The 131,073-nt window shown below is 45.3% G+C and overlaps 1 protein-coding gene across 1 annotated transcript; it reads right to left on the bottom strand.

Annotated features, from left to right (window-relative positions):
• Positions 1–10,805: 10,805 nt before the first annotated feature.
• LOC147642067 (LisH/CRA/RING-U-box domains-containing protein) lies at positions 10,806–106,947 on the bottom strand. Its single transcript, XM_086802539.1, has 7 exons — positions 106,495–106,947; positions 52,219–52,422; positions 51,960–52,082; positions 40,408–40,593; positions 40,156–40,289; positions 39,884–40,070; positions 10,806–11,377 (listed from the first exon to the last, which is right to left on the bottom strand). The coding sequence occupies exons 1-7, from the start codon at positions 106,795–106,797 to the stop codon at positions 11,276–11,278; spliced, it is 1,239 nt and encodes a 412-aa protein (XP_086658665.1). The 5' UTR covers positions 106,798–106,947; the 3' UTR covers positions 10,806–11,275.
• Between the last annotated feature and the right edge of the window lie 24,126 nt (positions 106,948–131,073).

The raw sequence follows: 131,073 nt of genomic DNA, 5'->3' as shown, positions 1-131,073 counted from the left end.
TGACTATCCTCCTTGAGGAGACAGACTCAAGAGCGAGAAAAATAAATCATGCTGAGAAACAATGTGCTAGCACCACTATCAAAGTATAATACATGTTGATCTATCATTGACATCATGTATTCATCATGGATAGAAGGATCTCCATTGGTAGTGCTTTGATGTAGGAAGCCCAAGCGGGCTAGTTCTGACGAGTTTACTATGCAAGAAGAAGGCTGTCCAAGCCAGAAAGGAACTACTCCACCACAGAAAAGGAGTCATTGGGGATAATCTACTCAATCAAAAAATTCAAGCACTATCTGTTAGAAAATGTGTTTGAATTTTATGTAGACCACAAAGCACTCTTGTACACGGTGAACAAACCATACTTGGTAGGAAAATTCACTAGATGGACGTTGTTGTTACAAGAGTTTGATTTCACGCATGCCCAATAATCCTGTGTATAGTCCCTTGACTCCTTAGTACTAATACATTGACCCTACAACCATTCCTAACTCTTTCTTCTTGTCCTTCTTCAACCATTCATTGATGTAATGGCATGGTTTCCAATAGTAGTTACATTTTTATTTCTTCTTAGGCTTATCACCCTCCTTGTTGGCATCCTTTCCAGAGGACTAGCTTGATTCTACCTTGGGAAATAGTTGCCCTAAGAAAAGGCTTTGTCTTTACCTTTTTGACTAGTAGAGCAAAATGCATGAGTTCCCACACATATACTAGTTTGGTTTTGCCGAGATTGCTCTTCTTGTAAGAGCATTGCAACCAACAACCAACTCATCAAAGTAAAGGAATTGAGGTTACCCTTCATCACATGAGCCAAAGTATAGATGCAAAACCCTGCTATGAATCCGGTAGAGCTACGAGAATAGTAAACACCAAAGATTTGTTTGAATAGGCCTCATCAACACATGCCAAAAGTTGTCTCTAGAAATTTTCTCTTGTTTCGATGTGGTGTATCTTTTTATAGAGAGGACTTACACTTTTGTTTATAATGTGGTGCATTTTTTAATATAGGGAGGACTTTTAAGGAGAAAACATTCTTGGCAAGGTTTGAGACATTCTTTTATCATGCATATCCAAATGATTGCTTTCTCTATTGTGGTAAACACTGAAAAGTTATCTCCAGAAGTTGTCTCTTGTTTAAAATGTGGTGCATCTTATGCTCTCTCTCTCTCTCTCTCTCTCTCTCTCTCTCTCTCTCTCTCTCCCCCCCCTTATCTGCTCTCTCTTTTACAATGTGGTGCACCTTTTTATAGAAATTACTTGCAAGGAGAAAACATTCTTGCCAAGGTTTGAGACATAATTTATCATACCTTGCATCCATATATGTTCAAGAGAGAGTTAACTATGGAGCTCATGATATGGCATTCTGCCTATTGCTTCACGATCGAACCTTTTAAGGATCTAGAAAATTGTGAAGCATGGAAACATATTCAAAGGAGATAGCCATTTTTTAAAGAGGAACCTTGTTACTTTGAAACTAGGTCTAGCTACAGATGGAGTGAGTACATTTCAATTACTCTCCACATCATAATCCACATGGTGCATTATATACTAGTAACTACAATGTTGCACCTTAGCTAACAATAAAGAAAGGGAACATTTTCCTTTTACTTCTCATGCTAAGCAAGCATAAGGTATTGAACATGGATGTGTACATATGGCTTCTTTGGTAGAATCTTGAATCATTTTGGCATGGCATTGAAGTTAATAATTCTAGCAAGCTAATCACACAAAGAGCTTTGATTATGAAAGGAACCTTATGCATGATTATGCTTTGGATACTTAAATTACTTAGCTATATTTCTTTGCTTCAATTTATATTTGGAACATCTCATAATTTCTACAACTTATTATGTGTAGGACTTACTATAGGTGGATTTCATGCTCACTCCATTTATGGACCTTGACTTGAGGCATGACACCTCAAAAATGTTGTGAATAAGAAGCCTAGAAGAGACTTATAATGAACCTCTCTTAGTGATATCCTTTATTTGAAGGTCTTGTTGGCTTCACCATCAATAAAAGTGTTGTATGGAGAGAGATACATGGATGAAGGGTGATGAGAGGCCCCCTTTGGAAATGAAAATGGATATCTATCTTACATCACCTTTCTTATAAGAGAGAGGTATCTGTCAATTAGTCATCTACTAGATTGTAGTCACATACTCAAGAATGTTGAGAGTTTCATTTAATAGCCCTTGGTTGGCAATATAAACACAATGTTGGCTAGAGAAGACATACGAGAGAGGTGGGAAAGATGCAATGTAACTTCAACAATGGTAATGAAGTAAATTAGGGGTTTCTGAAAAATTAGGGAAATTGACCAAAATTAAAGCTCGTGCATCAATTAAAATTGAGGTGTTTTTGATTTTTTTGGTAAAATTGTCAAAATCAAAGCCTCATATGCATAAAATTTGGGGGGTTTTTAAAAAAGTTGTTTGTATAGCATTAAAGAGCACCCATAGTATTAGAAATTTGGGCCTTTTTTCGATCATGGAGAAAATCCTTAAATTGGAGCAACTACCCAATTTGGGGCTTTCTTAAAATTGGCCCTCCTACATCAAATTAAAGCCGATGTATCGATGAAAATTTGGGAATTTATCTCTTCTACTTCAGACTTGTGCCATTCCGGGTCCTCTGCCTTGGCTCGTGAGCCTAAAATGGCAGCCCAAGCTTCTATTGCTTTGGAAAAGATGTTGGAAAAGGTGACACCATTGGCATCAAGGGGGGAATTCACTTTAATTTGTAATTTTCAAAAAATCTGTGTGAGTCAAGTTTCTTTGCCTGGGATATCCCCCAAAATCTAAAAAATGATCTTGTGTGTATGCTATGTTTTGGCTCCTAAATGTTTGTATCACCTTGTGTTATAAAAGGCTATGTAATTTCCTTGCCAACCCTATTTTGAGTTGGGGGAAGGATCTTATGTGTCGTCAAACTCCATTTGTAGGCTTGGTTGTGATCTGTTGTATCACGCCAAGTATGGCCATTGTGATCTTTTGCATCACGTGGTGCCAGTGAGCCCAAATCACCGTAAGTATAAAGGCTATTCCTTATAACTCCACCCTCATTCTAAAGGGGAGTTTGTTGGGTATTTCGAAGTCTCTTGTGTCTTGTATGTCCCCACCACGTTTACCTATGGGTATATGTGTAACCATCTATGTGTTTGTACAGGTGTGAACACCCCATGTATATGTAAGTGTGCCTATATGTGTGTGAATACCCTCTTATTTGGATAAGATAAGTGTGTGCCATGTGTCATGTCCCCATATGTGAGCATGATTTATGTGAGTCAAACAATAAGGTTTGCGACCAATAAAAGCATATACTTGGTGTAGTTCATATCACATCTAATCAAATCCAATATTTATTGAGTCGTGTAAATATTATTTTTCTCTCTCTAGGCTTTTTCTCTTCTTGTTATCACTCCACACACTCCATGATGTTCTACCCTCCATAGCCTAGCATCAACTACCATAGCCATGATGTTATCACTCCACACACTCCATGATGTTCTACCCTCCATAGCTTAGCATCAACTACCATAGCCATGCTGTAGTAAACCCGTACCTACCATAGCTATGCTATGACAAACCATAGCGTGCGAGCCTTTTGCTCTACCACCTACCCCATCCACCATGCTTCAAAGCTAGACTCACCATTTGACCTCTGATGCCATGGTAGTCTCTCATATTTGGGTGAGTTCGAGGTAGCTAGGCTAGCACTAAGTCATCCCTTGGCTCCTCACTAGGCTAAACTAGAAAAATACGGAGCCTTTTATAACACAAGGGGATACAAACATTTAGGCGGGACAACATAACACACATGATTATTTTTCAGTTTTTGAGAGAGAACCTGGGCAAAGAACCCCTCACTTTACATACATAAAATAGAAATTACAAATTCTGAGGAAATGAGGGTGAAATCTCCCCCTGATCATGGTGGCGTCCGACGCGGCTTTTTCAACGTCTTTTCCATGCTACCAACCCATATGAAGACTCCAATGTGCTACAAGAGGCTCCAATTGGCCAATTAAACCCCCAAATTTATTTTCACAGGAGCTTTATGTTTGTGCTAATGGCTCAATTTTGTAGAAAGTCCCAAATAACTTGAAAGCATGAGAGCTTAATTAGAGAATTATTACCTTGAATTGAAAAAGCTCCAAATTCTGAAAACCCTATTTTTTTTGAGAGAAGAGCTTTACTGATGATGACGATGTTGGTACATGGGAGTGAAGAGACAGTAGAAGATGAACAACTGAAGGAAAAATGCAGCAATGATGAAGAGTGTTGCTGCATGGTTTGCAGAGATGATGACAAAAAGATGGTTGGCGGAGTCAAAGCTGCGAACCAAGAGGAGACGTGAAGAAGCGAACAAGAGCACGGAGGTCGGAGACCAGAAGTAGATGTTCGCGGCCGTGCTGCATAGCATGGAGCTGCTGTAGATGATGCTCCTCAAGACCACCAGCTGGAGATTGATAGCAACCACGAGTACATGGAAGGTCGATGATGACGACGACGGCGGCAGATTAAGGTGTTGCACATAAGAGTACAAAAAAACTCTAAAAAAATAGAGACCCCCCCTAAAACCCGCGCTCTAATACCAATTGTAGGTCCTAATAGAGTTAGGGGTCTACAATGCTAAGGAGGATGGAACCTCCTACTGCACCGAGTGTTCAAGCAATAAGAGAGAGAGAGAGAGAGAGGTACTAACGTCGGTAGAATGCAACACTAGGAAAGAGAGAGACCTAATGCTTTAGAGAGAGTTAGAGACAGAAATTCAATGCTCTAAAGAGAGACGATTGCACTACTCAATGTAGATTGATTCGATCAATGTGACCTACACCAAGTGCATGCTTTTTTACAAGTTACAAACCTTATCTTTTCACTCATATAAATCACATACACATATGGGGACATGACACATGGCACACACTTATCTTATCCAAATAATATGGTGTTCACACATATGGGAACATGACACATGGCACACACTTTATCTTATCTAGATAAGAAGGTGTTCTCACATATGTAGGTACACTTACACATATATGAGATGTTCACACCTATACAGACATATATAGATGGTTACACGTACATCGGGCGGACATATAGACACAAGAGACTCCAAAATACCGAACAACTACTAAGTCCTCCTTCACCACTACTAGCAATGCAGGATCTAAGTGAATTGGTTCCAGAGGCAAAGGCTTCTTCACATTGCAAGGAATACAACTTTTGGAGCTCTTGTCCAAACCACTTTCAATAATCATGACGTCATAATCCTTGATTGTGCGTTACATTTTCACGTGCTCTTTGATATTTTCCTATTTTAGACCTTTGGTTTTGATTCGGTAGCCTTTGGGACTTTCACCTCAAGCTCTTTCTTGCTTTGAGGTTGAAGCTTGAGCTTTCTACTTATTAGTAGCCTTTGATAAAAAAACATATAAAAAAAGATTAATAAAGAATTATATAAAAAGATTAATAAAGATTAATAAAGATTAATAAAGAATTATATAAAAATCACTAAAGTGTTATTTCTAGAATCATTGATAAAGAAACATACAAAATAAAGATTGATAATAATAATAAAAGTGGAAAATCAACAATACGAGGATAAAAGATGTTTAGGAATGTATTCAATGAAGTTCCAAGCATCGTGAGGGCATACCCCCAGAACCAAGGCTACATGGACGCCTCTCAAGCCTGTATAATCGAATGACTTCTTCTATATTTTGATAATGAGGAGCAAGAACTAGGCAATCCAAGCCCCCTCAATACCTAGCACGAAATGAGTGACCAAAAGAGGGCTCAATTTATTACTAAGAGCAAACACCCTCGACCAGATTTTCCATAACCTTCTCAGATAACATAAGGAGATTTGACCCTTGTTTATTAACATTGTTGTGGCTCTACGAGAGATTCTAGAGGAGGATGGTATCACTATGTGGCCACAGATCGACATCATGTAGGCGCTACACTAGAAATTTATGCAGCTACACTAGAGGCTCACTTGAAAGATTGGGTTAAAAGCAAAAAGGAGTGAGCCATTAAACAAGAAAGATTTAAATGGGAACATTCTAGATTGGACCATATTTTTTATATAGACAGCCATGAATGAGGAAGCTAAGCGCCAAGGAAAAAATATTTTGTTCTTTTGTGGATTTATGGATAGATTCCTATGAGCTAAATTGAGATTGCTAGAGGTAGAAGTGTTGGTGATATGGGTCACATTGGTAGTATATGATGAGGGTGAAACTACACATTAATGAGAGAATGCTTAGAGTAATCGATAGAGTAATTGAGATGAAAAGGGATACCCTTTCTCACATACACTCTTTGGACTTTATGAACTGGCTAATTTCATCTATTCTTTTGGAGGGGTTGGATCTTTATGGATCTACACTAGCAAAGATGGTGGCCTTTGTCATTTTTAGGAAGATTATGTGGAACTCTTATCGCTCTTTAAAAAGGGATTACAACATCACTTCGATGCATTATAGAAGGTTTTCATGATAGAGACCTCATAGTAAACCTTGGTAATAACAAGGTAATGATCTTCCACATAGACTTGGCTACTTACACATTTGATGGAGAGCACGTAGAGATTGTAAGATCATATACATTCATGTTTTAGCCTGTCATTTTATGACAACACTAGCCCCCATAGTGAGAGGTTTTGCATTGTCGGCACACCTTGAGAGAGATAATTTCAAGCCCATTTTCAGTAGGTTCAAACCAAGGCACTTCTTTTTGATTCCCTTGTTAGACTAGTAGTGATACATGGCACAACATTTTGGCATATAGAGAATACTTAACTAGAGTGGAGATAGAGAGAGCCTAATGGCAAGTCCCACAGTACCTGGGCTCCTTCGAGAGTTCTTGGTCGCTATCATGCCCAGTTAATGGGTCTTCCGAGGTCACGCCTTAAGGAAGTAGCGAAACCGTTCTCACAAGACCGAGACGACGAAGCTAATGACAAAAGTGTTTCTCTGCTCGAGTCTCAGAGACGAGCGTTCTTGTCGCTGACCTCGGCTCAAAAAACAAAAACAAAAAGTGGAGATAGAGAGACTAATGCTTATATCATGTAAATTCTTAATCCCACATACAAATGTACATAGATTGTTTTAGAGCGGTACCGCTACTCTTATTTTTTTGTACATGTGAATCATGCATCGGTCTATTAATGTGACGTCTCTCTGTTAAACAGTGTAATTGTGGCCCGTATCCCTAGCTGCGTCTAGCTCTTCCACCTTTAGCTGATTCAAGCCACCTGTGGGTTTGTATACGAAAATCCACAAAGTAACAATATAATATTTACCCTTTGTGCTTGGCTTTGCTCTTAATCCACTTATTCAGGTATGCCTCTAATAGATTTATGTGTGTGTGTGTGTGTGTGTGTGTGTGAGAGAGAGAGAGAGAGAGAGAGAGAGAGAGAGAGAGAGAGAGAGAGAGAACAATGTCATAATCTACAATGTAACCTATCCTAATCAATTTTTGGTGCCTTTACTTAGGTATCGAGGACTTTATTCTTCACCACTTGGTATTATGTTTAGTCTAATATTATTTCAATTGGGTGATGTGATTGGTTGGGTCTAGTTGTCGCTGGAATCACGGTTAATAGAGACAGCAAGGTGGAAAGGATTGTTGATTAAGCCTGGTGATCTTTGCTAATGAATATGATTAAGAATAATGACACTAGCAAAAGTGACACACACAAATGGCAAAAGTGAAATGAGCCAAGAGCCACAAGAGTGATTTCTCTATTAGTGGGCTAAGCCTTTTATAGGCACCAAAAGTACATCAAAGTGAGCACCCAAGAATATTCGTCAAGATGTTCCAAAATCTTAGAACCTTACAAGCTTTGAACCTTTTGCACACTCTATTTTTTGGTGGATAATTATTTGCTTATTTCTAACACTCCCCCCAAATGCCATCACTCTAGATGTGTGGATTAACAAAGCAATCTTTGGCTTTAGTTTCGTCACCTTAGCCATTTGACACATTTGGATTTACCTAGCAATTTGTGGCTTGGTTAGTCAAGGTGAGGCTTTACAAAAGAGTAGGGATATTATGTGAGTTGCTTTGGTTCAAGGAAGCCTTTTAGAAGATTCATTCATAATCTTGAGAAAGGTTGGCCTCTTCTTTGAAGGCCGATTCTTCTTCAGTGCTTGCATTGCTTGATGCTGATGACCTCCTTTTGATGGAGAAATCCTTTTCATCGTTGGGCTTTACTCTTGGTCGATGCTTTTGTTGGAGTAAAAGAATGATCTTCATTTGGTAAGTGTAAACAACATTACCATCAAAAATCATGGAATGAAATGCCATTTTTTCATATGGGAAGGTCTTACCAAGATTATCTTCAATGGCACTACCGTATACAGAGCTTTAAAACTTAACAACATACTTAATGATGATCAGAAAAAATCTCCCCCCTATAAAGATAAATATAAAAACTAGTATGTATTGGAGGATGAGAATCATGCACCAAATGAGAGGCAATGATGTAATCACAATTAGAGCAACACAAACTTGTGATTTGAAGCTTGAAACTCTCAAAATGATTAGTATTAATCATTTTTCTTAATGATGGTGGTGTAAAATTGATGAAACACTTAGTGCGCTTATCATTTCCTTAATGATGGTGGACCGAAACCCATGAAACACTTTGTTCTCCTTAACCGGTGTGGATACTTTGCTTCAAGATTTGGTGTGCCAACTCCTTGTACACCCAATTGTTGATGACAAAGGAACTTGATCAATACAAAAAGTAGGCACAAATATTGTGCTTTTACTGTTACATTTTTCCCCTAAAAAAATAACTTTTTTTTGTTGTTGTTTGAATTAGACTGAGCCCTTTGATGTAGTGGAAGTCCTATGAGTTAGCTTATAGGTCCTATGCTTGGTTTTTAAAGAGAAGCTATAAGGAGTGAGAAACAAGCAAATTAGCGAAAGCTACATTTTTTGCATAGAGAGGAGAGAGATTGTTATGGCTAATGAAAATATAATTATGGCTTACCAATGATAGCTAGAGATAATGGCTTATCATACCAAGCTAGAATTAGGGTTTGAAAAGAACCGAAGATGAAAAGAAGTGGTGATTATACTAATGATACTAACACAAGACATGGACACACATAAATGACAAAAGTAAGAACAAGCCAGATTGATTTCTCTATTGTGGAATATTTTTGGGTGCTCACTTTTATGTATTTTTGGATGAACTAAAAAATACATAAAAGTGAGCAGTGAGCACCCAAAGATATTCCAAAAATGCATAAAATACATAAAAGTGAGCAGTGAGCACCCAAAGATATTCCAAAAATGAATAAAATACATAAAAGTGAGCACCCAAAATGCCCAAAACCTTAGAACCTTTTGCACACTATTTTTTGATGGATGATTATTTGCTTATTTCTAACACTTGTATCTAACGTAGGGTGATGGTGGCTAGTTTGGCTTGACTTGTATGCAAAGTAAAAATCAAGCAATACTGTATGATAGTTGAACACAATGCCATTGTAGCCCTTACCACAAGCTCTTCCACATGTCATGTCACAATCGTCTAAATAATAGAGCTTGTGGAACAAAGCAACATCAGATTTTTTGCTGTTCGTGCTTGGCTTCCTCGATGTTGACTCAATGTGAAAATATGACCTAGTTTAGAGAGATCAATCATGTCTAAAACCCAATAGCTTGCATTCTTTTGCTTTCAGCTCAACCATTCAAGTTACCTCTAGTGCAACTCTAGAGATTTTGGAGAGAAAGGGACAAGCTGAGTAAGAGGAGCACACAATATCAAACTCCCCAAGTTATTACTTGCCTATTCTTTAATGTGGCTTTCTTTTTGGGTCACGTATAATAGAAGTGTCGCGGTTCGAATTCACACCCCTTGCTGGTCAGAGTGGTACAATACCCATTCACACTAGAGCCTGCCAACTAACATAATTCTATCTTAACCACACAATGCCACCTTAACCTAGATTCAATCACTCATTAGAGTGATATCCTGGTTTAGTTGCACTCCATTGTTTTTGAAACGTCTCCTTCCTGCTTTTACATATGAGAATTATAGAGAATATTAAGAAGCCTAGTATATATAACCTTAATTTATTATACATATGCCCGGTCCCTCATAAAAGATCTTAACCCTTAAATCACTAAGATCTAAACACAATCCTTTTAGTAGCTGCTGAAATCACTAAGATCTAAAAACAATCCTTTTAGTAGCTGCTGCCGTCCCCCAATATCATTTTTAAAAAAAATTGAAGGAAGAAGATCAAACGCAAAACACACACACACACACACACACACACACACACACACACACACACCATGACACATACTCATGGAACATGACACATATTCACGCATGGGTGTTGATCAAAGATCTAGAAAAGACAGACCTTTCAACTTACGATGGTGCAAACCTCCATATTCTCATCTTTCAAGTCTCTTCCTCTCAAAATAAAAGGTGCATTGACATCTTTCCCGAGTCAAAGAAATTGATTACAATATATAGTGCCAACCAATATCAAAAATAGAAAAGACCAATATATGGTGCCAACCAATATGTATTCCCTACCCATCTCATCATCTCTCTAACATGCTTTTAAGTTACTGTCTTATAGCTGGTTGGGCACAACACTGCTGACAATGCCCCGTGCAAGAAATCTACATTCCCACTATAAATGCATGAGTTAGTACTAAAATGAAAGTTAGGTTACCTCCCAACCTTCACAAGGAGAGAATATAACAGAGTGGTTTCATGAATGTACAATTTCCTGCAAAACAGGCGTACAATTGATTCCATGATGGAGGGATCCATGAATTGGTCATTGCACATACAGTTTGGGTACTATAAATTACACAAGGGCATCCATATAGGTTATCTCAAATGAATAGTGTTTGCCCCATGGCAGAAGGTTGAATATCCCTGGAAGAGCCAAACTAACAGAGGACCTTTCTGAATGCACTGCATCAATTGGTCCTATGGCACAGGAATACTAGACATTCACAGGAAGAAGCCTTATGTGGCCTTGTTGAAAAACTACTATTAATTTGCATGTTCCTATGTAGTGCCTGTTTCAGTAGAAACTACTTGGGTCTAAAGGTCTACGAAAAACCAAGACACAACTTTATTTGCATACTTACAACCTTCCATAATACTTACACAAGAAAGGGATTCAAAGTACTTCAACGGGTATAGAGGGATTCAAAGAAGCACTTCAACGGGTATAGCAGTAGTTCTGTCTAATGAACAAACGCTGATTGTCTAGAGACTATGAAATGTATGCCTTTGAAAGTTCACTGATGTTGCACACATGTCCAGTCCTTGGACAAATTATTTTCCCATTGTTCAACTTTGCCATCTCCTCAAGAGCCTGCATGGCCAGTATGTCAATCATTAAAAATAACAAACTTTCTTGAAAAAGCACTGCTGCAAATCTTAGCCACATATAGATATACAGTGCTTCAAATTGACAAGTTCATTTTTATTTGGCTGTTGAAATTAGATCGTGTGTATATAGCATGCAATATGTAATATCCACATAAGAAATTGAAACCCTACCCATGGAAAAAAGTTTCTGAAAGAAAGGTTTTAAGGCGTTTATGATGACAATGATGACTAGCCAGAGCTGTCCATGTGTGAATACCTTATGACACGGTACATCTAAAGAGCTGCTTGGCGACAAAAAGTGTAGCACCAAGTGCCACTGCTGTGTTTGTTCAAACGTTCAAAAAACAGAATAAATTAAGTGAACTATGAGATTGGAAAGGTTGATGGGTTATAAAATGGGGTTGAGGATGATTTGACTGTAACTGAAGGTGGATAGGACATCCAATATGCTTACTTTGAATAGCTTATTATTGAGCAAGGAAAAGAATTTGTGACTACACATGAAAAGGAGAGGGTGATCCTTCACTTCTTCTACTGGCCTTCTTTTTTGCTTCTAGAGCCATGATCTAACATGGCTTCAGAAGTATTGGCCTTTTCTCATAGCCTATAGGTTCTATACTCTTCCTCCACTAGCATGTCATGCTCAGCTTGAGAGCAGACCAGGCTAGGTCTCAGACAAAGCAGTGGGAAGGCACTGCAGTGAAGCAAAGCAGTGGGGACTCGGGAGGCCTGCAAACTGCAGTGAAGCATTCAAGGAGGGTGGAACCAGATTGTGAAGGTCAGGCAATTGTGAAAGCCAAAAATTGCCAAAAGCAAGCAACACACCGTAACCTGACCCACATAGTACACACAGATGCCCAATATGACACACCTACGAGTTTGCAGGGTATCAGATAGCAGCCGACAAGCAAACTTGGACAGTGTAGGTGATGTTGGAGAACAAGCCTTATCCAAGTACAAAAGGATTAAGGTGTGTGAACAGCCTCTAAAGGGCTTTATGTGTATGCGTATGAACCCTGAACCCTGAACCCACCCTTGGAGTGGTTCACTAAAATATCTAGATATTATACCTGGAATGACCTAAGCAATGATCTCATACAGGAGAGGCTCTAAGCCTATAAAAGCATAGTACTTGATTGAAGTAATACGAGTCGCATCATTGAGTCATGCAATCTCTCTCTCTTTGAGCATTGTCTTTCTCTAACACTCTCTCCCCCTTACTTCTCTCTGTTCATCAAATGCCATAGCCATGTTTGCCTTCATGCCTCCATAGCTCTCCAAAGTTTCCATTATTTGGTATCACAGCTATAGGTTGATTCTGCCTTGAGTGTGAGCGCCTCAAATTTTTGTACTTGTCTGTACACCTACGCTGCCATCCGTACAGCAACCTATACAGGCGCACACAATCCATACAGCCTCTGTACTCTGTCAGCAACGTACCGCCCAATCCTATGCACGTATCCCGAGCAATAACCAAGAGCATGCACAAATCAGCACACACATCATTCGATGAAGCAATGTGCATGCATCCCGAGCAACAATCAAGAGCATGCATAAATCATCACACACATAATTCGATGAAGCAACCTCAAGAAAGTAAAGTCAATTTGGGCCTTTTCTACAAACCTTGCGTAATTAAACCTAATTACTTGATCATTTTTCAAAATTGAGGGTGCAAATCTAGCATTGAAGTGTTGCTATAGCATGCTAAAGCATCATTCATCAAAACCCCCTAGTTTGAAAACCCTAATTTTTCTTGGGTATTAACTGTTAAGGGACAAGACACTGGCATTGTAAACTCTCCTTTGTTAAGACCTTCCTCGATTTATAGCACATAATGGCTACCCACATGTTCATTGAAAAGTTCAATGGGGAAAGTTTCCACACTTGCTTGACTAAGCTGAAATTTAGTCTCATGAGGGAGGGCCTTTGGCCTTTCATTGAAGGGGATGTTGGACAAGCTTTTTGGGGCTTGGGCAAAGAACTCCAAAGTTTCTTGCAGATAGAGTTCTATGATCTTATGATACAACCACATGAGAGCGTTGATGCTCATGTGAATTGGATGAAGTCCTTAATGGCGGGTCTAAAGGTAAACGTTGAAGATGATGTGGCCCTTGCAGTATTGATAAACTCCATGCTGGAAGAGTTTTATGGGAACCTCATCACCACACTGAAGAACCTACCAAATCTTACCTTGGAAGGGGTCATACCTCCTTGAAGGAAGATCAAGAAAAAAGCGGAGGAGAACAATTGCTTCTTCACAAAGAAGAATTTCAAAGGTATAAAGTATTCCCTTTGTGGTAGGAACAATCATGCAAAGGATTGCTATTTAAAGAAGCCTTGTAAACATTGTGGGAAGATCAACCACAATGAGAAGAAAGAAAGAAGAAGAAACCTGTAAGAAGAGGATGCAAACTTTACAAAATATGAAGACTCATGGGCCTTTTAAAGGTCTACTACACAGAAGGTGGCTTGACTACCATTGTACTCTACTCCAAGGATAGAACTAGACACTACTTCTACTGAAACTATGTCATAAGCATAGATTTATCCAAATGAAGTGTGTGCTAGAATAACGCTTGAGGGGGAGTGTTGGAGAACAAGCCTTATCCAAGTACAAAAGGATAAAGGTGTCTGAACAACAACCTCTAAAAGAGCTTTATGTGTATGTTTGTGAACCTACTCTTTAGAGTGGTTCACTAAAATATCTAGATATTATACTTGTAATGACCTAAGCAAAGATGTCATATAGGAGAGGCTCTAAGCCTATAAAAGCATTGTACAAGATTGAAGTAATACAAGTCACATCATTGAGTCGTGCAATTTCTCTCTCTTTGAGTATTATCTTTCTCTAACTCTCTCTCTCCTCCCCTTACTTCTCTCTATTCATTAAATGCCATAGCCATATTTGCCTTCAAGTCTCCATAGCTCTCCATAGTTTTCATAGGATGACAGATGGCACTACCATATCGCACTCATGATGTGGCACCTTTGGATCAACCTCAAGCGAGGAGCTTTGGGACACAATGAGCAACTAAATGCAATTGTGTCATTGATGGCATGGCATTGATGATGTGGCCATCGGGTACAGGTGGTCGACAACAAGAGCATTGATGCATATATATACGTGGGTAGTCAAATCATTATATTCATTTGCTTTCCTCAGTGTTGGACTTCACAAAGTGTTTCTTTGTAGACGAAGTCCTAGCCAAGAGTGTACAGTAGATCACAGGCCTATTATTTGACTTCTTCATTCTTAGCCACATCTTGTACTTATTTTTTGGCACCCATGTGCATTGAGTGCTTGAATAGAGTAGAGCACTTAGATTCCAAGAGTGCATAAGTTCGGATTTGGGGAAAGGAATGCAACAAAGGCCGTAAAAGGGATTACTCCGGTAAGAAACCTTCAGCTGCACACTTGAAAGTTTTTGGGTGTGAATGTTATGTACATGTTCCAGATGCTCAAAGGACCAAATTGGATGCCAAAAGCCAAAAATGCATCTTCTTGGGTTACAGCATGGAGTCGAAGGACTATTGGCTCTATGACCCTCCGGCAAAGAAGATCACAGTGAGCTGTGATGTGGTATTCCAAGAACCACTATGTCGGATGGAGGAGGAGCTTCCTTCTTCTTGGAGTCATATTCTGCTTAAATGGCTATCAACCAATTCGGATCCCCTTGTGCTTCAACCAATGTAGTAGGCTCTTGAATCTTAAGTACCTCTGTCATAAGAGCATTAGAAAAGTACAAGGCACAGCTGGTCGCCAAAGGTTTTGCACATGTTGCACGTTTGGACTTTTTGCTCCTTTAGCCAAGTTAACCACAATTTGCACCGTTCTTGCATTGGCAACCCAAGGGAGATGGCATGTTCTCCAACTAGATGTAAAATCAGCTTCCTCAACAAGAACTTCGAGGAGGAGAAACATCCACATGGATTCGCAGTTCCCGATTCCGAAAGCAAATTTTGCAAGTTACAAAAGGCACTCTACGGGCTGAAACAAGCCCCACGAGCATGATACCAAAGGATTGATGCTTACTTTGTGAGTATTGGTCTCTCTTTTCTCCGTCTTCTCTCAGCTCCCTCCTATCGTCTAGCACTTCAAGCCTCAAGGTATGATATAATATTATGTACCTGATGATTCATCCGGCGCTGGCACAGTAGTACGACCAGCCACGTTAGCAGGTCGTACGTTGTATGGGCCTGGATGGGCAGCTTACAATGGTCGTTTCTCTACTGGTCGGCTTGTTTTATTGCTCGCTGCCTATCAGTTCGGTGCTCGTCTTGGCTTGGAGACTTGTAATGGCATTAAGGAGGACTATGTGAATAAATCCTCCTTGTACGGTTAACAAGTTAAGGCTCATCGAAGTGTTAGTAGATGCTTCTGCCATGGGGACGATTGTCACTCTATTAGGACAATCCTTGTATGCATGATTGAATTCAAACTTATAGCATGTGCCTCCTTAAGGAGTTACATTGGGGTTGGGCTGTGCTTGGAGCAATTGGGGGATTTGGTGCAAGGTCTTTGTGAGGGCACTCCGCAATCTGGTGTGGGCCTTTGCATCAATGGTCTACATACCATATTGTTGAGGTCTCTCGCTCTTTGTTGTACCATAGCTTTGAACATAGAGGTGTAGTCTATGGGTGAAGCCTGATTGGGATACCCATACAGGTCTTGTTGGTCGTAAGACTCATAGCTCTCTTGTTCTTGGTTTTTTGTTTCTGAGGGTAGGATTACGGAATACTGTTGCACTGGTGCGGTTATTGGAGGACCTGGCTGGGGTAGTAGCACTGGAGGTGGATATGGCAACTTAGGCGGTCTATACATACCTTGAGGTAAGGGGTTTTGATATGTAGGCACTCGAGCTTATGCCTATTGAGGAGTGATTGGTGGGGTTGGCAAGACCACTCGTTGCCTTGACACAAGGAGAATCTATTGTGGTGTGGAAGTCCACCGTGTTGGGTTTCCTTGGTACCAACAATGAGTTGTGTCATGGTTCCCGTGGCGCTGGCAGTGAGCACAAAATTATTGCTGCCTAGGTCTTATCATTGGACACTCTCATCATCAACAACGTCACCGTTGCTTGAAATTGTGTCCAAGAGTATCCACATGTGCGAATTCTCCGCTTTCAACATTCCTGCGTTGTGAGAGAGCAAGCCAGGTGCTAGTATGGGCACACTAGTGTCGTGTGTGGACCCAGAACACTAGGGACGCGTTTGCTTCTCTAGTGAGAGATGGGAAAATTGTTGAAAGTTTTCTTCGACATAATTCTTCTCCAACAAACACTCTTTGGTATTTGTATTCATTTCTTTGTTTATGGCAAATCTGTCTTTTAGCCCGTGGAATATTGTACAAATAAAATATTCCAAAGAACAAATTATGACAAAAATCAACTCACAAAGCGCTGTGAAGTAGGTGCATTTTCAGCTTGGAAGTAGAGAGAAGACGTCTCCAGTCAATCCAAATTCAATAGAAATAACGTGGGTGTGGTCACACAAGGAAAGGGAATGGTGAGAGGTAAGGTGAGATGCATCCAGTCCTTTTTGGAAGGAGGTATGGTAGACACATGGTTGGGGGATGGACAAGCAAGCTCCTGGAGTAGGTATGGTAGACACATGGTTGGGGGATAGACAAGCAAGCTCCTGGAGTAGGTATGGTAAGACACACGATGGGGGTATGGTAGACACATGGTTGGGGGATGGACAAGCAAGCTCCTGGAGTAGGTTCCCTAAGCAAGCCCCTTATTACTAAGGTCCAATTAACTAAAGTTACAATCTCCACACACCTAGGTGTCTGAATGGTCACTTATATGGGACCAAAATTTTATCTTTCACGAAAATCACTAAAAATAATTTGTATGTAATTTTCTAAAATAATTTGATATTTTCTTTTGGTTTCTTGCTAATGTACCATATCTAGCTTGAAATCAAGCATAACTTCCAATAATGGACAACTTAAGAAATTTTCCAGCTTTTTATCTAATAAAACTTCTCTTGTCTAATATTTACCACAATGTTGCCTTGTAAAATTTATATAATATCTATTATTATCTATCTCTAAGTCTCGGAATTCAAAAGCAAATTTATATCTCATTATAATAGGCAACTTAAGAATTTTGTAGCCAACTTCCGAGCTAAAATTCACAACTTCAATTTCCACAACATAGGAGCATAGTTAAAGAAAATGATTGGATAGAATCACATTGGCCGACTGTCGATTTGCTCCTGCGAGCTCCTCCTCATCCCCCTCCCGTCTACCTTCCCCCTGTTGCTTCTCTCCGTCGCGCGACCCCCTCTCCCCCCCCGCCTGTCCCCCGCCATCTCCTCCGCCTCTCTCCGCCTCCCTCCTCGCTTCCTCCCCCGCCATCTCCCCCCCCCCCCCCCCCCCCCCCCCCGCCTTCTCCTCCGCTTCGCGGCTCTTCTCCCCCGCCTTCTCCCTCACCTCCCCCTCCGTCTCGCCCCTCCTCCCACCGCTAGCTCCCCCGCCTCAGCTTCCCCCTCCCCCCCCCCTCCCCCCCGCTCCGCCCCCCGTTATCCTCTCTCCTTCCGCCTCGCCGTTTCCTCGTAGGGCTGTGTCCCTCCCGTTGGTGACCCCGGTCTCTGGCCTTTTCCCTCTGGAGGACTCCATGGAAGCCGCTCCGACTACCCCTGCCCCGATTCCGGTCTCCGTCTGGAGTTCACAGATGCAGATCATCAGTTGTTTGTTTCCACAGTATCCGCTCTTGAGGCCTCCTCCTTGGTCTGCAAGATAGTGGGTAGCCGTTCGATGCGGAGAGAGCTTCGCGACCTTCTGCAAGGCAGCCTCGTTGGCGTGCTTGCCAAGATCGTCAGCGTCGATTTTTTGGGACGTGGCTACTACCAGGTGGATTTCGAGTCCCCCCAGGCAGCTCAGACGGTGCTGGCTCGGAGCCCCATTGCCCTCCGCTCATCCCGGGCGTTCCTGGCGCGATGGACTCACGGTTTCGACCCCGCTTCTGACCCGCTAGCAGGCGCGACAAGTTTCCCCATCACTATCTGCTTTCTTGGACTCCGCAGGGAGTACTTGCCCCTCTTGTCATCCATAGGCAAGGCGTTCGGGCAGGTGGTGGAGACGCCTCAGACAGCGGCTTCAGTGATAGCTCAGGCAGCAGGACTCCCGGCCATTCGTGTTGTGGTTCCGTCACCGGAGTCCCTCCCGAAGACGATCCTCCTCCCTTGTCTTTCTGGAGGACATCTGATACAGCGCGTGGAGTATTCGGGCCTCCCCAGCCAGTGCTACATCTGTCGGGAGATGGGCCACCTCGCACGCGCCTGTCCCCGCAAGGGGGTTCATCCTTCACACTCTGCCGCCTCTGGACCCCCTTCAGGAGGCCCGAGGGGTGGCCATCCACCTCAGAGACCGGACATTCCTGGCTCGTCTCAGCAGGCGCCATTATCTGACGAGCAGGCCCCGGCGGAGGATGCCGCGCAGACCCAGGAGGCTGGCGGATGGCAGGAGGTTCGCCGGCGGAAACGCCTGGCCCGCAGGGACCGTCGCAGACGCCAGCAGCAGCACAGGCAGCGGACAGGCGACTCCGGCTGGCGTCCAGGCACCTACCCGCACTTATGCTCTAGTCAGGGATAGGCGGCCAGCAGGTCCCACCCCGATGGACGAGGATTTAGTCTCAGTGCCCGTTGAGGCCGCCGGTGGAGCCCCCCACGTGGAGACCCCTCTCCCGCCTCCCTCCGCGGGGGGCCCCGCCCCCTCCATGGAGCAGATTCTTGAGGATCTCGGGCCGCACTCTGCGACCCCCGGCCCCTCTTCCCCTCACTCAGAGAGCACTCCCTCCACCCCCCCTCCCCCCCAGCCCCCCCCCCTGACACCTATCCTCTGGCAGATGCCTCTCCATCCTCTCCTCGCTCTCCCCCCTCCTCTCCGCGAGCCACCATCTCTCCCTCGGCCTCTCCAGGATACTCCTCCAGACCACCCACTGCCCCGGGGCAGCGCAGCTGGGTAGGCAAGAGTTCAGTTCAGCGGCTGTTCCACCGCCACTCCGGGCCGGTGGAGATGACGATCCTAGCTTCGCCCGCCCCACAGAGTTCTCTCCAGCCTCCCCTGGGGGGCCCCCGCGAGTGATGGGGCTCCCAGTGGATTACGGTTTTTTCAGGTGTCTCCAGCTGGATGCTGGCCCGTTCGAGACACTGGTCGCGCCCTTGCGAGTTTGCGTGGTGTGCCATCCCTCTCGTTCTCCTTCAGTGGTGAGCAGCACGGTGGCCTTCTCCTTTCCTCTCAGTGTTGCCCCAGACACAGCATGGGATTGCAACTCTGTAGAGGAAGTTTTGCGTGATCAGATACTGGAGTTTTCTCACCACTTCAGTGACTAGGGGCTCACGGACCTATTGCAGACCCGATTACACTCAGCCCGCATGAGCTTGTTTGGTATAGGAGATTTGCGGACGGATCCGGTCCACACCTCAGTTGAGGCGGTGCTACTGATTCTCCTCCACGCCGCCCCGAGGATGCAGCCTACCTTTAGATACATATATGCAGAGGATTGGTCTCACGACTATGCCCTGGACAGGGCGAAGGTGGAGTGGGGATGGACACAGAGACAAGTCACCCTCTTTTTGGAGAGACTCCGCACCCGGACAGACAGTGACTATTCTCCCTCCAAGCCAGCGCCCAAGACTCATAGACTGGAGGGCAGCTCATCCGGGCCGGCTGAGAGGGGTGAGCCAGTGGCGGCTGCTTCACTTGCCATAGCTCATCCATGAGGATCCTCTCATGGAACATCCAAGGTCTTGGTGGACCTCACTGCTACATTGGTCGGGGCAGACTTCGCCAGGAGATCTAGAGGGCTCTCGTTGGAGGACTCATAGATATCCTTTTCATCCAGGAGCACCACCTTTCTGCCGGGCGTACCCGCACCTGCGGGAAGATCTTGCCAGGCAGGAGTCACACTTTTTGGTCACCGGCATATGGCTCCCAGGGGAACCAGGGTGGAGTATGCATCTCAGTCAGCGAGCAGCTTCTATCCGAGGTTGTGGATTCTGGCACTCTGGTCCAGGGTCGAGCGTAGAGTGGATCATCCTTCGGGTTGGGGAAGACTACATTGGCTTCCTCAACTTCTACGCCCCTAATGGGGCGACCGGGAGAGCTGAGTTCTGGAGCACCATTAGGCAGTCCCTCCCCATGGCAGACCATTGGTGCCTAGGGGGGGATTGCAACATGCTGGAGGATGCAGAGGACAGGATGGGGGGCAGCCAGGAGACCATTCATGGGCCGGAGCTCGTTGCCTGAAAGGAACTAGTGCTGCAGGTGAGGAGCAGGATCCGTGGACTCTCTCGGAGTTTGGCAGGTTGCAGGGGAGTTTATCTTTCTCGCGCTCGGATAGACGGGCCACAGGAGTTAACCTTTCCCGCATCGACAGGTTTTACATTGATGAGTGGGCTTGCGATAGAGGTGGCACTGTGGGTATACTTGCAGGCTCCTCTTTTCAGACCACTTTCCAGTGCTTCTCCAGATCAAGGACCCTACGAGAGGAGAGCGAGGCCAGAGCGTCCGGATTCCAGATTGTCTCATAGAGGAGCCCGAGATTGCGACCAGGGTTGAGCAGGTCTGGTAGGAGCTTCAGTTCAGGAGAGGATCGGCAGCCAGCGATCTTGACAGGGGTTTACAGGAGATCAGTAGGATGCTTAGACAGGCTGCCCTGGACCGTCTGGAGGCTTTCAGAGAACAGGAGAGGAGCCTGCGGAGGAGTCTAGCTTCCCTTCAGAGACTTCAGGAGAGGGATCCTACGAGCCCTTGGATTTCAGAGCAGATGGAGTCAGCTCGCACAAAGATCAGATCCATCGAGGAGAGGAGGGTGGAGTTCCGATTCCATGCTCGGGCTTCTTTTTGAACACAAGCTGGAGACAGAGTGACTCGAGATTTCTTTGAGGCGACAGGGCCTCGCTTCAGACGAGAGGGTCTCAGGCGTCTTCGGCAGGCTGATGGCTAGGTAGTGGTGGATCCCCCCAGGGTTCGGGTGATCGCCACAGATTTTTACAGGGATCTGCTCTCTGCTAAGCCAGCAGATGACAGGGTGAGAGAGGCTCGGGAGGCAGTCTGGAGCTTCACGAGACCGGTTGTGCCGGCCCATTTGCAGCACTCCCTTCTCTCCCCCTTCTCGGATACGGAACTGGAGGCGGCTCTTCAGGCACTTCCTCGGGGCAAATGCCCAGGAGAGGACGGTCTCTCAGTGGCTTTCTTCCAGAGGTACTGGGGTCTCTTGCATAGGGGTTTCAGATTGGCATTCCAGGAGATCACGGAGTCGGGAGACATGCCGAACAGTATGGCAGAGGGGTTGATTCACTTGATCCCCAAAGAGGGAGGAGACAGACTGGAGATTAGACCGTGGAGACCGATCACCTTGCTAGGCACGGCCTACTAGGTCCTAGCTAAGGTGATCAGCAGGCGGCTTCAGCCTCACCTTCCGGACATCATCCACTCCACACAGACATGCTTCATCTAGGATAGGAGCATCCTGGATAACATCTTCTCTTTCTGGGAGGCTACGGCTTTGGCTAGATTTCGGCAGGAGGATCTGGCAGTGCTCCTTCTCGACTTCGAGAAGGCATATGATCGGGTGGACTGGGCCTTCCATGAAGGCACTATGGAGAGGATGGGCTTCCCCCCGCAGTGGATCCGTGGGGTCTCATAGCCAGGTGTTGATACAGGGCGTGCGCGGAGAGAGGTTCCAGCTCTCGCGCTCGGTGCGACAAGGGTGCCCCTTGGCGCCCTTTCTTTTTCTTTTTGTGGCGGAGGCCATGAACACTTTCTTGACGGCACAGGATACAGGTTTGCGGGGCCTCCAGCTCCCCATCCGCACCTCGGAGGAGCTCCTAGACTCGGAGTTTGCGGATGACACTGCTGTCTATCTTCAGGGAGGGGAGGAGAACCTCCGCCGCTTCGCCTCAGCCATGGACAGGTTTTGCAGTGCTTCGGGCGCTTTGATCAACTGGCACAAGTCGTGTGGGTTGTGGGTCAGTTCTATGCCCCCCCCGACTTGGAGGCCAGTTGATGGGTTTCAGTGGCTGCCCCCCGGCACTACAGTGCGCTATTTGGGATGTTATGTGGGCATTGACATATTTCCAGAGCAGCAGATAGCCCCCCTTCTTCTGAGCATTCGGAAGAAGCTTCTGTATTGGAGTACCGCTCGTTTATCTCTGGCTGGCCGAGTGGTCGTGGCCAACCAGGTTCTACTTGCTACCATGTGGTACATCACTTCTTGCTGGGCCTTCTCTCGGGCGTGCATTGGCCAGGTGCAGAGGCTCATCAGAAACTTTCTTTGGTTCGGTGGCGACATGGCCAAGGTGGCATGGGCTGTGATCACTCAGCCGAGGGAGAGAGGCGGCCTGGGCATAGTTGATCCTATTTGTCAGAGCCGAGCTTTGCTTGGCAAGTTGGTGGTTCGTGGCCTCCTACCAGGCGCTGAGCCGTGGAAGGAGTTTCTTGTTTCCAGGATTCTCAGCCGCACTCCTTCTCTTAGCGGCCCCTGGAACCCCAGCATCAGGTGGATCTTTACAGAGCAGCGATCCAGAGGAGTGGGCCTTGGCTTCGAGGAGCGTTTTGCAGCTAGCCTTCTGAGGGCCTGGGAGCATCTGAGGCCGTCACTCTTCCAGACTCCCCCGGGCACCGATGAGGAGCGCCTGAGGCAGCCATTGATCTGGAACCCCTTGATCCGACTTCCCAGTGGTCATATGGTTGGATCGCGATCTCACGTGTCGTGGGGCCCGTTGAGCTCCAGCCTAGCCTAGTCCCTAGACGATTGGATATGTTTTCAGCAACTGCCTCTAGAGGTTCAGAAGAGGAGACTCAGCAGGATGAGGGGCAGAGAGTTGATGAGGCAGGACATTGAGGCGGCCATCCCCCGGGAGTGGCGGACTCCAGTACAGGACCCTCCACCTCCACAGTGGATGGGCGTCTTTACTTGACATGAGATCCTTCTAGCGGTCTGCGGCTCAGCAGAGAGAGTCGCCCCACTCACCTTCGAGGTGGGAGAGGGAGGCCAGCTTCAGAGGACCCGACTAGATTTGGATGAGTTCCAGGGTTGTATCTTTTTCAGAGGGTGCGGGTGGTCGGCTTTGATCAGAGACAGTGGCATGTAGACCCCTCACCGGCCTCGATAGGGGAGGACTATTCTTGGAGATTATGGGCTTGGGACAGCAGGCCTCTTATTCGCCTTCAGTGGGATCCAGGCGAGTGGCTTTGGCAAGATCCCTATTCGGCCCCTACCAGCCCAAGCACCCCCTTTTTTCAGTACACAACGAGGCTGGGGCGGCGGATCCAGAGGCACAGGATAGCGGGCACCCCGGCGGCAGCCGAGCATTGGCGGGGACAGGGGCTCTCCCCTGCCTTCCTTAGGGACTTCTGGCAGCGCCTTTGGGCCAGCTTCCGGCCCCGGAAGGTGACGCTTTTTCTCTGGCTTACAGCGCATAGAGGACTGGCTGTGGGGGCTTGGCTAGCTTTTGGCAGACACCCAGCGTCCTGCCCTCGGTGCGGCCATGCACAGGAGTCGCAGCGGCACTGCTTATGGGATTGCCCACAGGCACAGCAGGTCTGGCAGCGCGCTCTCAGGATGGTTTTTGCAGGCTCGCCAGGTGAGATGATGGTGACGTGGGGTGCGGTGGCTTGGGCCACAGACAGCGGCCTGGCCCTTGGATACGAGGACGTCCCTAGCAGTGTGACCATCCAGGTCTCTGACAGGACGATGGCGGTGGTTCCGACGCCAGACTTCTCTTTGGTAGTCTCCCAGGAGGGGGACGGGCACAGATGGGAGATGATCAACAGCATGACGGCTTGGCACATATGGAGAGCCCGATGCAGGGAGGCCATAGACCACCAGGCGACTCCACCGGCGGAGGTCATACAGGCCCTCTGGGTGGACATCATTCACACCTTGAGAGGACACTGGGGGAAACTTCAGGGCGACTCGGATCGCATGAGAGATCGCCGCAAGGCGTTCCTCCGCACTTGGCAGCCTGGCCCTTTCCTCATCGCGAGGGGCAAGGATGTCACTTGGCACTACAGGCCTCCAGTTTGGCTCTTCTCACCTCCCGCATGTACTACTAGGTAGCCCCCCCCAGAGAGCGGCCAGCCACGGGGGTGGAGCTCCGGTGTTCACTGTGTTTATTATCCCTCCTTGTGAGGTGAGCTTTGTAGCCTTATGGCGTTTTCTCATTAACTAATAGAAGGATCGTTTTTCCAAAAAAAAAAAAAGTTAAAGAAAATGATTGAGATCACTAGATATGGAGAGGAAGGGATTTTACACCCTTCTCCTCTAAAAAGAACGAGCTGTCCTTAGCTCGAGGAATGAGGATACACGTGACAAATATCTTCAGTCTTTTCCCAAGTAGCATCTTCTAATGGCAAGTGTTTCCACTTGACCAGAATCTCTCGGAGAAGTCTATTTCGAAGAGGCTTCTCTCGGAAGTCTAATATCTGTTTTGGCTCTACTTCAAATTCTCCTTGCTTAGGGATGATCATCTAGGCATCTTCTAATATGTGGGAGGGGTCAACCACATACCTCTTAAGGAAACTTAGTTATGAATCCGATGATGAGGAGGCAACAATAACTCATAGGCATGGTCACCAATTGGCCTTGTGATCATATATGGACCACAATACCTAGGAGAGAGTTTCTGGAATTTTTCCAAAAATAGAGAACTCTTCTTTGGTTTGACTCGGAGAAACACCATGTCTTCTTCTTCGAGTAGTCTCTCGGATCTCTTTATGTCTGCATAACTCTTTTGTCAATCCTGAGCAGCTTTAAGGTCTTGTCGAATTAGCTTGACTTGATGATCCATTTCCTCCAGTATCTGCTTCGTGGCCTTAACTCTAATCAAAGGATCCGACCAAATCAAAGGTGTAATACATTCTTGCCCATATAAGGCCTTAAAGGGAGACATTCCCAAGCTTCTATGACAAAGGCATTATAAGCAAATTCTACCACATGCAAAAAGTTTAAACCATTTCTTAGGTTTTTGACAGCACTAAGCCCTAAGCATATCTTCAATAACCTGATTATCCCTCTTGGTTTGTCCATTTGTCTCGGGGTGATAGGCCGTACTCGTATCTAAGTGAGTACCCACAACCTCAAAAAAAGTAGTTCAAAACCGAAAAGTAAACTTACTTGTCTCTGTCAAACTGATAATGCGGTGAGGCAAGCCATGAAGCTTTACTATTTCTTTTACAAAAATATTGGCAATGCTAGTCGCTGAATAGGTCTTCTTGACTGGTAGCAAATGGACTACCTTAGTTAATCTATCTACCACAACCATAATGGAATCATATCCACTCTGCACAGTTGGAAGCCCAGTGATGAAATCCATACTGATACATTCTCACTTCATCTGCAGAATTTTTAAGGGATGAAGTTTCTACTCTTTCCACTTTAATCTTTTGACAAGAAAGGCATTGCTTTACATAACCCAATACATCCCTCTTTAAAGCTGGCCAAAACAAACTCCTTTTAACTCAAGCGTTAAGTCCTCACATAACCTAGGTGACTTGCTAAAGGGATATCATGAGCTTCAGAGAGGATCTTCTTTCCAAACTCTTTCATTGAGAGAAATATACCATCACAAGGCCAAATGAATCTGAACTTACGAATAATTTTAAAAAGAAAGAAGATAATCACTAAAAACAAACAAAATACAAAAATAGGAAAGCTTAATAGAGACACTCGAGAAACTAATGAAAGGATTTTAGTCTGCCCAAGCTCCCCCCCCCCCCCCCCCCCCCCCCCCCCCCCGCACGTTTCACCCCACACCTTCTCTGTGCATTTCCCCTTCTTCCTCCCCCCCCTCCCCCTCGTTGTCCACCCCCGCTTCCCCCTCTTCTTTTTTGAGACCAACCTCCTTGGCAAACCTACAAAGATCACTGATATTCACCCTCTGGGGCGCGGATACTACCGGGTGCGGTTTGACTCGCCATCGGCGTCAAACCAAGTCATGCAGTTGAGTCCCCTTGCACTGCGTACGACGCAAACCTTCTTTGCACGGTGGCAGCATGGCTTTGATCCAGCGTCTGACCCATTGGCTGGTGTTTCGGGCTTCCCAATGACAATTTGCTTCCAAGGCCATAGGAAGGAGTACCTTCCTCTTCTCTCGGTGATTCGTGGTGCCATCGGGAGAGTGATGGAATCCCCCCCCCACCGCTGCCGCGGCCCTTGCATTCCTAGCCTTCGAGGCGACCCCATACAACAGCGCGTGGAGTATTCTGGCCTTCCACGCCAATGCTTCATTTGCACACAAATGGGTCATTTAGCTAGAGCTTGCCCTCAATGACACTCCAGGAGACCACCTCCGGTGGTTCCTCCCCCTGGTTCTTGTGCTGACCCTCACTAGGGGGTAGAGCGAGAGACAAGAGAACACCAGGCCCCGACTTTGAGTGACCCAGCGGGCGGACGGCGAGTGGTGGACGGTTGGACTGCGCCTAGGCCGCTAGACGACCACAAGAGCCGAGCGCCGCTGCTGTGTGCGCAAGGCTGGCAGATCTCAAGAGGATTCGGTTCAGAGAACCGTTATGAGCACTTATCTTAGCATTCTCCCGTTGGTGACATGTCCTCTCCAATCCTAGAGCGGGCCCCTCCAGCCCCACCAGTTTGGTGGCCGATTCCTCGTTGAGATTCCCACCTCGACCCCAAGTGTTCAGAGAGGCCGACTGACCTCTCTGAGCTCCCGACGGGTCCCTCCCCTTAGCTTTCCTCTCCGATGGATCCCTCACAAGAGCACCCCTCCTCGGCCTCTACGCTCCTCCGCCCTCTCTCACCATCTCCCCCACCCCCCCTCCCCCAGTCTTGACATCTTGACACCGATTATACCCGCCGCAACACACTCCGCCCTGCCTTTATCATCCCCCCCCCCCCCTTTCTGCCTCTCCAAAGCACTCTCGTTGCCCCCCAACAGCCCCTGACCCGGAGCGGAGGTAGCTAGCGGGATCAGTCCGTTGCTTGATTCACCGCTTTTCCGAGCCGGTACAGACGACCATTGCCGCCTCCTCAGTGAGGGCTCTCTCGCCAGAGTCCCCATGTGGGGCCCCAAGGATCCTGGGACAGTTTGTGGATTACAATTTCTTCCGGTGTTTGTCGACAAAAGGGACTCACATTTTTGAGGAGACAGTACCCCTTGTTCGGGTTTGTGGGGTTTTTCACCACTCCAGGCCCTCTACGCTAGATAATGGCGTAGATGATTTTCTCTTTCCCCTCCAGGTCCTCTACGCTAGATAATGGCGCGATGATCTTCTCTTTCCCCTTCAGTGCAGCCATGGGGATAGAGTGGGATCTTGAGTTGGTGGCAGCTTCCATCCAGGGTCAGGCAGTTGCTCTCCCACCATCTCCACGATCTCTGCATTACCGACATCCTCACCCATTTTTGGCCTCTGGCTAGGATGGAGCTTGGAGGTTCAGCTCATCGAGGCCAAGACGGGGAGATGGTAGTCTCCAGTCTAGAGGTGCTGCTTTTTGTGTTCATGCATACTTCTGCTATGGTACCTCTTCCCCCCTCTAACAGATACCTCTACTGTGATCGATGGAGTCCGGAACATGCATATGCGCGCGCTCGTATAGAGTGGCGTCACATGGAGGACAGGATTAGTGCCACCTGGCGCGCCTTCGCCCCCACACGGATTGTGATTATTCCCCGTCTAAATCCTCGCCCAAGACTCTTCGAGTGAAGGGTAGTTCCGCTTGTGCCGCATCACACCGAGATTGATATGCGGATCATTTCATGGAACATTCAGGGTTTAGGGGGGCCTCAATGCTTTCATAGATGAGGTGTCCTACATGGTGAGCTTCAGAGGGCCATAGTGTGGGGACCCATAGACATTCTGTTCCTCCAGGAGCAACATTCTCAGAGGGGCACACCTGCAGATGTGGGAAGATTCTTCTAGGCAGGAGTCACACTTTCAAGCTCTGTTGCGCGCACATTGGATGAGGGATTAGGAGAGATCAACTGTTTCTTGCAGGAGGCAGCCTAGAGCCGACTAGAGGGTTTCCGGGAGTCGGAGAGGAGTTTGAGGAGTCGTCTTGCCTGTTTACAACGGCTTCAGGAAAGGTCCCCGGATAGCTACTGGATCGAGAGTCAGCTTGCCGCCACTCCCACGGAGATTAGATCCATAGAGGAGAGGAGGGTGGAGTTCAGGTATCATGCTAGGGCCTCTTTTTGGACTCAGGCAGGCAATAGAGTCACAGGGGATTTCTTTGAGATAGCTGGCCCCCACAGGAGGAGAGATGGTATTCGTAGGTTGTGTCGCCAGGATGGAGCTATTGTTTCAGATCCCCCCCCAGATAAGAGCAATCACCTTTTCCAATCACTCCTCATTAGTGCCCCAGCATCTCCACAGGTGGTGGAAGCACGCGATAGGGTCTAGCGGCATACAAGAGAGGTGGTTCCCCTTTCTCTTCAGTCATTCTTATTGACACCATTCACTGCTGAGGAGTTGGCAGAGGCATTGACGGCACTGCCCAGGGGCGGACTGGCTTCTAGTCTCCTCCTTTCTTCGCCATTGGGACCTCGTGGCCTTCCAACTACCTTCAATGAGATTATGATCACATGTGCCATGCTAGAGAGGCTCTCAAAGGGCTTGATTCACTTGATTCCCAAGGAGGGTGGCGACAAATTGGAGATCCGGCAGTGGAGACCCATCACTCTTCTAGGGACAGCCTATAAGATCTTTGCCAAGGCCATCAAGAAGAAGAGTTCAGCCATTTCTCCCAGACATGATCCACGACAATCAGACCAGCTTTGTTCAGGATCGGAGCATTCTGGACACCATCTTTACCTTTAGGGAGGCGACAACTTCGGCCAGGATGTAGCAACAAGACCTCATTGTGCTACTCCTAGACTTTGAGAAAGCTTATGATAGGGTGGATTGGAGCTTTCTGGAGGGTACTATGTGCCGGATGGGATTCCCCATGAAGTGGATTCGTATAGTCTCAGGACTTTACTCAGCCTCACACAGCCAGGTTCTCATTCACAGAGCCTATGGCAACAGATCCCCCCTCTCCCACTCGATTAGATAGGGCTGTCCTCTCACACCTTACCTCTTCCTATTCGTCACCGAGGCCATGAGTAGTTTTCTCTCCGCCCAGGAGACCGGGCTTCAGGGATTGCGTCTTCCCCTCCGCACGTAGGAGGAGCTGCTGGACTTAGAGTTTGCATACGACACAACAGCTTTCCTGGCGGGAGATGTGGGGAATCTATAGAGATTTACGAAGGCGATCGAGGTTTTCCGCCGTGCATCAGGAGCGCAGATCAACTGGCACAAGTCGTGTGGTTTTTGGGTAGGCTCGGCGCCTGCCTTGACTTGGCAACCAATTGAGGATTTCCAGTGGATCTTGACGGGCACTCCAATTCAATATCTCAACTACCAGGTTGGCATTGATATCTCTCCCCAACAACATCTCGCCCTGCTTTTTTTGAGTATTCGGAGGAAGCTTCTTTATTGGAGCTCAGCGAGGTTATCCCTAGCAAGCAGGGTGGTGGTGGCGAACCAAGAACTTCTGGCTACCATGTGGTACATCACTTCGTGTTGGGCCCTTTCTCGGGCTTGTATTGGCCAGGTACAACGATTGATCTAGAATTTCTTATGGGCTAGAAGTGATGGGAGGCCAGCAAGGGCCAAGGTGGCATGGGGAGTGATTATTCAGCCTCATCACAGAGGTGGGCTAGGCCTCATCGACCCGGCTATTCAGAGCCTCGCCCTACTGCCAAGTTGATTGTAAGAGGCCTCCTTCCCGGTGGTGAGCCCTGGAAGGATTTTTGATTTTAGCCCGCACTCCACGTCTTGGGGGCCCTTGGCCGCAGAGTACCCGATGGATCTTCACAGAGATGAGAGCCAATGGTTTTAGCTTGGCTTTTGAGGACAAATTTGCAACCAGCTTACTTCGTGCTTGGGAGCACCTTAGGCCCGCCCTCAAACAGATAGCTCCAGTTGCATCAGAGGAGCAGCTTCGGTAGCCTTTGGTCTGGAACCCCTTGATCCGTTTACCCAGTGGCCACATGCTAGGGGCCCAACCACACGTTTCTTGGGGCGCCTTGAGCATGGGACCAGCCAGGTCTCTTGGAGATTGGATTGCCCACATGCAGTTACCCTCGGAGGTGCAAGAGAGAGGCTTGACAGGGATCCGGGGCAGAGATAGGCTAAGCATCGACTCAGCTATCCCCCAGTCCCAACTCCCATAGTGTGGCTAGGTGTGTTTACCCGGCACGATATCCTACTGGCGGTCCACGGAGCAGATGAGGACAATGGTCTGCTCACTTTCTCTATTGGATCCCATGGCAGACGAGAGAGATCTGAGCTTCCTTTGGAGGATTTTAGTGGCTGCACCTTGCAGAGGGTGAGGTTGATTCGCTTTTGGGCACGAGAATGGCTTATTGATCCAGCACCGGCCAAGGTGGCCAGGCAGAGATTAGATATGGGAGTGCCACCCTCTCACGCACATGCAGTGGGATCCTGGAGAGTGGACTTGGTATGATCCAGCGGATCGGGAGGAGACTTTGGATGCCCCCTTCTTTGCATATACTGTGCGGCTAGGCCTTAGGATCCAGATGTCGGAGATAGATGGCACACCGGCCGCAGCAGCACATTGGCAGTCTCACAACGTTTCCTTTCAGATTTCTGAAAGAGACTGTGGGGCAACTTTCGGCCAAGCAAGATCACCCTCTTTCTTTGGTTGATGGCACATAGGAGTTTAGCGATCGGTACTTGGTTGGCAAACTGGTGGTCGACCAGTGGCTTGCCCCCGTGATGCGGCCACCCCCAGGAGACTCAGAGACATTGCCTTTGGGATTGCTTGAAGGCTCAGCAGATTTGGCAAAGGATTCTACGCATCTTTGCTATGGATAGGGCATCGACCCGGATCATCACATGGGGCCCTGTCACTTGGGCCATAGAGGCTGGAGTGGTCAAGGCTTATGAGGAGGATGGGGGAGGGCTACGCATCTTTGCTATGGATAGGGCATCGACCCGGATCATCACATGGGGCACTGTCGCTTGGGCCACGGAGGCTGGAGTGGTCAGGGCTTATGAGGAGGATGGGGGAGGGCTAGGCCTTCAGATCTCTCACCATCGTATTGCAACAATACTAGGTATAGCCCCACCTATAGGTGACTGGTGGCCAAGCTCATGCCAGAGATGGGAGATTTGCAGTAGCATAGCAACCTGGCACATTTGGCGTGCCAGATGCAGCAAGGCCATCGAGGGTACCCACACTCCACTGGCGGAGACTACCAAGAGCATATGGGTTGATATCATTCACACCCTCTGCGGTCAATGGGGGAAGTTATAGGGAGGTTCAGACCGCATGCGGAAGCGGTGGGAAGCTTTCTTGTGACTTTGGAGGCCTGGCCCTTTCCTCACAGATAGAGGAGGAGACCCCATTTGGCACTACAGACCACTTGTGTGGTTGTTTCCCCCCCCCCCCCCCCTCCCCCCCGCCCCCCCCCCCCCCCCCCCCCCCCCCTTATGAGATAGCCTTCTCCTCACAAAGCGGCCAGCCGGAGGAGAAGCGTCTCTTCCCCTCATGATCATTTGACTCCCGCCCTTAAATGAGGTGAGTTTGTAAGTAGCCCATGGTGGTTGTATCTAGCCCTTTGTGGTTGTTTTTCTAAAACTTTGTCGACTCAAAGCATCAGCTAGTACATTTTCCTTTCCAGGACAGAGTTTAATCTCAAAATCAAACTCTTGAAGTAGCTCAATTCATCTCCTCTGCCTCATATTAAGAAAATGCTAAGAGAAGATCCACTTTAAGCTCTTGTGATGAGTGGTTAATTGAAATCTAATCCTAGCAAGTAATGCCTCCAAATCTTAAGTACATAAACCACAGCCAAGAGTTCTAAATCATGGGTAGGATAATTCATTTCATGTGGCTGAAGCTTTCAAGATTCATAAGATATGGGAGAATCTTGCTGCACCAAGACAACACCGATGGCAATACCACTAGCATCGGTCACCTCCTCAAACAGTTCGATGAAATCGGGAAGCTATAGCACAGGTTGACAAGCTAGTGCCACTTTAAGCTTCTCAAAACTACTTTGACATTGTGGTGACCACTGGAATGGTAGCTCCTCCTTGAGCTGAAAAATAAGCTGTGCATCTATCTTGGCATAGTCTTCTACAAAGATTCGACACCATCTTGTTAGACCCTAGAGGCTTCAAATATCCCTAATTGACTTGAGAGTAGGTCAATTAACCACAACCTGGACCTTAGCAAGATCCGGTGTTAACCCTTCCTTTGAAACTACATATATATACCTAGATGAATCCAAGAACATGCCCAAATTCACCTTTTAGGAACGTGCATGTTATATACTCATGGTAGTCAACCCACAAGACTATATAACTATCAACTCCATTATGCATAGTATGGACTAGATACTACGACCGAGACGACAAAGCTAATGACAAAAGTGTTTCTCTGCTCAAGTCTCAAAGACGAGCGTGCTCGTCTCTGACCCCGGCTCGAAAAACAAAACAAAAAAGTATGGACTAGATACTACGGCATCCCCACTAACGTCATCAGTGCCCAATAGTGGGTGTAGGACTCTGTATCAAGATATGCTCTCTCTCTCTCTCTCTCTCACACACACACACACACGCATAAGAGTATATATTCACACAAAGCCCTTTGTACTGAGTTTCTGTCAAACCTCCGGAGATGTAGGGTAGACTTAGCCATAATGAAGCCTCGCACTAAGGGAAGTAGCAAATAGAAAGAATTAGTACAACAAATAAGTAGTTGATAGGGAAAATGCACCGCTAAAGATAGAAAGAATTAACACAATATCAACTGGCCGCAACTCGGACGGAAACTTCACAATGTGAAATCTGCATGTCCGCTAATACGACTGAATTATATACCTAGATGAATCCAAGAACATGCCCAAATTCACCTTTTAGGAAAGTGCATGTTACATACTCATGGTAGTCAACCCACAAACTATCAACTCCATTATACATAGTATGGACTAGATACTATGACATCCCCACTAACATCATCAGTGCCCAATAGTGGGTGTAGAACTCTGTATCAAGATCTCTCACACGCACTCCAAGATATTGAACTTTACCTGTGTAGAAGGTACATTTGCTCTTTCTGACATACAACTAGTGCTGCCTTAGAGTGTCCGGAACCTTCCTCACATGCATTTCATGCTCTTGTTCATCCTTCGAATACACCAAGATATCATCAAAGAACACAAGCACAGAGTCATCCAACAGCTCTCAAAGTCAAACATCAATCTGTTAAAAGATGAAAGATTCCCAAACGAATAACCTTGAAAGCTTAAGAGGTAGGGTGGCCATCAAGGAGAAATGGAATCTCATCTCTCTCTGACTTAGAGAACTCTAGGCGTCCACTAGTCATTTCTACATTTAACGGTTTCTTAGTTTCCTTAGCCTTAATACCAAGCATCTTCAGTTATTAGGGAGAGAGAAATGAATGTGAAGTGTGTTGGGAATCAAGGTCTTACCTATGTGTAAACCCACTCCTAGAGTGAGGAAGTATGTGTAAATGTGAATGGCTGGTAAGCCTTGGTTGTGTATGTGTGTGTGTGTTCATGTGTGAACCACTCTTAGAGGGGGAAGAATAATATCTAGATATTATTGTGTGTTTGACATAAGCAGTCACCAGTGATGTCATTTGGGGTACCTTTATACCTATAACGGTGTTGTACCTATAAAGGTGTTGTACTTCATTGAAGAAATCAATCAACATCATTCAATCATGTTTATCACTCTCTCTCTTGAGCATAGTGTTTCTCTCTCTTGATGACTGGAGGAACATCATTGTACTACATGTTTGTCTCATAGGCCAATTTTGGCCTTTTGCAGACGTAATATATCTTTCTTTCTTTCTTTCTTTCTCTCTCTCTCTTTCTCTCTCCTCCAATGCCATAGCAATGTTTCAGTTCAGTCCACCATAGCGTGTGCAGGCAGCAACCCTAGGACTACATTGTCCTTCAATAGGTATCAGAGCCCTGATTGCATCCCTTCTATTGTGCATCAGTTCGTAGCTCTCAATCAGCTGACATCAACTGTTCTTGTCATTATCAAATCTCATGCCCCTTGCTAGTGCTACCTTTTGTTGTGAGCCTTCGCCTAGCTACTCTACACGCAGAGCCATGCCACTAGCTAGCTGCACATCCTCGCTCTGCTGGCCACCCATCCATCTACTTATTGCTCTGTGTTGCTGCGCCTAATTCGCCTACCCAACTTGCACATTCGTCGTTGTGTGGCCTACGTGCCCCATTAAGGCCTAAAAGTCTTTCAAAGCCTTGTCTAAGGCTTAATATGTAAGTCCAGCGGGGCGTGCCGAGACAGATACAACCACGTCTCCAAGAGATAAAGATATAGAGAGAGAGGGGAGAGAGAGAAGGGAATAAGAACTTGCACACCGCACTGAGCGGGGAACAGGCCCTGCCCCCTTTCAGGAATTTATTCAGGAACAATCCACGGGCTTTTTAAAGCCAAGACCAATACAATCAATGAATACAATATCAAACAAATATGTCGATGTAGAAATCTTGGTCGAAGTCAATGTCGAGACACAAGATCTCTGCTGCCGAGCACACCACAAGGATGACCCAAAAGAATATCTCACCGGGCTAGTACCAGCATCCAATGTCTAAATCAAATCCCAAGTCAAGATCCAAGAAATCCCTACATTGAATTCCAGGTGCTGTAGAAGCTGATATCCGGAAGTAAATCCAATGCCAAAACTGAGATAAAAACAAGAATCCTTGAAAATAATCCCCAGGGAAGAGTGTAAACCACGATGGGCTCACGGATGGTGGCGGGACCTTCATGTCAAGTGGCAGATATCAGTAACCAGGCGAAGATGGTCAAAAGCAGTGTTGGCGGCGCTGTGGGCTACAGTCGGTATCGGCGACACTTGCTGCTGTAAGCAGAACTGGCGTTTGCTACTGCTAGCAGCGCTTTCTGCGCTATTGCCGCTGTTGGCAGTACTGTAGGTGGAGCAAGCAGAGTAAGCGAAGCAGGTAGAACTGGCAGAGCATGCAGCAACGATCGACGACGCAACCAGTGCAGGGCGGCTATGCGACAGCGGAGCAAGGTGGTGCACGGACTATGCAGGCGAAGCAACGGTGGCGCACGACTGAAACACATGCAGACTTGGTGGAAGATGGAGGCGCAGCCCTAGACCCGGCGAATGGAGAGGGTGGTGAGGTTAAAATGATGATGATGATGTTGATGATGATCTCCTTGCTCTCTACACACTTGATGCCAAAGAAGAGGGACTCAAGGTTCTTTTTATACGCGGGGAGAGCCCTACTTTTTGCTAGAAAAGCTTTAGCCAAGCTTTTTGCTTTGCTTTTGTCTTTTTGGTTTGATATTTTATTAATAATAAAATATTAATCATCTTTTGCCAAAGTTCTTGAATTATTGCTTTTCTACCTTCAAGGCCTTGCTTTTTTGGCTCGAGCTGCTTTTTGGAAAAGCGGCTTTTAGCTTTTTGATCCAGCTCAGTCTCCTCTTTCCAATGGTGCCCTTGGCTTGTGGTCAACTTAGTTCGACTTTTTGCTTTTTCTTGATTTTTGACCTAAACTCATGCTTTTTCTTGTGCCAACTTCATGATCCCTGATCCCATGCTTTCATCAACATGTCCATGTGTCCGGGCATGAGTTCCATCTTGTGAAAAGAGCTAGGAGGGCCAAATAGTTACATTTCATCAATCCTAGGAATAGGAAACCTGTTCTTCACAATGATCCTATTAAGAGCCCTGTAATCAATACACATATGCAAAGAACCATCCTTTTTCTGAACCAATAAAACTGGAGAGCAAAAGGGTGATGAACTGGGTCTAGTCAAACCCTTCTCCAGTAACTCATTCACTTGCTTCATAATCTCCTCCTGTTGTACTTGACTCACATGATACATTTCCATTAGTGAAAGAATGGGAGTATAAGAAGTAAAGTTTAATGAGACAGCTCAAAAGTTAATTAAGGTAAGTTGCCACATTCTCACCGACTTTTTGCTTTACCTCATCCCATTTTTTCTGAACATCCGCTTCAAAATTTGCGGGTAGAAACTTCTTGTTGAACATGGTCTTGAAATCTGTCCATGACTTTCTCTCCGTCCCGTCTTGTACCACCTTTAGCCACCAATTCAAGCAGCATCCTTCAAATGCATACGAACCATACAAAGCTTAGACTTTTCGGAGAAGCCCTCGCCTCCAAAATTGAGTGTCACACTTTCCGTAAAAAGCATCAAACTTGACGCTCTTCTCTCCCGGCTTGAAGTCCACTTTGCCGGTTGTTGAAGGCGCCTTTGCCTTCTTTTCCCTTACTTGGCCCGATGATGTTGCGTCCGAGAGAGCGGGCCTAGGGATGTCCTCCTTGTTTCCTCCACAAGAAGCGGAATGGGTAGCTCTAGACCCTTCTCCAATGGTGACTCCTTTGGCCCAAAGATAAGCTTTGGCAGCTTCTACTCCTTCGGCTTCGGTGGGTTGATCCTTGATGAAATCTTCAAACATCCGAGCCCTTCTATGGTCTTGTTCCTTCTTGGCTCTCCAAGCAAGGAATTCTTTATCTTGAAGAAATTGTCTAAACTGCTGAAAATCCTGGTACTCTGTTGAAGTCATGGTTGCGGTTTCATGAGCAATAGATTGTCGGCCTTGGCTCCCACCTTGAAGTCATGTATTGGCCTCATAGTTGTTCCCTTCATTAGGCCCTTGGTCTCCCTCTACTCTTGAAATGCCTCTTTCACTCCAAGAAAGATTTCCTCAAGAGCAATCCTTGCATTGAAGTCTGATACCATTGTAAGCCCAACAAAGCGTGCCGTGACACAACCACGTGTCCAAGAGATAAAGATATAGAGAGAGAGGGGAGAGAAAGAAGGGAATAAGAAACTTACACACCACACTGAGCGGAGAACAAGCCCCGCTTCCTTTCACGAATTTTCTCAGGAACAATCCATGGGCTTTTTTAAGCCAAGTCCAATACAATCAATGAATACAATATCAAACAAATATGTCAATGTAGAATCCTTGGTCGAAGTCAATGTTGAGGCACAAGATCTCTGATGTTGAGCACACCACAAGGATGACCCACAAGAATTTCTCACCGGGCTAGTACCAGTATCCAATGTCTGAATCAAATCCCAACCTTAGCGGAAGACCCAGCGAATAAAGAGGGTGGTGAGGTTGAAGATGATGACAATGATGTTGATGATGATCTCCTTGCTCTCCACACACTTGATGCCAAAGAAGAGGGGCTCAAGGTTCTTTTTATCCTTGGGAAGAGCCCCGCTTTTTACCAGAAAAGCTTTAGCTAAGCTTTTTGCTTTTATATTTTAATAATAATAAAATACTACTCATCTTTTGCCAAAGTTCTTGAATTATTGCTTTTCTAGCTTCAAGGCCTTGCTTTTTGGCCTTAGAGCTGCTTTTTGGAAAAGCAGCTTTTAGTTTTTGATCCGGTCCAATCTCCTCTTTTCAATGGTGCCCTTGGCTCGCGGTCAACTTAGTTTGACTTTTTGCTTTTTCTTGATTTTTGACAAAAATTGGTGCTATTTCTTGTGCCAACTTCATGATTCCTGATCCAATGCTTTCATCAACCTGTCCATAACTCCATGTGCCCAGGCATGAGTTCCATCATGTGAAAAGAGCTAGGAGGGCCAAATAACTACATAATAAGCCTTATATTATAATGCTTAGTAAGCTTTATTAAAAGTTCCAACACTACAACCCAAGGCAGCGTAGATGAATTGAAGAAAGCGGAAGCTTCCACAACCAAAACAGAGCAAAGTAGGAGCATTGCAAAGAAAATCAAAAACATTAGGAAGGTACAAATTTGGGGCTTATATCATTTTTTGAAAGTCTATCTTAATCAAAGCATTTATCTCGAATTCTCCTTTATTTTTTAAAATTGAGAGTACATATGTGACATTAAGATGTTGCTATAGCGTCATTTTCAAATAACCCCAAATTTAGAAACCCTGATTTCCAAAAGTCCTAATTTTTGAAAACCCTAAATTTTTTTGGCCATTTTGCTTTGTAAGAGACTAGACATTGGCATTGGATTTATTCCTTCGCTAAGATCTTTCCATATTCAATGCCTATCATGGCCACTCATCTATTCATTGAAAATTTAAACGGAGATAATTTCCATACCTGGCAGACTAAACTAAAATTTAGCCTGATGAGAGAAAGCCTCTGGACTTTCATTGAAGGAGACGAGAAAATGCCTGGAGCAGAATATCATGCCCAAAGAGCTTGGAAGCTCCGAGATCAGAAAGCCTTTGACTTTATAGCACTAGGCTTGTCCGACAATTTCATACACCACGTTGTTGATCTCCCGACTTCAAAAGAAGCTTATGAGATGCTAGATAAGCTCTTTGGAGCACACAGAAAGAGCTGTAAGGTATCTTTGTAGATAGAGTTCTACAGCCTGATGATGCAATCACATGAGAACTTCGGCACTCATGTGAACAAGATGAAGTCCCTGATGTGAACAAGAAGTCCCTGATGAACCAGCTTGCTGCACTCAAAGCTAAAGTTGAGGAAGATGTGGCCGTAGCCGTACTGATCAAGTCTATGTTCAATTGTGTTTTGTGGGTGACTTGATCTCGTGTGTACTCTACCCTTGGCACTCCATAATTGGCATGAGAAACTAGGCCATGAGCCTAAGATTTATTCTTGACACAGTATGAGGTAATCCATTGAGAGGAGGATTGTTGGGAATCAAGGTCTTACCTGTGTGTGAACCCACTCCTAGAGTGAGGAAGTATGTGTATCATGGCTGATGAGGTGGGGCCTAATTGGAGGGCAGTAATATATACAAGAATGGTCCCAGCAATAGAAGTAAGTCTCCAAGGAAGCCGGAGAAAAAAGTGGGCTAGTCTCCCATTGTAGTCTTGATGGAGGGGATGTCCCACTTGTGATCCAACGCCACACTTGACTGGAGAAGAAGATCGCAGCACCTATGTCGGAGTTAGAACTTAGGGGGACGGGAGTGCTTGAGGACCACATGGATAGGGGGGAGTCAACGTGTAGACGTGGGAGTAAAGAAAGAAGGGACAGTGAAAAAAGAGGCAAGCAGAAGAGGGGAGCATGACAGGTTCAATAGGGGGGAAATGGGGTGAAGGAGCAAAGGGGGGAGTGCAGGTCAAAAAGGGGATGGCAAGCATGCTACGCGGAGGAAGAGGGGGTTTGCACAGGAGGGGGAAACAGTGCAACAAAGAGGGGAAGTGAGAGCAGAGCAAAAGGAGGGGGGAGAAAGAGAGAGAGGGTGCAGGCAGGGGGATGGAGAGGCGGAAGGCTGGGGCAAGGGGGCCTGGATGTGCAGACTCTCCAGCTGTGACTCTTCCTTCAATCACCCCCACATACTATCCTTAGCATCCAACATTCTAACTATCACTAGCAAAAAGGAGGAAGAAGTCTTGGGAAAACATTTTACGACATAAGCTATAAGCATACACTGTCTACCACCATGCTAAACATGCTTTACTTCAGATACAGAAGTACATTCTTACCTTTGTACTGTATACATATCCATTTGGTAGAACTTGGGGAGGATTATCTTCATCCATTAACTCTTTTGTTATGTAGCATACAAGCTTAGAATGAATGTGCTTTGAGAAAGGTAAAGGAGCCGCCAGTTGCCTAAACGTTTCTTGGGACAATGGATCCTCTTTTGTGCAGCCCTCCTCATAGCAAAACCTTCGATCATAAATTTTTAGTCAAGGAATCCGCATTTTAATACAATCAGTTCACATTTTTTTTCAGAAAAAGTGTAGAAGGATACGGAGTTTTGAGCGCCGACAGCCCTGCTTGCAGATGAATGTTTAACAATGATTCTGTTGTCATTCCATACAGCTTGGAGAACTCCTGCTTAAATTGTTCGATTAACTCATCCCACTGCTTTACATCAAACAGCAACTATTCCCCGCCCCCCCCCCCAAAAAAAAAAAAGAAAAAAGAAAAAAAAGAAACAGTAAGTACCAGCTTCTGTCGCTTGTTGAAAGAAAACCCAGCCTGTATACCTTAGCCTGCTCACCTTATAGCCAGCACAATCAGTGTTGCTTTTGAAAGCAAGAGTTGCCATCGCCTGCTGTAGTTCTTTCATATGAGTGCTCCCCCATGATGCTAGATATTTCCGTGCATATATTATTGCCTCCATCATGCGCTCTCCACGTACTAATTCAATGAATTCTTGAAGCCTTAACTTGAATTCAAACTTACTCTGCAAACCATTCCACTAAAGGTCTAGTTGTCTGCCCTCATCTCTCTCTCTCTCTCTCTCTCTCTCTCTCAGCCATACTCAGTCTTGATATTTTTGAGAGTGGTATACCATCTACTGGGGGCTGATGCTCCTCTCATGTTTCTATGTTCCTAGTATTCCATGATGAGTTTCCATGGACAGTTTTGTACCACATCAGTGAGATAGCTATGATTATGTTTTGTTTCTGTTTATTTTCCTTTCCATGATGAGATATGCCATGGACATTATTGTATCATTTTGGTCTCATAGGCCCATTGAGTCTTCAGTAGACGCTTAATCCCTCTCTCTCCTCAATCTCGAGGAATGGCCCCGAGTCTCCAAGAGAAACTCGAGGCCCTCAAGACGGCAATGAAGGCACTAATCAAGGAGAATAAGAAGACATCCAATTCCAACCTCAATGAGGTGGAGAACAAACTACACCGGCACATCATGGCCCTCGAAGCACGGGTCACGGACCTTGAACAAGAGAACACAGCACTCAAGAAGGAGGTGAGTGCATTGAAAGTGGAACTCGTAGCCGTCAAGAACACAGAAGGAAGAGGGGGAGATCAATGAGAACACTCTCACGGCCATCAAAGAAGAGATCTCCAAGGAGATCACAAAGGACATGGAGGGAAAACTCGAAGCCAAGCAGACGGGATGGGTTGAGGTGGTGAAGAAGAACATCCGCAAAGAAGTGAGGGAGGAGACTCAGAGGGAAGAACATCAAATCATTCACACCACCATTGAGGAGGAGAAGATGAGGCATGCCCGCCGCCTCAACATTCGAGACACAGGTATAGCTGAGACACACAACTCCACTCCCGAGAAAGATGGACAGCTTCTATGCATGAAGCTAGGCTACAGGGAAGAGGACCCTCTCCCCTTCACCAAAGCATGGAGAGCCGGGAAAGACTCAACACGCAAGCGAGCCCTCATCCTACAGTTTGCAGGAGAGACGGAGAGGGTCACCTTCATGAGGAAGAGGGTCATACTACGAAGCTTAGAGGGAGCTCCTATTTTCTTGGATGATGATCTCACGAGGATGCAGCTAGAGCATAGGAGAGCTTGCATGCCACGAGTCTTACACGAGAAGAGAGAAGGCAAGAAGGCCTTCTATCGAGATGGTCAGGTCATCATTGATGGCCGGCCCATGGATTAGCGGTTTGGGGCCTATGGGACACAAACCAGACCACTGACAGAGATACACATGGCAGTATGGTGCAGCCTGGACGACTGGAGCATGTTATGGTGGGGAGAGACATCATACTTCTGATAGCGACACATCAGAGCACACAGAGAGGGCTACCTCGAGTAGAGGGATTCTTGTGGGAGTCAGCATACAGGAGGACCACATGCCAGGGTATCTCGAGAGGGTCGAGGGGAGTAGCAGTTCTATTCAGACTGGAGCTACAGGGGAGACTGAGAGTGGTAGCACAGGATCCAGAGGCCAGATACATGTGGATCAGCTTACAGCTCTCACAGGACAGGGTTATATACATAGCCCTATGTTACTTTCCTCCATCAGGATCCTCCTATGTCATTACAGAGGACATGCCACAGGAGGAGGAGACAGGAGCCTCGCCATACACTTGTCTGTCAGAGGAGATTATGCATTATTCTACACTAGGGGAAGTATTTCTTACGGGTAACTTCAATGCCCACACACAGTGCAGACAGTGTGAGGTGTATGACTATGATGACATGGAGATCCTCCACCCTGTGGATCCAGAGGAGATAGGGGCTAGTCGGGCATCAGAGGACACTGGACCAGACAGAGGACATTATGGGGACCACTTACTAGAGTTGGGAGCCAGGCATCGTCTCGTTATTTATAACGGGATGCTACAGTGGCCGGGATCAGGAGGGCTGACATGCTTCCCACATGGGGGTCATACACGGACTGGAGGCACGGTGGTGGACTACATTATGGGGTCTTTGGAGGCATCACAGCTTGTCACCTCATTCTCCATCCCACCTCGTCCTATTGGGGCAGATCACACATACTTGGCATTTTCACTAGCCGGATCACCAGTATCACCAGCCCCCCACATACCGACGCCACACAACCATCTACTTCACACATGACATGGCAGACATATACACTGGCAGAGTAGAGGATGGGCTCCTACACATGGATCCCCTGGCACCTATGGATACCATTACAACCCAGCTGGCATCACTCCTACACACGGCTACATTACAGAGCTTCCCACATCGTATCCACTCAGGAGAGCCTGCGAGATCTGGGACTATGCCCTAGAACAGATAGTATGATGACGAGTGCAGAGCCCTATACTCACGGCTCCGCATACAGAGAGCCTTGGGAGCCATCACAGAGCACGAGTCGAGGAGAGAGATGAGGAGACTTACTCGCCGCAAAAGGCGGGCCTTCGCAGAGATACAGGAGCTAGAGATCTTCCATTTCTTCATGAGTAGAGATAGCCCTATCTCATGGCGGCACTTCAGAGAGCCCCGGACACTGACACCCATTGCAGACCCACCGACATGGCGCACATATGCAGAGGGCCTATACCATGCCCCACAACAGCCACCTATACCTCAGCCACAGGAGCCTCGACCTACCATAGCTAGCTTCTTTACCCACTCAATGATAAAGGAAGCTATCCGCCGCCTACAGCATGGACGGGCCGCCGACCATATGGGCCTACAGGGTCAGCATCTCATATATGCAGTAGATTCTTTGGCTCCTTTTCTTGCACACCTGTTTAACAGGGCACTAGCAGAGTGTTTGCTTGCGGAGTGGACGATGCACACCATTGTGCCGATCCACAAAACAGGGGATATGCTCGATCCGAGCAACTACAGGACGGTTATGGTTGGCCACGTGTTGGCCAAACTCTATGGTGCAGTATTGGAGCAAGAGCTTAGCTTATATGCTGAGCGAGCAGGTTTACGCTCATCAGGGCAGGCAGGCTTCAGGAGAGCTTTCTCTACCACTGACCATGTATTCACTTTGAGATGCATGATTGATCAGGCCAGAGTGAGGAAGAGAAAGCTCTATTGCTGCTATGTGGTTTTTCGCAAGGCATTTGACACAATACCACGAGAGAGGCTCTTTCAGCGCCTGCAGTCTCTTGGCATACCAGCAGATATGACATGGGGCATCTATGCATTATATGAGCAGGTTTTTGGGCGAGTCAGATGCCCAGGAGGTATGTTCGAGACTATCACTAGCACCATTGGTGTGAAGCAAGGATGCCCACTTTCCCCCACGCTATTTGGGTTATACATTGATGAGGTGGTTGACTTCATTACACGGGGAGGCGGAGATGGAGTTGATCTAGCAGGTACCTCAGTACATATTATGCTTTATGCTGATGATATTGTATTAGTGTCTAAGTCTCCAGGAGGTCTACAACAGCATCTACATGCACTCGATGATTTCTGCACACAGAGGGGTCTTACTGTGAACCTTGGGAAAACCAAGGTTATGGTCTTTCATACATCGAGACAGGGCAGGAGTCAGCTAACATTCACTCTCGCAGGACGCCAAGTGGAGGTGGTGACATCATACGTGTACCTAGGGGTTACCTTCTCTGCAGCAGCCACGTGCTTCACCATGGGTTCAGCAGCCAGAGCCAGATTGACATGGGGATATGCAGCATTGGCTATGCTAGAGAGACAATGCCACCAGGCGCATTTGCAGGAGCCCCGGACGAAGGGGTGGCTATTTGACACATTAGTCACACCGGCACTGATGTATGGAGCAACGGTATGGACGCCAGGACTTGCTACCCATTGGTGGACACAGATACAGAGACCACAGGTCCTCATGATGGCACGCATGATACGCAGCAAACCGTCAGTACCTCATGACATTATCCGAGCAGAGTTTGTTGCGCCTCCTATGATGGTAGAGGCCATATTCCAGACTATATGCCTGCTAGACAGATTCAGAGAGATGCCACAGGAGAGATTGTCATACAGAGCTTTTGAGGCATCTAGACAGCTGGGTGAGGCAGGAGACACAGGATCATGGTACGCATAGGTCACACATTGGTTCTCACAGCACGGCCTAGACATGGATCATCTACCACCATTCCAGTATGACAGGGATGCACCACATATCCGTCTCTCTCATTGTGAGAGGAACAGAGTATTGAGACAGGACCTATGGCAGCTCTATACACGAGAGACATGGATATCGCCTACACAGCCTCTTCCACCAAAGATGCTATACTACAGAGATCACTTCATGAGTGAAACTCGGGGCGGTGAGTGCCCGGGGAACTAGAGCCTTTGACACACTTGTTGATACCATCAATGCATATTAAACCACTTAAACAAACATAAAAGCTGGACAAAACATCCACAAATGCTGAAAATGGAGCTTGCACACGTGACACCACATAGAGGCCGGAATGGGCCGACCCCCCCCTTGGAGTATTTTATTACCCAAGGAGAATAATATCATGCACAAGCTTTGAGGGCCTTACTCTCCCCACGGGAGATGCCGGATTATCCATATACAAATGCCATAACACAGCCCAACACGAGGCAACCAAGCCGGAACATAGGCTGTAGAAATGCCGAGCCAACAATATAATCCATATACCTCCGTGTGGGTACTGATTCTTCCCCAAAAACCACGGGTCTTCATGCAATAGAAAGGGTACAGCAAGTACAACTCTCCATTCAGCCGGTACAGCAAGTACAATGGCTGGTACAGCCGGTACAATGGCTGGTATAGCCGGTATGGTGGCTGGTATAGCCGGTACGGTGGCTGGTATAGTAGGTACAACAAGTACAAAAGCTGGTACAACCGGTACAATGGGTGGTACAACAAGTATAGAAGTTGGTACAACCAATACAAGGGCTGGTACAGCAAGTACAAATGTTGGTACAACAAGTACAATGGCTAGAAATCATAATAAATGATTAAATACCCTTGCCTTCAGTGTTTCTTCGCGATGGAAGCCTCCAAAACAGTCCCCAACAGCCAGTATTCTTCATGGGCAGCCTTCAAGAGAGAGAGAAAGAGAGTAGCCATCATTAGGGCAGACTGTAACGGTGGTAGAGGCTAGTGTGCAGCAAGAGAGCCTCTATTAATGAAGAGAGAGGGCTCCAATTTATAGATTTGGGCCTCCCATGAGCTAAATTGGCAAGAGAAGGCTACGATGACAAGTAGAGAGCCACACAATAGCTGAAGTGACAAGTGTGAGGCCACTTGTCTCACTTTGATCCACTTTCTGACAAGTGTGAGGCCACTTGTCTCACTTTGATCCACTTTCTTGCCACATGTCCCAATCTAAGAGATGGGTCCTTCCATAATCTTTACCTCTAAAAATATCCCAACTAGTAGACATTCTGTCATAGGCACTTTGCCAACTCTTGGTATCTGCTCAATTCCAGATGTAATGACGCGAACAGAATTTCGATCGGAGTCGGGCCAAAAATAGTAACTCTCCTAAATTTTAGGAGTGTGGTCCTTTGTATTCTAGGATAATCCCCCATTCCCAAAGCTTGTACTTTCCAAATATTTTAACATCCTGGAGTCCACCAGACCCCTTTCAGACTGGGAAATGTCCAGGCTGGTGACATCCTCCCCAACTTCTTAAAAGTTGTCCGCAACTTTAAGCTTCAAGCCATATATTCAAGATATAATCATGTCCCATCGATTGGGTGAGACGAGACAGTCTCAAAAATCCAATATAACTGAAGAGTGTCCCAAAGAAATGGGCGAGACTAAATAAGTCTCCATAATACCAATATCAAAATCATGTCCCAAGATAAATGGGTGAGACAAAAAACAGTCCCATAAGTCCAGATATCATAATCCATGTCCCAAAAGTTAATGTGCGAGACAAAACAGTCCCATAAGTCCAGATATCATAATCCATGTCCCAAGTAAATGGGCGAGACAAAATAAGTCTCCTGCCAACAAGACATCTGTCCACATGACCCTTGGCATAGACATAAGTCCCGTCATGTCCACTTTACCACTTGCACTCCGTGTTGGTACTCTGACCACACACCTTGGATGAGAGGTGGGCTCAAGTAACAAGATAAAACAATCACTCGCAGGCATAGATAACCTGGTGTTCCATAAGCTTTTCTGCTACACATAGTTTATAGGCATTTCGGCCACCAATAGTTTGTAGGCATTTCGGCCACCAACTCACACTAGCCTCTCAAGTGCCCATGTTCCCTTCCATCTGCTCTCTATTGTTCCACCCACACATGGTAGAAACAATCTTCAAGAGAGCACTTAGGACAAGAGAACACTACACAGGGTATGTTGTGCTTGTCACTACCCTTTGAAGTGCCCATGTTCCCTTCCATCTGCTCTCTATTGTTCCACCCTCACATGGTAGAAACAATCTTCAAGAGAGCACGTAGGACAAGAGAACACTACACAGGGTATGTTGTGCTTGTCACTACCCTTTGAAGTGCCCATGTTCCCTTCCATATGCTCTCTATTGTTCCACCCTCACATGGTAGAAACAACCTTCAAGAGAGCACGTAGGACAAGAGAACACTACACAGGGTATGTTGTGCTTGTCACTACCCTTTGAAGTGCCCATGTTCCCTTCCATATGCTCTCTATTGTTCCACCCTCACATGGCAGAAGCAACCTTCAAGAGAGCACGTAGGACAAGAAATCTCCATCGATATAATCCATCCCAATGAAAAGAATTCATCCCATTAAAGGGAGCCATAAACAATGTTTCCCTGAAACCATCTCAAGGCAAACAACAACACCTTTCTCCTTGCATAGCTATATAAGAGTTAGTGAACATCAAAAACACTTCATAGTAAATAGCCAAAGCACCAACTTTGCAAACTCAAAGTATACTTAGCTTTTCTTTGCCAGGTTGGTCATGAAGCCAAAAGAAATATCTCATCACCATATCCTTAAGATATCCTGAGATATATCTCCATATAGCTTGCCTGTAAGCTTGATAATATAATCCACAATATCCATATGGAAAGAGTGCTAAACGTGTGCACATAAAGTCAGCTTCACACTTCCACGATAAAATTCTGTGAATTCATAAATCCTTAGATCAACAAGCTGTCTATTGCTCATGCTCTTGCTTCATAAGCTATGAAGCAGCTGGCCATGCTTAACAGCAATGATGGTAAGTGTGGTCCCCACTTGAGATCTTTTCTCTTCCTTATTGATAGAAGGAAGCCTCCGCTTCCAAGAAAGCCTATGCTCTGATACCAATGAAACTCGCGACGGTGAGTGCCCGGGGAACTAGGGCCTTTGACACACTTGTTCATACCATCAATGCATATTAAACCACTTAAACAAACATAAAAGCTGGACAAAACATCCACAAATGCTGAAAATGGAGCTTGCACACGTGACACCGCACAGAGGCCGGAATGGGCCGACCCCCCCCCCCCCCTTGGAGTATTTTATTACCCACGGGATATGCCGGATTATCCATATACAAATGCCATAACACAGCCCAACACGAGGCAACCAAGCCGGAACATAGGCTGTAGAAATGCCGAGCCAACAATATAATCCATATACCTCCGTGTGGGTACTGATTCTTCCCCAAAAACCACGGGTCTTCATGCAATAGAAAGGGTACAGCAAGTACAATGGTTGGTACAATAGGTACAGTGGCTGGTACAGCCGGTTTGGTGGTTGGTACAGCCGGTACGGTGGCTGGTACAGCAAGTACAACAAGTACAGAAGTTGGTACAGCCAGTACAGTGGGTGGTACAGCAAGTATAGAAGTTGGTACAGCCAATACAAGGGCTGGTACAACAAGTACAAATGCTGGTACAACAAGTACAATGGCTAGAAATCATAATAAATGATTAAATACCCTTGCCTTCAGTATTTCTTCGCGATGGAAGCCTCCAAAACAGTCCCCAACAGCCGGTATTCTTCATGGGCAGCCTTCAAGAGAGAGAGAAAGAGAGTAGCCATCATTAGGGCAGACTGTAACGGTGGTAGAGGCTAGTGTGCAGCAAGAGAGCCTCTATTAATGAAGAGAGAGGGCTCCAATTTATAGATTTGGGCCTCCCATGAGCTAAAATGGCAAGAGAAGGCTACGATGACAAGTGGAGAGCCACACAATAGCTGAAGTGACAAGTGTGAGGCCACTTGTCTCACTTTGATCCACTTTCTTGCCACATGTCCCAATCTAAGAGATGGGTCCTTCCATAATCTTTACCTCTAAAAATATCCCAACTGGTAGATATTCTGTCATAGGCACTTTGCCAACTCTTGGTATCTGCTCAATTCCAGATGTAATGACGCGAACAGAATTTCCATCGGAGTCGGGTCAAAAATAGCAACTCTCCTAAATTTTAGGAGTGTGGTCCTTTGTATTCTAGGATAATCCCCCATTCCCAAAGCTTGTACTTTCCAAATATTTTAACATCCTGGAGTCCACCAGACCCCTTTCAGACTGGGAAATGTCCACGCTGGTGACAATGAGTATCACTGATGATGGATTTATAGAGAGGCCTAGATACATGGAGGGCTTTTTACCACACGGCTCCCAAGTAGCTATTGGTCAGCTTAGAGTCTCATCACATCGATTGGAGATCGAGACTGGCAGAGCAGCACGGATCCCCCGAGAGGAGAGGGTATGCAGATTGTGCAGAGAGGAGGTGGAGAGTGAGGAGCATTATGTATGCAGATGCAGAGCATATACAGCCATCAGAGAGAGATATCCCATTTTATTCAGAGAGCCACATTCCCTACGCCAGATCTTTGAGGCAACAGACCAGCGCATACTGGGGAGATTCATTCTAGACATACAGTGTCACAGAGAGACATCATTAGAGGCTCAGACAGCTCCAGAGGGGGGACAACAGACACAGATTACTACATTTTTTCAGAGATCCACCCCACTCCCAGTCCCTACACAGCAGGGAATTACTCTCCAGAGAGCAGAGACACTCAGAGCCCGCAGGAGACAGAGGACACCTGGCTTTTGGACACCACGCCTATACGAGAGAGAGATGACAGAGATCAAAGCTCAGTTTCACAGAGAGGGTGCGGAGCGACTCGCTGTGGACACCCCCTTCATTGATGTATACCATTCTATACTCCCAGTATGGTACAGGATGGAGCTAGCTAGGTTGCATATCATGATTGTATACTCCATGCATATAGTTTTGCATTCTCCTAGTAGTAGAGCTCCATCACCTCCCCCACTCATTGTACTTATTGCACACCTAGATTCAGCTTTTTAATTCAGTACTTTTTCATTTTGCTGCTACCCTTTTCTTTTTCTCTTTTGTGGTGAATGGGATAAGCTGCTTTCTCTAGGCACAGGAACAGGGCATCAGTCTACCCATCCGCACCCTAGAGGAGCTTCTAGATGCAGAGTTTGTTGATGACAGGGCAGCCTCTCTCTCTGGCACGGAAGGAAACCTGCAGCGCTTTGTTGGTGCCGTCAAGGAGTTTTGCCTAGCCTCAGCAGCCGCCTGCACTAACTCGCACACGTTGTGTGATTTTTGGGTCGGTGCATCCCCACCCCGACTTGGCATCTAGTTGGGGCCTTTCGGTGGATTCCTAGGGGCACTGCAGTTTACTACCTCAGCTGCCATGTGGGCATAGACATTTCTTCCGAGCAGCAGATCGCCCCCCTCCTCGAGCATTCAGAGGAAGCTGCTTTACTGGGGTTCAACTCGACTCTCCTTGGTTGGACGGGTAGTGGTGGCCAACCACGTACTCCTAACCACCATGCGGTACATTGCTTCTTGTTGGGCTTTTTCTCGGTCTTGCATCAGACAAATACAGTAGCTCATTGGAAACTTCTTGTGGCCCGGCAGTGATGAGTGGGCGGCTCGCACCAAGGTGGCATGGAGAGTCATCGTATAGTCTCCTCAGAGGGGAGGCCCTGGCATCATTAATCCTGCCACCAAGAGCGGAGCTTTACTAGGGAAGCTCGTTGTCCGTAGACTCCAGCTGAAGGAGAACCATGGAAGCACTTCCTCTTTGCATGAATCTTAGCCTGCACCCCATCATGTCAAGAACAGTGGCTGCCATTAAGTGAATCTTCTCAACGCCCCCTCTCCACAAGCTCGGTCCCTCTTTCAGGGACAAGTTTGCCGCCAGCTTTATTCATGCCTGAGAGGTCCTTCGTCCCTCCCTCTTTCAGAAACCTCGCTCCTGCGTTGAGGAGCTCTTTTGGCAGCCGCTGCTATGGAATGCTCGCTCTCATCTCCCCTCTGGTCACTACCTCAGCACTCGCGCTCACACAGCATGGGGCTGCCTATGCTCAAGGCTGGCCCAGACAGTGGGCACTTGGCTCCCCCCCCCCCCCTCCCCCCCCGCCCGCCCCAAAGCCCCAACACGAGCGCTTATCAAGGATCCACAAGGGGACACACTTAAGCCTCACCATCATTTCTGCCATCCCACCCGATTGGCGTACCTCGTTAGCCCCTCCACCTGAACCTGAGTGGGTAGCTTTCTTCTCACGTTATGGTGTCCCCTTGGCGGTCTTTGTGCCATGCAGGCCCCATGGGCGTGTTTGCCCCAGATGGCCTATTCAGTTGGGGACTTTGGCCACCTACTACCTAGACGCGCTAACTTTGGCAAGAACTACCCCTCCACAGCGGGTGAGTGGTAGGATTCCACGACTATCAATGGCATATCGATCCCTATTCTCTCAAAGTGACGACACTTCATGATGTCTGTGGCTTTGGGAGAATCGCCTCTTAGTTCCACACCTTCCAAGAATGCTAGGAGTGCTTGCAAGGCAGCTCAGATTATGGTCTGGGTCCCTTTCTCACTAGGAACGGTGTCTGTCTTTTCTTGCATTACAAGCGCCCAGTGTGGCTTCTCCCCTCCCCCAAGGATGTAATCCCCAAGAGTGACCAGCCATGGATGGAGCCGTGCCCCCAGAATCTCTCTTTTTTTCTAGCATTTATACCTCCTCGGAGTGTTGTAATCTGCTTCCAGATAACAGTTTTACTAATTGGATCTTTCCTTTCAACCTGCTACATGGCTAGCAATATGGGGAGTTTTCCCCCTCTGAGAGGCTGCTGACAAGCCCAAACCGTGACCCAGCTGGCCTGGGCTGTTTTTGGCTGTAGCCCAAGAGATCGCCTTGCTGTCCTACCACTCTTGAAGGCCAATTCCCCTCCCCACCCCCCCTCCCCCGAAGCACGCACATAGAGACAGCTGATTTTAGAAACATCATGCCCACCAATGTATGACCGGTGCAGCAATCTATTTTAAGAATCCTTAAATTGGTCAAATGAAAAATAGCTCATTACAAAGATAAGAGTGCAATAGTGGCTTCAGGCATAAATTAATAGCATAATTAGCATATGTTGTATGTAAATATAATGGAAAGAGTAATTAGCTAAATTTTTGGAATGAGTAGCTGGAAAACTTAGACCTTGGCTTTTTTCAGCTTGGATTTGTTCTCAGCACACCATGCAAGAGCCTCAGAACAATCCTTGTTCCGCAAGCATTCGATCACCTTCTTGGCATCCAAAAAAATATCGGTATCCACAAGATCCTGCAGTCATCAAGACCATTTGTTGATAGGGTTTTGCAAATATGCTTGTCTTCATCTGATCCATCAATACAACCCTCATCTGCACAAGTCAGGAAGAACATAGATGTCATTGAAAATTGGGCCAGGGTAGCAGTACCTCGATGCCACTGGATTCAGCTAGCTTCAACGCTGTGTCATAATAGGATGAGCGAAGCGTATAATCTACTAAAATGCGATCCACACGCACGTTGTTCCATTTTGATTGCATTTCCTTGCCTCCAATTTGTAGAATTTCTAAGTGGTCTAGCCGTGCTTTGCTCCTTTGCACTTCTGTTTGCTCAGACTTGTTGCTCTCATCAAGCTGCAAGGGTTTCAATGAGATTAAGAGTTGGACAAGAGAGAAATGCATCTTCAAAAATCTGCAGCACAAACTTAACTTCATCGGCATGCACCATGCAAGAAAAGGTGTTGGCACAAAATTTGCCATGTTGGACACCAACAGGAAGTACATAAACCATAAAAAGGTTCGAACCTAAAACCTCATCTCAATCCCCCATTTCAAGTAATTTGGCATTGTCATCTAAAACATATGTATATATTAGACATGGCCATATAAGAGGACAACTATCGTCATCATATAAATACACATATATGTATATATGTGTACACACCATAGTCACAAGGGAACGGGAACGTTTTGGGGAACGGATGACTGTTTGGAACGGGAACGAAAAGCTTGAATAAAAGGGAACGGAATCGGGAACGCCACATCATTGCATAAATGTGTTTATAAATTTACTTTATATATCTGTAAATGCTTTGGAAAGAGGCATAGTAAAGAAAGAACCTCAAACCATCTCAGTAGTGGCCATGATAATGCATAGATGTGTTCTACATGATACATAGTTCACTTATATTTCTTACATGGTCTGCGGTGCCATTTTGGAACGGGAACGGGAACGGGAACGGGAACGGCTATCTCTATGGAACGCGTTCCCCCGTTCCAAGAGCTTGGAACGACGTTCCCTTGTGACTATGGTACACACGTACACACACACGTGTGTGTTTTTGTGTGTGTGTGTGTGTGTGTTAGACATGGCCATATAAGAGGACAACTATCGTCATCATATAAATACATATATATGTATATTTGTGTACACACACACACACACACACACACGTGTGTTTGTTTGTGTGTGTGTGTGTGTGTGTGCGTGCGTGTGTACACACATATATATATATATGTATTTACATGATGACGATAGTACACACACACACGTGTGTGTGTGTGTGTGTGTGTGTGTGTGTGTGTGTGTACACATATATACATATATATGTATTTATATGATGACGATAGTTGTCCTCTTGTATGGCCAGGTCTAATATATACGTATGTTTTAGATGACAATACCAAATTACTTGAAATGGGGGATTGAGATGAGGTTTTAGGTTGCGCACACACACACACACGTGTGTGTGTGTGTGTGTGTGTGTGTGTACATATGTATACGTCTATACATGTGTGTGTGTGTCGGGGTCACAGTGTACCGGCGTTTTTTGCAGTAGTGTGCGCCACACACAAAAAAAAGTGTGTATATTTATATAGATATATAGGTATATAGACATGTATATATGTATGTACATATATACATGTAAATACACGTATATATGTATGTACATATATACATGTAAATACATGTGCGTGCGTGTATATAATGTGTGTGTGTGTGTGCAAGCGCGAGTGCATATGTAATATATATCAGGGCATATGCTTATACGTGTGTGTGTGTGTGTGTGTGTGTGTGTGTGTGTGTGTGTGTGTGTAATTATTTGGCCCTCCGAGCTCTTTTTCACAGGATGGAACTCTTTCCCGGACACATGGACAGGTTGGTGGACACATGGGAACGGGGTTCTTAAAACTGGCACAGGAAAAAGCACAAGCCTTGGTCAAAAAGCAAGAAAAAGTAAAAAGTCAACTGCTTTGACCAAGAGTTGAGGGCATCATTGGAAAGAGGACATCGAACTAAATCAAAAAGCTAAAAGCTACTTTTTCAAAAAGCACCTCCAAGGCCAAAAAGCAAGGCCTTGAAGCTAGAAAAGCAATGACTAAAGTTGAGTAATATTTTACTATTAAAAAGACCAAAAGCAAAGTAAAAGGCAAAAGCAAAGCAAAAGCATCACTTTTTGGCAAAAAGCAAGGCTTCCCCAAGTATAAAAGAAGCATGATCCTCTCTTGAGCATCAAGTTGAAGAAGAACCTCTTCATCGCGTTGCCATCTTCGTTGAAGCGTGGAGATCATCTTCTTCATCATCATCTATGAACCACATCAAGGAGTTTTTCATCGTTGCCGGTTGATTCAAGAGCGCCTCCATCAACTGCAGTGCCATGTCATCATCTTTCCATATGACTGTACGGATCCGTACAGCCGTACGGAATTGTACTGGCTATGCGAACATAAAATTTTAGAAACCCTAAAATTGCTCCAAAAATCCTAAAAACTGCTTTTTGGAAGTTTTTATCGCCCAAAAACCATCAAAACAGATTTTATATGAGCTTTCTTGTGAGAAAGAGCTTTTCCATGGTTTTCTTCATGGACAAGGCCTTAGGAGTTATGGAAATTACTAATGGGATGAGCGAGTATTTCTTGGACATAGAGCTTGGACATGGAGAACTTGGGCATGAAGCTTGGACATAAACATGGAACTTGGACATATAGCTTCGGCATGAAGCTTGGACATAAACATAGAACTTGGACATATAGCTTGGGCATGAAGCTTGGACATAAACATGGAGAACTTGGACATATAGCTTCAGCATGAAGTTTGGACATGAATTGGAACTTAGACTTGGATTGGATCCAAACTTGGATTTGGATCCAGACTTGGATTTAGACTTGGATTTGGATCCAGACTTGGATCTGGACTTGGATTTGGATCTGAACTTGGATTTGGACTTGGATCTCGACTTGGACTTAGATTTGGATCTGAACTTGTATTTTGGACTTAGACTTGTATTTTGGACTTAGACTTGATCTGGACTTGGTTTTGGTTTTGATTTGGACTTCGAACTTGGATTTGGATTTGGATTTGGATATTGGATCTGGTACGAGCCCGGTGAGAGAGACACTTTAGGTCATCCCCGTGGTGTGCTCGGCATAAAAGATCTTGTGCCTCGACATCGAATTGGATATCCTACATCGGCATATCTATTTGTTTTGTATTCATTGATTGTATTGATCCTGGCCAGCGGATCCGTGGATTGTTCATGAATAAATTCCTGAAAGGGAGCAAGCCTGTTCTCCGCTCTCTCTCTCCTCTCTCTCTATATCTTTCTCTCTTGGACACGTGGTTGAGTGTCACTGCACGTCCCGCTAGGCTTATAGTGTGTGTATAATATAATATAATATATGTATGTGTGTATAATATAATATAATGTGTGTGTGTGTGTGTGTGTGTGTGTGTGTGTGCGCGCGCGCGCGTGTGTGCATGCGAATCTATCCAACGACGACTGCGTGAAAGATTTTGTGCGCCAACGATAGTGTCAGTCTTCTTTGTGCAACTGAGTGCTTTCACTCGCCCGTGTGTGTGTGTGTTACATGCTCGTGTGTATGTGTGTTGCATGCATGTGTGGTATCTGATGCAGCCCTTGCTTATGAGGACATATGCTTATATGTAGTGCTGGATGTGAACAAGCACTTACTCCAAGGGTACTTTTGTCCTTGGACCGTTGGTGTGAAAGGACACCTAGACTAGGTTTATTATTAACAATTGTGTCACCAGCTTGGACATTTCCTAGTATGAAAGGGGTCTGGTGGACTCTAGGACGTCTAAATATTTGAAAAGTACAACTTTTGGGATGGGGGATTATCCAAAGGATCTCAATCCTAAAATTTAGGAGGATTACTATTCTCCGATGAAAATTCCGTTCGCGTCATTACGTCTGGGGGGGGGGGGGGGGGGGACATGCCAAAGCACATTCGGCAAAAGGTCTACCAATTGGGATATTTTTAAAGGTAAAGATTATGGAAGAACCCAGCTCTTAGATTGGGACATGTGGCAAGGAAGTGGATTAAAGTGAGACAAGTGACCTCACACTTGTCACTTCAACTATTGTGTGGCTCTACAATTGTCATTATAACCTTCCCTTGCCATTTTAGCTTACAGGAGGTATAGTCACCAAAAACGTTTCGAGGTTTTTGATATTTTAGGGATTTTTGACGTTTCACGACAAAACATTTCGTCTTTCGGCTAAGAAACGCAGAGGTTTCGTAGTTTTTTCTATATAAATACAATAAAATGGTTTAGAACTTGTAGTTTGTAGAATTATTTGTAGGACTAGCTAGTGCTAGCTAGGCACTTAAAATATGGTAAAAGCTTAGGCAATTGTGGTCACAATTGGACAATTGGGGAGTTGTGGAATTGTGACTCCTAAGAAATTGGGCAATTGTGAGAAATTTGAGATTTATGAGAAATTGGGCAGTTGAGCATTTAGGGAATTGGAAATATTGAGGAATTTGTGAGAAATTGAGAGAAAAGAAAGAAAGCTGTATTAATGTCTACTAGAGGCCGAACTCGACCTATGAGACAAATCAATGTACAACTGTCAATGTCTTCTGGATGTTCAGAAAAAAAAAGAACAAAATGAACATGAAATAAACTATGAAAGTACTGAGCTAGTGGGGGGGGGTGATGGATGGAGCACTACTGCTAGAGGCTCAGTATGCAACCTATATGCGCACGGTATACAAGAATGCAATGCAGATCTGTCTAGCTCCAACCAGTACCATAATGGGAGTGTAATATGTGATACATAGACGACCGCGAGGCAAAAATACCTTGGAGCATGATCTCCGGGTGTGAGTGTAAGTGAGCTAGCCGCTCCTGGATATGGTGCTGATGTCGAGCACGTGACTCTGTGATCTCCCTCTGATGTAGTCTGGGAGTCTGGTAGCCTGGTGCTCTCGATCTCCGTCTGGCTCGGAGGTCCGCAACACGCTGAAGTGTAACCCCCTCCTGTGTCAGGATAGACACTAGGATAGATCTCTGGAAGAAATCAGTGAGCTGGAGCTGTCGCCCACCTCTCCCTGTGGTATGAGTCCGTAGCAATGTCTCTCTGTGGCGTTGTGTCTCTAGCAAGAACTGGCCAAATCTGCGCTGGTCTACGGACTCCATGATATGGAGAAGTGAGGAATGTCAGCTGAAGATGGTGGTGTATCTCTCTCTAATGACACTGTATGCTCTGCATCTGCATACATAATGTCCCTCACTCTCAACCTCCTCCTGGCATAGTCTGCATATCCTCTCTGCTCTGGGGATCCGTGCTGCCCTACCTGCCTCAATCTCAAGCTAGTGTGATGACACTCTGAGCTGACCAATCACCACTCGGGCACTGTGAGGCATGTACACATCCATGTATCCACGTCTCTGTATGAATCCATCCGCTGAGATACGCATAAACTGATCTCTGTAGTATAGCATCTTCAACGGCAGAGGCTCACTGGGTGTAATCCAAGTCTCTTGAGTGTATCGCTGCCATAAATCTTGCCGAAGGACTCTGTTCCTCTCACTGTGAGAAGTTGGATGTGTGGTGCATGTATATCATACTAGGAATGTGGCAGGTGATCTATGTCAAGACCATGCTGAGTGAGCCACTGTATCATCTGTGAATACCATGATCTCCTATCTCCACTCTCTGCGAGCTGCCTGGACACCTCAAAAGCTCTATGTGAGAGTCGATCTGATGGCATATCTCTTATCCTCTGTATGAAGCACATCGTCTGGAAGAGGGCCTCTACTAGCATAGGAGGTACATCAAACTCCGTCCGGACAATGTCATGTGGGACGGAGGGTTTGCTCTGGATCACCCGTGAGAGCATGAGAATCTGAGGCCTCTCTATCTGAGACCATGTGGAGGTGGCGAGCCCAGGTGCCCATACTGCTGCAGCATACATCAAAGCAGGGGTGACTAGTGTGTCAAACAACCACCCCCTCGTGCGGGTGGTGACACTCTCTCTAGCATGGCCAGAGTTGCATACCCTCATGTGAGTCTCTCCCTAGCTGCCTGTGCCATAGTAAATCTTCCTGGCAGAGTCGTAAATGTAATCCCCAGGTACGCATATGAGTCTACCACCTCTACTTGTCCTCCTGCTAGTGTAAAGATGGCCTGTCGTCGAACCGGCTCTGAGGTGTGGAAAATCATGGCCTTGGTTTTCCCAAGGTTCACTGTAAGTCCCCTCTGTGTGCAGAAGTCATCGAGTGCATGGAGATGGTGCTGTAGTCCCATCTGTGACTCAGAGACCAGAATAATATCAGCTGCATATAGCATAATGTGGACTATGGTACCAGAGATGTCTACCCCGTCGCCACCACCGTGACCAATGAAGTCAGCCACCTCATCGATGTATAGCCCAAATAGTGTAGGAGAGAGTGGGCATCCTTGCTTCACACCTATGGTGCTAGCAATAACATCATATAGCCCCCCGGGGCATCGTATGCGCCTGAAGACCTGCTCATATAAAGCATAGATGCCCCAAACCATCTCTGATGGGATCCCCAATGACTGTAGGCACTAGAAGAGTCTCTCTCGTGGCACCGTGTCAAATGCTTTGCGGAAATCCACAAAGCAACAGTATAATCTCTTCTCCCGTGCCCTAGCCTAGTCAATCAGACATCTCAGAGTGAATATATGGTCAATAGTGGAGATAGCTCGTCGGAATCCAGCCTGCCTTGCTGCTCGCAGTCCATTCTTCTCTGCGTATGAGCTCAACTCTGCCTCGAGCACTGCGCCATAAAGTTTGGCCAATGTATGACCAATCGTGATAGTCCTGTAGTTGTTGGGGTCTAGCATGTCTCCCGCTTTGTGGAGAGGCACGATGGTGTGCATAGTCCACTCAGCTAGTAGACCCTCCACTAGTGCCCTATTAAAGAGGTGAGCAACAAAGGGTCCTAGTGTGTCAGCTGCATAAATAAGATGCTCACTCTGTATACCTGTGTGGTCAGCCAATCTCCCATGCTATAACCGGCAGATAGCTCTCAGAGGTGGTAGGGCGGGATTCATGTGGTTGTGGTATGGGCGGCTGCTAAGGGATATGGTAGAGGCGGAGGAAGAGAGGTGACTGAAGATGGCGTGCACGAGAGAGAGAGAGAGAGAGAGAGAGAGAGAGAGAGAGAGAGAGAGAGGATGTTTGGGCTAGAGAGAGAGAGAGAGAGAGAGAGAGAGAGAGAGAGAGAGACCAACATTGAAAAAAAACACTCAGCCAATTTTTTTTTTAAAGACAATTTATTTTTTTAGAAACGAAAAAAAAATCCCCGTTTTTGAAACGCGTTTTGGCCATTTCGGGGTTTCTCAGCCTAGAAACGCGTTTCTATGTGACTATGACAAGAGGCCCAAATCTATAAATTGGAGCCCTCTCTCTTCATTTGTGTTGGGGTAAAGGCATTATGCCCACCCTTATAGTGTGTACAAGCCCAGAAGTTATAGTACATAGTACACTTAGTACTTTTAATGTACTAAGTGCACTATGTGTACTAGTGCAATATACATGTGTGATAGGGGAGTCACACACTCACAATTGATGAGTTGACTTATCCCCACAACTCTCTCTCTCCCTTGCTTCTCTGTGTATGTCTCCCACATGTACTCTAACCCTAAAAACTCTCCCATTCAACTGGTATCAGAGCTAGAAGGGAGTTTCTCCACCTGGGTTCGGACCACCTATGTTTCAGCAATTTCCATCTGCCTATGATTTGCCTGTAAGTACTTCAGGGACTGGATTAAGCACTGTTGCGAAAATAGGTATTGGGGTGGCAATACCAGTGCTGTTTCTGGCAGTCCTTGCGGTGGGTGGCTTCGCTTGTTTACAGAATCGGCGCAGGCAGCGCAACAGGTAGCCTACGCTGCCCAGCAGGCAGCACCCACGCTACCCAGCAGGCGCACTTCAGCGCACCAACATCAGAGCGATTGGAAGCGTTGGTCGACCGCTGGCCACCAGGCGAATACACGAGCGTGGAGTTCCAACGCCCAGCAGGCGAACACGTAAAAGCAGCGCCATTCAACTATTCGACTGGGTGTGTAGAAGCGCTAGCCGCTATCGCTGGACGTAGGCAACTGAGCGTGGTGGAGGCGGCGAGCTTTGTCAGGGCGGGTGGGGCGAGTGATGCGAACAATACCAGGTAGCTGCCTGTACTCCCAACAGCGCACGCGCAGAGCAGGAAGCGCATCACATTCGACTGCTTCTTCCGCCATAGCTCCTGCAAGTACTTGTAAGCCCCCATGGACTCGCTGCTGCTCAGCTAGACCGCAGCCCTGCTACTCGCTCGCAAAAGAGTACTCCATCATGGAGTAAGAGCTAGACGGCTGCAGGGTGGCCAGCCATCCGTACACGAACTGCAACTACAGCAGCATCATCACGACCCCACTACAATCAGAAATCGCCTGTCATTTTGTCTCCATGATTTCTGTAGCAGCACCAAATTCAGCAAACCCCTCTTTCCTGCAACAAAAAATTCAAAAATTTACGAGGTACATGCTTCAAATTTTTTTTTTGGGATTTGCAATTGAGCAGATACAATCATCAATTCAACAGGTACAGGTGCCGAATTGCTCAATTTTTGAGCAAAATTGGCAAAATTGGGTGACATTGGTCACAATCAGGATCAATTTGCAGGAAATTGGATGTCGAAATTTGGGGCTTTTGATGTAATTGTGCAATTAAGCACTCATACATGCTGTATGATGTGAGAAATCGCACATTTGGGCAAAATTGCAACAAATTGCAGTGCAAATCAAGGGGCTTTTGTGCCGATTGTATTGATTTGCAAAAATTGCAGCAAATTGCAGTGCAAATCAAGGGGCTTTTGTGCCGATTTGATTGATTTGCATGCAGGCAATCGCATTTGATGCTGTGGATAATGTGTTGATGCCTTACAAGCACTTAATGTGCCTGTAAATCAAGGGGCTTTCATGTATTGGATGTATATGTGACCAGGGGGAAGCACTGTGAAGACTCTGGATGCCTTCATGTGCGTCAATGTACCATGTATGATCAGCAATTGATCTTAAATCAAGGGGCTTTTCAAGATCGTATGCTTGTTGAGCTTGGCAAAGCAACAGGCAAGACTCTTATGCCTTGAATCCTCAGAAATCAGCTTGCAGTCAAAGGGGCTTTTGCCCAATTTCTGTTCGGGACTGTTGTATGCAGTGTTCGGGACTGTAAAAGTCTGATTTTCACTCATTTGGACAGCCGGGAGAGCATTTATTGCTATTATACCTACTGGTACAGATTTGGCACAGCTTTGTGCAAGTTTTGGCATGGCTGTACACTGATTTGAGTGAGGAAAAGGTTCAATTTCAGCTTTTGTACTTGCCGGTACAGGTTTGGTACATCATTGGTGAGCACTTGGTACTGTTGTACAGTACTTTGGAAGGGCAACAGAGCACATTTAAGGTGCTGTCCTAAATCTGCAGCAACCAGATTTTGGTGATTTCATCACATACAGTGGGAGAAAAGTTGCATTTGTGCTTCCGCAGTGGGAGATATACTTTGGGAGAACAACAGTGAGCACTTTGTGTGCTTTTGGTGCAGTGTTTGCACACTTGCAGGGAGTCAGGCATTGACAGGTTGCATATTGCTATGGCAACCATAGGTGAGAGCTCTTCATTGCTTCACATCAAGAAGCTTGAAGGCTCGCATAACTATGATATTTGGCAAACCCAGTGCTATAATGTGTTGCTCCAGAAGAAGCAGCACAAGCCTATCAAAGAAAGGCGTGTAAAGCCCGCTTCTCTTACTGCTGAAGAGTGGGAAGATATGGATGAGCTGGCAAGATCTACTATCATGTTGTCTGTGTCAGACTCTTTACTTTTCAGCATTCGTGACGAGAAGACAGCTTGGGGAATGTGGCAGAGATTGCAGGACTTGTATGCCCAGCAAAGTGCCTCAAGCAAAGAAGAAACTCATAGGTCTTCAAATGAAGGAAGGGGCGTCTATGGCAGCCCATTTAAATGAGTTTAATGGTATTGTCAGCCAAGTTATAAATCAAAAGTTGGCAATGGACGATGAGTTCAAAGCCACTTTTCTCTTATGCACTTTGCCAGAGAGTTGGGACACATTCAGGACAGCCACTAGCAATTCGAATGCTATGCTGTCATATGCAGATGTTGAGGGTGCTCTTCTTCAAGAAGAGATGAACAGGAAAAACAACTCTGTTGGAAAGTCCAATGCAATGAATGCACGTGGGAGATCCCAACAAAGGGGTAAAAGCCAAGAACGGGGAAGGAGCAAGTTCCGCTCCAAAAAGGACTTGGAATGCCATTATTGTGGCAAGAAGGGACACATCAAAAAGCAATGCTACAAATGGAAAAATGATCAAAAGGAAAAGGGAAAAGGCAAAGACAAAGACAAAGATATAAAGCCAAAGGGCAAAAGTGGAGTCAAGATTGAAGAAATCAATGTGTCACATGCAGGTGACAGTGAGGATGAGGTCCTATTTACGTCTTCATTTGATGCCCATTCACTTCTTACAGGTGTTCATGGTATGCACTCATGGATCATTGATTCAGGTGCCTCCTTTCATGTCACAGGTTGCAGAGACTTGTTTGTCAGGTATACTGCTTCTGCTGGCAATGAAGGAGTGGTTTATTTGGGTGATAACCATGCATGCAAGATTCTTGGCAAAGGTGATGTGAGGCTTGTGTTTTCAGATGGCTCACAGCTTATGCTCCATGATGTCAGGTATGTGCCTGAGATCAAGAAGAACTTGCTTTCTACTGGACAGCTTGATGATGCTGATTATGTTACCACATTTGGTCGTGGAAAGTGGAAGATTTGTAAGGGCTCACTGGTTGTTGCCAGAGGCTCTAAGGTGGACACTCTTTACTTCATGCATGCAGGTGTTTGTCACCATGCTAATGTAAATGCAACCGAGCTGCCGGAAATCTCTATGTGGCATAGCCGGTTGGGACACATGAGTATCAAAGGAATGGAGCAATTGTCTCGTTTTGGTTACTTGCCTTCTCTAAAGTTTTCAAGTTTTCAGTTTTGTGAGCATTGTATATATGGCAGGCAACTACAGTGCCCCCACAAGAAAGCTCTTGGACAGAAAGATGCTCAGTTAGAGCTTGTGCATACAGATGTATGTGAGATGCCTCAGCTTTCTTTGGGAGGGGCAAAATATTTTGTGTCTTTTATTGATGATGCCACACGTAAGGTGTGGGTCTATCCTCTTCGTTTGAAGAGTGATACATTCTCAGTGTTTGAGAAGTTTGTTGCTCTTGTTGAGAATCAAACTGGCAAAACACTGAAGGCTTTGCGTTCCGACAATGGTGGAGAGTATATGTCCAAACAGTTTCAGGACTTTTGTGATGCTAAATGCATCAAGAGGGAGCTCTCTACTCCTTATGATCCTCCACAAAACGGGACAGCAGAGAGGATGAACAGGACCATTCAGGAGAAGGTCCGTTCTATGTTGTCACATGCTGCGTTACCTCATGGTTTTTGGGCTGAAGCTGTTATGACAGTCGTTCACCTTATAAACAGGTCACCTAACACGAGGCTTGGTGGGAAAGTGCCAGAGAAAGTATGGACAGGGAAGCCTTCGTCATACAAGCACTTGAGAGTGTTTGGTTGCGTTGCGTACATGCACATACGCAGGGAAATGCGCACCAAACTTGATCCTAAGTCTCACAAATGCATATTCCTAGGATATGGTGACAGAGGTGAAATGGGGTATAGACTTTGGGATCCAGTGAAGAGAAAGATTATACGCAGCAATGATGTCATTTTTTATGAAACATGCATGTATAAGGAGCCTGCAAGGCAATAGGAGCCTGGCAGAGTCATCTTTGATGATGATGGACATCATGGACAACAACCAAGGGCTGTAAATCAGCCATTACAGCAGGAAAACCAGCCCTTAAATGGTGCTGAAAATGGTCCAAATGGACAGCCAGAGATGGCAGAAGATATCCCTATGGATATACCACAGTTAGAGGAGATACCGGGCATGATTTTTCAGCCTTATGGCATGGAACAGGAGCCACCAATAGGTGATATGCAGGCTGGACAGCAACTTGCAAATGATGGTCATTGGGAACGGAGGTCCACTAGAACCTCCAGAGTACCTGACAGGTTTGTTCCAGGGGTTGACTACTTGATGCTCACTGACTGTGGGGAGCCCTCATGTTATAAGGAGGCTTTACAGAGGGCAGACAAGGCTCTATGGGAGCGTGCCATGAAGTCAAAGATGGATTCTCTGCACAAAAATGGAACATGGAAGTTGGTGCATTTGCCTGCAGGCAAGAAGGTTTTGCCATGCAAATGGGTTTATAGGCTCAAAGTTGCACCTAATGCAAAGCCAAGATACAAAGCCAGGTTAGTGGCTAAGGGCTTCAAGCAGGAATATGGTGTGGACTTTGATGAGATCTTCTCTCCAGTGGTCAAAATGACCACACTTAGAGCTGTGTTAGCTTTGGTTGCACATGATTCAGATGGATGTGAAGACTGCTTTTCTTCACGGTGATCTCCATGAGGAGATATATATGCAACAGCCAGAGGGTTATGCAGTGAGTGGAAAGGAGAAACTTGTATGCAAGCTGAAAAAGAGTCTTTATGGGCTCAAACAGGCACCAAGGGAATGGTATCATAAATTTGATACATTCATGAAATCCCAGAAATTCAGGAGAAGTGACATAGATCACTGCTTATACACCAAGAAAGCTTTGGATGGTCTATTGATCCTCATCTTGTATGTTGATGATATGTTGATTGCCGGGAAATCTCGTAAAGAGATGGATACCTTGAAGCAGAGGCTGCATCAAACCTTTGATATGAAGGATTTGGGTGATGCAAATCACATTTTGGGTATGCGGATACTTCGGGACAGAAATCAGCATGTGTTGTATTTGTCTCAGAAGGAATACATTGGCAAAGTTTTACAGAGGTTCAATATGGACGGGGGAAAGAAGACTAGTACTCCTTTGCGTCCATATGTGAAACTCAGTGCTATGGACAGCCCACAGTCAGATAGTGGCAGGGCTGATATGGCCAAGATTCCGTATGCTCCAGCTTGTGGCAGTCTCATGTATGCCATGGTTGCTACTAGGCCGGACATTGCATTTGCAGTGGGAGTGGTTTCTAGATACATGGCCAACCCTGGCAAGAAGCATTGGGAAGCAATGAAAGGTGTCATGAGATACCTGAAGGGCACACAGGATATGTGCATTTGCTTTGGCAAACAGGATGCATTAGTACATGGTTACACGGATTCGAATTATGCTGGTCATCCAGATAACCGGAAGTCTACTACCGGTTATGTGTTTACATTCACAGGAGGTGCTGTGTCATGGATATCCAGGATGCAGAAGTGCACTGCCTTATCTACTACAGAGGCCGAGTATATTGCAGCCACAGAGGCTTGCAAAGAGGCATTATGGCTATCTCGGTTAGTGGTTGATTTGGGTTATACAGGGGATATTCCATTGTTGCATTGTGACAGTCAGAGTGCCATCCAGTTGGCAAAGAACCCTGTCTTTCATGCAAAGACGAAGCATGTGGATATGAAGTATCACTTCATCAGAGAGGTGATAGAGAACAAGCAAATTCAGCTTGTTAAGATTCATACGGATGACAACCCGGCTGATCTGTTGACAAAGAGTTTGCCTCCGGAGCGGTTTGCTCATTCCAGACACTTGATGGGCATTGGATGAGGCCAGTTTCAGCCTTGATATGGCCTTGTATATTATCATGTACATGCTGATTTTTTCTTTTCCTTTACTTAAGGGCACTTTGCCTTTAAGTGGGAGGTTGTTGGGGTAAAGGCATTATGCCCACCCTTATAGTGTGTACAAGCCCATAAGTTATAGTACATAGTACACTTAGTACTTTTAATGTACTAAGTGCACACTATGTACTAGTGCAATATACATGTGTGATAGGGAAGTCACACACTCACAATTGATGAGTTGACTTATCCCCACAACTCTCTCTGTCCCTTGCTTCTCTGTGTATGTCTCCCACATGTACTCTAACCCTAAAAACTCTCCCATTCAATTTGGAGGGGCTCTCTTGCTGCACACTAGCCTCTACCACTGTTACAGGCTGCCCTAACGATGGCTACTCTCTTTTTCTCTCTCTTGAAGGCTGCCCATGAAATATACCGGCTCTTGGGGACTGTTTTGGAGGCTTCCATCGCAAAGAAATACTGAAGGCAAGGGTATTTAATCATTTTATTATGATTTCCAGCCACTGTACTTGTTGTACCAACCCTTGTACTTGCTATACCGGATGAATGGAGAGTTGAATATGTTGTACCACCTCTATTGAAGACCCGTGGTTTTTGGGGAAGAGTTAGTACCCACACGGAGGTATATGGATTATATTGTTGACTCGGCATTTCTATAGCTTGTGTACCAGCTGAATTTTATGGCTACCTCATGTTGGGTTGTGTTATGGCATTTGTATATGGATAATTCCGCATCTCCCGTGGGGAGAGTAAGGCCCTCAAAGCTTGTACATGATATTTTCTCCTTGGGTAATAAAATGGAAAGAGGAGAGGGGGGGGTCGACCCATTCCGGTCTCTTTGCGGATTAAGTGGTGCATGTTTAAGGCTGTGGCTAATTTCAGTGTTTAATTGCATTAATGGTCAAGTGTTTTGCGAAACCCCCGGACCCTCTGCAATTACAACTTGTACTCGTCACTTATTGTATTATTGTGTGAATATGCATGTAAGGACTTCTCCCTCTTTCTCTATCGATTTGCTTCCTCTATGTGTGCACTCGCGCGCGCACGTGTGAAAGAGATTTTAATCATGATTGTTTTGGTAATTATAGAATGCGCAGATTTTTGGTTTTGTAGAATAGATATCCCCTTCTGAAATTGAATGATACGGAGTTGGATGGGTACTAGGCTTTAGTACCAGAGATGTTACCCGAGAGGGACATGATATGCAAATGTGTGATATACACAGCATTGATGGTATGACCTATACTAGATTTTCAAGATGTCTTTGGCTCACATATGTACTCTAGCGCAAGATCATAGCAAATGTTGCATGGCAATTGTGGAGTTTCTGAATGCTGTAATGATAGAGAGTTAATGGTAGAGGATTTCGTTAGGGCACATTTTGGATGCACCTTTGTTATCCAGATTTTCAGATGAGAGGCCATCACTTGCTGCATGCAGGATGAAGTTGTTGGGGATGGAGGAAGCTAGCCTGTACACAGACACACACACAAGCTCAACAACACAAAGAAAACGTGAGAGAGCTGGAAAGATGTACTCGTTGAATGAATGAAATGAAAGTATAAATGAGTACTAAAAAGCCTAGGGCTAAGTGCCAAACACACAAGAGTGTGTTCACACGGGGAAAAAACCTGTGTCCAGCCATGGGGAAAAAACCTATGTCCAGCTAGAGGGAAAAAGTGCCCGTGAGTAAGTTGGGTTCACACCTAAACTAGTCGGGAGTGGCCGGGTGGACATGACCAACAAACGCCCCTCAAGTGAACGATGTGAACGGGTAGCATGGTGATAAAGCTGTGAATGATGCCCTGCACTATGCTCCACAATAAGAGTGATCAAGAGCGACGGCAAAGATGAACTCCAATGCCGATGGGAAAAGCAAGCACTATATGACGGGGAAAATGAGAAACCCCGATGTCATAGTGCTAATGGTAGAGCACAGTAGTACATAAACGCATCACCTGAAATGCATGTCAAAGATCATGTGGACAACTGCATCAAATCAAGAGGCATCGCATAATACCTCCTTGAAGGCAAGCATCCAGATGCCAAACTAAACTGCATGTAATCCACATCAATGACAACAAGAGAGCAAAGCATAGCTCTGTAACTATACCAGTGATAAACATAAGAAGATGTAGCAAATATACACATGTGTAAGGCAACAGGATCCAGAAGTCATGCCTGTGAGACATGCAATGTAAGCTGCAAGAGAGAAACTCATCCATGGAGGGTCCAATGAGGAAAAATCAGCAATGGTAGGGCTGATAAAAGTAAAAATTCAGCAATGGGGAAAGGTGAAAATCAGGAGAAAAAGTGGAGGCTCGGGGCGGACATCAACCAATGCTATGAGAGGATGGGTACACTCTCAGCGATGCCATGATCAGTGGCATGTATGGCAAGTGTAAGGATGCATAATCCCACAATGAATAATATACATATGACATGTCACAAACATGAGGGCAAGCCAACACTGGCCAAGTGTGTACAAGGCACTCCCAATTAACATCACATGTGAGAAAGTGACAATGTCAACACTGTAGAAACAATTCCGCTGCAAGGGAAAGCAGCATAAAAGGCATCTCCAGTAGACATCACATAAGAGAAAGCGTCTAGCATAGACAAGCATAAGGGTCAACAAGCATAAGTGACCATGAGGCATCACCAATTGCATGTGGGCAAGTAAAACCCTCCTGAAATGCATCTGCGAGACAATGCATACCAAGAAGTACTAACTATAGAGCATACTCATCAAAAGCAATGGCATCAAAAGACATCTCTGTAGGTGATGAAGATGTAATGGTCAAGGCTGATACATGTGTAGCCAAATTGGCCTAATCTGCACTTGTGAAAGAAGATGCCAACTTCTTCTTTTTTTCACTCTCAATACGCTTCCTACATTCCTCTATGGTGTGTGCCCTGTTTTCCTGCAATAATTACAACGCTTTTTCTTTTCAGACTTTTCCTCTGTCTTGGGAGGATCCGATGGACTAGGTTTAGGCCCAGATCGATTCCCACGAAAGGGAGCATCCATTGCTAACTCAGCAGACAACATGTTCCTGTTGGAACGAGATTGCTCTTCACTAAGCAAGAGAGTCACAAGGTTGTCAAAAGTGACCGCGTTAGGTACATTGCCAGCCAGCAACCACAAAGTGGTGCCAAATGTCTAATAAGAGTCGGGCAAATTACGCAAAACTGTCTGAACAAGATAGCCATCTGTCAAGACCTCATCAATGTTAATGAGCTGCTCTCGAAGGTCTTTCACACGCGTAAGGTGCTGATCGATAGAGTCACCTTCAAGCATGCAGTCAGTCTCAAGCTTGCCCCGAAGGTAAGCTACACGAGCCTCATTGCGACCTGAATACAACGCCGCCAAGGTATCCCAAGCACCCTTTGCGATGGTGCACGAACGAATGTGCAGAATGATATGCCTGCGGCACAAGAGAGCAATCAACGCATGGGCCTGAGCATCCCTAGCATCCCAAGTACGTTGCTGCTAGGTACGATGAGGACGAGAAGGTGAATCTGCAAGAGGGTGAGTGGAAATCACTTCACCTTCCGCTGGAGCAGGTGCGAGAGGACGCTCCTCAGTGCCATCCACATATAGCCATACATTCTTGGCAGCCAATACATGACGCATCATATAAGCCCACATAGGGTAGTTATCCCCATTGAGCTTGTCCTCTTGAGACAGCATGCCAAAGAGGTCATTGTTACTGTTGGCCATGACAACATAGCAAATCTATTCATAGGTCACCACAAGAGTAGGCAATGCCCAACAAAACTGTAAGAATGCAGGAGATAAATAGCAGGATAATCAGGACTCGATGGGCGGCGGTGGCGGCTTCAAAGTCAACGATTTTTTAAAGGTTTTTAAAACCTTATGAAAGCCTTATTAAAAGGCTTTTTAGTAAGCCTTTACACTAGACTCTTGCGAACGGAAACAGGCGACGCAAGACCGGTCGAGCAACAGGTATTGTAGGCGCAGCAGTGAGAGAAGAGCTCACTAGAGAGAGCGTGCATATTCAGTCCTCAGTACAGTAGGCAGTAGGGTATAACCCTAACCCTAACCCTAACCAGGCTCTGATACCAATGTTGGGGATGGAGGAAGCTAGCCTATACACAGACACACATACAAGCTCAAGCACACAAAGAAAACATGAGAGAGTTGGAAAGATGTACTCGTTGAATGAATGAAATGAAAGTACAAATGAGTACTAAACAACTAGGGCTAAGTGCCCAACACACAAGAGTGTGTTCACACGGGGAAAAAACCTGTGTCCAACCACAAGGAAAAAGTGCCTGTGAGTAAGCTGGGTCACACCTGAACTAGCCGGGAGTGGCCGGGTGGACATGACCGACAGGGGTTCTCAAATAGAACTTGATTATCCAAGGAATTTATTTGTTGAATGGGACTTGAGTTTCTTATTAGTACATAGTTACAAAGGTGGAAGTGGGTATTATCGTTGGTTCCTTTGGGAAAGTTTAGAAACCTCGTATGGAAATTATGTTGACAATATGGGCACTAAGCTAAATTCTTCATTAACTTATCATCTTGAAACGGATGGGCAAAGTGAAGCTGCAAATTTTTCTTTCAAAAACAGTACTATTTTGCGTAAAGGGACCATTCGTTGAGACTATCTTCCTGAATTTTGAACTGAAGTTCGTAGGGTTTACATGTTGTAGCCATACTCCAAATCTAGCCAACCTCCTGTAGGTGTGATTGCCTTATGCACCAATGAGTTGCAACAATGAGTTGCACCAGACACACTATTACTTGAGGTAGGATTTTCATGAATGAGTGTTCTACACTTACGTTAGCCTCAAGAACACAATTGCCATAGACAAGTGTTCTACACTTAAGGTAGCCCCAGAATTATGGGAGGAAGTAAGAGGGAATATTATATAGGGCAGATTGATGTGGTGGGCTAACTTGAAAGTTAAGTGTCCAAGTGGGAGTCTAGTTATGTCAGGGCAAGATTGGGAAGGAATTGATCACTATTACTATCTGTAAAGGTTTTCGTGAGCCCATCATGATTTGTGGGGATAGAAGCATTCTTGGCATTCCATTGATTTCTCATCTCCAGGCCCGACGAGCTATCCGCAAGCAAGGGAGCGGAAGGGACACTACTTTATGTTCGTGCTCAGACAACCTCTATCTCATCGCTAGCAACTATCTCATCTTCAATCCCATAGTTAGCAGACCTCCTGTCTAGACATCAGGATATTATGCTTAGGGACGATCTCTAGCCTAGTCTCCCCCCATCACGTCCTGAGTGAAAGAGTGCACAGAGCGGAAGCAGAGTGGCACTAGAATGTGCTAAACATAGAGTGCAAGAGAGAGAGAGAGAGAAAGAGAGATGGAGAAAACTATGCCTAATATACTGAAGCAAAACAATCCCAAGCAAGTGAGGGAGCAAAATATGTACAAGACTGAATGAACAATGAGAGGCCATAACCCACTATTTATAGTAGAGGTACGCTGGTCGACTGGAGCTGTAAAACAGGCCGACTGGAGCTACAAAACAGGCCTACTGGAAAATGCCAAAAAAGCTGGGAAAAATCCCAGAAAAATACTAGAAAAAGAGATGGCCAGCCCACAAGCAAGGGCCATGCAAAAGGGACCAAATGGACACCATAAATGAGTAGAAACTAGGAATGAATGTGCTAACACCCCCTCTCAGCACCAGATGCTGAACATACTCCGAGAATTCGAAGAAGTCGTCCTCTGTCAAAGACAAAAGAAAGTAGCAACAACAGGTACCACGAAAGCTCCACAAGCAATCTCCACAGCAACTCAGCTACAATAGCAACAGAACAAGCTGCAAGGTACACTGCTCTTCTAGAAGAGAACAACCATGTAGGTTGCGTCGTGCTGCTCCAAATATCCGTGCTAGACCCAAATGTAAACACAGTGTCACAAGAATCCCTAGAAGCCTGTAGCTCCACGAAGATAATACCCTCAAAAGAAATAGAGTCCATCTGCTCCAACTCTGTACCAAGAGTAGCCAAATGCTCTATAATAGCACCCTCCTCGAAGGTCGGCATCACCACATGTAAGAACTCAATTGCCCTCTCTGAAAACTGATGTCGGGACTCCACAAGCCCAACCAAATCCAAATCCCAATCCTTCAATCCCTGGCAGTACCATTGTGCCCCAGGCACGGTCACGGACACACCTGACCACAATCCAAAATCCTCACACAGAGTAAGGGAAGCAGGAACATTCACAGTAGTGGTAACTGAAGTAGTAGTAGCCTCCTCAATAGCATCACATAGCGTAGAAGCAGGCTCCTCCATAGAAGGCAAAGGGACCAGCAACACATCTTGGTCAATGGTTGACAAGGAAAGAATCGGAGGCGAAGCAATAGGAGAAAAATCCCCCTGAGAAGCTGTGAGCAAAGACAGCCCACTATCTTCCTCAAAAACATTACCAGATATATCATCCTCGCAAGGAGAAGTATGCACAGAAACTGAAGGCAAGGCAACAGGAGAAACAAACTCCTCAGATGCAGTGAGCAAAACTGGCCCACTATCCTTCGCTGCAGGAACATCTCCGAAAGAAGTATCGATAAGATCACTGGCTGCATAGCACCCAGAAGCAAAAAGCATCATACAGGTCACAAAGCAACTGCCACAGAGAAAGTAGAAGCATCATCAGGAGCATAGATGAAGTATCGAAGAACCGAATCCTGACATTTTAGGAGGAGAAAGCCATAGATTTGTCCGTCTGTCTTCCTCCACCAACACATCCTCCGCAGAGGCAACGTCCGGCAAGCACCGATTCTTGTACGAGAGAAACTCCATCAAACCATACTCCCTAAGAATAGAAGTAACCTGCAACTTCCATGACTAAAAGTTACCACCATCCAACTTGTCTGCCTCATCAAGGAAATAACAAGAGAGTGGTACGGGAGCCAAATCTAAAGCTGTCATCATTGATCCAATCAATAGGGCCAACCCTCATAAAATAAAACTGTCCAAATCAGAAAACGCTGATATAGGGTCTTTCCTCCCACCAAAACGCAGCCCTAAGAGGCTGGACAGCACCCGAGAATATGTCGTAAGAGGGTGCAAGAGGGAAAGGCAACAACAAGGACAGTAGCTTGGGCTCTCCTCAAGAAAAAAACGCACAATCTCTGAAGAAGAAGTGTCCTCCACAGGTACCAAGAGTGCCACACCAAAGCCTGCAACACCAAAGACCCCCTCTGCAAAGGAGCAAACCCACGGGAGAGGAAAAACGCAGCAAAGGAAGCTACTGTCCTGAAGAAAACAGGCCGCCTATGTCCCAAACTCCACGTGGAATAGAAGAAAACTGGTCAAACAGTACCAGAAGGCTGCGTTGATGAAGCCAAACTGAAGGGCGCAGCAACCAGCAGGTTCCGTCCAGAAAACGCAGCAAAGGAAGCTGCAGATCTGAGAGAAAAACGCAGAGGCAAAGTGACCAGGTTCAGTCCAGAAAACGCAGCATGAAAGAGCTGCAGATCTGAAGGAAAACGCAAAGAAGGAGGTGCTGAAAACAGTGCTGAATCTGGGGCAGCAAAGAGGTTGCTAAACCGGGAGCGATGATACCATGAAAGAGTGCACAAAGCGGAAGCAGAGTGGCACTAGAATGTGCTGAACAGAGAGTGCAAGAGAGAGAGAGAGAGATGGAGAAAACTATGCTGAATATACTGAAGCAAAACAGTCCCAAGCAAGAGACACTACAAGTTTCATAAGTGAGGGAGTAAAATATGTACAAGACTGAATGAACAATGAGAGGCCAGCACCCACTATTTATAGTAGAGGTAAGCTGGCCGACTGGAGCTGCAAAACAGGCCGACTAGAAAATGCTAGAAAAGTGGGAAAAATCCTAGAAAAATACTAGAAAAAGGGGTGGCCAGCCCACAAGCAAGGGCCATGCAAAAGGGACCAAATGGGCACCATAAATGAGCAGAAACTGGGGATGAATGTGCTAACACTGAGGACCATCATATCGATTTTGTCCCTGGATCAAAACCTCCTAGCAGGTTCCCCTATCGTCTTTCCAATACTTCAGAGGGCAAGCTAGAAAAGCAGTTATCTGAGCTCCCCCGAGCCGGATTCGTTCGGCCTTCTTCCTCACCCTTTGCTGCACCCATCCTACTTGTCCAAAAGAAGGACAAGTCTGCACGCCTTTGTGTAAACTATAAGGCATTGAACAAACTCACCATTAAGAATAAGTTTCCTATGCCAAGGATTGAGTACATTTTGGAGCGTTTAGACGGTGCAAAATTTTTCACTAAGATCGACCTCAAGAGTGGTTACCATCAGGTCTGCATTTTCGAAGTCGACATTCCAAAAACAGCTTTCCGGACAGAGCGTGGTCACTACGAGTTCATAGTCATGCCTTTTGGGCTTACCAATGCACCCGCAACCTTCAATAAAATGATGTCCAGGATTTTCGCAGTCCTCATTGGTAAGTGCGTTTTCATACTTCTTGATGACATACTTGTCTTCTCAGCCACTACGGAGCAGCATGAGAAAGATGTGGAGAAAGTCTTACAACTTTTGCGAGATAATGAGCTCTACATAAACACCAAAAAGTCTATCTTCGGCGTCAAAGAGATTCAATACTTGGGCAATATCATCAGTTCTGATGGGATTCGATTGGACCCCTCAAAGGTTCAAGAGATCTTGGATTGGGACATCCCTCAGACCGCCCAAGAGATCCGTTCTTTTGTAGGTCTTTGAAGTTTTCCAAGCCTACAGCACCCATGTTCACCAGTTTTTCAACCTTGCAGCAACTCTCACCGACTTGCTCAAGAGGGTGAAGACTCGTAAACAAAAAGTCACAGTCCCAGGCAAGGCGCTTGATGCATTCCGTGCACTCCAAAAAGCTGCCTCAAAAGCGCATGTTTTGAAGTTAGCATCTTGGGATGAACCTTTTGAGGTCATTACCAATGCCAACAATGTAGCCATAGGTGCAGTTCTCCAGCAGGACAATAGACCTGTAGCCCATAGTAGCAACGGAATGGGAACGGGAACGGGAACGAGGGGGAACGGAAACAGGGAACGACCTAGATAATTCCTAGAAATGACGATAAATCTTAACATACAATGCTCATTTATATAACCAAATCAGAGACACACTAAAGTCTAGTGCACCATAATTTGCATGGCTAGATACTAACACTGAATAGATCTCACAAGTCAAAATAAATTAGCCCACATCATACATGACATAAGTGACAAAGAGCACAAAATGTGGCCCACATGGCACAGCCTAGATAAAAGAAACAATCCAAGTCCAAAGTCCAAGCCTCAAGGTGACATGCAAATAGTAAGGAGATATCATGCATGGCTACTGCCAGTGATGCCATCAAGGAGACTATCATCTATGTCATCCAAGAAAGCCATATCATCAAGACCAACATCTGCAGCATCCAAATCTTCAACACCATCCTGACCAGGATCTACAAGTCCATGTGTCTCCTCATCATCCGAGGACTCCTCATCAAGCAATATAAACTTCTCTGGTTTGGGAGATGCCATATCACCAAGCAAGCGCAAATTAGCACTTACAAAAATCAAGTCATTGACTTGTTTTGTCCCAAATTTGTTCCTCTTCTTGGATGCAACATGGCCGAACACACTCCATAGATGCTCAATCAGAGAGGAGCTTGCACCTTGAGACAAGATCCTTACTGCCAATGATTGAAGCTGTGGTGTACGAGCCCCATAATCCTCCCACCATAAAGCAGCCCCTATCTTAAACCTATCTCTCTGTGCATCAGCCGATCCAAACCTTCCCAACTGTGTGAGGGAGAAGGAATTAGGGTTAGGTTATGTGGGAGACATACGAAGAGAAGCAAGGGAGAGAGAGAGAGAGAGAGTTGTGGGGATAAGTCACCTCATGAGGCATGAGTGTGTGACTCCCCTATCACACATGTATATTGCACTAGTACACAGTGTGCACTTAGTACATTAAAAGTACTAAGTGTACTATGTACTATAACTTATGGGCTTGTACACACTATAAGGGTGGGCATAACGCCTTTACCCCAACAACCTCCCACTTAAAGGCAAAGTGCCCTTAAGTAAAGGAAAAGAAAAAATCAGCATGTACATGATAATATACAAGGCCATATCAAGGCTGAAACTGGCCTCATCCAATGCCCATCAAGTGTCTGCAATGAGCAAACCGCTCCGGAGGCAAACTCTTTGTCAACAGATCAGCCGGGCTGTCATCCGTGTGAATCTTAACAAGCTGAATTTGCTTGTTCTCTATCACCTCTCTGATGAAGTGATACTTCACATCCACATGCTTCGTCTTTGCATGAAAGACAGGGTTCTTTGCCAACTGGATGGCACTCTGACTGTCACAATGCAACAATGGAATATCCCCTGTATAACCCAAATCAACCACTAACCGAGATAGCCATAATGCCTCCTTGCAAGCCTCTGTGGCTGCAATATACTCGGCCTCTGTAGTAGATAAGGCAGTGCACTTCTGCATCCTGGATATCCATGACACAGCACCTCCTGTGAATGTAAATACATAACCGGTAGTAGACTTCCGGTTATCTGGATGACCGGCATAATCCGAATCCGTGTAACCATGCACTAATGCATCCTGTTTGCCAAAGCAAATGCACATATCCTGTGTGCCCTTCAGGTATCTCATGACACCTTTCACTGCTTCCCAATGCTTCTTGCCAGGGTTGGCCATGTATCTACAAACCACTCCCACTGCAAATGCAATGTCCGGCCTAGTAGCAACCATGGCATACATGAGACTGCCACAAGCTGAAGCATACGGAATCTTGGCCATATCATCCCTGTCTCTATCTGACTGTGGGCTGTCCATAGCACTGAGTTTCACATATGGAGGCAAAGGAGTACTAGTCTTCTTCCCCCCGTCCATATTGAACCTCTGCAAGACTTTGCCAATGTATTCCTTTTGAGACGAATACAACACATGCTGATTTCTGTCCCGAAGTATCCGCATACCCAAGATGTGATTTGCATCACCCAAATCCTTCATATCAAAGGTTTGATGCAGCCTCTGCTTTAAAGCATCCATCTCTTTACGAGATTTCCCGGCAATCAACATATCATCAACATACAAGATGAGGATCAATAGACTGCCATCCAAAGCTTTCTTGGTGTACAAGCAGTGATCTATGTCACTTCTCCTGAATTTCTGTGATTTCATGAATGTATTAAATTTATGATGCCATTCTCTTGGTGCCTGTTTGAGCCCATAAAGACTCTTTTTCAGCTTGCATACAAGCTTCTCCTTTCCACTCACTGCATAACCCTCTGGCTGCTGCATATATATCTCCTCATGGAGATCACCGTGAAGAAAAGCAGTCTTCACATCCATCTGAATCAAGTCCAGATCATCATGCGCAACCAAAGCTAACACAGCTCTAAGTGTGGTCATTTTGACCACTGGAAAGAAGATCTCCTCAAAGTCCACACCATATTCCTGCTTGAAGCCCTTAGCCACTAACCTGGCTTTGTATCTTGGCTTTGCATCAGGTGCAACTTTGAGCCTGTATACCCACTTGCATGGCAAAACCTTCTTGCCTGCAGGCAAATGCACCAACTTCCAAGTTCCATTTTTATGCAGAGAATCCATATCTGACTTCATGGCACGCTCCCATAGAGCCTTGTCTGCCCTCTGTAAAGCCTCCTTATAACATGAGGGCTCTCCACAGTCAGTAAGCATCAAGTAGTCAACCCCTGGAACAAACCTGTCAGGGGCTCTGGAGGGTCTAGTGGACCTCCGTACCCAATGACCATCATTTGCAGGTTGCTGTCCAGCCTGCATATCACCCATTGGTGGCTCCTGTTCCATGCCATAAGGCTGAAAAATCATGCCCGGTATCTCCTCTAACTGTGGTATATCCATAGGGATATCTTCTGCCATCTCTGGCTGTCCATTTGGACCATTTTCAGCACCATTTAAGGGCTGGCTTTCCTGCTGTAATGGCTGATTTACAGCCCTTTGTTGTTGTCCATGATGTCCATCATCATCAAAGATGACTCTGCTAGGCTCCTGTTGCCTTGCAGGCTCCTTATACATGCATGTTTCATCAAAAATGACATCATTGCTGCGTATGATCTTTCTATTCATGGGATCCCAAAGTCTATACCCCATTTCACCTCTGTCACCATATCCTAGGAATATGCATTTGTGAGACTTAGGATCAAGTTTGGTGCGCATTTCCCTGCGTATGTGCACGTACGCAACGCAACCAAACACTCTCAAGTGCTTGTATGACGGAGGCTTCCCTGTCCATACTTCCTCTGGCACTTTCCCACCAAGCCTCGTGTTAGGTGACCTATTTATAAGGTGAACGGCTGTCATAACAGCTTCAGCCCAAAAACCATGAGGTAATGCAGCATGTGACAACATAGAACGGACCTTCTCCTGAATGGTCCTGTTCATCCTCTCTGCTGTCCCGTTTTGTGGAGGATCATAAGGAGTAGAGAGCTCCCTCTTGATGCCTTTAGCATCACAAAAGTCCTGAAACTGTTTGGACATATACTCTCCACCATTGTCGGAACGCAAAGCCTTCAGTGTTTTGCCAGTTTGATTCTCAACATGAGCAACAAACTTCTGAAACACTGAGAATGTATCACTCTTCAAACGAAGAGGATAAACCCACACCTTGCGTGTGGCATCATCTATAAAAGAAACAAAATATTTTGCCCCTCCCAAAGAAAGCTGAGGCATCTCACATACATCTGTATGCACAAGCTCTAACTGAGCATCTTTCTGTCCAAGAGCTTTCTTGTGGGGGCACTGTAGTTGCCTACCATATATACAATGCTCACAAAACTGAAAACTTGAAAACTTTAGAGAAGGCAAGTAACCCAAACGAGACAATTGCTCCATTCCCTTGACACTCATGTGTCCCAACCGGCTATGCCACATAGAAATTTCCGACAGGTCGGTTGCATTTACATTAGCATGGTGACAAACACCTGCATGCATGAAATAAAGAGTGTCCACCTTAGAGCCTCTGGCAACAACCAGTGAGCCCTTACTAATTTTCCACTTTCCACTACCAAATGTGGTAACATAATCAGCATCATCAAGCTGTCCAGTAGAAAGCATATTCTTCTTGATCTCAGGCACATGCCTGACATCATGGAGCATAAGCTGTGAGCCATCTGAAAACACAAGCCTCACATCACCTCTGCCAAGAATCTTGCATGCATGGTTATCACCCAAATAAACCACTCCTTCATTGCCAGCAGTATACCTGACAAACAAGTCTCTGCAACCTGTGACATGAAAGGAGGCACCTGAATCAATGATCCATGAGTGCATACCATGACCACCTGTAAGAAGTGAATGGGCATCAAGTGAAGAAGTAAATAGGACCTCATCCTCACTGCCACCTGCATGTGACACATTGATTTCTTCAATCTTGACTCCACTTTTGCCCTTTGGCTTCATCTTTCTCTTTGTCTTTGCCTTTTCCCTTTTCCTTTTGATCATTTTTCCATTTGTAGCATTGCTTTTTAATGTGTCCCTTCTTGCCACAATAATGGCATTCCAAATCCTTTTTGGAGCGAGACTTGCTCCTTCCCCGTTCTTGGCTTTTTCCCCTTTGCTGGGATCTCCCACGTGCATTCATTGCATTGGACTTTCCAACAGAGTTGTTTTTCCTGTTCATCTCTTCTTGAAGAAGAGCACCCTCAACATCTGCATATGACAGCATAGCATGCGAATTGCTAGTGGCTGTCCTGAATGTGTCCCAACTCTCTGGCAAAGTGCATAACAAAAAAGTGGCTTTGAACTCATCGTCCATTGCCAACTTTTGATTGATGACCTGGCTGACAATACCATTAAACTCATTTAGATGGGCTGTCATAGAAGCCCCTTCCTTCATCTGAAGGCTTATGAGTTTCTTCAACCAATACACTTTGCTTGAGGCACTTTGTTGGGCATACAAGTCCTGCAATCTCTGCCACATTCCCCAAGCTGTCTTCTCTTCACGAATGCTGAAAAGTAATGAATCTAACACAGACAACATGATAGTAGATCTTGCCAGCTCATCCATATCTTCCCACTCTTCAGCAGTAAGAGAAGCGGGCATTACACCCCTTTCTTTGATAGGCTTGTGCTGCTTTTTCTGGAGCAACACATTGTAGCACTGGGTTTGCCAAATATCATAATTATGCGAGCCTTCAAGCTTCTTGATGTGAAGCAATGAAGAGCTCTCACCTGTGGTTGCCATAGCAATATGCAACCTGTCAATGCCTGACTCCCTGCAAAAATGTGCAAACACTGCACCAAAAGCACACACAGTGCTCACAGTTTTCCTTCCAAGCTTTATCTCCCACTACAGAAGCACAAATGCAACTTTTCTCCCACTTTATGTGATGAAATCACCAAAATCTGGTTGCTGCAGATTTTGGACAGCACCTTAAATGTGCTCTATTGCCCTTCCAAAGTACTGTACAGCAGTACTAAGTGCTCACCAATGATGTACCAGACCTGTACCGGCAAGTACAACAGCTGAAATTGAACCTTTTGGTCACTCAAAACAGTGTACAGCCATGCCAAAACATGTACAAATCTGTACCAAAACTGTACCAACAGCAGGTACCATAGCAATAAATGCTCTCCTGGCTGTCCAAATGAGTGAAAATCAGACTTTTACAGTCCCGTACACTGCATAAAACAGTCCCGAACAGAAATTGGGCAAAAGCCCCTTGACTGCAAGCTGATTTTTGAGGATTCAAGGCATAAATGTCTTGCCTGCTGCTTTGCCAAGCTCAACAAGCATACAAATCTTGAAAAGCCCCTTGATTTAAGATCAATTGCTGATCATACATGGTACATTGACGCACATGAAGGCATCCAGAGTTTTCACGATGCTTCCCCCTGGCCACATATACATCAAATACATGAAAGCCCCTTGATTTACAGGCACATTGAGTGCTTGTAAGGCATCAGCACATTTTCCACAGCATCAAATGCGATTGCCTACATGCAAATCAACCAAATCGGCACAAAAGCCCCTTGATTTGCACTGCAATTTGCTGCAATTTTGCCCAAATGTGCGATTTTTCACATCATACAGCATGTATGAGTGCTTAATTGCACAATTACATCAAAAGCCCCAAATTTCGACATCCAATTTCCTGCAAATTGATCCTGATTGTGACCAATGTCCTGCAAATTGATCGTGATTGTGACCAATGTCACCCAATTTTGCCAATTTTGCTCAAAAAATTGAGCAATTGGGCACCTGTACCTGCTCAATTGTTGATTGTACTTGCTCAATTGCAAATCCCAAAAAAAATTTGAGGAAAATACCTTGTAATTTCTGATTTTTCTTCAATTTGCAGGCTGTTGCAGGAAAAGAGTGCAGAAAGGGAGACTCCTCAGGCGCTGCTGTATAGATGATGCTGCTGCTGATGCTCCTGCAGCTGTGCAGGTAGGGACGGCTCTTCTAATGCTGGTGCTGTGCGACTAGTCTAGTGATGCCGATTGCGTGGTCGAGGCCTTTAAGCTTGATGAAGGCGTAGCAGCGGGAGGCCCAGGGGCAAGCGTAGGAGATGTACAGGTGGTATCGGCCGGCGACGGCAAGGAACGCAGCGGAGCTCTCGCGAGAGATGAAGTGTCGGAAGGTGGAAGGGGTACGCTTGAAAACACCACCGTTGCTCTCGCGTGTTCGTTCCACGCTCATCCGCCCAACACTTCGCCTAGCACAGGTCGCTTCGCTCGCCTGGCTCCAGTGCTAATGCGCTTTGCAGCCGATTCGCCTGAGTTCGCACAGCCGGCGCCATCGCTTGGTAGTGCTACGTCGGACTTGTATGCCCAACACTTTCCGCTTTTTCTCTGCAATATGGCGATCACCAATTTGCTGCGAAGCTTCTCACCTACTCGCCGTCGACGACTGGTTCATGGGGATCTTTGGCTGCCTTCTTCCCTCATAAGGACTGCACAGCCACACAATCGCCAAGTACACAGTTGCCGACCAGCCCTCTAGTGCTTCGATTTCCCACGCTGATTCAACAGTCGCTAGGAAACTCTTCGCCTCTCTGCTGAAGGAGAAAAGGCTGCCCTCGACTCCTTCTCAGCAAATGAATTCCAGTTGAATTCCAGCGATGCAGCACTTGAGAACAAAACCCTAAAACCAGGGCTCTGATACCAATTGTGTGGGGGAGAAGGAATTAGGGTTAGGTTATGTGGGAGACATACGCAGAGAAGCAAGGGGGAGAGAGAGAGAGAGAGTTGTGGGGATAAGTCAACTCATGAGGCATGAGTGTGTGACTCCCCTATCACACATGTATATTGCACTAGTACACATAGTGCACTTAGTACATTAAAAGTACTAAGTGTACTATGTACTATAACTTATGGGCTTGTACACACTATAGGGGTGGGCATAACGCCTTTACCCCAACACCCAACTTGGTACAGATTAGATCAATCTCCAAAACAAATCAAGCCCAAAGGTGTGAGACTGTGGTCGACGTGATCTGCTCCTGCGAGCTCCGCCTCTCCCCCTCCCGCTGCTTCTCGCCGTCGCGCCCCCCTCTCCCCCCCGCCTGTCCCCCGCCTTCTCCTCCGTCCTCTCCCCCGCCTCCTTCCTCGTACCCTTCCTCGCCATCTCTCCCCCGCCTTCTCTCCCCCGCCTTCTTCCTCGCATCCTCCCCCGCCATCTCTCCCCCGCCTCCTTCCTCGCATCCTCCCCCGCCTTCTCCTCCTCCGCCTCCTTCCTCGTTTCCTCCCCCCGCCATCCCCCCCCCCCCCCCCCCCCCCGGCCTCCTTCCTCGCTTCTCCTCCGCCTCGCTTCTCTCCCCCGCCATCTCTACCCCCCACGCCTTCTCCTCCGCCTCGCTTCTCTCCCCCGCCATCTCTACCCCCCCCGCCTTTTCCTCCACTGCGCTGTTCTTCCTCCCCGCATTCTCCTCCGCTGCGCTGCTCTTCCCCCCCGCCTTCTCCCTCTCCTCCCCTTCCGTCTCGCCCCTCCCCCCACCGCTAGCTCCCCCGCCTCAGCTCCCCCCTCCCCCTCCCCCCCCCCCCCCCCTCCGGCCCCGCTATCCTCTAACCTTCCGCCTCTCCGTTTCCTCGTAGGACTGTGTCCCTCCCGTTGGTGACCCCGGCTTCTGGCCTTTTCCCTCTGGAGGACTCCATGGAAGCCGCTCAACCTACCCCTGCCGATTCCTGTCTCCGTTTGGAGTTCACAGCAGATCATCAGTTGTTTGTTTCCACAGTATCCGCTCTTGAGGCCTCCTCCTTGGTCTGCAAGATAGTGGGTAGCCGTCCGATGCGGAGACAGCTTCGCGACCTTCTGCAAGGCAGCCTCGTTGGCGTGCCTGCCAAGATCGTCAGCGTTGATTTTTTGGGACGTGGCTACTACCAGGTGGATTTCGAGTCCCCCCAGGCAGCTCAGATGGTGCTAGCTCAGGGCCCCATTGCCCTCCGCTCATCCCGGGCGTTCCTGGCGCGATGGACTCACGGTTTCGACCCCGCTTCTGATCCGCTAGCAGGCGCGACAGGTTTTCCCATCACTATCTGCTTTCTTGGACTCCGTAGGGAGTACTTGCCCCTCTTGTCATCCATTGGCAAGGCGTTCGGGCAGGTGGTGGAGACGCCTCAGACAGCGGCTTCAGTGATAGCTCCGGCAGCAGGACTCCCGGCCATTCATGTTGTGGTCCCGTCACTGGAGTCCCTCCCGAAGACGATCCTCCTCCCTTGTCTTTCTGGAGGACATCTGATACAACGCGTGGAGTATTCGGGCCTCCCCGGCCAGTGCTACACCTGTCGGGAGATGGGCCATCTCGCACGCGCCTGTCCCCGCAAGAGGGTTCATCCTTCACGCTCTGCCGCCTCTGGACCCCCTGCAGGAGACCCGAGGGGTGGCCATCCACCTCAGAGACCGGACATCCCTGGCTCGTCTCAGCAGGCACCATCATCTGACGAGCAGGCCCCGGCGGAGGATGCCGCGCAGACCCAGGAGGCTAGCGGATGGCAGGAGGTTCGCCGGCGGAAACGCCCGTCCCGCAGGGACCGTCGCAGACGCCAGCAGGCAGCACAGGCTGGCGGACAGGCGACTCCGGCTGGCGTCCAGGCACCTACCCGCACTTATGCTCCAGTCAGGGATAGGCGGCCAGCAGGTCCCACCCCGATGGACGAGGATTCAGACTCAGTGCCCATTGAGGCCGCAGGTGGAGCCCCCCACGTGGAGACCCCGCTCCCGCCTCCCCCCGCGGGGAGCCCCGCCCCCTCCATGGAGCAGATTCCTGAGGATCCCGGGCCGCACTCTGCCACCCCCGGCTCCTCTTCCCCTCACCCGGAGAGCACTCCTTCCACCCCCCCTCCCCCCCCCCCAGCCCCCCCCCCTCCCGCCTCCCCCGGCGGCCCCCCCTGACACCTATCCTCTGGCAGATGCCTCTCCATCCTCTCCTCGCTCTCCCCCCTCCTCTCCGCGAGCCCCCATCCCTCCCTCGGCCTCTCCAGGATACTCCGCCAGACCACCCACTACCCCGGGGCAGCGCAGCTGGGTAGGCCAGAGTTCAGTCCAGCGGCTGTTCCACCGCCACTTCGGGCCGGTGGAGATGGCGATCCTAGATTCGCCCGCCCCACAGAGTTCTCTCCAGCCTCCCCTGGGGGGCCCCCGCGAGTGATGGGGCTCCCAGTGGATTACGGCTTTTTCAGCTGCCTCCCGCTGGATGCTGGCCCGTTCGAGACACTGGTCGCGCCCTTGCGAGTTTGCGTGGTGTGCCATCCCTCTCGCTCTCCTTCAGTGGTGAGCAGCATGGTGGCCTTCTCCTTTCCTCTCAGTGTTGCCCCCGACACAGCATGGGATTGCAACTCTGTAGAGGAAGTTTTGCATGATCAGATACTGGAGTTTTCTCACCACTTCAGTGACTTGGGGCTCACGGACCTACTGCAGACCCGATTACACTCAGCCCGCATGAGCTTGTTTGGTATAGGAGATTTGCGGGCGGATCCGGTCCACACCTCTGTTGAGGCGGTGCTACTGATTCTCCTCCATGCCGCCCCGAGGGTGCAGCCTACCTTTAGAGGATTGGTCTCACGCCTATGCCCTGGACAGGGCGAAGGCGGAGTGGGGCTGGACACAGAGACAGGTCACCCTCTTTTTGGAGAGACTCCGCACCCGGACAGACAGTGACTATTCTCCCTCCAAGCCAACGCCCAAGACTCAGAGTGGAGGGCAGATCATCCGGGCCGGCTGAGAGGGGTGAGCCAGTGGTGGCGGCTGCTTCACTTGCCATAGCTCATCCATGAGGATCCTCTCATGGAACATCCAGGGTCTCGGTGGACATCGCTGCTACATTGGTCGGGGCAGACTTCGCCAGGAGATCCAGAGGGCTCTCGTTGGAGGACCCATAGATATCCTTTTCATCCAGGAACACCACCTTTCTGCCGGGCGTACCCGCACCTGCGGGAAGATCTTGCCAGGCAGGAGTCACACTTTTTGGTCACCGGCATATGGCTCCCAGGGGAACCAGGGTGGAGTATGCATCTCAGTCAACGAGCAGCTTCTATCCGAGGTTGTGGATTCTGGCACTCTGGTCCAGGGTCGAGCGCAGTGGATCATCCTTCGGGTTGGGGAAGACCGCATTGGCTTCCTCAACTTCTACGCCCCTAATGGGGCGACCGGGAGAGCCGAGTTTTGGAGCACCATTAGGCAGTCCCTCCCCATGGCAAACCATTGGTGCCTAGGGGGGGATTGCAACATGCTGGAGGATGCAGAGGACAGGATGGGGGGCAGCCAGGAGACCATTCATGGGCCGGAGCTCGCTGCCTGGGAGAAACTAGTGCTGCAGGTGAGAGGCCAGGATCCGTGGACTCTCTCGGAGTTTGGCAGGTTGCAGGGGAGTTTATCTTTCTCGCGCTCGGATAGACAGGCCACAGGAGTTAACCTTTCCCGCATCGACAGGTTTTACATTGATGAGTGGGCTTGTGATAGAGGTGGCAACTTGCAGGCTCCTCGTTTTCAAACCACTTTCCAGTGCTTCTCCAGATCGAGGACCCTACGAGAGGAGAGCGAGGCCAGAGCGTCCAGATTCCAGATTATCTCATAGAGGAGCCCGAGATTGCGACCAGAGTTGAGCAGGTCTGGCAGGAGCTGCAGTTCAGGAGAGGATCGGCAACTAGCGATCTCGCCAAGGGCTTGCAGGAGATCAGTAGGATGCTCAGACAGGCTGCCCTGGACCGTCTGGAGGCCTTCAGAGAGCAGGAGAGGAGCCTGCGGAGGAGTCTAGCGTCCCTTCAGAGACTCCGGGAGAGGGATCCTACGAGCCCTTGGATTTCAGAGCAGATGGAGTCAGCTCGCACAGAGATCAGATCCATCGAGGAGAGGAGGGTGGAGTTCCGATTCCATGCTCGGGCTTCTTTTTGGACACAAGCTGGAGACAGAGTGACTCGAGATTTCTTTGAGGCGACAGGGCCTCGCTTCAGACGAGATGGTCTCAGGCGTCTTCGGCAGGTTGATGGCCAGGTTGTGGTGGATCCCCCCAGGGTTCGGGCGATGGCCACAGATTTTTACAGGGATCTGCTCTCTGCTGAGCCAGCAGATGACAGGGTGTGAGAGGCTCGGGAGGCAGTCTGGAGCTTCACGAGACCGGTTGTGCCGGCCCATTTGCAGCACTCCTTCTCTCCCCCTTCTCGGATACGGAACTGGAGGAGGCTCTTCAGGCACTTCCTCGGGGCAAATGCCCAGGAGAGGACGGTCTCTCAGTGGCTTTCTTCCAGAGGTACTGGGTCTCTTGCATAGGGGTTTCAGATTGGCATTCCAGGAGATTATGGAGTCGGGAGACATGCCGGACAGCATGGCAGAGGGGTTGATTCACTTGATCCCCAAAGAGGGAGGAGACAGACTGGAGATTAGACAGTGGAGACCGATCACCTTGCTAGGCACGGCCTACAAGGTCCTAGCTAAGGCGATCAGCAGGCGGCTTCAGCCTCACCTTCCGGACATCATCCACTCCACGCAGACAGGCTTCATCTAGGATAGGAGCATCCTGGATAACATCTTCTCTTTCTGGGAGGCTACGGCTTTGGCTAGATTTCGGCAGGAGGATCTGGCAGTGCTCCTTCTCGACTTCGAGAAGGCATATGATCAGATGGACTGGGCCTTCTTGGAAGGCACTATGGAGAGGATGGGCTTCCCCCCTCAGTGGATCCGTGGGGTCTCTGCACTCAAAACCATCAGTTTATTTTGAATGAATTCCGCAAGAGATCGGCCAAAAAGGATCTCTTGAAGTACTCAGAGACACGCTTTGATTATAACTTTCTCATGATGAAGAGGTTATCCAAAGTGCAATTGCCTTTGAAGCAGGTTGGTTGTATGCAATGAGTGGATGGGATGGGCACTTTCTCGGTCAAGAGCCGGCATAGAGGTTGCAAGAACCATACAAGACTTCACATTTTGGGATGAAGTCAATACTATCAATGCTATGATGAAGCCGATCATGCGCTTGATGCGGATTGCAGATGGACGGGAGTCATGCATTGGCAAGGTTTATGAGGGGGCTGACCGAATGATCGAGAAAATAGGGGAAATGGGCTTGTCTGATGAGAAATATGCAGAGGTTCGAGAATTATGTGAAGCACGATGGAATGGTTATCATTCTCCTATGCATGCTGCTGCGTATGTCTTGGATCTCCAGTTCCAAGGATGTAGACAAGAGGCCGATGATGAGGTGATGGATGGTTGGGAGACAGTGCTTTCTAGGCAGGTTCCGTGATGCAGATAAACGAAGGTTGGTGAAAGACCAACTTGGATTTTATCGCAGCAAGTTGGGAAGGTTTTTTTTTTTTTTGGGAAAACGATCCTTCTATTAGTTAATGAGAAAACGCCATAAGGCTACAAAGCTCACCTCACAAGGAGGGATAAAAAAACACACAGTGAACACCTGAGCTCCACCCCTGTGGCTGGCCGCTCTCTGGGGGGGGCTACCTAGTAGTACATGTGGGAGGTGAGAAGAGCCAAACTGGAGGCCTATAGTGCCAAGTGACATCCTCGCCCCTCGCGATGAGGAAAGGGCCAGGCTGCCAAGTGCGGAGGAAAGCCTTGCGGCGACCTCTCATGCGATCCGAGTCGCCCTGAAGTTTCCCCCAGTGTCCTCTCAAGGTGTGAATGATGTCCACCCAGAGGGCCTGTATGACCTCCGCCGGTGGAGTCGCCTGGCGGTCAATGGCCTCCCTGCATCGAGCTCTCCATATGTGCCAAGCCGTCATGCTGCTAATCATCTCCCCATCTGTGCCCGTCCCCCTCCTGGGAGAATGCCGAAGAGAAGTCTGGCGTCGGAACCACTGCCATCGCCCTGTCACAGAGACCTGAATGGTCACACTGCTAGTGAAACCGATCCCGTCAAGTGGGAAAGACTCAGTTGGACACCTACACGTTTAATAGCACAACTTTAAAACCACAAATATGAAAAGGACAACTTAAAACAACTTGAAATTTAAATGAACAGAAATGGAAAGATGGACACCAGCACTGGGGCCGGAACGGGCCGACCCCCCCCTCAATATATGATATATTTATTGGGAGTATTTAAAGAATACAATGCTCCATGGGTTCTGAGAACCAGATCATGTCCATGTACATATGAAACAGTACTAAACAAAATAACTCGAATTCGATGTAGAAAAACTCGGAGCAGAACGACCACTAGTGTGGTCCAATCACTACGGTCCTGTGCTTTCACTGGACTCCGCGGAGAGCACCACACTGGTGTTCCGAGACCACGCACAGACAGGCGCTCTCGTACTAACGCCTGGCTCTCCCGATCTCAGCACCTTTGGACCGAGGTTCGCCCATATAGCTTGGACAAACCCGGCACCGAACGGGTGTAGGCCGAGCGGGACGACTCTTTTACCAGATTTAAACATTAAATGCTTTACTCAAATCTGAAAATCACTTACTTGTAGTTGTGATAAAAGACCAAAACTTGTGGTTTGCTGAGGATGAAAACCACCCTTGATGAAGAAGCAGTTGCCTCGTGAAGACTCACCACGATAAGTACCACAAAAAAAAGGGCACAGCCGCCTGTAGGATAGTTGCAGCCAACCTGTAGAGAGAAAGTCCTCTGCTGTGGTGCAGCCGTGTAGAGGGTGGTTTGCAGCCAGCCTGTAGGGTAGTTGCAGCCAGCCACCTGTAGAGAGGAGTAGACGCCTGTAGGAGAGGGGTTGCAGCCAGCCGCCTGTAGGTAAGGGTTGCAGCCAGCAGCAAAGAGCACTCAGCCACCTGGCTTCGAAAAGGAGGTGGTGTAGGCGCATACAGGGAACAGGCGGAAAATCTGCTGGTGAGGGCAGTCCGCTGGAGGTGGAGCCACCTGTGTGCAGGGCACAATTGGCTGGTAATGTTGCCTGGCGAAGAGGGCAGCCTGCTGGGAAATCAACGCAGCTGTCAGCGTTGGTTAAAGCAGCCGCCTGGTTGCTGTAAACAGTCGCCTGGTTGCTGTAAACAGTCGCCTGGCTTCAGCCTGCAGAGCTGGAACCGCCGTACAGAGGGCCTCGCCTGTAGAGGATATATGCGCAGCAGTACAGAGCACGATGGCAGCCTCCTTTGCGTTGAATGAGCCACCGGTTGATGGATTCCACCCAAAATAATACGATGGATGCCCACGCTTGAAGGAGGAAGTCCTTTTTAATAATATTCATGTGGAGTTTCCACTATAGTTTTCCCACGCATGCATGAAGGGGACTAGTGGGGGTTGGTGACCATGCCACCCCCACACTCACTTAAAAGTGAGACTCCCCACCTTGGCCCCTAAGTGGGTGCCCAAAGGGGTGCCCACTTTTAAATAAGTGTGAACCCCTAACCTTATAAATCAAAGGGTTAGAATTTAAAACATTAAAACAACAAGTACCATATACTTACCACCTGTTCACATGCACTGAAACTCGTCAGAATACAGGGCACACTTCACGACTCACTGGCAGGCGTCCCCGCTCAGTAAGTAACACGTCAGGCAGGCAAACACACGAATACATGTCATGCGAAAACAGTTTCAAACATGCAAAATATGTGTGCATGTGCAAAAAGTAACATGGACATATCTCCCGTTCATGGAACATGTACAAAATATCTGTCGGCACAAAACTGGCACGACATTTATTACATAATAATCCTGGTCTTCCTATGGAGTGACAGTCCCATAGGTAAGACGCAGTTCCAGGCACGAGTTTCCCTAGGTGTGACAGTCCCATAGGTAAAACACGGCACGAATACTGGCTCTTCCATGGCGTGACAATCCCATGGATCGAACACAGTCCAGGTCATACACGGGTGGCACTGGTCTGGCTCCCGTCCATACGACACCATCCTGCTAACACACGGGTGGCACCAGTCTGGCTCCCGTCCATGTCAGCAAAAATACTGGCCTCTTCACATGAGACACCGGCCTGGCCTCAAGTGAACGAGACGCAAAAAGTAGGAATGGACCAAATGGTCGGCCAATTGGTGCATCCCCCCGGGCTTCTAAAGAGTTGACCTCAACTTAAAAGCCTCAAGATATGCCTGCAACAATTGCGGATAATCTGCAAAATAATCCTCATTTACCCATTTGGCATCAATAGGCAAATAATCCTTAAACTTCACAAGGTATCTCCTGGAAAGCTTTCCTGCAGGTAGCTTTCTCTCCTTGTGAAAAACAATCTGTTCTGGCTGGAGGATCTCCTCAAGCTCTTCAATCTCTGGCGGATCTTCTGTGACAGGCTCATCAGGATCTGGCCCCACATATTTCCGAAATAGACTCACATGAAAAGCATTGTGAATCTTCCAATGACTAGGTAGAGCAAGCCTGTAGGACACTTCATTGATCTTGTGAATCACCTTGAAGGGTCCATAATAGCGAGGAGAAAGCTTAGGATATGATCCTTCTCGTCCTGGCCTCTTCCGAAGCCTAGCCCTTCTCAAATTTCAGCAATACCCAATCACCTTCTTTGACTTCCATGTCCCTTCTATGCTTATCTGCAGCCATTTTATGCTTATCCTGAGATCTTGCAATGGCTGTCCGCACTTGACCAAAGGCAACATCCAAGTCACGAACATATTCATCAGCTGCAAAAATCTCATCCTTGGTACGAAGGATGGGTGGCAAGACCACTCTGCCATAAATAATCTCAAACGGAGCCTTTCCTGTGGAAGCATGGATTGTATTGTTGTAGGCAAACTCAACAAGTGGAAGATACTTCTCCCATGCATGCTTTTGATGTGCCACATAACACTTCAATAAATCCAATACAGCTGAATTCGCAGCTTCACTTTGGCCATCCGTTTGGGGATGATAAGCTGATGAAAATTCAAGCTTAGTACCCATATTATCAAACAAAGCCCTCCAAAATAGGCTTGTAGTCCTGGGATCTCTATCCCCAACAATGGATTTAGGCATACCATGATGCTTAAAATATTAGCAAGAAAAAGCTTTACCATATGATCAGCTTTGATGGTTTTCTTGACGGGCAAGAAGTGAGCTTGCTTGCTAAACCGGTCCACAATAGTCCAAATAGCATCATTCCCATGCTGGGATCTAGGCAAATCCATAATAAAATCCATCGTGATACTTTCCCAAGGTTGCGAGGGAATAGGCAATGGCTGAAGCAAACCTGGAGGCTTTTGCCTGTCAAATTTCACTTTTGGCAAGTAATACATGCACGCACATAAGCCTCAATATCTTTACGCATGCTTGGCCAAAAGAAGTACCTCTGAATCATGCGAGTAGTAGGCATTATACCTCTATGACCAGCGTATGGTGGAGCATGACATTCGTCCATAACCTTTGGACGCAAATCCTTCACCACACATAGGCAATTATCCTTCATGAGATAACCCTCATTGATAACATAAGAGGCATGTGAATGACCAGCCATCAAATCAGTCCATATATGGCAAAAATCAGCATCCAAATGATACAAATCTCTCATAGCAGATAGATCTCCATGAGAGGCCACTGAGACTGCAGCAATATAAGGCCTCCTAGATAGTGCATCGGCCACCACATTTTTCTTTCCTGGAGTATGCACAATTTGAAAATGAAACATGGAAAGAAAATTCGCCATTCTCATTTGCTTCTCTGAAAGCTTGGTTTGAGATAAAAAGTATCTCAAGCTTTGATGATCTGTTTTGACCACAAATTCAGCCCCAAGAAGGTAATGTTTCCAAATCTTTAAGGCGTGAATTACAGCCAAGAGCTCTTTCTCATAGATATCCATATGAAGCTCAGCATCATGCAAACGACGGCTCTCGTATGCAACTGCATGCCCTTCTTGATTTAGGACAGCTCCTATGCAATCACCACAAGCATCACATTCAACCACGAATGACTTGTGCAAGTCAGGAACAATCAATACTGGACCACATATGATCGCATGCTTGAGCTGCAAGAAAGCATCCTGTTCCTTTGAAGTCCATTTGAAAACAATTTTCTTCTTCGTGAGATCATGTAGAGGAGTGGCAATCATAGCAAAATGCCTTATGAAACGCCTGTAGTATGAACATAATCCCAGAAAACTACGTACTTGATGTACGTTTTGCAATTCAGGCCAATTCCGAATAGTCTCTATCTTTGCAGGATCCATTGTAACTCCATCCTTGGATACAATATGTCCCAGATAATGAATCTCTGAAAGGAAAAACTCACTTTTCTTGGCATTGACGAAAAGTTTGTGCTTCTACAACTCTTCGAACACTGTGACCAAATGAGTTCTGTGTTCCTGCTCATTCTTGGAGAAAACCAAGATATCATCAAAGAAGACTCCTGTAAACTTGCGATGGGGTCGGAATATCCTATCCATCATACGATTAAAAGTAGCAGGAGCATTGGTGAGACCAAAAGGCATTACCAAGAATTCATATAATCCAAAAGCTGTCCTGAATGCAGTCTTATGGACATCTTGTGGCACCACGCGTATCTGGTGATAACCACTCTTCAAATCAAGTCTGCTAAAGCAAGCCGAACCATCAAGCTTATCCAAGATATCATCAATACGTGGAATAGGAAATCTGTTCTTGATGGTAAGCTTGTTCAAAGCTCTATAGTCTACACACATACGGAATGATCCGTCCTTCTTTTGAACAAGAAGCACAGGAGAGCAGTAAGGTGAGGAACTGGGCTGAACCAAACCTTTCTCTAAAAGCTCGTTAACCTGCTTCATAATTTCTTCTTGTTGTGCAGCACTTACTCGGTATGCGGGTTTGTTAGGTGGAGAACTACCTGGCACAAGATCTATGCAATGATCTTCGGGCCTTTGGGGAGGTAGTTCACCTGGCAATGAGTCAGCAAAACAGTCTTTGAATGCATTAAGAAAATTCAGCCTATCATTAGACATAGCATCCACACTTTGATGATTTGGCACAAGACTATCACGCACAAAAATCAAGTACGCTGAAAGACTCTTTTTCATTGCTTTATTAATTTGGATGTGTGATACAACTGGGATAGAATCCCCTTCTTTGCCAGCATCAATAAAGTGCATGCGGCCTTTATGCATAAAAGAGATCATATTGGACTTGTAGTCTTTGCGGGGCTCAAGCCTATGATGCCACGGCTTGCCCAACAATACATCACATCCATTCAGAGGAGCAACTAGGAAATGCTCATTATCAAGATAGCCCTGTATATGAATACGCAACTTCCCAATCAAAGGGGTAACCTGCACCTCTTTGCCAATAAATGCAGCTTCGGCTTCAATCTGAGGTCCCATGCTTTCAACCTCAATTCCCAATGCAGCTGCCATTTGCATAGAGATGAAATTGTCAGTTGCACAGTCATCAAACATGAAGAGTGCGGGCTGATCCTTAACTTGCCCCCATGCCTTGCAAACCATTCTCTCTTTAGCATCATGACCTGTATTACCTTGCACATCAGGAACTGCATGAACATTTGCTTTGGTGTTCTTGTCCTCGTGCTTTGGTTTGCGATCTGGGCATTGCCGGAACATGTGGTCTTTGCTACCACAAGAAAAGCATTTTCCATCCTTAGCATATTGCTCTCTTTGCTCCGGAGTTAATCCAAATTTGTTCTTTCTTGGGCCCTGTTCTTTATTTTCAGCTTTACCACCCTTGTAAGGCTCCCGGAAGTTCTTTTTAGATGGCTGTCCGCCCTTTTGCTGATTTGGGACAGCCTTGTCCTTCGCCTTGGAACCTCCTTGATCTTGCTTGATCTTGAGCACCAATTGCTCTGTAGCAAGGGCAGAAGCTGTGAGTTGTTGCAACGTATGTTTTGGGTGCAATTCAATACCCGATCTGTAAGCAGGTTGCAATCCAGAACGAAACTTCCTCTTTCTTTCCTCCTCAGAGATTAGCATGAAGGGAGTCACTTCCAGCAACACTTTCCAAAATTTGTTCACATACTGTTGCACACTCTCATTATCTTTTTGTTCCAGCCTATCCCACTTTTGAGTGAGAGTTTGCTCTGCATTGGGTGGCAAGAACTGAGCATAAAATCTATCTTTGAATTCTTTCCAAGTAGAGATGGGATCCTTGGTGATCTTTTCAGTGATCCACCAATGGGCAGCAGTGCCTTTTAGAAACATGCTAGCATGGCGCACCTTCGACTTTTCTGTAAAGTCCTCATCGCTAAAAGCAATGTCGAACTGTGCCACAAACGCTAACACCTTAGAAGCATCATGTTCACCATGAAAGACATCAAATTTGACAGATTTATCACCTGCTTTGAACTCCTTGAGCTTCCTGGTATGAGGCTCATGGTCCTCTCTTTTTCTTTTCCCCTTATCCAACGGGGTAGCCCTGTCTGCTTGGGCTCCATGGGCCGTCAAAGAAGCTTCATGGGGCACGGTGGCATGTGCTCCACGAACTCGAAGCTCAGATGCATGTGACTTACCTGCATATGGCATAGTCTCTCCATGAGACAACTCAGAAGGCAAAATTTTTCTGGAAGCAGACCTGTCTCCATGAGATACATATCTTGCATGCATGTGACTCTCATGCCCTCCATGAGCACTGGCATACATATGTCTGTCAGGCTTAGTGCCTTGGGGAGAGGATGCATGACGAGAAGTGACAGTCACCTCTTCCTTTTGCATATAAGATTTCAGCCTCTGGGATGCGGGATCTCCATGCTTCAAACGAGGTGGATTTCTGAATTTTAGCTCTCCGTCATCCCCCTCTTTGATATCACCTTTGCGAAGGAGATAGGCAAGTGCCAACTCCCTTGGTTTCTTGCCCACTTCACGAGCCATTGATTCAAAGGTTACATCAACCATAGCATCAGCCTTCCTGGCCTCAATAGCACTTTGCAGATGAGGATCTTCATGCAAAAACTTCAATTCTTGCTCTTGAGCCTGCAAAAGTTTTCTCATATGTTCCATTTCAGCCCTCATAGCATCAGGGTCTTGTTCAAGCATAACTGTCTTTCCTGGAGACAGTTGACCTTTGGATTCACTATCCATAACCCTTTCAAGGGGCTTGTGTCTACCTCGCAGGGCATCAGACCCACGAGAAGCACTAGAGGGACCCCTCGAATTTGGCACTTCCAAAGGGTTGCCTTGGCTGTCCATTGTGTTCAAAGTTTGCTAAAAGCGGGATGTCCAATACACAGGTTCGTTTCCCCACTAGGAAGAGGGAAACAACCGTGCTCTGATACCAATGAAACCGATCCCGTCAAGTGGGAAAGACTCAGTTGGACACCTACACGTTTAATAGCACAACTTTAAAACCACAAATATGAAAAGGACAACTTAAAACAACTTGAAATTTAAATGAACAGAAATGGAAAGATGGACACCAGCACTGGGGCCGGAACGGGCCGACCCCCCCCTCAATATATGATATATTTATTGGGAGTATTTAAAGAATACAATGCTCCATGGGTTCTGAGAACCAGATCATGTCCATGTACATATGAAAACAGTACTAAACAAAATAACTCGAATTTCGATGTAGAAAAACTCGGAGCAGAACGACCACTAGTGTGGTCCAATCACTACGGTCCTGTGCTTTCACTGGACTCCGCGGAGAGCACCACACTGGTGTTCCGAGACCACGCACAGACAGGCGCTCTCGTACTAACGCCTGGCTCTCCCGATCTCAGCACCTTTGGACCGAGGTTCGCCCATATAGCTTGGACAACCCGGCACCGAACGGGTGTAGGCCGAGCGGGACGACTCTTTTACCAGATTTAAACATTAAATGCTTTACTCAAATCTGAAAATCACTTACTTGTAGTTGGTTGATAAAAGACCAAAACTTGTGGTTTGCTGAGGATGAAACCACCCTTGATGAAGAAGCAGTTGCCTCGTGAAGACTCACCACGATAAGTACCACAAAAAAAAGGGCACAGCCGCCTGTAGGATAGTTGCAGCCAACCTGTAGAGAGAAAGTCCTCTGCTGTGGTGCAGCCGTGTAGAGGGTGGTTTGCAGCCAGCCTGTAGGGTAGTTGCAGCCAGCCACCTGTAGAGAGGAGTAGACGCCTGTAGGAGAGGGTTGCAGCCAGCCGCCTGTAGGTAAGGGTTGCAGCCAGCAGCAAAGAGCACTCAGCCACCTGGCTTCGAAAAGGAGGTGGTGTAGGCGCATACAGGGAACAGGCGGAAATCTGCTGGTGAGGGCAGTCCGCTGGAGGTGGAGCCACCTGTGTGCAGGGCACAATTGGCTGGTAATGTTGCCTGGCGAAGAGGGCAGCCTGCTGGGAAATCAACGCAGCTGTCAGCGTTGGTTAAAGCAGCCGCCTGGTTGCTGTAAACAGTCGCCTGGTTGCTGTAAACAGTCGCCTGGCTTCAGCCTGCAGAGCTGGAACCGCCGTACAGAGGGCCTCGCCTGTAGAGGATATATGCGCAGCAGTACAGAGCACGATGGCAGCCTCCTTTGCGTTGAATGAGCCACCGGTTGATGGATTCCACCCAAAATAATACGATGGATGCCCACGCTTGAAGGAGGAAGTCCTTTTTAATAATATTCATGTGGAGTTTCCACTATAGTTTTCCCACGCATGCATGAAGGGGACTAGTGGGGGTTGGTGACCATGCCCACCCCCACACTCACTTAAAAGTGAGACTCCCCACCTTGGCCCCTAAGTGGGTGCCCAAAGGGGTGCCCACTTTTAAATAAGTGTGAACCCCTAACCTTATAAATCAAAGGGTTAGAATTTAAAACATTAAAACAACAAGTACCATATACTTACCACCTGTTCACATGCACTGAAACTCGTCAGAATACAGGGCACACTTCACGACTCACTGGCAGGCGTCCCCGCTCAGTAAGTAACACGTCAGGCAGGCAAACACACGAATACATGTCATGCGAAAACAGTTTCAAACATGCAAAATATGTGTGCATGTGCAAAAAGTAACATGGACATATCTCCCGTTCATGGAACATGTACAAAATATCTGTCGGCACAAAACTGGCACGACATTTATTACATAATAATCCTGGTCTTCCTATGGAGTGACAGTCCCATAGGTAAGACGCAGTTCCAGGCACGAGTTTCCCTAGGTGTGACAGTCCCATAGGTAAAACACGGCACGAATACTGGCTCTTCCATGGCGTGACAATCCCATGGATCGAACACAGTCCAGGTCATACACGGGTGGCACTGGTCTGGCTCCCGTCCATACGACACCATCCTGCTAACACACGGGTGGCACCAGTCTGGCTCCCGTCCATGTCAGCAAAATACTGGCCTCTTCACATGAGACACCGGCCTGGCCTCAAGTGAACGAGACGCAAAAAGTAGGAATGGACCAAATGGTCGGCCAATTGGTGACAGCTAGGGACGTCCTCATATCCAAGGGCCGAGCCGCTGTCCGTGGCCCAAGCCACCGCACCCCACGTCACCATCATCTCACCTGGCGAGCCTGCAAAAACCATCCTGAGAGCGCGCTGCCAGACCTGCTGTGCCTGTGGGCAATCCCATAAGCAGTGCCGCTACGACTCCTGTGCATGGCCGCACCTAGGGCAGGACGCTGGGTGTCTGCCAAAAGCTAGCCAGGCCCCCACAGCCAGTCCTCTATGCGCTGTAAGCCAGAGAAAAAGCGTCACCTTCCGGGGCCGGAAGCTGGCCCAAAGGCGTTGCCAGAAGTCCCTAAGGAAGGCAGGGGAGAGCCCCTGTCGCCGCCAATGCTCGGCCGCCGCCGGGGTGCCCGCTATCCTGTGCCTCTGAATCCGTCGCCCCAGCCTCGCTGTGTACTGAAAAAAGGGGATGCCTGGGCTAGTAGGGGCCGAGTAGGGATCTCGCCAAAACCACTCACCTGGATCCCATTGAAGGCGAATAAGAGGCCTGCTGTCCCAAGCCCATAATCTCCAAGAAAAGTCCTCCCCTATCGAGGCCGGTGAGGGGTCTACATGCCACTGTCTCTGATGAAAGCCGACCACCCGCACCCTCTGAAAAATACAACCCTGGAGCTCATCCAAATCTAGTCGTGTCCTCTGAAGCTGGCCACCCTCTCCCACCTCGAAAGTGAGTGGGGCGACTCTCTGCTGAGCCGCAGACCGCTAGAAGGATCTTATGCCGAGTAAAGACGCCCATCCACTGTGGAGGTGGAGGGTCCTGTACTGGGGTCAGCCACTCCCGGGGGATGGCCGCCTCAATGTCCTGCCTCATCAACTCTCTGCCCCTCATCCCGCTGAGTCTCCTCTCCTGAGCCTCTAGAGGCTGCTGCTGAAAACATATCCAGTCGTCTAGGGACTGGGCTGGGCCGGAGCTCAACGGGCCCCATGACACGTGAGACCGCGATCCAACCATATGACCACTGTGAAGTCGGATCAAGGGGTTCCAGATCAATGGCTGCCTCAGGCGCTCCTCATCGGTGCCCGAGGGAGTCTGGAAGAGTGACGGCCTCAGATGCGCCCAGGCCCTCAGAAGGCTAGCTGCAAAACGCTCCTCGAAGCCAAGGCCCACTCCTCTGGATCGCTGCTCTGTAAAGATCCACCTGATGCTGGGGGTCCAGGAGCCGCTAAGAGAAGGAGTGCGGCTGGGAATCCTGGAAACAAGAAACTCCTTCCATGGCTCAGCGCCTGGTAGGAGGCCACGAACCACCAACTTGCCAAGCAAAGCTCGGCTTTGGCAAATAGGATCAACAATGCCCAGGCCGCCTCTCTCCCTCGGCTGAGTGATCACAGCCCATGCCACCTTGGCCCTGGCGGGCCGCCCGTCGCCACCGGACCAAAGAAAGTTCCTGATGAGCCTCTGCACCTGGCCAATGCACGCCCGAGAGAAGGCCCAGCAAGAAGTGATGTACCACATGGTAGCAAGCAGAACCTGGTTGGCCACAACCACTCGGCCAGCCAGAGATAAACGAGCGGTACTCCAATACAGAAGCTTCTTCCGAATGCTCAGAAGAAGGGGGGCCATCTGCTGCTCCGGAGATATGTCAATGCCCACATAGCATCCCAAATAGCGCACTGTAGTGCCGGGGGGCAGGTTCCCCACTGAAAACCATCAACTGGCCTCCAAGTCGAGGGGGGCATAGAACTGACCCACAACCCACACAACTTGTGCCAGTTGATCAAAGCGCCCGAAGCTCTGCAAAACCTGTCCATGGCTGAGGCAAAGCGGCGGAGGTTCTCCTCTCCTCCCTGAAGATAGACAGCAGTGTCATCCGCAAACTCCGAGTGTAGGAGCTCCTCTGAAGTGCGGATGGGGAGCTGGAGGCCCCGCAAACCTGTATCCTGTGCCGTCAAAAAAGTGCTCATGGCCTCCGCCACAAAAAGAAAAAGAAAGGGCGCCAAGGGGCACCCCTGCCGCACCGAGCGCGAGAGCTGGAACCTCTCTCTGCGCACGCCCTGTATCAGCACCTGGCTATGAGCCGATGTGTAAATGCGGTCATTACTTATTCAGTAGAAGGGCAGGACTCCTTGTTTAGCCGCCCTGTGTAGTATTTCTCTTGTCCTATGTGCTCTTGAAGATGTTGCTACCTTGCTTGGTAGAACATAGAGCCAATGGTAGAGAATATGGGCACTAAAGTCGGGCCAGGCATCAAGACAGCTCTTTGGTGATCTACATCGACATACCATTGTTTTCTAAATGCTGAATTTCATATGCATTGGCATGGAGGGTTTGGCAATGGATGCCCGTGAAGCTATGTATTGAATTTCTCCAATAGTCATACAATTTACTGAAGGGAGGGGTTGACCGTTCCGGCTCATTGTGTGTCTCTTGTCAATTCAGCAATTTTCTTCTTGTATATGAGCAAGTGTCCTTCAAATCTTAGTGTATTTAAGTGTATTGATTAGCATTGTGTTCAACCAAGTTACAGCATGAGTCTCTACGGACCACACGCACGAGCGCTTGCATTTCTATGGACCAAGTTCACAACACTCCGGTTGTTAAATAACACAACACTACGGTTGTCAAACAACAAAACATTGTAGTTGCCATACTCCCAAGACGCTTATTTGTTGTCTAGAGATAAGATATTTAACAAGCACAAGACCACTACGGACACCAAGTTTATGGCAACTACGGCCATGAATCCAATCCAAGCGTGTGCACCTAACGGGATGTCCTCCAAGGTATCTAGATAACGTCTTGATTGCAAACAAAGGGAATTCTACATTGTCCTTTGTAGCACTACAACTACCCACAAAGTGATGTGCAAACATGTATATGCAAGCATGTGCATTCTGTTAGACATCATCTCCTTCCTGTTGGCTCCCTGTTTGGTGTCCTATTTTAGCCTTTAGGGCTGATCATGTTAGCTAGAGGGGCTAGTCACCCCTCACATATTTTTCCCATATTTTATCCCCATTTTATGGAGTCTTGGATATTTAACCTAGTCATGTAGATCTAGTCGGCTGCCTCTGATTACATGCCATGATTGAAAAAAGAAGGTCAGCCTATACATTGGGATGGAGTATCTCAAGATTTCTTCGTAGCATACAAACCAATCTTCAATGCTATTCATATCATAATGCCTACATCTTTGTTGGCCACCAAGAAGAGTCACTTAAATTACTTTATACTCCATCTTGTCGTCAGCTCGTGCAAGCGTATTCTCACACAAGAAACAAACCATCTGCCAGTAAACAACCCCCAATTTCATGGGATATTTCACAACCCCGTGGGATGGGTCATATCAACATTTTTAAATCTCTTATGCAACAACTAGCTAGCATTCGCTCTAGGGTAGAAGACGATGATGCCATGGCAGTACTTCTCAATAGCTTGCCACCCACTTATGCCAATGTTGAATTCAATCTCCGTACTTAATCAAACTCTCAAAAATGTAATTGCAGCTCTCTTAGATGAAAATAGGAGATCAAAAGACCTAACTTCTTCTAAACCCATCGGTGAAATTGCTTTCTTTAATCACATTACAACGCCAACCACAAGTCCTTAACAACAAAGTTTCTCACTATTGTAAGTAGAAAGAGCATCCCGGGTACCAGGGAAAAGAGTTCCCAGGCCCCCTAGCCGGATAATATTCATGCAAACTTAAAACTAGTCACACCACCTGGAAAAGACATTTGATCAACAACAATTTGGTGAAGCAAACTTCGTCCATGAAGGTGATCCTTCCAAGGACAAACCAACTCCAAATATTTGTTTTGAAGACCAACCCCAAGGTTGAAAGGTATGCAACATGCCACCAACAAGGAAAAGTGTCATGGGCCTCTTTGCCCTGGAGGTGGTGATGGTGCATGTGCTCGAGATTCCTATAAGAGCACGATAGCAAAGATGGAATGAGTTAAGAAGAAAATTAAGAGAGAGAATCAAGAAGTGGTGGAGAAATTTATAGAAGCTTAATTAAGGCTTGATTATAAAAGTTAATCATTATATTCTTGGCTATGCAAAGAGAAACAAACTACTGGAAATTTGTGCATCTTCTTATCTTATCATCTAGTTAACATGCCTACATCATTTTTTCTTATAATTAATTTCTCAAATGTGGATGGTACTTCTCTCCCTATCTCAATGTGGAGTCAAGTGGTGCTAATACCCAGAGCTGGCCGATGGAAATCCTAAGTGCATGTGAAATATAAATCTCTAGCTAGCCTGACATCTAGATAAATCCATTCGTTGTTATTATGAGAAATATGCAAAAGTGTCTATGCCTATATTCAAGTCCCATGAATGTATATGTGCCAAATATCATCAGTTGTTGGTGAGCTGCCATCCAATCCTTAAAAAGACACAAATTGGGCAGCAATTTTACCCTTGAGACTGGGGCTTCTCGCTATGCCCTGCTTGGCTGCCTTCTTGCTGCATTTTGATGATCTAACTATAGGCATATGCTCACTTATGGTAGTGCTATGTGCATAGTTGTTTCTCGTACGCATACGAACAAGTTCGTACGTACGAGTCGTACGGTACGACACCGTACGAATTCGTACGATATCATATGGTACGAGTTGGGTTTTTTTTTCCCAAATTTTTTTTTCCTTGAAAAAAAATTTTCCAAATGCTTTAAAAAAATAGAAACCCTGCTTTACGAAGATCCCAAATGCTCGCAATACTCCGCAACTTTTATGTCCACTCAGTATTCCATATGGGGTTGTGGAGAGACCTAAAAAATCTGGCGAGGTAGACTGGTAGTGTACACTAGATTGGTAGGATGAGAGAATCTTGCTACATCACTTGGGGATCCCTGCTGGTATAGGTAGGCTAGACAATTAGATTCTCAAGTTATGCACGAGGGAGAACATTTGGACATGGCCATTTTGATCTAGAGAGGAGTCCCTAAACTTATCACCCTAGATGCACTCCTCGTATTTGTGCAAGGACGGTCCCTTAGTCATAAACGCAAAACTGGGAGATCTTTGGTATTGCATTACCCATCCAGGTTCTTTTTTGGAGACAATCGGGAGATCCAACCGGGAGAGACACATATCCACGTACTGGTTTCTCAAGCACTGTAGACTCCTCCCCTCCCAACCTTCCCTCACATTCAAGCTTGAAGCTCCATAGCTTGTAAGTGTTAAAAAAAAACCGTATTTTATCGTACGGTATCCGAAAATTTCATATCGTACCAAAAATTCCCGTACGGTATCGTATTTTCATACCGTGACAACCATGGCTATGTGTGAACAGGGCTTAACCAAGGGCACTTTTTCCCATGTGGTTTTTCCCCTTGGATATCAAGTGTGAAAGGACACTCTACATATAATATTTTGTACTTCTATATTGTATGGATGTGGCACACATGCAAGAGTTGACTTGCATTTTGTGGCTACCACACTTTTGGCTCTCTCTCTCTCTCTCATTTCTGTGTGTGAGCTTCTCTATCCTGCACCTAACCCTAATGTGCAGGTTTGTGTGTGTGAGTGTGTGAGTCCAACACCAACAATTGGTATCAAAGCTTCACTCCAAGGCCTGCAGCCGACTGGGGATTTCCATCGACGAATTTTCGTCGAAAACGCAGATTCCGTCCGTCGCCTGGTTTTCGCCGCCCAGCCCGGCCGGCTTTGTTAGTGGCCAGGTCTCCACCGCCGCCAATTCCACCCAGCTCCTTCGGCGGCGCGACTGCGCAGGCAGCCACCTCCGCCCAGCACGGCCGCCCCTGCCGACGGCGCTACTGCGCCCATCGCCACCTCCACCCCGCTTGGCCGGCGCTGCGCAGTCAACCACCTCCGCCCAGCATGGCCACCCCTGCCAGCGGCGCTACTACGCCCATCACCACCTCCGCCCCACTCGGCCGGCACCTCCAAAGCTGGCATCAGGACCGCCGTCGTCGCCCAAAGCCTTCAGGCGCAGCTGCAGCTCCGGCGAGACTGCCCATCGTCGCTCAGGCCACCTTTGGCAGTCCACATCAACTTGCGCTTGCCTACCCCGACACCTGCACCTGGTTGCTAGTGGCCACACACTGCCCTCTCCTACTAATGCCTGCAATACAAGTCTCTGCCATCCGTACTGCACTCTGCAAGTACTTTTCATGTGAGTAAAAATATGCATAAAAATATACAAATTTTGCAAACACTTCTGTGCAGGTCAGATTCAAAGAAAAGTTGCAGGTGGTACAGGGTTCAGGCAATTTGGGGGGATTTCTCAATTTGAGGCCAAACTGAAAAATTGGACATGTTGCTTTGCTTGCAATTTAGGGGTTTTCCAAATTGAGGTCAAAATCAGCAAATTGAGCCTCTTTCAACAGCAAAAATTTGGGGCTTCTGTGAAAATCGGCCAATTAAATGCACATTGAAGCGATTGGAGTGCATAAAAATTGGGGTTTTTCAGATTGGAGCATGTAATTGGACATATTACAGCTGTGATTTGTCGCATATGTATACACATTGTGTGTAATTGGATAATTTGGTGCAGGTTTACACTTGCTTCAGTTTGCAGGCAAACATGCTGAAAACTTTGCAAGAAAGCAAACTTGCAGCTCCACTCAAAAGTAGAACAAGGGCTAGTTCCAGCCATGCATTGAATATACATCGTGGGGAGTCTGCATTAGCCATGGGTGGTCTCTTTGATTCAAAAGAGCCTTCTTCTTATGAAGAAGCACATGAGAATGAGCATTGGTTGCAAGACACAGCCAAGTTAGTGCCAAGATGGTTGCTGAAAACTTTAAAAGAAAGCAAACTTGCAGCTCCACTCACAGGTAGAACAAGGGCTAGTTCCAGCCATGCATTGAATATACATCGTGGGGAGTCTGCATTAGCCATGGGTGGTCTCTTTGATTCAGAAGAGCCTTCTTCTTATGAAGAAGCACATGAGAATGAGTATTGGTTGCAAGCTATGCAAGCTGAAATCTCTTCTATCATGAAGAACAATACTTGGGATCTTGTGGAATTGCCTAAAGGCAAGCCTGTCATTGGAACAAAGTGAGTGTACAAAGTCAAAAGAAAGTCTGATGGTACTACTGACAGGTACAAAGCAAGACTTGTGGCTAAAGGCTACTCCCAGAAAAAGGAAATAGATTATGAAGAGACTTTTGCTCCTACTTCAAGAATGACCACAATAAGATCAATGATTGCATTGGCTGCTCATAAAGGATGGAAAGTGCATCAATTGGACATCAAAACTGCATTCTTAAATGGGGATTTACATAAAGAAGTATATGTAAATCAGCCCATTGGTTTTGTAGTTCCTGGTGAGGAACATAAAGTATGCAGGTTACGCAAAGCATTGTATGGGTTAAAGCAAGCTCCAAGAGCTTGGTATGATAAAATACATGCTCATCTAACCAGCCAAGGATATGTGAATAGTCCAGTTGAAAGCACATTGTATGTGAAGAAAACCGATACCGATATTCTCTCAGTCATCTTGTATGTAGATGACATGCTCATTACAGGTACTAGCAAAGCACAAATTTCAAATTTCAAAGCTGATTTGAAAGCTGAATTTAATATGTCAGATTTAGGGCCTTTACACTACTATCTCGGCATACAGATTATGCATACAGATGATGGCATTGTTATGCAGCAAACTAAGTACATAAAAAGTTTGCTAAAAAGGTTTCACATGGATGAATGTAAGCCCATTTCTACTCCGGTAGAACCAGGTGTACGGCTTACTATGCATGATATTGGAGAGCCTTTTGAGGCCGGCATTTAAAGCCAGGCAGTGGGATGTCTCATTTACTTGTGTAACAGGAGGCCAGACATATCTTTTGGGGTGTCTTTGTTGAGCAAATTCATGCACAGCCCAGGCACAAGGCATTGGCAAGCAATCAAACGCATTTTTCGTTATCTTCAAGCTACCCCAGGCAGTCTTCACAGCTACAGTAGATTGTGTATGGTTGAGAAGATTATTGGCTGATCTTCGTGAGTGTCAGCAGACACCCACCACCATTCTCACTGATAGCCAGAGTGCTATGGCCGTGGCACAAAATCCAGTATTTCATGCACGTACCAAGCACATTGAGATTCATTATCACTATGTGAGAGAGAGAGGTTACATGCAGGGGAGATCAGTTTATCTTACTGCCCTGCACAGGATAATGTTGCAGATCTATTCACAAAGGCTTTACCTCGAGAAAAGTTTGAAGCTTTCCGCAAAGCTATGGGCTTACTCTTATACAGAGAGTGATCTGCTACCTTGTACAGGTTCACACTTCCACTACAGGGGGGATTTGTAGGCATATGCTCACTTATGGTAGTGCTATGTGTGAACAGGGCTTAACCAAGGGCACTTTTCCCATGTGGTTTTTTCCCTTGGATATCAAGTGTGAAAGGGCACTTTTCCCATGTGGTTTTTCCCCTTGGATATCAAGTGTGAAAGGACACTCTACATATAATATTTTGTACTTCTATATTATATGGATGTGGCACACATGCAAGGGTTGACTTGCATTTTGTGGCTACCACACTTTTGGCTGCTCTCTCTCTCTCTCATTTCTGTGTGTGAGCTTCTCTATCTTGCACCTAACCCTAATGTGCAGGTTTGTGTGTGTGAGTGTGTGAGTCCAACACCAACACTAACGTCACTGTCTTCTTGCTCCACACTTGTTGCCCCTTCTATTCCTTGATCCCTTGCTTTGATGAGGTCCTCTTGCAGACATCTAGAACCGTTTCACAAACAATAGCCCTAGTTGTGTTTGATTAAAACACCAAGAGATGGCCAATCCTTGGGCTTCCAACTAATAGAAAAGCCCACTCTCCCTGTATCGACAACACACTTGAAGAGGATCCCATTTTGTCGGTAAGAGACTAGAGAGTCACCTTTTCATAAATGGCCCCCTTTGATAAGACTTTGAAATTTAAATACACGGCAAGGCCACCAAAAGTTATTGAGAGAATCAGATGCATACCTTGCTAAAGCATGAGAATGTAAACATGTTCATGTAGATAAAAGTCAGATAAAGAATGAAGGCATCAGATGCAGACCTTCCTTTTGAGCCCTTGTAGGCGCGAAACGAGGCTGGTGAGGTGTTGCACCGCCTCCTCTTTAGACATATCCTTCTCGACCACCTCCGCAACTCCGGAGACGACGGCGTTCATCTCCTTCTCAACGAGCCTATGGCTTGCTCTCATGGATTTCTTGAGCTGCTCGAATGGAACCTTCATCAACTGATACTCCAGCTTAAGGGACTCTGCAACGTGATCGTTCAGGCGAGATGGTGGAGGAGCAGCGACCCCAGCAGCAGCAGCAGGAGATGGGGTCCCATTTGCAACCGCTTCTGCTTCCATGGAATACAGACAGACGTAGATGTGTGTATGGGTATGTGTACAAACACAAAATTGCTTCTTGCCTGCCTCTTTTCGTTCCCAATTAGAAGGGCAACATCCTCTGCCCTGTGAAAGATCCAAATTTTGGGATGCGAACGCCTTGCCCCGCTTTCAGAGATGCCGATATCTTGATTTATTTTATCTTTTGCTTATTTTGCTTAATTATATAATTGCTTATGGTGTATACTCGTATATGTTTTTATATAGTTTGATTATATTATGTAGGTGAATAATAAATCGGTTAATCTATGATGAGAGAGTGCCACCTATTCACAATTCGGTTAATCATTTGTGATGAGAGAGTGCCACCTATTCACAATTCGGTTAATCATCTTTGATGAGAGAGTGCCACAAGGGCCTCGCCCACGAACGCATCATCTCCCGCCATGGGAGGAGCATCTCTCGCCAGCTCAGTCCCACCACCCTAAGCACCATGCAGCAACTCCCAATGAGGGATATATTAGGATGAGGGTAGAGAGCTATACGCTTTCAATTCTAGTACTAGCTATAGCTTTTCATTTTATTTTTTTGGGATCTTTTGTGCTCGTGTGCATGTTGGCTTTTGTGCCACTCTCAACAACCAGAGCAGGTTTTGAACCCAACACCTTCTGCATGGGACTTCAACACCTTAGCGCTAGGTTTTATCTCCATTGGTAGCTTTAGCTTTTTATTTTTAGTTCCTAACATTTCCATTTTTTATGTAACTCAGACATTGTATCACATGGACTTGATGTAATTATTTTGGTCTCATAAGTCACTTTGGCCTTTTGAAGACGTTAATATCTCTCTCTCTCTCTCTCTCTCTCTCTCTCTCTCTCTCTCTCTCTCTCTCTCTCACACACACACACTCAAACATATCTCTCTCTCTCTCTCTCTCTCTCTCTCTCTCTCTCTCTCTCTCTCACACACACACACACAAACACCCCACATTTCCAACAAAGCTAGGCCTCTTATAGGCAAATACTTCTCTTGTTTTTAATGGAATACTTCATGTGCACACACACACACACACGCACCGCACCACACACAAAGGCAACAAAGGTAGGCCTTTAATAATTATTTTTAATGAAATCTTTATACAATGGATCTTTAATTGAATACTTGTTTTTTTATTTCATTTTAATTCAAATATAAACTATATAGGTCCTTTTCCTCCTAAAAGTACATTCTTACTTTTAAAAAAACTTGTAAATTTCTAGGTATTTGGATTTTTTTAAAGAAGCGATTTTGAATTGAGAGAGAGAGAGAGAGAGAGAGAGAGAGAGAGAGAGGGGGGGGGGGGGAGGGAGGGAGGGAGGGAGGGTGAGAGAAAAAGAAGAAGAAGAAAGAATGAAAGAAAATGGTATTAACATCTAGGAAGGCCAAAATGGTAAGATAACGGAAATATCATAAAGACCATGTCACTCTTATGTTAAATCCATGGTCTACCATAGAAAACAAAAAGGAACATCCTACTAATCCACTAGTAAATCTAACAATCATTCGATTATGGTTTTTTTTGTTTTTCCCTCTTTGTGGGGGGGGGGGGGGTGTGACTTCCCAAGAGCTCTTCCTTCATGGTAAATTGTACACTTGATGCTTACTAAGCTACTTTGACTTTGGCTAGTTCCACATTCTTTCGCTTGAGTTGCATTAGGGTTAGCATTTAAGATTATTTGAATGTTTTTAAACCTCCATCTTATGGAGTTTGGTCTGATAAGTGAATTGGAGAGAGAGAGGGGGGGTGGGGGGTTTAATTTCTATGTCTTGGGTAAGAAGTACACGACAAGAAAGGAGGAGCCATGAGGATGCGAAAACAAGCAACAGTAGGAACACGAGAGAGAGAGAGAGAGAGAGAGAGAGAGAGAGAGAGAGAGAGAGATTTTATTAACGTCTTCCAAAAGACCGAACTCGGCCTATGAGACAAATCGGTGTACCTGTATGGGGTATCCTCTGTCATCCCAACAAAATGAAAAAATACTGAACTAAAAAGCTGAATCTGGGTGTGCAATAAGTACAATGAGTGGGGGAGGGGATGGAGCTCTACTACTAGGAGAATGCAAAGCTGTATGCATGGAGTATACAATCATGATATGCAACCTAGCTAGCTCCATCCTGTACCATACTGGGGGTATAAAATGGTATACATCAATGAAGGGGGTGTCCACAACTCCCTGAAGAACATGCCTGGGTCTGCTCTGAAGCGAGCCAGTCGCTCCGCACCCTCTCTATGAAACTGAGCTCTGATCTCTATCATCTCTCTCTGGTATAGGCGCGGTGTCCGAAAGCCAGGTGTCCTCTGTCTCTTGCGGGCTCTGAGTGTCTCTGCTCTCTGGAGAGTAATTCCCTGTCGTGTAGGGGCTGGGAGTGGGATGGATCTCTGAAAAAATGTAGTAATCTGTGTCTGTCGTCCCCCCTCTGGAGCTGTCTTATAATGATGTCTCTCTGTGACGCTATATGTCTAGAATGAATCTCCTCAGTATGCGCTGGTCTGCTGCCTCAAAGATCTGGCGTAGGGAATGTGGCTCTCTGAATAAAATAGGATATCTCTCTCTGATGAGAGGGAGGGGGGGGGGGGGGTATTTTGAATTCTCTGTCTTGGGAAAGAAGAAGATGACAAAAGGAAAAGAAGGAAAAGGTGTGAAAAATGAGGAGGAGGAGGAGGAGGAGATATATATATATATATATTAACGTCTTCAAAAGTCCTAGAGGTTCTATGTGACCAAAAAGATAATACAATGTATCCATCATGAATACTGAACTATGGAAAAAAAAATTGTACAAAACTAGTTACATAAGCTAAAGTATCCATGATGAATATTGAACTATGGAAAATAAAAATTGTACAAAACTAGCTACATAAGCTAAAGTATCCATGTGATGTTACGTGATGACAATGTGTGGCATCCTCCTCTAGGACAGAGCACAAAGCAGCCATAGTATCTTCTCTTTGAGCCCTAGCTCCTTGGAGGAGTTGAAGCAGCCACACAGTGTCGTGCCCTTAACCTCTCCATCCATGTGATGCTATGTGATGACAATGTGTGGCGTCCTCCTCTAGAACAGAGCACAAAGTAGCCATAGTGTCTTCTCTTTGAGCCCTAGCTCCTTGGAGGAGTTGTTGGCTTCAGCCTAGCAACCACTAAACAGTGTCGTGCCCTTAACCTCTTCCATCACTAATGTCAGTTCCTCCACCCACTCCAAGAAGCCATATATACAAATCAACTCACCCAAGGGTTACTTAGAGAACTCCCAATCAATTTTTTGATTTGGCCATCTACGCCAGCTCTGCCCATAAATTGGTGGATCAACCCAATTTTGCCACCTTCCACCTGCCCTCGCCACCCTCAACGTGTGCAAAGCTAGATTTTTGGCCTAAAATTTTTTGCATGATTGGATTCCTCGCAACGTCCTAAGCCTCCCAAGCCAAAGATCGTCCAAATCAAAGTTCGTTTGAGCATTAAAAAGACCTCTACAAATTTTCACCTTGTCCCAAAACAGAGCTGAACCGAGCATAAGGGTGCGTGCAGGAGTCTTCGAGCCACTCATCGGTGGTACCAACATCAAAATACACCAACCAAGCGCGGAAAAAATTCAGCAACAAGTACTCCTCCATCCCTACTCCTTTTAATATATTTGCAGGTTTGCAAAGAGCTACTTGCAATGTTACTCATTGCAATCAGAACTAATAACTTGCAATATATTGGGGATTTTGCATCTTTTGCATTCAGTTGGGTATAGAGAGTACACTCGTAGACATTATGTATTTGGGGTGCTTTCTATCAAAGACAAGCTCACTAACTACCTACTGTTTTGTAGGCTTATATGATGAAGCATCGACTTGTAGTAGCCAAAGGGCTTTGGGCAATAATTACAGGAGATGAAGAATATCCAGTGTCTGCAGTGCACAGCAACCTACTTCTATTACTTCTACAAGAAGTGTTACAATTGATTTAGTTATATAAGCATCCGCATCTCCTATTGTAAATCAAAGACGAAGGGAATCTAGAGATGCATAGGCATATGCCCTCATTTCTCTCTTAGTGAGGAGAGGAACAATATACTACATATCTATTCCTGTGCCACTGCAAAGTTGGTTGGGATGCACTTATATCACTTTATCCAGAGCTCCATGAGGCTCAGGTGGCCTATTTGAAGAAATAACTTGACTTGCTGGATGTGAGGGTGACTCAATGGTTGACAAAGTGAAAGACCTTCGAGAGCAACTTGCCAACATTGATGAAATCATTCTAGATAGCTCTCTAGTCAATTACTGCTTTACCTGACACGTACCAGGGTTTTTCCACTACACTCAGGTTATTGAGAGGGGTAATCCCAACTCATTCTCATTTGATAAATTGGTGTCTTTACTCCGATAAGAAGAGCAGTCCAAGGTGAAGAGGTTTGGCATAAAGCATGGGGATCAAGCCTTTGTGACCCAAGGAAAGGGCAAAGGTAAAGCATTTGGTACCAATGGCAAGAAGCCAAAGGGTGGTTCAGCTACCTCTTCTGGTAAAGATGCTGACAAGGGTGATAGTGAGAAGCCCAAGAAGAAGGCAAACATAACTACTGTCAATGGAATCCAAGTCATTACATTAATGAATACAAGAAGAGGATTGCAAAAGAGGAAGAGACGAAAGACTCAGGTATGTGGCCGATGCATCAACACTTGGTGCTAAAAAGAAGGAATCTACTAACTATGCTCAGGATGAATGGGCATTCCAAATTCAGTGTATCTATGATCCTTCTCTCCATGAAGCATGCATGTCAATGGCAAATACACATGAGTGGTATTTTGACAATGGAGCGCATTACGCCATAATGCCACTTGTTTACTTCATTTGAGAGATGCACCCAAGGGAAGTATAGTTACATGTGCCAAAAACTCATCTTATCCAATCAAAGGAGTTGGAAAGATTGTGCTCAATGGTGGAACAATCATGCTCTCCAATGCATCGTTTGTGCTAGGAATTAAGAAGAATATACTGTCAGTTTCAGCCACCATTGCTGGGTCTGGCCTAGCTGTTCGCTTTGTTGATGAGATGCATTGTGCATGATTGCAGTGATGGAGATCTTATAGTTGCCTAGCTGAGTCTGGTCTAGTTGTTTGCTTTGTTGATGTACAGGTGCATTGTACATGATTACAATGATGGAGATCTTATAGTTGCCTTAGGTACTTTATGCCATGGTCTTTGCAGACTTGATGTATATGAGAGAGCTATTACACATGATGCACTTGCAAATGCTACCACATCTAGCATGACAGATGCTAAGCTATGGCACGCTCAGTTTGGTTATTTAAAATTTGGTAGTCTACTTTACCTTCAAGATATGGTTTTCTCTTTGCCTCCACTTGCACCACCCATCAAACATGTATGGGAGAGTTGCATATTGAGCAAAATGCATCCCCAAAGATAGTACAATGAGGGTTGTCCAAAAATTATAACTTGTTTGTAGTGATGTATGTGGTTCGATGAGGACACTATCTATTGGCAAATGCCTCTATTTTGTTACATTCATTGATGACCTTTCTAGATTCAGTTGGGTCAGGGTATTTATGTGTTTTAGGCACTTTTAGCACATGGCTAAAAATATGTTCGGGTACAAACTGCAGACTCTACGTATAGATAGAGGGGGGAAGTACATGTCAAAATAATTTAATACATACTTGTCTTAGGGGGCATTCAACACAAATGTACAGTGCCATGTACACCTCAGCAAAATGGTGTATTAAAAAGAAATAATAGATCTCTTATATGAAGATGGCATGATGCACAGTTAAGGGCTAGAATTTACCTCATAGGTATTAGATGGAAGCTCTTATGTGTGTAACATATGTGCTTAGCATGTGTCCAAATAAAGCCTTGAAGACTCTCACTCCTTACAAAGCTTGGCATGACAGAAATCTATCAGTGGCTCGTATGCGTTTCTCTGGTTGCCTGGCTTATGCTCTTGTGTGTGAGCAGCATCGCACAAAGCTTGAGAATAGGGTAGCGAATGAGCTTCAAGGCACCCCTTTATGGAACACTATATCAAGTATCCTCACTCGAATAACCTAGATCTGATTCATTTGTTGGTTTTTGGTTTTGAATGCATTAAGATGAGAGACACACTTTGAATGAGGGAGTGCCACATGAAGAGTAAACGCAACAAATCTTTGAGAAATAGGAATTGAGGGTCCTACGCCTAGCCACTTGATGCTACATTAGAGTCTAGAGATAATCACTACGTGAGTACTTGGGGGTTGTGGTGGTGTGAGTTGGCCCACTGAGCACTCATCTTTGTTGTCCTTCATTCATTAGTGTTTGAACTTGGAATGAGTTGGTAGCAGGTCGTTAAGTATGTAATGGTTCCATGTGTGTTAACATGATGTCATCAGTGGTTTCACTTCCAATTTGCTTCATAAAGGTTGTTGGTAATTAGACAAGTCCTAAACTCGGGGTCCCACCCTTAACTTGAGACACCATTTGCTCAAGAAAATGGGGCATACATGGGGATACCTTAAGTTTCAATCATAATCATATTTGCATATGGGATATTTCCACAAGTCAGTATCACTACAACAGAGATGAATCCACATGAATCCACCACAAAATTAACAACCTGGTGCTAAATTAATTCCTATAATGTATGTTATCACTTGTAAGAAATTAGACGGGTCATGTACTTAGAGTCCAGTTAGCCAACCTTAGGTCAAGGCACCCTACTACTCGCAAAATAGGGTGTGCATGGGGATGCCCACTAATTTTTCCTTTAGATCCCCTATAATGGGGTTAATGGGATATTTTCACAAGATGCCATGTGTCAATAAAGGAGGTGTGTTTTATTCTTTTCCAACAATGTCAAGCATCCTCACTCTTATTTTTGCTCTTTTTTATTTATCCCCATTCTACTCCAAGCCTCCACTTCCTTGATCCATTGCCTAGCCTAGGAGCAACATAGACTAAACAATGCAACGAAGGATTAAACAATGCAACGAAGGATTAAGTAAATGCACCATTTTTAGATGCTCTAGCCTATTTTTGGAGGCTATGTCCTATTTTGGGCATGATGCAATTGCTTTATGTTGAATGGTTGATTAAATAATTTGCTTTATGTTGAATGGTTGATTAAATAATTTGCTTAAGAAATTGATTTCACAAATACCTAGATGCTGATTCTTATGTCACTTCTTGATACAAGAATCAAGCTTGTGAATAATCACATGAAAACACTTAAAAATACTTAGCTCTCAAATGACACCACATAAGTGAATATAATCTACCCCCTTCATGTGTATGGCCTATCCCTACATATGAGTATTTATATATATTCAATGCAATGCTCTCTCTTTTCTCAAAATAGAGAGCTCTATTGTAATCAAATTACTTGAGACTAGGGGAAAGCTTTTAAGATTTACAAAATATTAAAAAGTGAATATTACCAAAGTCTGCTTCAAGTCTAAGCTTATAAAATTAATGTGCACAAGCTTGCACATAAACAAAATAATGTGCACAAGCTTGCACATATATACAAAACTTGCTTAAAATTGTGAATGCCTTTCGAAAATAATTATCGCCGATGCCTTAATCTTCCAAGTCTCCCCACCTACAAAAATATATGATGCCTTAGTCTTCCAAGTCCTCCTTGCCTATTAAATATCCAACAAATAATTTGGTAAATTCAACACAATTATTCATGCGCATCCGTCGGATGCCTTAATCTTCCAAGCCTTCCTCACCTACAAAATATATAGCAAATTATTTGGTAAATTCAACACATATTCCATAGGTAAACAAACCATTACCACACACATGTACTCTAGGAATCACCCTGCCAATAAAAACCAATTGTAACAAACATTGGAGGCCCCAAGCATAAGTTAATGTGCACTAAATGTGTATTAATATTTATAATCACTTACAGTATTTACATAATTTGGCAACATGATGTGAGGATTAGGCGAAACTCAATGATTGGAAAAGCTAGTTGATGGTTCATCACTTTGATACTAGCAATTAAGGTAAATTTTGGAATTGTGAAGACAACCTTTGTCTATGGACTCTCTAGGTAAGGGATTATGTGGAGTGCAACAATAGAACTCTACATGATAGAGAAAAAACCTGACAAAACTATAAGAGATTACATCTTACACATGAAAACCCTAAACTCATACAAGGGATATGTACAGACATAAGTCATTAGCTATGAGGAGACATTAGCCCGATTACTAGAGAGAAATCATTACTATGGATGTAACTAAGGGACGGTCTTTACATTAGATGGATGTAAAAAATGCATTTTTACATGTGACTTATAGGAGGAAGTATACATGGTGTAGCTAAGGATATGAGGCTAACGATACTAATTCTTTTTGGGAGTGCTATTATTAGCTAGAGTAGTAAGCCACTAATGGGGGTTTCTTTGTTGTATGTAGAGAGGATGCGTATAGGGGTGCTGCTATGGCTACATGTGAGGTAGCTTGGTTTTAAAGGCTACTTGAAAATATGGGTGAGTCCATGGATAGGGCAATTGTCATTTATCATGTGACAACATGAGCATCATATAGTTGGCTAGTAACTTAGTGTATCATGCTAAGATGAAGCACATTAAGGTGTATTATCATTTTGTGAAGGAGAATGTTCTAGTAGAGGTGATGTGGATTTGGTTTATGTCAACACACATAGAGAGGAAGATCATGTGGCCATTAGGAAAAAAGGGAGCTCATTTTGGGGCCTTTTACGGTTTGGAAAAATAAGCTCTCAACCAATCAACAGAGGGCCAACGTAACGTTGGAAATTCACAAAAATAAGAGAAAATAGATAAAAGAAACAATACTTTATGTAGGTACAAGCGTGCTACATTAATGTGGAGATTGGTTTTTTATTCTCACAAGATCTTTGGACATGAAGATAGAATCTAGTCTGACATTTTCTCTGATAAGGGCCTTCCCGCTTCCACCTTCCTTTGAACTTTGAAATGTTGTGATGTCTTTCCTTCGAAAGGTCTACCATTCTACACCACTGCCTGATTATGCAGCAGCCTCTTCTTTTCCAAAACTGCTCCCTTGATCCTGTTTGGCTTAGAGTAAGATGTTTCTTGTCAACTGTCTATCTACCCACTTTCTCTTTCTTGAAACTTCACTTTCTTATCTTGTTTACATTAATTTGCTGTTGTTACAGATTCACAAGGTCTCCATGGTGAATAAAAACTATGGCTATTCTTGTGGAAGATGCTCTGTGGATGATAATGCTATGAAGGCAGAATTATACCACACATCATTACCCTGTCGACCTGCTTCTTCTATTTCTTCGGTAGAGAATTCAAGTACAGTCAAAACGGAAGGAACTTGGGAAAGGTTTAGTGTTTCGAAAGGAGCATGGGTGCTCATGCAACCTAGTAAAAGAAAGAGACCCCAGACAAAAAACATTTTCTTGGCGTCATGGAAGGAAAGAGTACGAGATTTTAAAGTCACCAGAGGGAAGATATCGGTGAAAGAAGTTTTGATTAAGCATGTGTACATGCATAAAGAACTTGTCTTGCGAGACTATCCAAATGATCTTCCGCAACACAGGCCTAATTGTATATTTTTCTATTGTTGTTTTGTTCTTTATGAGGTGTATGGATTTTTAAGACGAAGCTTTCTTTCTTTGCTTATTGACATTCTTGTGTTATTTTATTTCAGATTTATACCCTTCATCGTATGAGACATGGCAAAACATCGATTATATTCTGGGATTTATAGATATTTTATATGGATCAATAGGAGAACAACAATACCAAGGTCGATGTGCAACAGAGCTAGCTCAATCGGGTATATTTTTTACTGATCATTTTTATCAGGTGGCTGGACAATGCTAACACACATGGTGTGTTAAGAAAACAAGATCATCTGACTTATCCTAGTCTCATTAAGCACTGCTATTAGTTTACTTTACCCTATTGATTCATATTGCTTTTTTGTAGCAGGTGCTCAAAAGAAGAGAGAGTTCAATAAAATGCAAAGACATTGAAAATTTGAAAATTGAGATAACACAGACTCCATAAACAAAGGTATTATATTCAATAAAGTAAAATTTTGTACAGAAGTGTTTAATTGTATATGTAGAACATATTCTTGACAACCATTTTCTATTTATCTACAGCCTGATCCAGAGGTTACTCTACATGGTCCAAGCTCTCCGTATCATCTTTTTTTGGAGAATCTATTTTCTGCTACTCCATCCTGTCCTGTACAATCTCTTGGTGCTGCTCCATTGTCTCCTCTACTACCCTTGGAGAATCTGTTTGCTGTGCTGCTCCATCTTCTCCTCAATAACATCAGCAGCAGGTCCTTGTTCCTGTGGCTTCTCCTCATCAGCACTAGGCCCTTGAGAGCTGCAGATACAGAGAAGGTTGCAGGAGCTGGGCCCTAACATAGTTGTCCATATTGAGGATGAAACTTCAGTGAATAATTTTGACTTGGCAAAACCATGCTTAGCAGCATTGGCTCATAAGAATGAGTATTGCTTAGATGCTATCATTCTTGCAATGCTCTGATAAGTGTCTTTTATTTTACATTTGTTTGCAAAACAATCCTTCTTGTACCTCCTTTACACCCTACCCTAATTATTGTTTGGTCCAATGCAGCATGATGAGAAGCTAGCTTAACCACGCTGTACAACATACAGTTCGTATTATTGATCCTGCCATTTCCTCCAGGTTAAGAGATGCAAAGGAAACTCCCATGGATATTTTCAATTGGTTCATACACTGCAATTTTGATGCTATCGATGTTTTGCTACTTCCATACCATAACAGGTATGTGGGTGACTGCTTCTTTTGGGATTCTTCTTTAAGATTGAGAACTCTTGTAGCCTTTGATTTCTTAATGCTTTTTTCCTTACATAGTGACCACTGGAGCTTTGCTTTTATTGATATCCAGGAGAAGCAATGCTTTATATTCAACTCTCTTAAAAACACACAGAGAGAGCTGAAATTGTAAGTGGTGTGTGTGCTATTTTTAACTTTAAACTTTATTATTTTGTTTTAATGCACACTAACTGAATTATATGTATTGTAGTTGTATTAGAAGGTTTCTAGATGCATTGGATCACTGTCCTCCTAATGTCAATCTTTTGGATTCAATAGAGTCAATAAATTTAGAGGTAGAAAGTCGTTTCCCCTACTGATGTCTATTTCATGCTATGCCTTTGAACCTATTGAATAATTTTGTTTTATTCAGATGTTAACAGTTTCTAACATATCTTTCCAACTGTACAGACACCACAACAAGATGATTCAAGTAGCTGCGGGGCTGCTGGAGAGTGCTGATCAGTGCCAAATATATACTTTCAAGCTATTTTGAGATAGGACAGCCAGACCTTGTAAGAAAAAATAATTTTCATTTAGCTTCAAAATAATTGATATTGGTACAAAGTGTTCTAAATCATCATATGCCATTGCAGATGAGAGAAGATAGCTTCAGCTCGAACTATGTATATAGTTTCAGAGCTGATACAATTTGGAAGTTTTTGAAGTATGCCTCTCCCAAACCTATTGTACCAGTGGGTTACTTCAACAACCTTAACCTCATCTACCTTCAACTTTCTTGTAGGTGGAATCAATAATATATCTCTCATCTTGATGTCCTGCCATACATTGCATCTTCAAAATATTTCTCCAAGTAATCCTTTGCCATTTCCTGTAAGGAAAGGATGGCAGTCCTGTTCCACCTGAAACCAAGGTGCCAACTATCACATATGTCTTTCAGTCTCTAAAAAGGTGCCTTGGGGATTGCAAAGCCTATAGCTTTCTATTGCTTCCTGATCTCCTTTAGCACACCTGCACCATGTTTCAATCTCTTGGCCTTTTGCTGAAGCTGGCTCACTGGCTTCCCCTTCCTGCCATGTGCAACTCTTCCCTTTGGAGGCACACTAAATTCCTTGATACCTGCCCCAGTTGCTGCTATACTGCAAGCCCTAGCCCCTTGCCAGCACTCCTTGCAGTTGACTTGGTTCTAGCCATCACTCTGACAAGCTGCACACAAAGCAATGGAAAGAGATTATAGCCATGGAGAACATGGAATGATACAAAAAGGCAATGACAGGGGTGGATGAAGCAACATTTATAAATTTGCAACAAAACGTGATTTTGACAGTTTGAAATTCCTAATAGCTCACTCTCACGTTTTCCTATAAATACTTGAAGTAACATGTTGGTACATTCCTACAGTGATTTCTCTGTCTTTACAACTAAATACAATACATTAGGAAAACAGGGAGCTCATTTTGGGGCATTTTAGAAGAGAGAGAAAATAGGCTCTCAACCAATCAGGAGTGGGCCAACGTTACGTTGAAAATTCAACAAAAGAAGATGAAAATAAGAAAAATAAATAGTACTGTATGTTCATAGAAGCGTGTCACATTAATAAGGTAATCCAATTTGATTCTTTAAAAAATTTATTTTTTTTGCAGAATTTGGTGATTCTGACACTGCAAGCGCGTCTGGAACGGCCCAAAACCCCAAAAACAGCACTTGAAACGCTGGAATCGGACATCCGGAGGCCCGGAAACGGCCAAAAAAGGCCCAAAAAGTGAGATTTGCAACAAAACGCGATTTCGGCTGTTTGAAATTCCTAAACTCTTCTCCTCACGTTTTCCTGCAAATTTATGAGGCAGCCTGCTGGAACATGCCTTCAGTCATTTCAACCAGCCCAATTCAAAAGTCTTTCTGCTTGTGGTATTTATTTTAATATCTAAGCTACATCACATCCCAAAAGTATGTGTTATACTATTAAACAAGAAGATAAGGATATAGAGAGTCTTACTGATCTGGAAGCTATCTGTGGGTGTGCTGTGCTGTTGATGAGTACCGTGTGCTGGGGATGAACCTGTGCTACTGGTCAGGATGCTGATGGTGCAGAGTAGGGAGGTAGGGAGGCAAGAGAGCTGAGAGGGGAGGGCCAAGATAGGAGAGATTAAACAGGAGGGAAAAGATTAGTGCAAAATACAAAAAAGGAAGCTACTAAATGATGGAGCCATTTTTTCACACGTGTGGATGGGACCCAGATCTCTTGGAGTTTGAAACTTGGCACTGTGAATGGGACACTTTTTGCCTTGGAACTTGTGCCAATCATGATTTCATAATCAGTTCCATAACCACTCTTCCCTCCCAGTCTTTCATCCTTGCCAGCACCCTCCCATCATCCTTTTCCTTCCCTCTCTGATCCCTTCCTACTCAACACACTCCATCCAGAGTGCAACCTGCCTGAAGACTACTACCACTGCCAGATCTCCAGGTTACCTAGGCTGTAGCTCAAGTTTGGGAGAGAGTAGAAGATTCACCAGTGCAACTCCAACAGCATGGAAAAGGAAAAGAAAGGTCAGAGTTCTATATCCTTTTCAATGTTTTTTGATATATATTTCTTCCATCCATAGAATTCTTGATGTCCAGATATCTGGGCAATTCCCATCCACCACATCCCATATCCCAAATTTCCACATCCTAGTTTTATATTTGCAACAAAATGTGATTTCGGCTGTTTGAAATTCCTAAAGCTTTCTCTTCGCATTTTCCTGCAAATTCATGAGGCAGCCTGCTGGAACATGCCTTCAGTCATTTCAACCAGCCCAATTCAAAAGTCTTCCTGTTTGTGGTATTTATCCTAATATCTAAGCTACATCACATCCCAAAAGTATGTGTGTTATACTATTAAACAAGAAGATAAGGATATAGAGAGTCTTACTAACCTGGAAGCTATCTATTTGATTGGAGATGGATATCAATAGAACCTAGAAGTTTGCAACAAAATGCGAGGAGAGTGCTTAACATTTTCCAAATAGCCCTATATCGCGTTTTCCTGCAAATTCCTATATTTCTTTTGGTTTTCATTTCTTCCTCATTGTTTTGCTTTCTTTGGCCCTGGGGAATTCTTCCTAGTATCATCTACTGTCCAGGAATCTTTGAGGTGATCCTAGCATTTGATTGGAGATGGATAGCAATAGAAATGGAAAATTTGCACAATAAAATGCGAGGAGAGTACTTGACATTTTCCAAATGGCCCTACATCGCGTTTTCTTGCAAATTCCTGTGTCCCTTTTGGTTTCACTTCTTCCTCATTGTTTTGCTTTCTTTGGCCCTAGGGATTTCTTCCTTGATGATGAGAAAAGTTTTGCATTGGAACAGTTGATTCTCAGGCCCCTCCTTTCAAGAGAAAGTTGGACTTTTCTGCTGCTATACTTAGACCACAACAATCACCAGGTGAGTCATGTGTGCTCATGAAGGGAGTTGTTTGGTGATATCCTATACATTCCCTGATTGCATATGTCAGCATATAGAATTCATGATATATAAATTTTGGTTTAGGCAAAAGGAAGAGACTGGAGCAGAAAGCTGAGTCTTCCCTCTCAAAACAAAAGGAATCAGAAGAGCACAAATCTCCAAATTTGCTCCTATTTGACTTTCTTCACAAATGCAAGGCTCAGAGGAACTTCCACATATACCACAGTATTTTCAAACAGGGAGTTCACTATGAGCTCTGTACTGGAGCATCACAGAGATTTTCTTTTAGATCGTTGGGATACCTTCAAACAACTGACAGAGGCAGGAAGAATTGTGGAAGGTGAAAAGGTTTTTGTGCATATAAATCATATTGTCTCCATTGACAGGCTGAGGTACCATGTGAATAGAAGATTTGACAACCTGCCTGAGAAATATAAATTCAACTGTAGCTTGCACACCAGAAAGTGTAGAGTGCTTGAGGAAACCATGGCATTCCTTATGTACATTGTCTTTAGTCAGTACTCTCTAGAAAAGCAAGGGCAGGAGGCTGAAGAACAAGACACATTTGAAGCAGAGGAAAAAGAGGATGTTCCTGTGGCAACAAAAATGGTAGAGCAAGAATTAGATATCACTCTCCAGGAAAAAGAGTCCAATCAAGATCAAAAAGAGAGTTCCGATTGGTAGGCCCTGGGAGTAATAGGATTTAGTCATCAAATATAGCACAAACATTATGTTGAAGTTGAACTGATTTGTACAAAGTCTTTGATCCTCTACCTTTCCCTTTTGCATTTGTCCCATCACCGTACGACACTTCAATACTCTTCCCACACTCAGTAGCTTCTAAATGCGTTTGACACTCAGTACACACTCAGTACACACTTAGTAGCTTCTAAAAGCGTTTGACACTCAGTACACACTCAGTACCTTATTGGTAAGGATCAATAGTGTGTCTAGCATAATTAAGTAGTATTGATTGAATTTTCTGTGTGTAGCTCATGGATGTATTGATGCTTGTTTAATATAGATCACATGTTTCAAAAAAGAAATACTTTTGATGGAGTCTCAAAACATATAGGCATAACACCAAGAGTCACTTGTTCCACAAAATAAAAATCTATTGATTGAGTTTGAAAACATGTGGACATAACACCAATAAGTTACAAACTGCTATTCATGTTTACTTGTCCATTTATGGTTTCTAAATATCTTCGAATCCCTCCATTGTCTATGTCTCTTTGCTGCCACATTGAATTGTCCAAAGTCTGTCTTCGTCTTTGCTTTTGGGCTAGAATAAAAGCAAGCTTGACTTTGGAGCTAGCAACTTTTCTTTTAGCATGCAGCCTCTGTAGTATGCCTCGGTAAAACCATTGGAAGACTTCCTTCAGACTATTTGCCTTTTGACTCCCTCCGTAGTGTTGTGTGTGTCTAAAAAATGCATTACGTGCCATGTAGTGAGACTTCTCCATGCCTTGGGTAGACCAAATTGCTGGGCATCCATACTTTTTGACAAAATAGGGAAGGTGGTTGTAGATGATATGCTGTTTTCACAGAGACATAAGAATGCATAGTAAGTTATAAAAAAAAGAGGATCACACTTAAGTAAAAGAAGAAGACAGAACTTTACCATGTAGTGAGTTATATTGCAGGCTGTCCATGCGTCTTTCATTGACTTCCCAAAATGTTTAATTGCCTCTTCAAAGTTATTGTAATCACTTTTTGTCCATGTTACATTGTCACAGAACATGAAGAGTTGATCAAGAGACCTCCACACCTCTACCTTCACATTTCGTGCTTCTCCATCTGCCTCATGATCTTTCACGACATTATGGACTTGCTTCCACAATCCATAATTAATCCTTGAAACTGTTCTACCTTGCCTTACTTGCTTACTACTGTGTTTGGGTCGAGACAAGAATCTTCTTGCCTTAACACCACCAATAGAGGGCTTGATTGGTACCTCCTTGCCATTGGTAGACTTTTTAAAATCCTTTGTGATATAAACATCACCTCCATGCAGACCTATATCAGATAACACTTTTTCCAAGGCTTGAAGAGCATCCTTTCTATTTTTTTCGGAACGAAGTTTCCAAGCAAATCCAATATACAAAAATACCAATTTCTCAATAATTCGACATAGACCATGCAATGAGCATATGTGAACATTACATAGTGGAATGTCAAGAATGGCCTTGAAGTCAGCGTCAACTTTATCTCTATTAGGTGCTCTCTTCCACCATTTGGAATCCATTACTTGAGCTGATTCTTTGTAGTAAAGACAAGGAGACTTTGAGTTGCCTCCTTTACTAACGTTATACATGCACTTAAGCGTTTTAAGATCCCCCGCTATGTGCCACTCTACTTGAAAATCACCTTTTCCTACAACATGGAGATTCTCTCCTCGCACTTGTCTTTTATTTATTCTTGGTATTTCCGTGTGGTGAAACACCCAATCTAGTGTTTCATGGTCTTCTATCTTTACCTGTGATTATAGAAAACAAAAGTCTTACTATAAAAGATTTGAAAACAATGACTAAAATCAAGTACGAAACAAAAAAATGATCATACCTGGAATGAGCCTAACCACCATATGTGTTTCTCCGACTGCACACTAAAATACTTCGAACTCGCTTCAGTCAATGATGTATCAAGTGCTCCATTCATCAATGCAATAGTAATCCTTTCCATTTTCTTTTCCTTTATAACCTCACACTCATCCAGTTTGATAACAAATTTCAAAATGCCTTTGCACTCCTCAAATGTTATTCCATAAAACTCGACCATTCTTCTTTGAAGTTGTTGTAGATCTACAGATATATTGTTCCAAGGGTCATACACAGTGGTTCCTTTACCACCATGAAATATTTCTTCAATATGCTTGTCAATCTCATAGTCTTTTTGTAACATGAATCGTGGAAGTGTGGCAGTATCCATGTAAATATTTTGAAAAAGTGCAATCATCAAGTTCAGTGATGGATTCTTTATGAGAGGCCTGCACACGTCGTCAAAAGAGATGCAGAATCTTTGGGAAACAAAAAAAAAAACCAAGGAGATATTTAATGCAAAATCGTGTTAGTTAGACAAAAGATTATCTTATTCCTGTATGAACTGACAGTTCTGTAGTCTTTTACTGACAGTTCTGAGCCACGTTTTCATATTTTACTATTTTTGAGGTCTTTTAGGAGAGAAATAAATAAAAAAATAGTGAATTTCTTACAGGGCCCCAAAATGAGCTCCCTTTTTCCCTAATGTGACATCTTCATGAAGGCATTAGGTATAGAGAAGCTTCATAGGTTTAGAAGCTTACTTGGAATGCATGGTATAGAGTTGAGCTTTTAAGGAGGGAATGTTGAGATATATGAATGAGATGCTAGGATGACACCTCCTCACTTATGCCACTAGCATGGTTTGGTGAGGTTATGGTTAATATATTTCTAATGGTTTACAAGATGTATAACAACCATTTTAGTTTACTGGAGTCATGGCGTAGTTATAGCATTAGCTCATATAGTAAAGTTTACACTGACACCTTATATGTTTTAGTAGTAGATTACTTTCTCTTTTAGTATAACCACTTATCTTTATGTTATGGGTGTAGAGAAGTCAATAAAAAAGAAGAAAATTCTACCATTCATCTCTCTTTTGTGTGCTTACTACTCTTATGTATGTGAAGAAGTTTTATTGCAAGGAGCTCAAGAAGACTACCATCTAGACTATGTCTACTCTTGTGTATATGTGTAAAGAAGTTTGCTTATAAGGAGCTCAAGCTTATCCTCTCCCCTACATTCTTCTCATGCCATGGATTCACATGAGACCTATACAAACAGTGAGAAAATCACATAAGAATCCTAAGAAGTATATTCTCCCCCATGGAGATAGATCTTCATTGGCTTCTTTGCTATGTTAAAGCTACATGAGGTCTATACAAAGTCTATACAAATAGTGGGAATCTAATCTAAGTAAGATCACCCTTCAAGCTAAGATAGTGGCTAATAAAGGTGACAAGGAGCCCATGAGCTATGAGCAAGCCAAGCTCCTAAGTAACTAGATGCAATCTTAACAAAGTCAAGTCTGAGAGGTAGAGAAAGAAGCCAAACTCAAAGAGCTCATTGAGCCTCGGTAAAAGATTTGAGGCAAGTGGCTGAATACTTTAATTTCTACAACAATGGGGACATAGTGGTACACAATCATAAGGCTCAAAGAAACCCAAGTAGAGAGCCTCTCATGCCTCTTATGATGGTCCCAAAAAGGTCAAAGAAGTAAACCTTACTAGGCCCTAATGTAGAACCTATTGCCAAGGACCTCACCCTTGAGCAAGAGGGATATTTGGTAGCCTTGCTGATGTTTTTTCTTAAATGTACACTAATATGAAGGAAATTCTTCCGAAAGTGGTAAAACACACCATCCTTCTCTGTGGAAGATGAAAAATCATTAAAATAGACATATGAATCCCAAGTACAGGAAAATGGTCAAAGATGAGCTAGACAAGCTCATTGACATGTGATTTGTTTATGAGATAGAGCACATCGAGTGATCTCATTGATATTGATCATTCTAAAAAAGAATGAAAAAATCTAAGAGTGTGTTAATTTAAAAAAGGTTACTACATCGCAATTAGTATCCCTTGCCATATACTAACCACATGTTGGAGAGAATCATCAAAGGAAAAGGCTTGAAACTATTTAGATGGCTTCTCATGGTATAACCACCTGTTAAAAAGGTTACTACCGCCATATCACAAACAATCGCTATCCCTTACCAATGTTGGAGAGAATCACCAAAGGAAAAGGATTAAAACTCTTTGGATGGATTCTCATGCTACAACCAAGTGATGATCAATTAAGCTACTCAATATAAGATAACATTTGCTATGGAGTGGGGAGCAACCTATGCTTTACCTCATGCCATTTATTTTGACCAATGCCCCCACTACCTTTTAATGCTATGTATAAACATAACTTTGGAGATCTTGGAGATATTTCAGTATTGGAGATATCTCCTCATCCTAAAGTAATAAGTCCTTAAACGTGAGAGGAGTAGGCATGACACCAACATTTCAAAGATGTAAGAAAACTATCATATTAAGTCAATAATATACACTTAGAGACATTGTTGAGTAAGATTTGTAGAGATGCTAATTACAACCATTTATAGAGATATTTGATTATGGTGAGAAACATCTCCATTGCTTCACCTTTATTCACAACTTCTGTTGTTGAAGCTAATTCTAAAGATTATGAATCCTTAAGGGATTCGTGGTCTCGTACTCACTCTCTATAATAAAGCCCATGTTTTTGTAGCTATGGAGACATGACGAACCATAGTTATCCATGAAAGTGACGATGGCACAAAGAGCATCTCCATCTAAGCTTGGACAAGGTCAATAGGTGGTATAGGATTACCATTTTGTTGGTGGTGGGTAGTGAACATTAACACCAATGACGGTGTTCAAAAGGTAATAGGAGGAAAGAATAGCGTTAAGATTAAACTTCTAGAGGGGATAATTGGTACCAGTAAGCTTTCCATCAGCATCAAGAATGATGGTGGTGGTGGACAGGGTCTTACAAAAGATGCCATTTCTCCTAAGGGATTACAGAATGATGGTGGTGGATGTGGTTTATAGAAGATGCCATTTCTCTTAAGGGATTACTAGACAACAATTAGCAAAGAAGTTTTGCATGGAACCGGATCTTTGATACCATATAAGAGGATATAATGTGCCGTGTATTCTCTTACATGGGGGTCATAATGAAGTGGTGCCTATTGAGGGCATGCATATTGGTATCAAGGCTAAAAAATCTATGATATATGGAGGAGAGTGTGATCGAGCTCACCATAATGTTGTGGTTAGGAGTCTTGGTATGGGGGACAAATGGGAAGAGCCTCCCTTTTGTTATATCCTATGCTCTTCAAGAATTCCTCATGCTAGCGAGGAAGAGAGTGACCCCTCTTCTCTCTAACACTTCAATTGCTTAGGTGGAGGCTTTGGCCTTGGAAAGGGTTTTCTACCTTGGTGGATGTGAATGCAAGAGTGAATGAGGATAAAGCTATCTCCAAAGGGACTTGGGATATTGGAGCTCCTTCTTTAGTGGTGGGATCATGGAATTCACATTTCATACTGTTCCCTTAGATAAAGCAAGGATTCAACACCTCCTCTTCCTCACAAATTTTCACTAATTGACCTTCATGATGGGACATATGATGAAGGGTACTCATGCCATCATGACCCATGTTACTATGTCAATACAATGATTCCATGTGAATTAACACATGTATATCCTTTGGAAATGAGTACATGAATGATATCAATAATGGTGTCTACTTTCATAGGGGACCAATGAACATGGGCAGAGGTTCTAGATTGATGGCATGGCATGATTACATTACTTAGCATACACCTACACACCTCTAACAAGAGTTATGCTATGCTAGTCGATGGGGAAGCTACTATGGGAATTTAAGTAACAACACCAATGAGATGACCCCCTCATGAAGAACATCATGTTCATCTTATGCCACCTACATACTTCTAAGAGTGCTTACTATGCTAGTAGATGGGGAAGCTAGCTTGGGAATTCCGGGACAAAACCAATGAGATGAATTGCTCATGAACAACATCTTGTTCATCCTACACCATCACCAATATGGATGGTCTCTACTATTAATGATGCCATATGAATGAATGAAGCTATTATAACTAGATGCCCTACTTCTCTATAGCCCCCTCTAGCTCAGGGTGTGGAGTATCTCTAACATTAGGGCCAAAAACGTCTCAAAATGGGCTGTGTAAGGAATTTCGCTAACTTGCTAATTAGTAGAATGTTGACGGTCAAAACGGCTCCAAATTTAGCTGTTTTGGGTATTTAAAGCGTATCTATCTGACTGAATACGTATCTAAGTGCATATTTTAAAATCTTAAAAAATAGATCGTTTTCATGCTACTCTTTAATGGCTCGTCTCGAAATTTGTCCTCTTTTAGTGACTACGCGGCAAAATGACCATTCTCTCCAAACGTGCTCTTATCCATTCTCCAAAAAAATTTCACTCCTCTGCTTCTCTAAAAATTTCACAAGCTACATCTCATTCTCATTCTTCTGTGTCTCTCATGATCTAATAGCTCTGCTTATACTTTTTGCTCGGTTAGTAATGAGTGATACATCTAATCGTAAGTTTCATTTGAACATCAAGCTCAACCAAGAGTATGCAACTACACGGAGTGTCTACCAAAGATCCCTATCATGTGCAAATGAAGCTCAACATCTTCGCAACGAAGGAAAGAAGCATATTGACCTATGGACAGATGGAAGTCTATATCCACCGGATCCCAAAACAGGAAGGTATCCTTCTTTTCACACACCACATGATTTGATTAGATTTGTTGGTGATGGGGAGGATGGCTTACTTGGTTATAGTTCAAGACTATCTCAATCACATATTAATTATGCAGAATATACTACATATCTTCAAAATACTTCATCTTTGAATGCAACAAAAATTTTAGAACTTGAAAACGAAATAGTGTCTTTGAAACAAGAAAATGATCAATTGAAATCCTTAAAAGAAACTCCAATAGGATTAAGAGCACGAGTAAAACGAATGCGGGATGTAGTTAACTTAACAGAGAGATCTGGACAAAGAAAAAAAAGGTTAAAACTTGTAAGAGATCATGTTACTAACCTTCTAGGATTTGACATGTCTAATGCTCAGGAAAGGGTGAGATTTTTGAATGAGCTTATGAATAGGTCGGATATCTTGAAACTTTTAGAACTTCCTGAAAATCAAACTAAAAAAAAACTGGTCTTTCAACATCTATTAAAAGATATGGACTTATTAGTCCAGCCTTCCCAAATGCAAGAAGTTTGTGACACAGTGGGAGTGAGTAGAAAGGGATACAGAGCCATCTCTAAAACCTGGTTCAGGGTCCTTAAGTATTACAAAATCAAAGCTTTTGGGTTGCCTAGACCTCACAATGTTGGAAAATATAGAACTATGTTAAATGAGGAAATTTCTAAACATTTCGGAGAGTATTTCCATATTGAGGGATCAATGCCATATGAGAGACAAAAAAAAAAATCATCTTTTGAATACAACGTTTATAATAATATTTGGATGAACATTAGAAAAGTCCAATCTTTTATGGTGAGATATTACAACATAAGAGAAATAGATTGTGAAGGAAAACTTGTATTTGTTTTAAAATTAGATGAAGCTCAAATCCAAAAGTGTCAAAAAATGGAAAGAATATCTATATCCCTAATGAATAAAGCATTGGACTATAGTCAGGGTAAGCTTGATTCTCCATACCACAAAACTCAATCAGAAATGGAGCTATGGTGGATTGGATCAGCTCAGGTACCAGTAGAGAGTCATGAAACATTAAAGTGGCTCTTCTCAAAAACAGACATTCCTTCAGTTATTCAGAGCCAGAATACAGGTGAACACCTTCATGTTGATGACATAGGTGATTTCATTGTGGAATGGCATTTGAGTGCCGACCTCAAGGCGTTGAAGTGTATGTTTGGTGTATGTGGAGGAGCAAATACCAAATATCCATGTCTTTATTGCATGGCAAGCACAGGGACAAAAGAATGGCTTGCAGAAAATGAGATTGGAAAACCACCATCCAGAAATAATGTGAATGTTGTCGATTATCCAACTTCTGTTAAAATATGGGATCCAATTCTACCAATACATTTGAAAAATGTGCATATATGTACACTGCATGCAGAGATAAGAATCTTGGACAAATTGCTCAGACTTCATCTGGACTATGCATATTCTATTAAGCCGACTAAACTTGCAGATGAGTGCATAGAAAAGTGCGAAGCCTTGCTCTCTCAAATGGGTTTTCATGGTGGGGAAGTGCATCTTAAAAAAGATCCTGTTCTTTCTGGAGGTACAGGTGATGTTCTGCAAGATGTTTCAATGGGAGGAGCAAAAGCGAGAAGATTTTTGAGCAACCATGACACCAAACAAGTCAACGCAATGTGGAACTGTTGGAAACAGCTGTGTGTCATCACCACAAATGTCAAAAGTAGACCAGATGTAGCCAACAAACGTATGGAAGTTTGGAAAAAACTCGACAATTTTTTCAAAGTCCTTAGACGACAAGTTGGTTCAAATACTTATGCAGATGATTTCAAAAACGCAATAAAGCTTTTGATCAAAGCTATCACAGATGCCTGGGGAGAAAAAGACATAACTTATTACTTGGTGAGTATTCAGACTTATCAAAACAGTTATAAATTGGTGTGTCCAGACTTATTACTTGAAATTTCTTAAATGTACTAACAAAAATTTTCTTTGTAGCATATTCTTTACTTGCATGGACCATATTTTGCTCTACAGAAGGACCACTTGCAACATGGAATACACAAGGAATGGAAAAGTCTCATTATCAAGAGAGAACTTCCTTTTTTAGATGTACCCGAAGAGGAGGAGGTGGACAAAGAAGAAGCAATGCACTAAACGAATTATTCAATTGGTTCTACAGGAGGCAATTACAAAGGATGAGATCAAAGACCCAGCAATCTGAAACTACATCAACACCTCAAGAAAGAGACTAATGATTACTAACACATTTGTACCTCTAACAAAAAGTTTTGCTGAAATAAAGTTGGTCCTTGCAAAATATTGTGTACATTAGTATTTGATTCTCTTGGGACTACTTGGCATGTCACCTCTGTATCTCAAAAATTTTCTCCTTCTATAACCTCCAAGGAGATTGATATCTGACACCTCAGCTGCAGCTGCATAGCTAGAGTAGCAAAGAAAGTATCCTGCTCTTGAGGCATTGAAACCTGCAGCATATCCAAAGATTCTAAGAGCAGCAGCTCTCTCTAGAAGCAAAACCTTGTTAGCATTTATTTGAAGGGGAGTATATCCCATAAACCTTGACAACACCTTGAAGGCAAATATTGGCAACTCAGCATCATCAGAGAAGTTCATGTGGAATGCATAGAACACAGCCTTATCCAATGTAGGCAAGTAGTGCATGAGAGCAGATGAAGGCCTTCTTGACCT

This window comes from Cibotium barometz, chromosome 1, assembly GCF_041138505.1.
Source record: "Cibotium barometz isolate CiBa-2024 chromosome 1, ASM4113850v1, whole genome shotgun sequence".
Classification (NCBI taxonomy): domain Eukaryota; kingdom Viridiplantae; phylum Streptophyta; class Polypodiopsida; order Cyatheales; family Cibotiaceae; genus Cibotium; species Cibotium barometz.
Note: the sequence above shows the minus strand (reverse complement) of the source record. Positions and strands in the feature narration are given on the sequence as shown.

Bases quoted from the DNA above. Each gene is read 5' to 3' on its own strand.
- LOC147642067 (XM_086802539.1), bottom strand. From the start codon at position 106,797: ATGGAAGCAGAAGCGGTTGCAAATGGGACCCCATCTCCTGCTGCTGCT. The intron at 52,083-52,218 runs GTACTGCTACCC...TGATGACTGCAG, and splicing joins CTGAATCCAGTGGCATCGAG to GATCTTGTGGATACCGATAT. The intron at 40,290-40,407 runs GTGAGCAGGCTA...GGCGGGGAATAG, and splicing joins CTGATTGTGCTGGCTATAAG to TTGCTGTTTGATGTAAAGCA.